Source organism: Periplaneta americana, chromosome 1 (assembly GCF_040183065.1).
Source record: "Periplaneta americana isolate PAMFEO1 chromosome 1, P.americana_PAMFEO1_priV1, whole genome shotgun sequence".
NCBI lineage: Eukaryota > Metazoa > Arthropoda > Insecta > Blattodea > Blattidae > Periplaneta > Periplaneta americana.
The window spans coordinates 209,319,029-209,460,721 of record NC_091117.1 but is presented as its reverse complement, the minus strand read 5'-3'; the positions used below and the strand labels follow the sequence as shown (position 1 = coordinate 209,460,721).

The 141,693-nt window shown below is 35.4% G+C and overlaps 2 protein-coding genes across 5 annotated transcripts; one reads left to right on the top strand and one right to left on the bottom strand.

Annotated features, from left to right (window-relative positions):
- Positions 1 to 46,355: 46,355 nt before the first annotated feature.
- babo (TGF-beta receptor type-1 babo) lies at positions 46,356 to 138,807 on the top strand. 4 transcript variants are annotated; one of them, XR_011334145.1, is made up of 10 exons: positions 46,356 to 46,761; positions 67,728 to 67,845; positions 81,677 to 81,879; positions 109,542 to 109,787; positions 110,210 to 110,440; positions 112,752 to 112,919; positions 114,902 to 115,074; positions 120,384 to 120,623; positions 127,157 to 127,368; positions 129,075 to 138,807. XR_011334145.1 is itself a non-coding variant. In XM_069836580.1 (9 exons), the coding sequence occupies exons 1-9, from the start codon at positions 46,683 to 46,685 to the stop codon at positions 127,280 to 127,282; spliced, it is 1,584 nt and encodes a 527-aa protein (XP_069692681.1). In that variant the 5' UTR covers positions 46,356 to 46,682; the 3' UTR covers positions 127,283 to 128,257. The 4 variants fall into 4 exon arrangements, 3 of the variants coding, with proteins under 3 accessions (XP_069692681.1, XP_069692682.1, XP_069692683.1); XM_069836580.1 differs by lacking the exon at positions 129,075 to 138,807 and having other exon boundaries at positions 127,157 to 128,257; XM_069836581.1 differs by lacking the exons at positions 81,677 to 81,879; positions 129,075 to 138,807 and adding an exon at positions 89,305 to 89,477 and having other exon boundaries at positions 46,357 to 46,761; positions 127,157 to 128,256.
- LOC138707111 (kinesin-like protein KIF23) lies at positions 93,695 to 95,192 on the bottom strand. The gene has a single exon (XM_069836583.1). It carries the CDS (start codon positions 94,883 to 94,885, stop codon positions 93,818 to 93,820), a length of 1,068 nt encoding a protein of 355 aa, XP_069692684.1. The 5' UTR covers positions 94,886 to 95,192; the 3' UTR covers positions 93,695 to 93,817.
- Positions 138,808 to 141,693: the final 2,886 nt, after the last annotated feature.

The following is a 141,693-nucleotide window of genomic DNA, read 5'->3' as shown; positions in this document are numbered from 1 at the left end:
TAATTATTATAGTAAAAGAACATAACCTTCTGCGACAGTATTGGATTTCCAGCCTCCTTGACGTTTCGTTAGTTGCCTTTCGATTACATATCCGAGAATAATCGATACTTGCGCTTTCATATTGCTACAATGGTGCTTTCTGATTGGTGGAAGACCTGAACTTTAATGAATAGGTGTACTTTAATGAGGTCCATTAAAGTGCTGCTATCAGGTGTATAATTACTACATTTCGGCATGGTCGAGCATAAAACATAATATTTGCAGGTACAATTAGTCTAAGGCGTGAAGAAAATTAATGCTAGCCCTTACATACTATATGATACACATTTTCGAAGTAATCCTTTGCACATCCTACTTGCGCATGTCAATGCCATGAACTGTTATAAAGCCAACAACTTGTCTAGACTTTCCAGAATGTTGCCGTTCAGTTTTGGACTTTGTATTAGACCAGTGGTACTCACTAGAAATTAGAGGGGAGCCGAAAGTGAGAAACAGTAATTTGCCGAGACCCTCAATGCATTTCTCAGTATTGAAGCTTAAAAAATGCGCGGATTTTTAATTAATAAATATTAAGTTGGTGCATAATTCTGTAGCGATTTTTCATAAGTTTATTAAACACATCAGATACACATTTAAGAGAGAAGTTAATCATCAAGAATATATTCTCCTTCACTGTTTACAACAGTCTGCCAATGCTGGAGAAGTTTTTCGATTCCATGCTTGTAAAAATCGCGTGGTTTTGAGTTAACGAAATCGTCAAGCCATGTTTGGAGCGCATTTTCATCCGTAAAGGAAGTTCCTTGAAGGTTGTTCAATAGAGAAAGGAAAGAATGAAAATCTGAGATCAGGTGAATAAGGTGGGTGCAAAATGACTTCCCAATCCAATTTCTGGATAGTGTTTTGTGTCAGGTTAGCAGATTGCGGGAAAGCGTTATTGTAGAGTAGCATCACTTCACGCATTCTTGTTGGTCGTTTTTCTTTGATTGCATGTGCAAGACATCTCAGTGGCAATAAATTTCGCACGATGGTGGAATGGTCACAGTTCATCACATTTGCCAGTTCTCAGGTACACTGACGTTGATCATTGTGGATTAATGTGTTTAAACAGTCTTCATCAAACCCCGAAGGTCTTCCTGAATGTGGAATGTCACTAATGTCAAAACAACTCTCCTTAAAACGAGAAAACCATTTTCTTGCCATGCTCTCTCCACATAGCATTGTCCCTATACACAGCGCAAATGTTTCTGGATACGTGTTTTGAGAAAGCCATTGAAATACACAGTCAATTTAAGAGATCAGTGTGTTATGATTAGAGTACGAATTTTTAGATCGTTAAAATAGACTTAAAAGTGTAGGAAATAGGCTCTAAGAAAAAGTAACGTTTTCTTTAAAAGCATGTTCCAAATCATCAGGAATTCACTTCTAGAATTTAATAATTTTAAATGTTTATATACCGTTATCACCACTACTACTAAAAGTACAAGAACAACATATATCTAACTAGTTATACATAAACTAAACAATTAAATGTGAAAAATAAGTTTTAGATATAAATTCAGTACACAAACAAGCCAAATATAATGAATTTTTACCGAGACTTGTCTGTTAATGTCCATAATTAGTTTCACAATAAATTACTAATATTTTTCTAAATTTTCAACTGAAAAGCAATGCCATCTGTCACTAAACACAATTTGTAAGCTGAAAATGAATGCTCCGCATCCACTGAAGTAACAGGAGCGTATTCAATTTTGACACTAGTTGGACAGGAATGTTACACTGTAAATCCATGTTCTTCTCATCTAGGATATCTGAAGCAGCACACAGGTCCTTCAGTCCTACATTTCTCTGCAGAACTTGCTCCAGATTATCCCGTTTTTCCAACAGAACCAGCAACATATTTGGAATTTAAAATACAAATTCTCGGAATAAGAATGGGTGTTTTGACCTATTAGAGATAAAACATACTTAATAGGTCAAAATAGGCTTTGTCGACAAAATAGGCATTTTTAGATGCTATTAAAATGCCAATTTTAGACACAGTTTTATATGACGCATGTACTTGCAAGTTTTTATGGACTTATCTTTTAAGGATTAAAATAGGTTTTTACCTAAAATCCGAAGTCTAATTATGATGATAAATGATCGAAAGAACTGTAGTTTTGTCCTTTAAATGTGTAGAAATTTGATCCGAACAAATACAACTTTTTGTTCTGAAAAGGAATTTTAAAATGTTACATACCGATAATAATGTTATTATTATTATTATTATTATTGTTATAATGTTTTTTATAAATTTGATAATTTTATTTAGCCTGACCAATTTTTATTATGGATGCAAGGCTTGGACCATAAAAAGACCTGACTCTTCAAGAATGCTGCCAAAACGAAATTCATGAGACGCACTGCATGAGTCACAAAATGGGACCACAAAAGAAATGATGTCCTGAAAGAACTCACAACCGGACCATTATTACAATAATATGTAAACAATCGAAGGAAAAACCGGGAAAATCATGTCAGAAAGATAGATAGAACACACATCCCAAAACAAACCCTGCAGTATGCTCTTCATGGAAGAAGATCTGTTGGTTGTCTGGCTAAGAGATGGACTGACGTGAGACCATAACAGACCACCTGGTCTAATACATGTTTTGGATGATGATTATTATTGTTATTATTATTTTTATCATTATTTATCAAATTAAATTAAATGAAAGAAGAATTGTCTTTTTGTTGCTTTTGGGCCCAATCTATGTTCATGAGGGATGAATGTATGATATGCAGATGTATTCGAAAGATACCAAATACAGAGGAAAGACTGAGTGATAAGCTCATTCTGTACCAGTAAAAAAAGAATTTCCTGCAAAATATCGAGATCAAGTGACAATGAAAACTTTCCTTCATATTTTCTCCACACTTAGGACTCTAAGCAACAATAAATGTATGCTGACGTAACACTCAGTTCGAGAGTTCATAGTAATAAAATAGAATAAATATTGAAAAATAACTAGGCCTATCATCTTGTCAGTGGTTCTATACCAGATAAATCACGGTCACTCCCATCTTTAGGACTTCATAAATAGGTAGACTAAATCAGAATTTAAATGTATGATACAACCCATCATCTATGTAAAAATTGTGCTTCTCTATGATAAATAATACGTATACATGATGGAATTCAGTTGCACTGATCAGAACTCATTCACTTCGATGGTCTCAAAATTTATCCTCTCGGAGATATTTAACATGCAAATCTGTTAATAGAGGATTCCACTGATTCCACTTGCTGCTGCTATTTTGTTTTAATTCCCTTTCACTGAGACTCAGATTTTTTGCTTTATATGCATTACAATAAGTAGGGTAACTTTCACCAATCAGAGTAATTTTGTACCATTAATAAGTTTTTCTTTCAGGTGCCTGGTATTCCATCTGTTTACAATATTTTTTGTAGCTCTCTACTTATTACCTTCGGGGAGGATAATATAAAAATGGATTTGTGAGAGGTGGGATATGATTATAGATACTGGATTAATCTTGCTCAGGATAGGGACCGATGGCAGGCTTATATGAGAGTGGCAATGAACCTCCAGGTTCCTCAAAAGCCATTTGTAAGTAAGTAAGCTAGCTCTCTACTTATTGCACAAAAATGCAGATGAAACATCAGTCACTTTGAGCGTAATTAGGCAGTGGCACAAACATTATCCCACTGAGTAAAACTTACGCACAATTTCATTTAATTTGTTCCTTATTAGTGTCATATCTAACAAGAGAAGAATCTTTATTTTTTTGCAAATAGTGATGTTCTTAAAAGTAACTTACAAGTAAACACCGCCCCATCAATAGGCAGACTGGAAACATCATTTGCTGATCCCATATTAACGATTCTGTCGAAGTAGGCTTTGTGTTCAAGTCTTAAATTTCGAATACATTAAAATACCGATACTATGCAAGAGTAATATTAATATCACTGAATTTTAAACATTCCAAATCAATTTATTTTATCAGAACCACAAAATTCGTTAACAAAATGTCCGTATTATTGCACAGTTTTACCCTTCACATTGCTCTTAGAAATATAGAATAACAGGGGAACACTCCAGAAATTAAAAATATCAGGAGAGATATTATATATTCACTTTATGAGCGCCTTTTTCGGCAAAGAAGCCACATGTTTGTTGTAGATAGCAGTGGGTGTCTGAGAAATAGGCTTACATATCCTTGACATTTTCGTAAAGCTTGTCATTGGATACTAGGTACTTCAGATACACAGTGATTCAAAAAGGATGGTGCAAAAAATAATACCGATTTATTCAAAAATAAACAAACTAAAAACAACTTTATTGGCTCGAAACAACACATTAACCATCCAAAATTTTTTACCTGCACTATAAGTGTTCATTGTGATTCAGTTGGCGACACAACAGACGTCAAGACTGTACTCTAGTTCTGTCCAGACTCGTGTAAACATGTCCTTGGTTAATGACGGTAATGCTGCTTCGTTTAATCTCAGGTCAGTTGGCAAGGGGGCAACATATGCAGAGTCTTTAATATACCCCCACAAAAAGAAGTCGCAGGGTGTTAGGTCCGGCGATCGCGGAGGCCATACCAACATTGGTGAATTGTTTGCTTCATGCACGATCCAACGTTGCAAAATGCAGTTCCTATGTGGGGCGCACTTACTGAATTTTCTCCTAAAGTTTAATTGAACAATCACAATGGCTTCTGTTTGTGCCAATTCAAACACACAATAAGCTTTTCCTACCTTTGTTGTTGCCATCGTATGTATCACTACACTACACCTCTACTAATGACAATATGAAGAGCAAAAGTAAACACACAAACTTGAGATACATCACTTCCATAATTAACAGCTGTTGACTGCGTCCCATTGTTGCAACTCTCGCAACAGCTTTTCAGTTTTGCATCATCCTTTTTTTAATCACCACTGTATATTTCATTTCATTTCCTACAATGTGTGGAAATTGTTTCCGTAAACCTTGTCTTTTAGATTTCTAAAAAATAATAATAATAAAATAATAAATAAGTATATTTCAAGGGATCAGAATGAGGAAGCGTGATTCCAAAACTAATGATTGTGTTTTAAAACATTGTTTTATTGCTGTAATATAGGGTTTACCATTTTAAGAAGGAAGTAGGTCTAAACACTTCAATCAAATTGACACATGCTTATTACACTATACTGGCCTCTAGAAATGGTTACAAACGCAGAATACAGACAGAACAGAAGTGCAGCTTAGCAACTTCTCAGCACATACAAAAAAACACATGTAAACAAAAGCTCATTTTTGTGACCTCTTAAGGGGAGAAGATGGTATTTTTTTTAACTTTTTTCCTATTTGGTGTAAAATATTAATTTTTTGTATGGAGAGAGCTCATACCTGTAGAAACTCAACAAAAAATAAATATTTTGAAAAAAAATTATTAGGGGGGGCCCAGATTTGAAAAAAAAAATATACCCAATGCAGGATTTTACTAAAATCGATATATCTAAACCATTTTTAAAGGTAGATTCATCCCATTTTTTGCAATGTACTTGCAAAAGCAAGCTGTACAAACTGTCTGTAACAGAATTTTGATATTAATCCCTACGTTTGTAAAATAAACAATTAAAATTTAATAACACTTTTCTGAATTCCTTTCTTGCAAACAAACGGACGTAGTTTTAAAATGAAATCAGTTAACAAAATTCTGTTACAGAGAAAAGTTTCCTAATAGTCTAAAGAATGTGTGTTCTAAATTTCATGCAGGTATCTTTAATAGTTCAGAAATTATATCCATTTTTGTCTGGCAATGTAGCAAAAAAATGAAGTTACCGTAAACCAATAAAAGGGGGCGAGTGATTTAAAAATCCATAGCGCAGGAAGCTTAAAAATGGCGTCTCAACATTCGATAAGGGCGCAAATACCCACGAAATGTTATGCAATGCATTTCACACATATATCAAAGAGTATTTTAAAGAAAAAAAATTTTGAAAATTCAATTTACCGGAAACAACAATAAAAGAGGTCGAGTGATTAATATTATGCTATGCATTTCACACATATCACAGAGCATTTTAAAGAATTTTTTTTTTTAATTTACTCATTTTTCACCAAAAAATACCATCCTCTCCCCTTAACTTGGGTTACAAACAACATTTGAATTCTCACCAGCCCTAAACATAAAACAGGAGTGTTGCCTAATGGTAGTTTTTGGCTGCAGCGTACCAGTATATATGGTATTATATGTAAGGACGATAATTCGCCGTCATTGTCAAGTTACATTTCATTATATCAGTGATTTACATTGATTGTAAGATAACATTGATTATTTTGGCTGGAAAAACTTTGGATGTTTCAGTAGATGTCTAGCCAATTGAGTGCCATGATGTATTAGACTGCTAAAATGAAAACTTGATGTACCAGTAATTAATTATAATTTCGAAAATTGTATATTAGTTCATTGTGTGTGTAATTGAAAACATTACGTCCGGGAAGGACCTGTCTCATAGACTGAAATAACAGAAGTAATTCTATTGTAATCATGCCAGAGTTCACAGTTTTTAAGTTCAGTTTTTATAAGAAACCGTTGATGAAGAAGTAGCACCACAGTCTAGTATATACAGTCGCGAAGCTCAATACTTATTAATTTTGCAAACATTAGATAGTTGCTCACCACTAGGATCGCTAATATCGCCTCATTACAGGCAATGCAAAATAGAACCGTCACAGTCTATTGTTTCTAGCACCTCGTGACTGTATATAGTACAGTAGACTGTGGTAGCACGTTATCATTGACACTAGCTTCTCTAGTAACGATTTATTAAATTTTGCTAATGTTGATCTAATTAATTATGGCACACACAGGGTTGTTTTTTTTTAAATATAATATTACTCATAGCCTATCATGAACACAAGAGTTGTACTCTTTCATCATAATTCTTACTTTAAATTTAGGTTTCATCTTTGTTTATAATGTGATGAATTATTGTTATTCTTAAATTTGTTAAATTAAAATGTAATATGAATAGAACTGTAATTAATTGCTAGTGAAACTAGAAGTATCTTTCTGTCAAAAATCAGTTCTACTGGGCTCAAATATTGCATTTATTATAGTGTCACAAATAATTTGTATGTACAACTCCCGACAATAATCTTAATTTGAAGTGAATGTTCGTTACTGGTATGTTTGTTGCAACATTTAAGGCGAAGATGGCTATTTTAGGATTACCAGTATAGTAAAGGAAATGAATGAGTTCGACAGTTTTCACTTCCTTTCCTTCTGTATAAATGAATGTAACTTGAATGCTAAGATAATTTTAAAAGGTTATAGCAGCTTAAAAAAATGAATTTGCAATACTTCTCACATACAGTTTTTAATTTGAATAAAAATGAAAGATTGTAACACTGAATGTGAAAATAAAACAAACTTTTCCTTTGAAATTAAATAAAAACTATTCCTTCTTCCCGAGAATACATAGTTGATTTGATGTGTACTGGTACCAAAAAAATAAGTAGGGCTGTGATTTTGTTACTGTATAGCGGTTTGCTCTTCGAAGTTTGAAAATATTCTTCCTCAATAAGTCTGACTATAATCTTGGTAAATGTGTGAAAAATAAAGCAATACCCTGTTACAAATTTAAAAGGCATGATGGGACCGATAAGCTAGTTTGTTATTAGTGACAATCAAAATTTATTTCATGTGCCGTCTGTGCTTTTCCTTATTTAACAACTATATTGGTTTTACAATATTTTGTTACATAATATATCAATTGCCTTCTGCCCTCAGTGACTACAAGAACACATCCGCTACACTCATCATATTGTCGCATCCAGCTACCACCAAATTATGGAAATCCACATAGACATCAAATTTGACAACTACTAACTCTGATTATAATAATTTTAAAGCATTTTATGTAATTTTAACATTAACAATTTTAACATTTGAATACGGCCTACATAACCGTTTTGTATTTATAATGTAATTATTGCCATATAATCATCGATTTTATACAGAAGCCTGTTATTTAATATTAATTGAGTTCACTTGTACTGCAATATATGTGTACTTATATCATAGATATGGGCTTACTTGTTTCTGATCATGGCTCTATAGAGCCGAAAACGTTCAATTGATATATTATGTCACAAAATATTGTAAAACCAATACTGGGTATTCATTTCAAAGTGTGTCATGACGTCACTGTTGTTGGGTCACCGATTTGAAGCGAGTTTCAGCTTATATGTCAGAGAAGTTGCCTATTATTTAAGGCGTTCTTCAATCTGAACTTGAGAAAGTGTACGGTATAACTTGAACATCGTAGCAACAGATGGCGGTCTATACGGTCTGCATGCTACCATAACCTCTTTCGAACTGTGTTTTGCGCCGGCAAGTCGTACGCAGGGTATTTGTTATCATCGGTTGCGTACGGTAACATTCCACAACACAAATCAAATGCTCCGTGTCCATGTTGACCGTCGAAGTTAATGTCAACAAATACGTAAGTAATCGTCTTAACCCTCTCCCCATATCCCGACAGTACGTATTTCCAAACAGTTCACATTCCTGCCACTTCCAGCGTTGCCGTACGTATTGGTACGTACTCTTCAGAATGAATGCCGTACTTGCTAGGCAACTTCTCTGCCTCACAGGTTATACACTTCTGCGGAAGTGTAGGAAGATTGAATTCTCTAGGCTCATCGGCTAGCCACATGACGGCATACAGCGAGCCATGACACATTTTGAACTGAACACCCAGTATAGTTGTTAAATAAGGAAAAGCACAGACGGCACATGAAATAAATTTTGATTGTCACTAATAATACCCTGTCATCTATTTTCCTCTTTATATTGTGGCGCCAAAAGTAATTTTTCATGCTATCCCCCCCCCCCCAACTCCACAGGTATGTCCACGTATTTTACAGTTGGCCCAAGTACCTCTCTTGTCTTCCAGCAGAGAGGAGTATCTTCTGCTATTTGTGCATTACCTATGAGAAAGATGGTTAGGCTGTTGCGGAGGATGGTTGATGAGTGTGATGATTAAGGGTTATGACATTGAGTAGGAGATGGGTTGTGGCCCATTATAAATTGGTACTATTTCAGTATTTGCCTAACCACGAAATACCCAAGTCAGAACAGCTGACCTTTGAGAATGAACCTGGAACTTCCCAAATTCAAGACAGGCATGCTAACTACCATGCTATCATGCTTGATATACAATGTCTATAGTATATCTTTATGTAAGAAGTTGGTAGATTCTACCACTTCTACTTGGACAGAATTAATATTATTGTTAGGAAAGTTCAGGATAACAGAGAGGATTTGCAATTGAACGGGTTACATCAGCTTCTTGTCTATGCGGATGACGTGAATATGTTAGGAGAAAATCCACAAACGATTAGGAAAAACACGGAAATTTTACTTGAAGCAAATAAAGCGATAGGTTTAGAAGTAAATCCTGAAAATACAAAGTATATTATTATGTCTCGTGACCAGAATATTGTATGAAATGGAAATATAATAATTGGAGGTTTATTCTTCTAAGAGGTGGAAAAATTCAAATATTTTGAAGCAAGAGTAACAAATGAGGACCGTTTTTGCAAAACTTGCTAACTGTGAATTTTGCAAAATTGAGATTTTGGTGGATTCGTTAACATAAAGCAGCCTCTACAGGATGTTAAAGTTATCTTAGTAAAGTTGGATTATTTCTCTTCATTATGGTGTGTCAAAGTTTGATGGTTGCACCTATGACATATGTGTCTTCACTCAGTTTTTTGTCTCTCCTGTAAAATTTAGTTTTTTCAGTTAGCAAGTTTTGCAAAAACGGTCCTCAAATATAAAAGGCACTCGGGAGGAAATAAATGCAGAATAAATATGGGAAATGCCTGTTATTATTCAGTTAAGAAGCTTTTGTTATCTAGTCTGCTGTCAAAAAATCTGAAAGTTAGAATTTATAAAACAGTTATATTACTGGTTGTTCTGTATGGATATGAAACTTAGACTCTTACTTTGAGAGAGGAACAGAGATTAAGGGTGTTTGAGAATAAGATTCTTAGGAAAATATTTGGGGCTAAGAGGGATGAAGTTACAGGAGAATGGAGAAAGTTACACAACGCAGAACTGCACGCATTGTATTCTTCACCTGACATAATTAGGAACATTAAATCCAGACGTTTGAGATGGGCAGGGCATGTAAGCACATATGGGCGAATCCAGAAATGCATGTAGAGTATTAGTTGGGAGACCGGAGGGAAAAAGACCTTTGGGGAGGCCGAAACATAGATGGGAGGATAATATTAAAGTGGATTTGAGGGAGGTGGGATATGATGATAGAGACTGGATTAATCTTGTGCAGAATAGAGACTGATGGCAGGCTTAAGTGAGGGCGGCAGTGAACCTGCAGGTTCCTTAAAAGGCATTTGTAAGTAAGTAAGTTATCCACATACGGTAGAGCATTCTTTAGAGCAGTGATCCCTAAACTTTTCGAAGCACAACCCACTGTGGGGTGAGACATTTGTTTGTGCCTTCCTGCTACTGTATCAAATACTTAACCCTATACGACAAATACAAATTCCTGTGAAATCAAAAACAACAATACCGAACACTACCCAACAAAATAATTTTTTTGTCATACCTCCGCGATAAAAAAAAAAGGTCATTCTTAACGAAAAAGTTGCTCTGATTTTGAAAATCGTCATAGAAATCTCTTATCACGTCATGTTAAAAAGATATAAACTAGAATCTCACATACGCAGTTTCAAATATAATTATTATAATATATTAATTCTTAAGGTATAATGACGTATTTATGCTAGGTTAAGATTAATTCACAAATGTACTTTTATATGCATGTAATAATATTTGGGGTCCACACCTGTGGAGTAACGGTCAGTGCGTCTGGCCGCGAAACCAGGTGGCCCGGGTTCGAATCCCGGTCAGGGCAAGTTACCTGGTTGAGGTTTTTTCCGGGGTTTTCCCTCAACCCAATACGAGCAAATGCTGGGTAACTTTCGGTGCTGGACTCCGGACTCATTTCACCGGCATTATCACCTTCATTTCATTCAGACGCTAAATAACCTAGATGATGATACAGCGTCATAAAATAACCCAATAAAAAAATAATATTTGGGCCATATTTTAAGGGAACATACCTGTAACTCTGCTTAAAAGTGTTTGGTAATATGTGATTTTCTCTTGTACTCCTGCCTGCTCTCCCTCACAAGAAACCAATAGTCATCTCCCATCATTACTGGGTCCTTACGACCTTGGTACCTTTCTCCATTATGAAAATGTCTTGATGAAACCGTTCCCCTTGTTCATCACTAACATCACCCAGATTTTCCGGAAAAAACTTTAGGTCTGAATGAAGCTTTCAACTCTGTAAATTTTGACATGCTCACCCATAAATTGAGAAATCTGCATTTGTCAGAGACTGCTGTGAGTTGGTTCGAATCCTACTTACGGGAAAGACAACAGTGTGTTGTATCCGGGAATCGAAGCTCTTCCTGGCTTAACATAACATCAGGTATACCACAGGGTTCGGTACTCGGACCATTGTTGTTCACAATATATGTCAATGATATTACATCTCATATAAGGCATTGTAACTATCACTTGTATGCTGACGACCTTCAATGCTACATCTCTTCCCGCTTAGATCGAATAAATGACGCTATAGATAAATTGAACGAAGACATTGACTCGATTGTGACATGGACAAAGAAATTCCATCTTAATATCAATCCTGGAAAGACACAAGCAATCATATTAGGACACAAACGGCAAACCGACGCTGTAAAGCACCTCGACATTTCCCCCGTTAAAGTAAGTACAGTGCATAACCCTTTCAGTTCTTCGGTAAAAAATCTCGGCATTCACATGGATAATAATCTCAAATGGGACATGCAAATCACAGAAACCTGCAGAAAAGTATATTCTATTATTCATGTGCTAAAAAGGATAAATGTTCATCTTCCCTCTTGCTTAAAAAAGTCCCTTGTGCAGACCCTTGTATTTCCCTATTTTGACTATGCTGACATTTTACTGACTGACCTTTCCAGCGACAACAAAATGAAACTTCATCGTGCTCATAATTTGTGTGTACGTTTTGTAAGCAATATTCGTAAATATGATCATATTACCCCATCCCTGGAAGCAATAGGTTGGCTTAAACTAGATAAGAAAAGAAATTTACATTCACTTCTCTTTCTCTTCGAAATCTTGAACTCTTCTATTCCTTCGTATCTGTCGTCTCGCTTCACTTACTTTTCTTCCCACCACAATCTGAACACACGCTCTCGCCATGAAACAATACTAACATTACCATCCCATCGCACCTCCTCATACTCATGCTCTTTCACAATAGCCCTGCCAAGACTCTGGAATTCGTTACCTGCTAGCATCAGGGACTGTCGAAATAAAATTCAATTCAAACGCAAACTTACTAGGCACTTGGTCAGTAATTGAGACTCGTTCAGACATGGTTTCTTGTAAATAGTTCTTTTAATCTACCACAAAATATCTCAATACCCGGTAATTTCATCACTATAGAATTTTGTTATTGTAGGTTTAATTTGTAATTTAGTAAATACAAAAATATTCTTTGTTCTTAACTTCTATGATAAAATGTCTAACTTTCATTAATCAGGTATTCTTGTCGTACTTTAATTTTTATTGTAATTGTAATTGTAAATTTAATATTAATTGTAATCTTATTGTTCATGTTATAGTTGTAATCCCCTGGTAGAGGGGCAGAGAAGGCCTGACGGCCTTATCTCTACCAGGTTAAATAAATAAATCTAAAAAAAAAAAAAAAGGAAATGGATTTTCAAGGACATTCGACAACTCATGTTTTTGTAGCATTTCAACAGATTTGACACCAAAGTTTTATAGTTTTCATCTTTTGTGTTTCTGAGAAAACCACGCACAACTCTTTAAATTATTGCCAAGCTGCTATTTCAACAGTTTGTAAATTTTTCTCAAACATTTCGTCCTCCATGAGTTTTCTGATTTGAGATCCAATAAAAATCCCTTCTTTCAATTTTGCGTATGTTAACTGTGAAACTTGCCTTGTAAATATGCAAATCCACTACCATCCTTGTTGAATGCCTTAACAAAATTCTTCATCAGACTAAGTTTTATGTGTAAGGGAGGAAGAAGAATCTTATCAGGCTGAACCAGTGGTGTTTCTTTTATATTATTTTTGCTCGGAACATATTTCTGCCACTTGTCCCACTGTTATGTCACATAATGTTTTTCTGTAGCACAGCTGTCCCAAAAACACAAAAAAACAACAATATTTTGAGAAGCCCCCTTGCAAACCAAGCAGCAAACGAATTACTTTAAGGTCACCACATATCTTTCAACAATGAGTATCATATTTTAGAACACGCACGATCTTAGCCATACCGGTACTTTCATAATTTTCTTTTAGACCAACAGAATGGAAAACCGGAACAGATGGAAATTCATTAAAATAATTATGAAGTAACACTGATTTTAAGCTAAACTTAGATGAATCTATAAATAATCGCCAGTCATCTGAATTATGGTCAACCCGCAGTTCACTCATTAAACCATTAACGTCTACACAGAAATATATATTCTCACATAAGTTACATCACGTTTTATGCAGGAAATATTACTTTACAACCCCATTATAAATGCCAGACCATTCTCTACCTGGGTTTATCTCTTTGCTTGTCTACTTCTAGAAGAAAAGACAGATTTATTACCGGTATCCTGATAACTGACAAAGGCTTAGTTAGATGTCATAATAAATAACACATTTTCATCTTTACATTTTGTAAGTATGTTGTTGTTTTCTAATGCCAGGCGTTTGACAATAAAGTCATTTGACCTCTTGCACTCCAATATTTTTCAAAGATATTATCATGACCAGCCACTGAAGCACAGATTCTGAGGTGTTCCGAATCCATTTCTTGGTTTGAGTTACACAATGGACAGTTAGGGGACTGATATATTCCAATTCTATGCAGGTGTTTGGCCAAACAATCATGGCCTGTTGCCAGTCTAAATGCAGCTACAGACGATTTTCGTGGTAAATCGGGAATTAACTGTGGATTTTGATGCAGAGAGTTCCATTTTTTCCCCATGGAATTGTGTTATCAAATTTTGTTTGTTGAAGTCTAAGTATGTAGATTTAATAAATCTTTTCACAGAGTAATACATAGATTTAGTAACAGGTCTGTAAGTAGCAGTGCTGCCCTTCTTTGCTAAAGCATCCACATTCTCGTTTCCCAGGATTCCACAGTGGGATGGTATCCATTGGAATACAATTCTTTTATTGAGTGATATTAATTGAGAGAGCATTTTAGTTATTTCTGCTGTTTGAGATGAAGGTGTGTGTTTAGAGACTATTGATAGAATAGCTGCTTTGGAGTCTGACAATATAACTGCATTCCTAAATTTACTGATGTGGCATAGAAGATTCCTGAGACTTTCTCTTATTGCAATGATTTCTCCATCAAAACTTGTTGTTCCATATCCAAGAGATCTATAAAGTGAGAAGAGACAGCATGTAACACCTGCACCGGCACCTTGTTCTCTGGAGATCAAGGATCCGTCAGTGTATAAATGAAGCCAGTTTTGTGGAGGGTATCTAATATGAATTGTCTCTAAAGACAATTGTTTTAGTATTTCAGTGTTTACTTCTGATTTCAGTATTTCTTCTGTTAAATTTAGATTATATTCTATATTTAATAGAGTTAAAGGGTTTGGTTTAATTTGTAGGTTTTCTTTTAAATTCGGGATACTGATTTTCTGTTTTAATTCTTGAACAATGGATATGAAACTTTTTTGAGTTTTCAATCTACAGAGAGGACTGTATGAATGCCAATTGTTTCCTGGTAATCTAATAAGTTTTTCATATTGAATCAGTGCATTTTCTTCTATTGTCATTTTGATGCTGTTAATATTAGTGAGGAATCTCATAGAATCTTTTTGTAAGTATGTAAGTAATCGTGTAGGACAGGGGTAGCCAACACCAGGTGGCACACGAATTCGTTTTCGATGTAGGATGTCTAAAATATCTAAAAAATTTTGATATGATGTGACATTTTAAACACTGTTTTCAGAATCTATGCATGAAAATGGATTAAAACATGTATTAACTTAATGAAGGTAATTTTCATGTTGGGTAGTGTAATTTTTGCTATATTACTATGATGTACCGAAGTACATATATTTCCGTGCAGGAATTCTGCATTACCATATGGTGAAGAATGGGAGTTAGAATCCGGTTTGGCTTAGTAGCTAAAGGGTCAGCACGTAGAGCTGAAAACCCGGGTTCGAATCCTGGTGCAGAGAGAATTTTCCTCCGTTCTACCCAATCTTCAACAATAATTTTACTCAAAGCGAGTAACGACATAAATACAAGTATATAGTGTAACAATGACACGAAATATTACATAAAAATCGTTTCTAATATTCAAACTATACTGCCATGATGCTGCAGTAATAGTTCAGTACAAATGGAAAATGGTGCTTGCGCTATGTTGCCCAACGGATTTATAAAAAAAAACTTGATTTATGATCGACATCACTTGACAAAAATAAATTTGGTTCGTTTGAGTGTATTAAAGAAGTGACGGAAAATTAGCTACGTACAAATACTGAGTTTGTTTTTGCGAACAAGCAATAAATTAAGTTAACACAATTTTAAACAGCATATGAGTGTTTCCGGAAGAAACTCAGAAAAAATATAATAGTCACAGATCTGTTCTTAGACAGTTGCGTTCAAATGACTAAAATAATATACACACACACACACACACACACACACACATATATATATATATATATATATATATATATATATATATATGAAGAAATTCATTGAAATATGTACCTACTAATGAAATGTTGAAACTAGATGTTTTCTTCGCAAAGTGTAGACCAGATTTCGATCAAAAGAATGCAAGAATATTTCGAGCTTGCAAAAGAAGCTCTTAAATTTTTTTATAATTTGTAACCTTGTATTTATACAAAATAAGTTTTTCGTCTATGATTGTCATATTTAAAACAAAAGCTAGTTTTTCTCTTGCCTTTAATGACACTATTAGCAGAAAAGTGTTACATACATTACAGTATATTATACTGTAAGGCATACATTTGAGAAATTCACGCTCATAATTATGTCAACTCTTTTAAAAATACCAACACACTTTTTCTTTTGGCTGATACTGTATCATTCGTATATATGTTAGTCAGAACGCGAAATCCGGCAAAACCCGACGTTTCTAGGAAATTCTAGTTCTGACAAAGCTCTTTAGGAAATTTTAGTTTTTACTGACGTAATTCAGTTACATCTAGAAATAACTATAGCTCTTCAGGAAATTCTATTTTTAACCAATATAATTAAGTTAGATCTAGAAATAACTAATTGTTATTAGTAAAATCCCGTTGTAACGATTTCAGAACGCAAAATCTGACAAAACCCGAAGAAATTCTAGTTTTCACTTGTGTAATTCAATTACATCTAGAAATAACGTATTACTAAAAAGACTTTACGAAATTGGTACTAGCACGTGAACATCATTATTATTGTTATTATTATTATTATTATTATTATTATTATTATTATTATTATTATTATTATTATTATTATTATTAGAGTCCGTATAGGTCAGTTTCTATCTGATCCTTTTCCAATTCACTGCGGGCTAAAGTAGGGAGATGCACTATCACCTTTACTTTTTAACTTCGCTCTAGAATATGCCATTAGGAAAGTTCAGGATAACAGGCAGGGTTTGGAATTGAACGGGTTATATCAGCTTCTTGTCTATGCAGATGACGTGAATATGTTAGGAGAAAATACACAAACGGTTAGGGAAAACACGGAAATTTTACTTGAAGCAAGTAAAGCGATCGGTTTGGAAGTAAATCCCGAAAAGACAAAGTATATGATTATGTCTCGTGACCAGAATATTGTACGAAATGGAAATATAAAAATTGGAGATTTATCCTTCGAAGAGGTGGAAAAATTCAAATATCTTGGAGCAACAGTAACAAATAAATGACACTCGGGAGGAAATTAAACGCAGAATAAATATGTGAAATGCATGTTATTATTCGGTTGAGAAGTTCTTATCATCCAGTCTGCTGTCTAAAAATCTGAAAGTTAGAATTATAAAACAGTTATATTACCGGTTCTTCTGTATGGTTGTGAAACTTGGACTCTCACTCTGAGAGAGGAACATAGGTTAAGGGTGTTTGAGAATAAGGTGCTTAGGAAAATATTTGGGGCTAAGCGGGATGAAGTTACAGGAGAATGGAGAAAGTTACACAATACATCAATACAGAACTGCACGCATCGTATCCTTCACCTGACATAATTAGGAACTTAAAATCCAGACGTTTGAGATGGGCAGGGCATGTAGCACATATGGACGAATCCAGAAATGCATATAGTGTGTTAGTTGGGAGACCGGAGGGAAAAAGACCTTTAGGGAGGCCGAGACGTAGATGGGAAGATAATATTAAAATGGATTTGAGGGAGGTGGGGTGTGATGATAGAGACTGGATTAATCTTGCACAGGATAGAGACCGATGGCGGGCTTATGTGAGGGCGGCAATGAACCTTCGGGTTCCTTAAAAGGCATTTGTAAGTAGTAAGTATTATTATTATTATTATTATTATTATTATTATTATTATTGCCGTTGTTATTGAAAGACAAAATAGTTGTATTACACAAATAATTACATTATGGGATACTTAAACATTACTATTTTTGTTGTTGAATTATGAATAATTATGTTACAAAACTTAATATTAATTTATTATTTTTTGTCTCACAAGTCACTTGTTGCGACAAGGTATGCTATTGTAACATTTAGAGATGCAGAGAATTTTTTCTTCACATACAAGCAGCACTTCAAACTTTTTTTTTTTTTTTTTTTTTTTTTTTTTTTTTTTTTTTTTTTTTTGCAAACACAACAACAAATCCTTGTCCGCTTCCGATTACTTCTTTCTTTGCTGCAGTCCTCAGCGACATTTCTGTAACTGGCACTTGTTCTCGTGTCAAGAAAATTTGAGAACATACATCAAATTCGGATCTGAAAGACAGTGTTACGTACCGGGTGTTGATTAAATTAACGACACTATCATTTCTTAAAATTCAGTGAACCTACCCACCTCCAATATAGTTTATTCAAATGTCCATCCTGTCCCAATTCTGTTCAAGTCGTCGTCATTTCTCTCAAGCACGACTCCTGTTAGGTTTCGGAAATGGGTCTTTACCCATTGATATTCAGAATCCGTATTGTGATGTTACCTCCTGTACCAACTACAGGATGCGTTGCATCTTACTTGAAATCATTACAACGTGTGTTTACTAATAACTATCAATTTATTTCTAGACCTAACTTAATTAGCCTATATTAGTCAAAACTAGAATTTCCTAAAGAGCCATGGTTATTTCTAGATGTAACTGAATTACGTAAGAGAAAACTAGAATTTCCTAAAGAGCCATAGTTATTTCTAGATGTAACTGAATTACGTAAGTGAAAACTAGAATTTCCTGAAGAGCTTTGTCAGAACTAGAATTTCCTAGGAACTTCGGGTTTTGACGGATTTCGCGTTCTGACTGTAACATATAAACGCATAAAAATATACAGGCAGCATTTTTCAAACAATGTTCCTTCAGGATAAGTTGAACACATCATCTTCAGAAGACTGAAAACTGTCATGGAAAGCTTCGGATGTGACTGTCAATTTGCTGTTTAATATTTTCAGGAATAGCGTTTGTCCTGTCATCAACCCACTAAGATAAGAATCTTGGCACTCTTGGGCTCGGTTGCAGAAACACCGATCAAAATATGATTGGCAATCAAGGAGGGTTTGATTCGCCATCAGTTCTATTTCTGTTGCAGAAAGAACAATCAGTGTTTGATCGGAAATCAGTCTTCCATCAGATTTGATCAACAGATTTTTGCTGGTTAAGTCACTGATCATCGATCAAGCAGGCAATTTATGTTGTTCTGTTTATAATGCAGTATTATACAGTAAATAGTTATAGCGTAACAATATTGTTTTCGACATAATGGATTCTTCTGATGAAGAAATTTTAGAATGAAAAAAATATTATTAAGAAGAAGGCGTTTCCGTGATAGACATTAATTGTTTTTATGTATAATGACAGAGAATTTGAGCAAAGATTTAGGTTAAGTAAGGATTCCTGTGTTTTGTTACTTTCAAAAATTGAAACAAATATATGCAGACAGATAAATCGAAACATTTCACTTTCTCGTATGAACCAAGTTCTAATAATGCTGAGATTTTATGCTGTTGGAATTTTTCAGGCGGTCTTGGGTTATCTTGTTAGGGTCCACAAATCAACTATTTGCCGAGTAGTTAGGAATGTTACGTATGAAATTGCTTTGTTATGGCAGGGTTTCATAAATCCCCAAACTTTAAACAGGGAACGATTTGAAATCCAGAGAGAATTTTCAGCCATGTCAGGATTTCCAAGAGTAGCCTAATATTGGTTGTATAGACTGCTCACATCCCCATCCAATCACCTGGTTGAAATGATGCCGATCTTTATCGAAATAGAAAAGGTTTCTTTCTGTGAATATACAGGCAATATGTAGTCTACACCATCATTGAAATTCTGGAATGTTGTAGCCCGTTGGAAGGGTTCTACACATGACAACACATTATTTTTAATGAGTAGGTTACGAGCTCCATTTGTAAACAGAGAGATGGGAATAGGCAATATGTAGTCTAAACCATCATTGAAATTCTGGAATGTTGTAGCCCGTTGGAAGGGTTCTACACACGACAACACATTATTTTTAATGAGTAGGTTACGAGCTCCATTTGTAAACAGAGAGATGGGAATAGGCAATATGTAGTCTACACCATCATTGAAATTCTGGAATGTTGTAGCCCGTTGGAAGGGTTCTACACATGACAACACATTATTTTTAATGAGTAGGTTACGAGCTCCATTTGTAAACAGAGAGATGGGAAATGGAATTATTTGGGGTTATGGAGGCTATGCATATTCCAATTTCTTGTCGATTCCCCTAGCAAATCCCACAACAGAAGCCCCCTCACGTTTTTTTTTTTTGTTTTCTTCATTTTCTTTCACTATATTGTAGTCTATATACAAATAGAAACCGCCTGTTTCCTTTCTACAAAAAGGAACAAAACAGCAAAACATTCACTTGTTTTCCTAGTCACCGCCCACCTGATATATTCGTTTCGCGACTTAAAGAGCATCAAATTGGCTGTGGTTGCTAAATAGCACTGTTGTCAAATGTATTTCTTTCTTAAATCAGCAATTAGTAAATTGAGACAAGTTGATTGGAGATTCACGTTTGTGCAACGCAATGAACAATCAAATAAATCAGACATCAACTGATTGGCGATCAGGGACTGATTTGATTTGCGTTTCTGCAACCGGGCCCTTGATCTAACAGTTTATTGAAAGATTTTAGAAATGAACTGTTCTTCTTACATACAGTTTCTAGCTGGTTTGCTTCCTAGCATTAAGGGAAAAGGATGGTATTTTTTTTAACTTTGTTCCTATTTGGTGTAAATATTAATTTTTTGTACGGAGAGAGATCATAGCTGTGGCAACTCAACCAAATAAAAATATTTTGAAAAAAAAAAATATTTGGGGGCCCAAATTTGAAAAAAATATACCCAATGCAGGATTGTACTAAAACCGATATATCTGAACCGTTTTTAAAGATAGATTCAAACAGTTTTTTGCAATGTATTTGCAAAAACATGTTCTACAAATTGTCTGTAACAGAATTTTGATATTAATCCCTACGTTTGTAAAATAAACAATTAAAATTTAATAACAATTTTCTGATTTCCTTTCTTGCAAACAAACGGACGTATTTTTAAAATGAAATCAATTAACAAAATTCTGTTACAGGGAAAAATTTCCTAATAGTCTAAAGAATGTGTGTGTTCTAAATTTCATGCATGTATCTTTAATAGTTCAGACATTATATCCATTTTTGTCTGGCAATGTAGCAAAAAAATGAAGTTACTGGAAACCGATAAAAGTGGGCGTGTGATTTAAAAATCCATAGTGCAGGACGTTTAAAAACGACGTCTCAACATCCGATAAGGGCACAAATACCCACAAAATGTTATGCAATGCATTCCACACATATCAAAGGGTATTTCAAAGAAATTTTTTTTTTTTTTGAAAATGTAATTTACCGGAAACAACATTAAAAGTGGGCGAGTGATTTAAAAATCCATAACGCAGGAAGTTTAAAAATGGCGACTCAACATACGATAAGGGCACAAATACCCACAAAATGTTATGCTATGCATTCCACACATATCACAGAGTATTTTAAAGATTTTTTTTTTTTTTTGAAAATTTACTTATTTTTCACCATAAAATACCATCCTCTCCCCTTAACTTTCCTTTGTATCCAGGGTGCAAATTAAGATTTCTGAAGAGGGGGGATAGAATCCTAGATAGAGAATACCTTACATATAATAATACTAATACTAATAATGATAATAACAATAATAATAATAATAATAATAATAATAATAATTATTATTATTATTATTATTATTATTATTATTATTATTATTATTATTATTATTATTATTATTGCTCAATGCTTGGTCGCACTGAGTTGTTTATCTTACGTCTTGATCACAGTGATAAGATGGGTAATTCCTAACTTAATGATTGTTGTTAGCTTTCCGGTGATGATAATACAGAAATATTATTTTCTTTGCTTACTTTATACATTATGAAGTATACTCGTTTTAAAACAATTATATTTTGTGAGGGAGATTATTCCGGAGATAGAAGTTATCCCTGACAGGAATGTTAATATGAATTTATGAGAGGGGATAACTTTCCAACAGGGGGGAATCCCCCCGTTAATCCGCACCCTGTTTGTATCCAATGTAGGCTTTACCACGTGCACGATTCAGTTTAGTAATTTTCTTTTCCTAGCATTTGGGTTTCTCTTCCTCTTCTAATCTTCCTCTTTCTCACCCTCTCCTGAATCATTATCCATTTCAGAACATACCGGTACATACCTACTTTCAGAAATCTCAAAGTCAGTAAATTCATTTGCGCCATCTTTCTATCAGCTGATTAAAAATGCGTTTTTTTTTTAGCTTGCATACTCCATCGGCAAGTCTATTGTGCTATCAAAAAGGATTGCATTATATGGCAGTAAAAATTTTTAATAGCCTCCCTATCGATATAAAGAATGAAACTCAAAACATAAGATTATTTAGGGCCAAATTAAAGAAGTAGGGCCTACCTAATTTCTCACGCCTTCTATTCTGTAAGTGAATTCATGACATTCAATAGACTAACGCTTCATGAAATTGATACTAAAACTTTGTGTTGTACTAGTAGACTATATTGTAAATCTCTTCTGTATATATTTCAACTAGACTGTGACTATAAATTAAGACTTTATAATAGTATTAAGTTTTTTAACTTGTTTCCATATTCTAGCTGTGAAGCAATGTATGAATACCATGGAATGTTAATAAATACAATACAATACAACCGCATGTGCGATGCCTTCTCGCGGAAGTGACTCAAACTATGTTCAATGTGAAATAGGGATATCTCTACTTATCCCTTGCTTCCACCCAACGATATATGGGATAAGATCCTAAAGCTTATAGGGGCTGGGAATAGAAGAGGAGAAATCTCTTCTACCAAAACATACGCAAAAATGTTTCCTATGTAAAGCATTAAATAAGTTTACGAAAAAAAATAATACTCTTTAGGAAGCTCTATCGATCTATTCTTGAAGACGACAAGATTCGAAATACTTTCACTGTAAACCTTATTTCTGACATAGGCCTAACCCAAAGTAAGAAGTCTAATGGGGTAAAATCAGGACTTCTTGCGGGCTACGGAATGGTAAAAGAAATTAGATGATAGACGACATTAAGATATATGGATCATATGAGGAGACAAGAGGAAGGCAGAAAACAGGAAAGATTGGAGAAAGCTGGGTTTGCAGTGAAAGACCTGCCCTTGGGCAGAACACTGGATGAATGAATCGAATTAATGATCAGATATCACACGTCATTGCTAGACTGCGAGTAGAATTTCATATTGTTTATATTGCGACCTCAGTAACCATTTCAAAGATTTTGCGAAATAATCACAATCACCATGGAAATCAACGATTCAACTCTTTTTGCACATGATTCGCAAAAAGGGACATTGCTCCAGCTTGTTGAAAGATGATCTAAAATCCAGTCTTTCTTTTGCTCGATTTCAGGAAACAGAAAGTTCATTTCCACATAACGCAGTTGGTTGATATTGGTTTCTGAAAATAAAAGGACACAAAATCTGGTTGTACATTAGGTCGCATTGACCTTAAGAGAATCTCATACATGTTCGCATGTGACGTGTGGATTTTCAGAGCCCCAAATGTGGTAATTGTGTCGTTTAACACAATCGCTGATATGGAATGTTGCCTCATCCTGAGAAGAGGGTCTTGAATAGAAATCCTGGCTCACCGTGATTCCTCGTATCATGTTAACAGCGAATTCAACTTTGTTTACCTTGTCGTTAGGCTTGATTGTATGCAACAGTTGAGTTTCACAGGCATGTACATAACTTCAATCTTTTCCGCACAACGTTTTACAGAGTCGATTAGGAAGACCTGATCGTTAATTAGGGCGTGTACTAGACTTTTGAGGACTCCGAATACAGGCAGGGCCGGATTTAGGTATAGTGCCACCCCTAGGCAGTGCTAAAATTTGCCGCCCACAACTCCTACAAGCAATTTATAAGCAGCTATTACACAGATCGTGTTTAGTTTATGAAATCTTACAGTTCAGAAAACAATAAATTACTAGAATCAAAATACATGCATCTTACTTGTGAATTATAAAGATTTCCTTCGCACTTTCTTCACAGAGAAAGCATTGATGATGTCATCAAAGTCGATCTGAAGAAACGCGTCAGATTCAATGAAAATAAACATATTCAGACTTACTTATTTGTTGAAACAAAATTGATTTGTGAAAGGCAGGCTGTGGTTTAGTTTTAAGCATTGGTTTTGTCGGTGGTATAATTATTACGAGTATTTTTTACTTCGATATGAGATATAAAGTAAATTGAAAAATAGATTCCAATTCTTTGCGAATTATATAGTGAACATGCTGGAAAGTGTTTAAATAGTACTGTTGCATATATTAGAATTGTGGTTACTATTCATAGCGATAACATAATAAACACACATCCAATTTCATTTTCAACGATGCATTCTTGTTATACAAGCAGTTAAATTTAAGCAGTTTCATAGTATAAGTAGCCTCGTTTAATTATTAGGCAGCGGCATTCCTTTTAAGATTTGTAGGTCTTTATTGCATGACGTTGTCACGTCTAGTTTGTTGCTGCTATATATTAATATAACATGGAACAAGACACACTGCTAAAATTTGCAACTCTGGTTTATATATACACTCCGCATGGAGTATTGAAGCGCCCTTCAAAAGACTTGACGACAATGGGTAGCGCGACATAATTAAAATTATTGAAACTACAAAGCTTCCGCCCATACACTCCGCGTGGAGTATTGGAGCGGCCTTCAAAAGACTTGACGACAATGGGCAGCGCGACATAATTAAAATTATTGAAACTACAAAGCTTCCGTCCATACACTCCGCGTGGAGTATTAGAGCGGTCTTCAAAAGACTTGACGACAATGGACAGCGCGACATAATTAAAATTATTGAAACTACAAAGCTTCCGTCCATACACTCCGCGTGGAGTATTAGAGCGGCCTTCAAAAGACTTGACGACAATGGGCAGCGCGACATAATTAAAATTATTGAAACTACAAAGCTTCCGTCCATACACTCCGCGTGGAGTATTAGAGCGGCCTTCAAAAGACTTGACGACAATGGGCAGCGCGACATAATTAAAATTATTGAAACTACAAAGCTTCCGTCCATACACTCCGCGTGAAGTATTAGAGCGGCCTTCAAAAGACTTGACGACAATGGACAGCGCGACATAATTAAAATTATTGAAACTACAAAGTTTCCGTCCATACACTCCGCGTGGAGTATTGGAGCGGCCTTCAAAAGACTTGACGACAATGGACAGCGCGACATAATTAAAATTATTGAAACTACAAAGCTTCCGTCCATACACTCCGCGTGGAGTATTGGAGCGGCCTTCAAAAGACTTGACGACAATGGACAGCGCGACATAATTAAAATTATTGAAACTACAAAGCTTCCGTCCATACACTCCGCGTGGAGTATTGGAGCGGCCTTCAAAAGACTTGACGACAATGGACAGCGCGACATAATTAAAATTATTGAAACTACAAAGCTTCCGTCCATACACTCCGCGTGGAGTATTGGAGCGGCCTTCAAAAGACTTGACGACAATGGACAGCGCGACATAATTAAAATTATTGAAACTACAAAGCTTCCGTCCATACACTCCGCGTGGAGTATTAGAGCGGCCTTCAAAAGACTTGACGACAATGGACAGCGCGACATAATTAAAATTATTGAAACTACAAAGCTTCCGTCCATACACTCCGCGTGGAGTATTAGAGCGGCCTTCAAAAGACTTGACGACAATGGGCAGCGCGACATAATTAAAATTATTGAAACTACAAAGCTTCCGTCCTCTTTAACACCGCTAGCCTACTAATTGAACGTGGCGACTTTATAATAACGTGATACAGGCTTTACAATATAACTATGCAGCTGCACACTTTCCTTTTACTCGCGCCGCGACCGGGACAATGCGATAACAAAACAATATCCCACTTCCAGAAGGTGTTCAAGAACAAACTTCAGAGAAGTTTCATGAACACGTCTTTTAAAAATAAATTTCACTGTAAAATGAAAATGAAAAAAACAGAGAAAAGGGTAGAAAATGTCACCATTCTCAACCTTGATTACGTTTACCCCTGCCTAATGTCCTTTCTTACATTATTTTATGCCCTTTTACAAATCTCTAATGTTTTTATTCTGTTTGTTTCTACCTCATTCAGTTTTTCCTTCAAATAATCTCTTTTTTATTCCTAAGTGTACAACTTGCTTCCCATCTTTCATTGAAATATTCGCCTCAACTGGAGTCTGTAAGAATTTTAATTTTGCCTGTTTCCTTCTTTCTACTACTGTGCAACGAACTTACTCAAATCACAATTTCTTTTTCTTAGTTTCATGATGTCCTATCTTCTGCTCAGCTGCAATTTTGATATAGCTCTGATATGATATTTTCTCACACGCTGTTAACATCTGACTCCTTCTCAGCTTCGTCGGAACTTCCCAAAGTGATAAACCTACTTGAAATTTCGACCTAATAATGTTGCTTAATTTCTAAGTATTTTAATTTCGGAATATGTATGTATGTATCCAATGCCTACTCACTTCACTTTACATGATTCGGTTTTCGCATATTGGGTATAGATGGCAGGACTGTGACCCAATTTCTAGTTGCACACCACTTCGGCGGGCCACGTTATGCATGATATGTATCTGTGGAGTGTTATGTCTTGTTCTAAGGTGAGTGTATGTGTAAGTGTTCGTATAAGTGTAGTGTATGGAGAGTAGTGATGAAGATGAGGAAGGGAGAAGGGGAAACCCGGTGCCGGCACGTAGCCCACTCCTGTCGAATAGCACCAAGGGGGCCGCCAAGCTTAACGTCCCCCTCCGACGGACGAATTACTATCACCAGTGACATATGCCTTCTCTTCATATACACTGCGGAGAGGTTTTGGATTTAACCCAGGCATATTGGTGCACAATCCAGTGATTAGAAGTTGTGCACCGCCATCTCTCCTAGTCTGGAGATAGTAATTTTACATGAAAATTTCTGACCCCGCCGGGGATCGAACCCGGGCTTGCAAGTCTGGAGGCAGACACGCTACCACAGAATTAACTCGGCATATTGAATCTCCTAATATTAACTTGTTGTTCTACTCGCTTGGCTACTGATAATCTTTCTCTTAATTTTCCAATTACCAAATAATGATCAGAATTACTGTCTGCCTTCTTGAAGATTCAAATATCTACTATACTAGTATGTCTTCGTTTATCTGTCAATATGTGATCTATATTTGGTTGTGTGTCAATCCATCTGGAGAAGTCCAAGTACGAGTGTGTTTAGTATATCCTATGTATATCCTTATGGGGGAAAGTTGTACTTTTGACAATTAATTTTTTTAATGTGGCAAAGTTGACTAACCTAATTCCTTATTATTATTATTATTATTATTATTATTATTATTATTATTATTATTATTATTATTATTATATTGATGGCGTGACTTCCTCGAACACAGTCTCGCAGAAAACTATCAAGATGTAATATATTTCTGGAGCTGTAGCTGTAGTAACAATGTCGTTACGAGAAGGTGAGAGGTTGCGATCGCAGATAAGAGAAGACGCTCTACTTGAAGATAACGGCCACGCGTTCATCCGGCGTTGATCCTTGTCAAGGTCAAGTTTTAATAATAGATAAATGTTTTGTGTCTCGTGCGATGCAGTGTATAATATTATCTTAACCCAATAAAACTATTAGCGTAAACAACCAAAACAAGCGAGTGATATGTCTTCGCTTGTCCAGCAATGAGAGTGATTGGGCTTGTGTTTTAGAACCACAGTACCTTAAGTATTGTTTGTCCCTGAATTCAGGATCCTATATAAATGAATGACACATGACAATCTCTTATTGAGAGTGATTGTGTTTGGTGCTTTAGAATTAAAGCTCATTCACAATGAAAATTAAACATAACGTAAGAGTTAACTTAAAAATGTAAACGTTACGGTAAAATCAAGAAAATTCACGATGGAAACATAAACATTAATCGCTAAGATACTTGGTAACCATGGAAACATAACAACGACGCCATTTCCTCATATTCTGTCGTATACTTCAGCGCTCCACAATTGTGTACTTTTGAAAATCACGTAAGCATAAGTGCTGTTCCATATGAAATCGATCAGTAAAAAACCTCGCATTTTTCAATACTCTAATTTTTTCCCTATTTGTACAAGATGCTGAGGAGAGTGCATTTGCAAAAATATACTATCGAAAGTCAAACGGTTTTCGTACTATTGAGCGACAAATTTAGCGTATTTTATAAAAACCAGCCTCTTTCAGCGCTCAGAACTCTGGAACCATTTACTGCAGAACATTGAGCGGGAGCTTATTTTGAAGCTGACATTTAGTAGGTTATGATAAGAAGTAATCCTTATTTTTATTGTATGCAGAGAGACAGATAATCTGATTTTACTTACTTTTAGGCTTTTTGCCCATTTGTAAAAATGTAAATAATATTGAGAAAAAACCTTGCATTATTAAGAGGGATTCGGCATTGTTTGCTTAGTGGCTCGGCAATAAGTTTCGAGGGTATTAAATAAATTATTTTCACACGCCTAGACTTGAACGGCGCAGTACCGCACACACTAGCCGAGCTGAAGATAAGCGAGCGTTGGGCGTCATTTTACTCCTGTGTTTATGAAAACTTGTGATAAAGCTAGCCCAGCCATGACTGCTAGACGACACATCACGTGTTTGTCTCCTGGCCTTGTTTGTCTCGACTACCTACAGTCAGCTGGTTAGTTCACGCGCGTACTATTTATTTTCTTTATTTGATATTTTCAATACTTTCTTATCAACGGTGCACCAGTAGAAAAAATGTGTTTATTTGTACTTTCAATGCGGAATCTAACCATATATTTTAAAAATATTTTTTCGTGGCCAAAGGCGTCTTAATGAAGAAAAATCTAAATTTCTCCATTTGCATAAAAAGTAAGAAAAACTGTTTACATGTCAATATAAACTATAATTTCTCAGCATCAAAATAAACCATGATTTTGATCATTGGGTGGAAGGGTTTAGGAGCCACAACAGTTTAAAGTTGCTAATTTTATGAAAATACGATAAATTTAAATATCTTTAATTTAAACACTATGAAGTTCTGATGCCTCAAACTTTGCACAAAGCATTGTATCACAGTTGTCAACGGACAGAAAAAGTTTCATTGTATTTAAAAATTGCAAGGTCAATTTTCTCTATATTTCGGTCGATTTGAGATGGAATAGCCCATAAGCATGAAAGTTTGGAGTTTGCAAACTTTCATTTAACGTCTAACGGGAATGTTTATGTCAATGTTTATGTGAATCATTGTGAATGATCCCATTTGGTAACCTGGCCGCAAACTTCTGTGTTTATGTTACGGTTATTTTTTATTTTCATTGTGAATGGGCCTTTACAGTACACACAGTACGAGAGTTTTTGAAAAGTTCATAGCCGGTCATAGAAATTAGGTATAAACCAGGATTATTCTGAAACAATATATTTTATTTCTCAACATATCTCCCCTGAAATTCACATACTTGGTCCATCGATGCTGTAATGCTGCTCTATCCTCCTTGTATACAGATTCCTCGAGCCTGCCAAAAAGTCTTCTGTTGCTGCGATAACCTTTTCATTTTCATAATAATAATAATATTAATAATAATAATAATAATAATAATAATAATAATAATAATAATAATAATAATAACAACAACAATATGGACACAAATACAAAGATGAACTTTTGTTTCCTGAATTACAGGAAACAAGCATCCCCTGGAGACCTGTATGTCTCCATTTATAAATCGCATCGCTTAAATATCCATATAATTAATTATATTTTAAACTAGCCGTACCCGTGCGCTCCGCTGCACCCGTTAGAAATAAATAGAAAGTAATTACTTACTTACAAATGGCTTTTAAGGAACCCGAAGGTTCATTGCCGCCCTCACATAAGCCCGTCTTCGGTCCCTATCCTGTGCAAGATTAATCCAGTCTCTATCATCATACCCCACCTCCCTCAAATCCATTTTAATATTATCCTCCCATCTACGTCTCTATTTAATTATATAATTAAAATAGGACATTTGATCCAGGGAACATTCGTGTTTGATAGAAGGATGAATCGTTTATTATGTTACTTAATTTAAATTGAATTAAAAAATTAAAATGCGATCATTTTGATCCAGAGACCACTCATTTGGTCATAAAAATTAGTTTAGGAAATACAGGAAACGAATATACAGAATAGCCTATAAAGTTTTCTGTGCATAAGAATCTATTTTAATCTTACCTGTCCTCGATTCACTCAGAAGTTACTGTGATAACATTATAGCATTATGTCCATCTAGAGAAACTACACTTTCCAATGGTGAATTAATAATTAATTATACAAATCGGTTAATTTAGCTTCCGATATTACTTCATAGAAACGCAGAAACATTATCTGTAGGCTATCTTTCATAGCTTTCGATTGTTGCTGTCCAAAGCCCCTTATAGACGAAGTCATTTGTTTTTTAATTCATTACACGGCCTTAAGATGGCAGTTATTTTAATCTTAAAACTCATTTACCTCATTAAATATCAGTCCTATCAAAAATTTTCAAGGAATAAACCTTATCGCAAATTATTTTTAAACAAACTTTTGTTATGTAACATTTTTCACAAAAATCAATAATAAGCGAGATATTTCGATTTATTTAACTCAGGCCCCCTTATAACCCCCCTTTTAAATAATTTATTTTGAATGCCATATAGCCTAAAATCTAAGTTACAACGAACTTAATTTATATTCCAATTTTCATCGAAATCCGTTCAGCCATTATCGCGTGAAAAGGTAACAAACATACAGACAGACAGACAGACATACAAACAAAAATTTCAAAAAAACGATTTTCGGTTTCAGGGTGGTTAATTAAATATGTTAGGACCAATTATTTTTGGAAAATCGAAAATTACCAGAAAAATTTCGGCTACAGATTTATTATTAGTATAGATAAGATAGACCTATATGACTTCATTTATAAATCACTTAAATTGTGTGTGTGTGTGTGTGTGTGTGTGTGTGTATATATATATATATATATATATATATATATATATATATATATATAATATTTTTAACTGTGAGCAAAGGCGTGCTCTTATAGGCTACCAACAATATACCCCGGCCAATAAGTGGATCCGGAATCACTAGGGTCTTTCCTGTAGTGAGTGGAGGGAGCAATCAAGATGAATGCGAACGTATCAGCTGTGCGTAGTGTACCTAGCAGGTCTTCGGACAGTTACCTCTGTCGACGTTGCGACAGGGAGGTTGAAACCCTTGCCCATGTCCTGGGGGCCTGTCCACACTGTGAACTTATACGAAATATGCGGCATCATACAGTAAAATCTATAATAGCAACTGCCTTAAGGAACAAAGGTTATTCAGTATATGAAGAAGTACACGGCATATCCAGTGAGGGCAGTAATCGAAGAATCGACATAATTGCATTTAAACCTTCCTCTCTTGAAGGTTACATCATAGACCCTACTATGAGATTCGAATCGCACGAACACCAGCCAGAAGAAGTACACGAGGAAAAAAGGAATATATATGAACCTTCCATCAGTTTTTATAAGGACAAATACAATCTGGAGTCCATCGTCATTACGGGACTAATGATAGGAGCCCGTGGGACCATACCCCGGTTCCTAGTCGACTTCTGTAAATCTTTTGGTCTGCATAAACAATTGCAGCACTCAAAGGATCAATAGCTATTTTCAGGCATCATACATATGGACCATGACTAATTCGCATCTCCTTGGCGTTATTTCGTTTAATATCATGTGTTTCAATATAATTCAGATTGTTATTTTTCACTCTAACAACAATGTATCACTAAGCCTCAAGGCATTTACTCTATTGTATCATGGTACTCTTTGTCGATGGCAACCTGTAGTGGTTACAGGAAGAAATTAAATTAAAAATTAATAATCCTTTCAATATCATTTTTCTGTTTACTAAAATCGGTGTATAAAAGTAAATGACTGTTTTAATAACATTAATCTTCATTTTTGTCCACTCAGGTGCAATAAATGTACTTAAAATAAGGTACCGTATTTTAATGCTTTAATAATGAGACGCTCTTCGCTCAGGGTAGTGACTGTACATGACATGGCGACTACTGGGGCGTAGAATATTAGCAACGAAATATACAAAGAATTAAATATGCCATAATTACTTTGTCCGGCACTTGGGGTCTGAGAACGTACTGGGCAGCTCATTTACTGAATTCATTTTATCTTATTAAAACTTAAATATAAACATAAATATGTAACTAAATAAATAGGTAGATAAGTAAATATATAAATAAATATATAAATACATAGATTAATTAATTCATTCATTCATAGATAAATACTAGATATAAAAAATATATATAGCCTACATTGAAAGCGTGGGAGGAAAAAATAAAAGAGGAATAGAAGAAGAAATAAATAGAAAGACAGACAAAGACAGAAATAAGGCAGAGATGAACAGTAAAGAAAGGTCAAAACCTGCGACAGCTGAGGATAACTTATAGTAGAGATATTTGATACGTTTAAAAAAAATGTGGATGTGATCAAAAAGTGCAAATAAAGTGAAACTGGAAAAGATCGAGAAGTATAGGGGAGAGAGAGAAAGTGTATAAGCAGATGTGTAGAATAAAATATAAGTAAGCTATTTATAGGAAGTGAGAATAGTGACAATGGATTAAGTGTAAGCAGAATAGTGAGAAAGTGAAAGTGAGCGCAAATAGGAATGAGAGAAAATAGTGAGAAAGGGTTAAGAGAAGTGAACAAGTGACAGCATAAAATTAGTACTAACATTTGAACGTTGAAACAGTAAATGAATATAAGAGAAAGATAGGAGAAAAGGTCAAAGAACAAATAGGACAAATAATTCAATATAATTTATAGAGATAAATTGAAATTGAGATTTTAGTGAATAGTAGTTAGAGGATAAAGGGGGTGTGAAAGTAGTATGGAATATTAGATATATTAGAATTAATGAACAAATAGAGAATAGCAAATGAAATGTAGGAGAAATACTGAAGAGGAGTTTGACAAAATAACAAAAAAGGTACATAGTGTAATTGGGAGTATTTGTGTAGACGTGTACTGCAAATAATGTGTTATTGTAATAATATGTTAATGGTGGCACCGGATACAGAAATGTGAGGTACACCATTACATGTAAAGAAGTGCTGTGACGAAATATATCATATCATATCATATGGCCTACATATACCGTATAAATATAAAAAACATACATATAAAGATATTAAATAAATAGATAAATAGCTGAATAAATAAATAGATAAGAAGATAAATAAACAACAAAAAAGTAGATACACAGATAAATAGATAAGTGCATAGATACATAAATAGATAGATACGTAAATACATAGATGGATGGATGGGTAGTAGTTGGGTGAATGGGTGGGTTGGTGGGTGAGTAGGTAGGTGGGTGAGTGGAAGGGGTGGATGGATGAATAAATAAAATAAGTGAATAAAATGAATAAATAAAATAATATCAATGAACAAAATAAAATAAATGAGTGTACAAACAAATAAATATATGAATAAACAAATAAATAAGTGAATAAGTCAGTAAACAAGGAAATAAATAAATGAGTAACTAAATAAGTAAATAAATAAGAATAAGATAAATAAATGAGTAAATAAGTCAGCAAATATGTTAGTAAATAAGTAAGCAACTAAGCAAATAATATAGAAATAGGTAGATAAATAGATGGCACAGTGATAGATAAATAAATAGATAAATAAATAAAAATAGTAAAATCTATAAACAAACGAACAAATAAATAAAAAAAATAAATAGATAAATTACTGAACGAATGAATAAATGAATGTAAATGAATAAATGAATCAATGAATAAATGAATCAATGAATAACTGAATCAATGAATAAATGAATCAATCAATAAATTAATCAATGAACAAATGAAGAAAGAAATGAATAAATAATGGAATGAATAAAAAGAATGAACAAATGAATAAATAATGGAATGAATAAAAAGAATGAATAAATGAATAAATAATGGAATGAATAAATAGAATGAACAAATGAATAAATAATGGAATGAATAAATAGAATGAACAAATGAATAAATAATGGAATGAATAAATAGAATGAACAAATGAATAAATAATGGAATGAATAAAAAGAATGAACAAATGAATAAATAATGGAATGAATAAAAAGAATGAACAAATGAATAAATAATGAAATGAATAAATAGAATGAACAAATGAATAAATAATGGAATGAATAAAAAGAATGAACAAATGAATAAATAATGGAATGAATAAAAAGAATGAACAAATGAATAAATAATGGAATGAATAAATAGAATGAACAAATGAATAAATAATGGAATGAATAAAAAGAATGAACAAATGAATAAATAATGGAATGAATAAAAAGAATGAACAAATTAATAAATAATGGAATGAATAAATAGAATGAACAAATGAATAAATAATGGAATGAATAAATAGAATGAAGAAATGAATAAATAATGGAATGAATAAATAGAATAAACAAATTAATAAATAATGGAATGAATAAATAGAATGAACAAATGAATAAATAATGGAATGAATAGAAAGAATGAATGAATGGATGAATGAATGAATGAATGAATGAATGAATGAATGAATGAATGAATGAATGAATGAATGAATGAATGAATGAATGAATGGATGAATGAATGAGCGAAGGAACGAACGGAATAACTAACGAACAAATAAACGAACAAATCTTATGAAGCAATCCTTCAAGTACGTGAAATGATAAACAAATGTTCTTGTCTATTTTTTGATCATGTACGTAGGTCTATATTTTTTTAATTGTACGAAAAAATTACGTCTAGAGAATGCGCTCAAGTACAGAATGGTTGCAATCGAACGACGGACGGCTTGCTTGGGAAACGCGCACGTTATTCACAGAGCCAATAGTAGCTATTAGGGGCTATTGCTTAACTTAATGTTTTTTTCTTTATACGACTATCCCACTCAGTATTTTGCGTAACCCAGATGAAGGCCACTTTCTAATCTGCACGTATAATATAGGCTAATATATAACTTGTATAGATACGGAATTAAAAAATGGGCCGAGTCTTGGCAGCAGTTCTCCTCTATGTAGGCAACAAGCTTCGCAACACTGTCCACAAGTAGCATACATTTAGGGACTCTTGTTTACTGGACATGCGCAACGCGTTGTATTTGGAACTAGTAAAATTAGCTGGCCCAAATTTTTTTTCGGAGTCTGTACTTACAATAATAAATTTATATACTTGATTAATTATTTGATATTATCATATGACTCTTTCATATGAATCGCATGACCAGCAAGAATGTCGTTGTGCAATAATACAACTTTCAGGCTAACTTTGGAGGGATATATCTTAAGTTACCACTCATTTCTCTAATGTGTTGAATTCCCAGGCATCTATAAGACCAGTGGCGGTGCTAGGATTTGCGAGGCCTTAGGCAAAACTATATTCAAGGTCCCATATCAATATACTTACTTATTTACTTACTTACTTACTTACTTAGTTACTTACTTACTTACTCACTTACTTACTGGCTTTTAAGGAACCCGGAGGTTCATTGCCGCTCTCACATAAGCCCGCCATTGGTCCCTATCCTGAGCAAGATTAATCCAGTCTCTACCATCATATCCCACCTCCCTCAAATCCATTTTAATATTATCTTCCCATCTACGTCTCGGCCTCCCAACTAACCCTCTGTATGCCCATATTAATATAATAATAATAATAATAATAATAATAATAATAATAATAATAATAATAATAATAATAATTATAACAGAAGTAGTAGTAGGCCTATATTAACACTAGGAGGACCGGACCCGTCATTCTGCCGGATACCATGGGTTTAAATAATTTTTAGACGGAAGCTTTTCACCGTATGACTCCCACGATTTATGACTTTTATCTTTGTGAGGTATGATTCCTGAAAATATTTGACTTTTATGATCTTTCTGAAGGACGTTATAAGTAATTACTACTAGAGACACTATCGCTCATCATTTTGACGGCTGCCAAGTTTCAGACTGGACGTGTCAAATTTCTATTGTTGCAGTAAAGTTTAGATTTCATTTCGACCTCTGCACTACAACAAAAATATAACACGGTGAACTTAAAAAAATGTAAACTCTCTTGGGAAGGTATAGCCTAACTGAATAAACAACATTGGAAGAGCCACCGGCGTGGCCCCGTCGGTTAAGGCGCTTGCCTGCCGGTCTGAAGTTACTCTCGGGCGCGGGTTCGATCCCCGCTTGGGCTGATTACTTGGTAGGGTTTTTTTCCGAGGTTTTCCCCAACAGTAAGGTAAATGCCAGGTAATCTATGGCGAATCCTCGGCCTCATCTCGCCAAATACCATCTCGTTATCACCAATCTCATCGACGCTAAATAACCTCGTAGATGATACAGCGTCGTTAAATAACAAAACAAAACACTGGAAGTAACAATATTTGTCGGTCAAATGTTAACTGTGATACTGCTTGTAACATAAATATGGCTCATTAGAATTTATCTATATTGAGTGACAATGTGAGGTAATTTTACATTCATTATTAGGTAGGTAGTGGAATATTTATAAACTTTATAATTCAAGAATATATATATATATATATATATATATATATATATATATATATATATATATATACTGGGTGTTCAGTTCAAAGTGTGGCATGGCTCGCTGTATGCTGTCATGTGGCTAGTCGATGAGCCTAGAGAATTCATCTTCCTACACTTCCGCAGAGGTGTATTACATATGTGCCAAAGAAGTTGCCTAGCAAGTACGGCGTTCATTCTGAAGATTACTTACCGATACGTACGGTAACGCCGGTAGTGGCAAGAATGTGAACTGTTTCGAAACATGTACCGAGGTGAGTTTTTTCTTACTGTCGGGATATGTGGAGAGGGTTAAGACGATTACTTACGTATTTCTTGACATTGATTTCGACGGTCAACATGGACACGGAGCATTTGATTTGTGTTATGGAATGTTGCCGTACGCAACCGATGATAACAAATACCCTGCGTACGACTTGGCCGCGCAAAACACAGTTCGAAAGAGGTTATGGTAGCACACAGACCGTACAGACCGCCATCTGTTGCTACGATGTTCAAGTTATACCGTACACGTTCTCAAGTTCAGATTGAACGCCTTGATTAATAGGCAACTTCTCTGACACAAAAGTTGAAACTCGCTTCAAATCGCTGACTCATCAACAGTGACGTCATGACACACTTTGAAATGAACACCCAATAGTTCCGGCTATAGACTGATTACTTGTACAGGATTCATATCATATTATCATATCGCTAACACTGGTTTATGAATACGAAAAACGTTAGTTCGCTGATCATCCACCGGAAGACAGCGCTAAGAATGTCTATGAATATGGCCCTTAGGCTTTGTATGATAATTTTATAGTGTATGGGACCGGTGCCCACCCAGCATCGTAATGCACTTGGGGAGCTACGATAAGTAGCAAAATCCGTTTGCGAATGCCAGCTATAACAGCTGGGGGGATCATCGTGCTAACCACACGATACTTCCATTCTGGTTGGATGATCGTCCACCTCTGCTTCGGCATGTGAGCGTGAGGCTAGCAGCCGGCTTGTCGGTCTAGGCCCCTCACGGGCTGTAGCGCCAAGGATTATTATTATAATTTTATGTTAAACGCGTGCTGTCAATCTGTTATGTTAATTATTTGCTTTCTTTCTCCTTTCCAACGTTTATTCCTGTCTTGGATAATGTTTTATTGAGTCATTTAAATTCTTTACGGTACTATAACACATGCTTTGCGATCGTAATTTGTTTCCCGCATAGATGGTCGACGGAAAATGGCGGCTCCGTTCAAACATTTTGGTGAAGGTAACATTAGTGAAATAGAATTTTAGTAAGTCAATTAATATCTATTTTATTTTATTAGAATAGGCTACTTTATTTCTTCTAATCTTTATATACGTTCTTCTGTTTTTATCACCACCCTTACTTACTTACACCCTACCATTTGTTTCTTTGTTTGCCAACATTTAAAACTGCAAACTCTTTACGGTACTACAAAACATGCTTTGCGATCGTCATTTGTTTACAGCATATAATTACAGTCAATTGAAAATGGCGGCTCCGTTCAAACATTTGTGAAGCTAACATTAGTGAAATAGAATTTCACTAAGTCAATTAATATTTTATTGTATTAGAGTGCTTTATTTCTTCTAATCCTTATATACTTTCTTCTAATCGTGTATTGTTTGGTCAACTGTCCGAAGACAGGTCTGAACCTCACAAGTGATACCAAGAAGGGACCACTTATGAGGCAACTAGCCCAGGAAATAATGGGGTAGGTTGGCCAGTTCCTTTCTTCCTCCATTGCATACATTGCCGACTAGCTACATGTTACACTAGTCAGACTTCAAATGCTTGTTCTTCGTCTGACACATATCAAGTGAGATGTACTGCCTGATAATAGACTAATTGTGTAATAGTCAATTAAATCCCACTCGAGTTTTGATTTTCTCTAGATAATAGTGAGATTACTGTTGAAAAATAATGTTATTCTCTATGTGATGTACGATAAATAATGTGCACCCAACATGTAGTGGCAACACTGATCGTGAAAGCAGAAAGATTGCAAGATAGAACGGAGCATGTGGTCACGTAGATATAATTGAATGATTACAGTAGTTCATTCACTGTAGACCTACAATATGTTGTAATGTAGCCTACATTTCATTAAGATCAAAGTTCCATGCGAATAGCTCGGTTGATTTAATGCAGTGATAATGGGTTTACGTAAGATTCAATTTCTAAAACCTGAGATTATTTAGACATAATTTTTCATGTCAACAAAGAGAGTATTCTAAACGAATATAAGGATTTTATTTTTACGTACGATTATGTGAATATCATTCAACCAATATGGGGTGACACATGTTCAGCGTATTGATTCTCCGACCGTTTTAGCCGGCATGTGAAACCGCTTACAAATACGAAATTGAAGTAAGTTCCGATATTCTCTAAGGTTAGGTCTATTGTAGTTGATAAAATACTTGTAAGATAAATCCCATGATTCTGGTTTGCAGAATTTTAAATCACTTCTAAATTTCTTGATGTTGGTACACAAGATCACATTCTTTGGAGAAAATTTAAAATTTTCTGACAAGCAAATATCTTTTACAAAGTTTAAGAACATTGTTAAGCTTTTGCTTTCGTCATTGACGTGATTACAATTTTATAGTTAGGTCTATATCAGAAAATTTATCTGCAAATTATGCCTAATCATGAAATTGATAAGTTGTGTCATTATCTTATCTTATACCTTCTAAAATCATACCGTATATTAATTTTTTATTCTATTTTTTATTTTATTGGGTTATTTTACGACGCTATATCAACATCTAGGTTATTTAGCGTCTTAATGATATGAAGGTAATAATGCCGGTGAAATGAGTCCGCGGTCCAGCACCGAAAGTTACCCAGCATTTGCTCGTATTGGGTTGAGGGAAAACCCCGAAAAAAAACTTCAACCAGGTAACTTGCCCCGACCGGGATTCGAATCCGGGCCACCTGGTTTCGCTGCCAGACGCGCTGACCGTTACTCCACAGGTGTGGACCCGTATATTAATTACTGATTTCTGGTAGTAGTCATGATAGTAATAGCATAGTCTACTATATACAGTCACGAAGCTTGAGTTTTGAGGTTGCTAGAAACAATAGACTGTGACGGTACTATTTTGCATTGCCTGTAATGAGGCGATATTAGCGATCCTAGTGGTGAGCAACTATCTAATGTTTGCATATTTACTACGTATTGAGCTTCGCGGCTGTATATACTAGACTGTGGTAATAGTAGTAGTGGTAGTGGTAGTAGTAATAACAGTAGTATTTCTCTGTAGGCCTTAATGACACTTCAATGACAGATGTTATTCAGCATCGAAATTCAACGTGGGCGAGAAATTAATGTCCAATGAAAGACCTGCCTTTGGGCAGAACATTGAATGAATGAATGAATGAATGAATGAATGAATGAATGAATGAATGAATGAATGAATGAATGAATGAATGAATGAATGAATACCACGGGATCCAAGTTCGGTGGCGCAGCAGCAAACACAAAATAAAGGAAGAAAGAAACGGAGATGATGATATTGATGACGATGATGATGATGATGATGATGATGATGATGATGATGATGATGATGAAAGAGGAGTATGGCATGGAATGGAATTTAAGTTAGGGGGGCACGGATGGCCCAGCACTGCGACCTGTTGAGATCTATTGCGCTAACCCTCGGTATGGAATGAGTTGCGTGCCATAGATCCCCTACGCGCACCAACCCAACCACATGACTCCCTGACGAACGGTCCCTACAGCCAACAGAAATCCATATACCAATTTTGCTTCGGCAACTTCCCCCAAGGCCCTCCTGTCGGTCCGAGGCGAAACTCCTCCCCCGAGTAGGTCCGCCTCGAGTGCAGAAGCCATCCAACGTCGGTTAGCTACATTCCACGGAGGCCGGTCGAGAGAACCAGCAGCTTCGCGAGGCCGCCTATAGAGTGATCTGAAAAACGAGAAACGGGATGATGGGGGAGGAAAGGAAGTGGTGAAGATGAGTGGGGTTCCAATTGCCTGATATTCACCCATAGGAGTGAGGGAAAAACCCCGAAAAAACCTCACCCAGGCAACTCGACCTGACCGGGAATCGAACCCGAGACCGCTGGGTTCGGAGTGAGACTCGCTAATCCCTCAGCCACAACGGTGGACATGAATGAGGGGAAGTATAATTCGCGGGTGCTCGTGTAAAGGGGGTTAAGTATGATTTCACTAAACTGGGATAAGTACAGATTTCAACTCTCCACAATTACTTTTTTCTTGTGTTAAAGGGGTTAAATCATGCTTCCATCCATGATGCAGTTACAGTGCTCCGTATTTTGCGCCAAAGGGGTTTTGTTCAGTACCAAAGGAGAGAAGTTTACAAACCTTACAATTTGACTTAACCCCCTTTACACGAGCACCCGCGAATTATGATGGCGAAATGAGTTCGAGGACCAACGCCGAAAGTTACCCAGCAATTCTGCTTCAATTGATTGAGATAAAACCACAGTCTAGTATATACAGTCGCGAAGCTCAATACGTAGTAAATATGCAAACATTAGATAGTTGCTCACCACTAGGATCGCTAATATCGCCTCATTACAGGCAATGCAAAATAGTACCGTCACAGTCTATTGTTTCTAGCACCCTCAAAACTCAAGCTTCGTGACTGTATATAGTAGGCTGTGGTAAAACCTTGGATAAAATCTCAACCTGGTAACTTGTCCTAACCAGGATTTGAACCTGGGCCGACTCGTTTCAATGTCAAGCATGCTAACCGTAACTCCACAGCAGTGGACTCACGTAGGCAGCACCGTAGACTCTCAACCCTGGTGCCACGAGCTACCATGAGACAGTGGCGTATACTGGTTTAAGGGTCTGGGCTACCACTGACCCTATTATTACACAAAATATATTTTAAAAACCCTATAATAAAATTCCTTACCTATTTATATGTGAATTCCAGACGTCTTGATTGGGACGAAAATACTTTGATGACTTCGTCATTGAAATTACAGTTGGGCCGCTTGCGAAGTTTCTGTAGAAATGACTTTTCAATTGACATCAGTGCCAAGCCGGATAAACGTTCTTGTGTATGAGTTGATCTACAGTAGGATTTTATTCTCTTCAACGCAGAAAATGTTCTTTCTACCGATGCTGACGTAGCTGGTATTGTCACAATTAATGTTGCCAATTTAAGGACTTCAGGAATAACTTGGTTCAGCTGGTTTTCATATATGGCAGGTAATATTTCATGGATAGGTTTGTTCGAAAAATCAAAGACTTCTGCTGAATATATTACACTTCATTCATTTTTCAAACGTACTTGATCAAAGTGACTGTTATAGGACTGAAATAATTTGTTTAGTGCCTCATTCGGGAAGTTTTCTCTATAAGCAGAAATTTTTTTAGAATCTAGAAGATGTGTGAACTGAAGCTTTCCATAATCAGAAAATCTGTCAGTAATTTCCATGTGCATACGATCTAGTATGCTGTAGTACAGCTGCCTGTATTTCAATTCATCATCTCCTTTTCTTCGCTTTAATGGTGGTTCCATCGTATTGGCTGAAGAATTTTCATTTTCCATATTACTCCATATGGACGGAAACCCACTACGTCTGAACTCGGATATAGTATTTTTTTTTTTTAACTTTGATACCTCTTGCAAGTAGTATGCTATGTCTAAACTTTTTGTCTGAAGAATATTGTAGAGCACATCTGTATGTGCGAACACTCTAGCATAGACTTCAAGAAGAAATATATTCTGAAACTGTGTGAAAAAATACAAATATCCTTGAGCCTGCACAATTACATCATCATCCCAGTTTTCTTCAGAGTCATTACAAATGATATTTTCAAAGAAAGCAGTCAGTTGTTCTCTGTATCACTTTACTGTATTTACAAGCCGAGATGTAAAATTCCATCTAGTTGGTGCTACTTTTGGGAGCTTCTTTTTCATAAATTCCTTGAGTTTTTCTGATCTTTTAGGAGATGATGAGAAAAATGCAGCTAAACCCGACAGTGTTTTGAAAAAAATGCGGCATTCTGGAATGGATAAAGTAGTTTGTTGCAAAACTAAATTGAGAACATGGCTGTAACAATGGACAAATAGTGCTTGAGGATACTTTTCTTGAACTTTTGTTTTTAAGCCATTAATATTTCCCGCCATAACTGAAGCACCATCGTATGTCTGTGCAATTAACTTATTGCCGACATTGTATTCTGCTATAACACCTTCCACATGCTGAAACAAAGCAGCAGCAGTTTTGCCCGAACTGACATTTGTGAATCCTATAAACCGTTCTTGAACATTGGCAGTACTGTCGACGTATCTTAAAACAGTGGACAATTGACTCTGATTAGAGCAGTCACTTGTTTCATCAACAACAATGGCCACAAAAGGTGCTTCTTCTATTTCAGATTTTATGTTCTTTATCATAACCCCACTTATAGCAAATATTAAGTCATTCTGAATTGCGGGAGAAGTACCACGGAATACTGTTGAACTCTCAAGATGATTGGCCAGTAAATGGTCAAATTCACTTAAGGAACTTAAATATTCAATATAATTTCCTCTATTGTCTGATTCCACACTCTCATTATGACTCCGAAAAGCCAATTCTTGTTTTCCTAGAAAGCAGACTGCGTTAATAAGACGCAGTAAAATCTCCCGATTTTTTTTTTTTTCACAAGAGCATTGTGTTGGTTGATGTGTAGAACTTTTTGCTTATCTAGCTGTAAATCAATTCTTGTCTTCCCAAAGTTTGCAAAGTTCATGCTACTATAAATATGAGCTTTTGATTTGTCGTGTTTTAGGACTGCCGTTCGAAGGGAGTTCATATTAGAAAACCCCTCTTTTGACCACACATTAGTTTCGCGGCTAAATAACAAACATGGCCAGCAAAATAGTTTAGACAGTTTAGAACTACCACACAACCAATTCCACTTACCATATGATGTTGAAGTGAAATGGCGTGTGTACTCACGCTGTTTTTCTTTTACGTCCATGGACAAATTTAACTCAGGAGTTGGTCTTTCCATTTTCACAATTTCAACTTTCTCGTTGTATGTACGACGGTTAAAAGGCACTTTTAATAAACCTTCTATTACACAGTCATTTTCAACACAAACCTCTCCAGAAACTTGTTCTGCCATATTTTTCACAATATCACTTAATTGGGAAATTAAAAACTTAATAATTCACAATTAATATAACTCTTAGACACTCGAACAAATCACAAATTTAAAATACTGCACTGCAAGAACACAATCACATTTAATTGCTAGCGTACTAAGCATATTGTTGCTTCGCGCCTTCCAAGAAACCGATCACGAGAGCGGCAACTCACCCACCTACAGTGCACGATGGAAACTTGAGGGAGCGGGGGGACGGGCAGTTGTGTGACATGAGCGGAACGGTCACAGGCTACCCTTCGCGGCAGCGGTTTCTCCAGTGATGCCACCTTGACAACTTGTTTCTTTTCGAGAGCAGAGAGTGCATATAAATCTAACAATTACTTTAATTTTAATTACTGTGGTAAAACTAATACGGTAATACAAAATTATTACATTATGTTATATTATAAACTTTTTCTTTTGTAATTTCCTTGGGCTACCACCGGTAGCCCCGGTAGTCCTCAAAATACGCCCCTTCCATGAGTCCAGGGGAGAGCCCACGGTACATACCACTTACCATAGGGTTCAAGTTCCATGGCGGCCCGCAGCCGTCTCTGCATCGGTCGCAACCCCGAAATGGAGGAAAGAAACGGAGATGATGAAATAGGGGATATATATATATATATGAAGTAGAGAGTGTTGATGAAAATATAGAGGGAAATGGGAGTACCCCAAGAAAAACACTCTGCAACGTCTGCTTTGTCCACCACAAATTACATCATGACTTGGCCGAGGATCGAATCCAGGTCGTCTGGATGGGAGACCAGCGCAAGCACTTGAGTCACAAAAGATCTGTCCATGATTCTAGGCAACAAACCCTACCCCAGTTTCCCTGGACCAGTCTCTTTCATACATCGGAGAAATGCTAATGTAACAACAATGGAATGGAGAAACGTTGAAGGAATGATGTCAATGTCTAAAGTGAGGCTCACGTAAGAACAGTTCCTAAACAGCAAATATTGCCGTCTTGTCAGTGTTGCCAACTGTTATCAGATATCACCATATTAAGTAAAATCACGATTGTACGTACTGAATGACTTATTTACTTTCCGTACTTTACCTTTATGTTGGAAGGTTATTCTAAATAATTCAATAATTTGCAACATATTTTCGTAGGTAAACTATACGAGAAAGGGACCAACATGTTAGATATTTTGTCTGGCAATATGAAATTCATTGGTTTGACTAAACAATTGATTCACGAGACCTAATTTAAAAATGTATTTTGTTTGACCACATGAAATTATTAGTCTACTAACTCTGAAAATCGAATATCATCATGAAATGTATGCTTAAGAATGCTTACTCCTAATAATTTAACTATTCTAATTATAATTGCTGTCTCCGGAGCATAATTCCTTCTTCATTATTTTCTTTCGGTTAAATATGAAAGAACAGAACGACAGTAGGGGAAGTTATCCGCACTCTCGCAGCACGCTTTACGCCTTCTTGGTGGAGTCGCTGCCATTTTTTTCTGTTTGACATTGTTGTAATAAAAATCTAGACACGAAAGAAATTCATTAAAATGTGAAATGGTATTTCTGTCGATTACCCACCTGTATTATGACACCCAAGTATGTTACTGTATATTTATTTACACTTACCTGACTATAGTCTTGAATTGTAACTACAACGCAACACATAAAACAACTATTATGTATTAATATTAATACAGCTATTAATTAATTATTAGTATGTTCAAATTTCACTAGCTTTCAGTAACCGGTTCAGAAATCTAGTACAATTTTAGTTCCAGGGAACTCCAGTAGCTACAACGTCTGTCTCAGCTGCCAACATAACAGTTACAAAATCACTACCATTTGTAGTATTTGTCAATATCGAAAGTCGAAACGAAGTTGGCAAAAGAAAATTCAACCTGCAAACTATAAAATCACTACAATTCACTAGCATAATATACTATTTATGTAGTAATGGGGGAAAAATGGTTAGGTTTCACCCTTAGGGTATGAAGTAAGCTGACCCGGACTATATGCTGAGGAAACGGGAGAACCCGAGAAAATTTACAACTGCGAACTGCGACCTTGTCCGTCACAAGTTCGTTATGAATTTTTCAATGAAAATTTCAGGCCTCACCAGCACTTTAATTCGAACCATCTGCGCCTGCGTGACTGGTTGATGGTGTTCATTAGAGATTAAACACAGAGGCCTACACCGTCTAGACCGTCCAGCCACTTCATGGATGTTAGAATAGGCCAATATTTTTGGTCTGAATAGTATCAGAATTCCAACCCTGTCGATCTCTGTTCGAAGATAACAAAAGCAATTTTCGCACCCACAAATTCCACTTCATCGTTGTGCCAAGTTAGAGATTATAAACGAAGTTAAAGCTGCATTCTTGCTCACATGATCGAACTCGGAGAAATTACGCTATATATCAGTCAGTTCTGTACAAAGGCGTTAACTGTATATGGAGTTATAGAAAATAGGTTGTGAAATGAAGCATCGTCTTTTTTTCTGAATACAATATGCCTGGGATTTTGGCCATATAATATGTTTTTCGCTGGAAAGAGAGCTACCAGCACTTGTCGACTTCTTTCATGCTTCATATTTCCCGCTGTGTTTTGTAGTCTTGAATCTTGAATCTATTTTGTGACATTGGCTTTAGCGGCTTTATGCGTTGCTTTGTTTATGATGTGATATATGACCATTGACGGTGTAATGATATGGGTGATTAAAACAACGTTGTAAAATGTGAGTTTACCTTATATAAAGACGAACGAACATATAAAATTTGTGCACATAATATACTGGGAGATGTTTCGAGCGGATGAATACAAGTCATTTCTCTTCGTGTTGTTGAATATCGAATTCATGATTGGTTGTGGCGAGGTCGTGTCAGTGCGACGAGTGTGAGGCGTAATGGCAGTGACTACAGTTGTTGTGAGCATAGGCGGAAAAAACATTTTTAAAGAATGTTTGATCATATTTACAATATAGTCATGATCGTCACGTAAAATCACAAGTGACATGAAAATGTCTTCCTACCGCGGTAGTGTGTTGTTATCGTTAACACTACTCATTTACCTGCACAGAGCAGCTGTACACGGTGAGTAAAATGCATTGGAAGCGAGTGATTGGGATTCTGTTTTAAGGTTGCAGAGCTTCTGGCCGAGAAAATTAATTATGACTTTCTTAGTGTAGCATTCATATACTGTCGATTTACAGTGACTTCAGTCACGTGGAGTTGAAGATTATGTAATGTATGTCAGTCGAGGTTGTATTGAAACATTTAATTTAAAACTATTAAAGTTTGTAATATCACAGATATTACAAAAATAAAAAATTTGAGATATTCGTTGAATTCTTATTTTCTTAATTTGGGTTAAGTACAGAAAATGACACATGTGTTTTTGTAGAATAAGTTTATAAATTTGAATGCTCTGTCGTATTCTTGTATCGTCACATTTTAATGACATTTGAACATGGTTTTGATCCTATTATTAATTTATATACACCTTGCACAAATGTGAATGTTATAAAATAGACACCTACGAAACGTACGTGCAAGTTGTCATAATGACTATCCAAAAGATTGACATTTTCTGACAGTTGCTACACTTTTTATTTTTGAGGTTATCTGGAACGAGTAATCAATCTTCCATAATATATGGTTAATAGTTTCCATATTAACCTTGTCCAGAAACTTACTACTGTACTCTAAGACGGCGTATAGTTGTATAGGATGTTTAATGAAATTATTTAAATCTAAAATAGATTTAGCCGTAGTGTGTGCATGCCTCAAAATCATGAAAGTGACCAGCCATATTAGAACAGGACTACTGTATTATTCTGTACTTGTGGGCTTTTAGGACTGTATGATTGTTCACTTGATCATTGTAACAATTTATTCTCTGTAACTTAGGCCTACAAATGTTCCATTTGATATTCCTCTTGCATGATAATTAGGTTGATTCTCAATCTTTTTAAACTACCGGTAAGCAAAATGTGGCTAACAAGACTGAGTAAGTTCCTGTAATTAGATGCTGTGGATCATTGAGCGAAGTTGGCATTCCCACAGAACTAGATACTGATACTGATTAATATCGGGCTTTTGATAGACTGTACAAAAAATATATATAAATTCATTAATAGATTAGGTCTTGTAAAGAATTGTGTGTTTATATGATAAATATTTGTTATTAGCAATGTCGTGTGGTGTACTGTGAGCCCTTTTGAGTAGACTAAGTTATATTACTTATTAGCTCAACAGTAACAGTAGATGGGGGGGGGGGGATAGCTGAGTGACAAGAAGCCGAGAAATGTGACAAGATTAGAGTGTGTTAAGCAGACTTGGACGAGTAAATTACCTGTACTGGTACGTATTTTATGTTACATTTAAGAAACCGTTTTATAGCCTACATCATCATGTAAGTTAATAGACTAACATTTACTTGATTTTGACGAATTAAACGCTAATTAGCTTAGGCCTACTTCATTATATTTATTTTAAATTATATACTTAATATTTTTACATACAGGCTACTGTAAAATATTTAATGCAATTTGAATTCACTCATGTTTTTCAAGTCTTCATTGATCATTACTATAGGCCTACCTAGACATACAGCTATCATCAGGCAGTAGACCTACTGTACATCTCACTTGATATGTGTCAGAGGAAGAACATTTGTTTGTATACTGTATACTTCTGAAGTTTCATTAGTGTAATATGCTGCTAGTCAGCGATGTAGGCAATGAAGGGGTAAAGGAACTGGCCACCCTACCCCATTATCTCCTGGCCTAGTTTCCTCATAAGTGATGCCTCATTGATGTCACTTATGAGGTTCAAACCTGTCTTCGGACAGTTGATTAAACAACACATAGATACAGTATAACATTTGGGAATATTATTAATTAGTTTTAATGTGTTCATTTATGTTGAACTGTTACCAATATAGCCTAGGCCTTATAGTTGGTATCCGATGTCGAATATTGTAAAATACACACGTCCTTTGTTCATTTCACTCTTTGTTGTACAAATAAGTTATTTTTTTAGTAGTTTTTAACGATAATCCAAAAATTGTGATTTGTAAACTTAACGGGCCGTATTCATAGACATTTTTAGCGCGGGCTTTCGGTGGATGATCAGCGTTTTTCGTATTCATAAACCAGTGTTAGCGATAGGATATGATTTGAATTCTGTACAAGTAACCAGTAGGTAGCCAGGGCTAGCTTAGTACGCTCGTAGCGCGTGCTGCGAAATATCTATGAATAGCACCCAACATAATTAAGACAGGGTGGTTCACTGCTGTGGAGTAACAGTCAGCGCATCTGGCAGTGAAACGAGCGGGCCCAGGTTCAAATCCTGGGACAAGTTACCTGGTTGGGGGTTTTTTTTCCAGGGTTTTCCCTCAACCATTAAAGCAGAATTGCTGGATAACTTTCGGCGTTGGACCTCGGACTCATTTCGCCATCATTAACATGCAACCATAACTGAGGATGACAGACCTTTCCCCCACTTCATTTCACATACATATCCCATGTAGACACAAACAATGCCTCTGTACTACGTGACTCAAATCAGGCTATTCTTTCTATACAACCCTGTATTATATAGTCTCTCCTGTAACATTCTTATGGTATATGTGTTTCCGGCATTCTTTTTAGATGTCCCAGCCATGTTTATTAAGTTACTGTCCTTGGTACTGTGGGTGAAGTACATAAGCTGACATGCTGTATATATTTGGAGATTTTCTCAACTAAAGAGGATGTAGCTTGTCATAATGACTATTGGGTAGCAGTAGGGTCATCCATAATTCTACTGCATCAGCAACACTGCTTTCTGAGTTTTGACAATTAGTATTGGTCAGCTGGCTCCGAGGATGTAAGAATGCAGTTATTTTATTTATTTGTGAAAGAAAATTTTCATCATATAAAAGACATTTGAGGCACTCAGAAGCAAAATGATACAAGTGATATTTTTTAAAAACGTGAGAGAAGTGTATATTCGTTTGCAGTGTGGTTGTTGTAATAAATGGTCAGTGACAACCTGGATAATCATTTTCGTAAAAAAAAGTGCACATAGCCACTTTTGCAGCCACTACGATGATATGGGCCTTCACTTGATACAAGCAGTAATGATTAACCATCCATTCTGCAGGCAATATTCGAACCTACGACAGAGACTTCTTAACCAGTGTGTACACAGCATTTGCAAATAACTAATAAAAATATGTCTAATATTTGATAAATAATTGTTATTTTGAGTACAGTGAAGTTTCAGTAAGTTTGTCCAGACTTAAGGTTTGTTAGTGCAGACTTAAAAACAGCATGTGTTAAACATTTTTCTTCTAAAATTTAAATGACTGTCAGCTAGGTTTGGCATGGATAAATGCAACTTGTTCTGTGTGTTAGGAAATAACATACATTAGATAACAGTATCTTCTGCTGTTAAGCTGCCATTTCTCTTTTCAAGGCTGATGCGTGTTTTTGTAAAATAGACTGAAGAATATAAATGCAGAGTTTTGTTGTAATGGCAAACAAGGTATGCTGATGATAGTAATAATAATAATAATAATAATAATAATAATAATAATTATTATTATTATTATTATTATTATTATTATTATTATTATTATTATTATTATTATTATTTTGGCATCCAAATGTTCAGAACAGACAAGGTTGAAGAAAAGCAACAGAATATTAACTGAGCTGAGGAAGATGTCATAGACATATAAACATTGTAAAACTGGTAATAAATAAATATAAATTATTAAAATAATTAAATAAATACATTTACAAATAAATGAATGAATGGAACATACATCATATTTTGTCAATTCATTTCACATACTCTATTCTTCATATCCACTTTTAAAATGCTTCTAGTCATTTCCCTTCATTTCGTCGTAATGTCCATGTTTCAGTCCCATAGTGTCACACTCCAGACAAAGCACTTCACTAGCCTCTTCCTTAGTTATTTTTCCACAGATCTGCTCAAGAGCCTTTTGACTTCCTGGCAGGAGCTCATGTTGTTGCATATAGTACACCAAGTGTTTGAAGTTATCCTCTTGTCAATCTAATTTTCTTTTGGTTGGATTGGATCTTAATGTGTCCTTCACAGTATTTGCTCCCAGATATCTCATTGATGGAATAGTTTACATCTGAAATCTTTTACCATGGAAAGACTCGTTATGGCATGTTTGCAGTTTTTCTTGGGAAGGATAAATGTGGTAGTGTTCCGTTCCTTTTTGCATACCACTCTCTCTTTCGCATCTTAAAAGATCCTTGGAGGCACCAGCATGGATGTGATAACTATAAAAATACTAAATTAAAAAAGAAATCTAGAAATGGGCATCAATTGATTTAAAGGTGAAACGAGCATTGAGCGACTTCCGCTGATTTTGGAATAGACACCGACGCACTTGAACTGCCAACATAGAAAACAAAAAATCACACTCAGTCGCTTTCACCTTCATCTTGACGGGATAATAAAAGCCTTAACTAACCTAACCTAAGTGCGTCGGTGTCTATTCCAAAATCGGCAGAAGTCGCTCAACGCTCGTTTAACTGATTTAAACATCAGTAAGTAGGTTAAACTTCTGCTTTGCAATGGTAATCATCATGCGAGTGGCTGTGATTGAAATTATATGATTTTATAATTAGATGTGTATTAGATTTTATAATTAGATATTTCTCAACATGATAATATTGTAATATACATTCAGTTTTCTTCATTGTACCTCTGTTCAATTGAATTTGACAGGAACAAACTGGAAGGCTATGCAAATCTTCAGGTAAAGCTCCCTATTGAATTTATTCAAACTGGAATGCTGTTCCTATTCACAAAAAAAAAAAAAAAAAAAAAAAATGAATAGGATCATTCCATTTTGTGGTAAGTGAAATTCATTTAAGTTATAATATTGTGCTGCAGGCTGTTTTATATAGTGAGGAAATAACTGTTCTGTTTCGTGAAACTGTACAATTTAACCACTGCTCTGGTGGCCAGGAGCAAGCAACATTAGAGCTACCAATGACCACTGTATTTGGATACTTTAAAGTAGAAGGGTGCAAAGTGCCAAAATGAAACATTGGAGATAAGATAAAAAAATGTAGCTATAAGAATAATTGTACATATATTTGTGTCATGTTTTTTTTACTGATAGAAAACAGCAATAGTGCAGTGTTTACTCATTAATAATAGTAGTATGTAAAGACATTATTTCTCCATATTTAGTTATATAACACAGACTGTGAAGAGGGTTAAGTAATGGGTACAGTTGCAGTAGAATGGTGCAAAGTCCAATACCTATTTTTTCCTATTCTGGAGCAATTTTTACTCACAGATCTGCCTGTAGAACTGCCTATGCTCCTCATTTGGAAGATAGGGTGTCATTGCTAGTAGATCCCCCTTCTTTTCTTCAGTAATTTCCCTATTTTATGCTTTAACTTGAAACAATGCTGACTGCACATCTTTCATACTTTTTTTCCCTTTTTAAGCACTTTAATGGTATGTACTGCATCATTATCACGGGACTATTTCACAGAAACACTACCAGCTTTACTAACATCATACTGAATGCAACATGCCTTAGAAATATTCAAGTTCTTGATGGAAATAAGTTAATCAGCAACATCTTGCATATTAAGGAAATATGACTCTAGCTTTGAAACGGTTTGAAATGGTTCTACAACTTTAGAGTCTTGTACGATTTTAAGCAGGTCACTAGGAATGAAGGCTTTTGTCACTTTTGTCAAATCAGAATCGCATTGCAAGAAATTGTGGCCATTGAGAAGGAAACATTGTTCTATGTGCTCAAATAAACCAATGGCAACTAAAAAGGGACACATGAAAACCATTACACGATTTTTGTTTTCAGCTGCACAGTTATCAGATTCTTCTTGTTTGTTATGTCCATATTCATTAGTTTTAATACACACGAGGCAATCTCATTGGCACCTCTACTCGCGATGCTTTCATCCCACATACACATATAAGACTGCATTGTATCACATACACAAACTCCAAAGTTATAACGTGAAAGCTGACATCTGTAAAACATTTCGCCGTGTGTAAGTTTGGGCACAAACATGAACTGTTGAAGATCCATTGCATTCTATGATGCAGCTCAATAGGGCGCTTACCTTCTGAAACTGAATGGTGCTGGCAAAGTAACATCTAAATATCTCGCTTAAGAAACACAAGTGGATGTAGCCTCTTTCATACATCATCCTCCTAGACACATTGCACTTTTCTGCATAATAATTTCGTTTTCTATGATTTTGGCACTTTGCACCTTTCTACTTTAAAGTATCCATTTAAAAATGCTCTTTTCTTACAGCATCCATTTGTCGAGGAACACTACCCTCAGTTGAAATGAAGTAGTGAACAGACGTTTCTCTAGTTTCAAATGTCTTTAGTGCTGCATTGCGTTCTAAAGAATTTAAAAGAAACATTTTATCTTGAGAGTCATCATGTCCTTTAGTTTCAGCAAACTGGTGTAGTTCTTGTTTGTCACATCCTCTGTTTTTTTAACTCCTCAGATGGAAAACAAGGGTTGCTTTTACAGCTTTGACCACTTTTTCAATCTTTACTTCACGTGGCATTAGGAAAACTTGCCATCTCACAGACAAGATATCAAGCGTTCTTTCCACCATTCTCCTTAGAAAACCTGCAATTGGAAATCTTTTTGTGTAGATCTTCCATTTGAGTTTTCGGGATGGTCTTGTTAGATTTTACATTATGGGAAAGACTTCGTCACCCACCATCACATGTGTATGTGTATGTATTTATTTACACTGCAAATGGGTATATATCCGGTGGCAGTGGTAACTAATTACACTCAATAATGACAATTAATAATAAACACAACTAATAAAAAAACAATAATTAATAATAATAATATAATAATAATAATAATAATAATAATAATAATAATAATAATAATAATAATAATAATAATAAGGAGCATCCTAAATTAAATGAAGCATGGTCACTTAAAATAACTAAAGTAAATCTAATTTGTATCTTAACCCTAAGTTCGAACTAAGACCCACGAGTGTGACAGGTTCATACCTGCACAAGTACTATTCGGCACTACACTTATTTCGCTGTCAACTCACTCACTGCACTGATTCTACCTGATTTCACTAACACTTCTAACCATTTCACTGTTCAAATACTTTGCACAGCCACTTCACTGACACCAACACACTTCACTTACACAATAGACTTCACTGACACTACACACTTCACTGACACAACACACTTCCTCACTGATAGAACACTTCAAATAACAAGATATCAATTACACACTTTAAGTAGTGTGTATAATATACTACCGTCTATTAGTAAAGTCCTTAAGCCTATTTTTAAATACATTTTTGGTTGTTGGTAAAGCCTTTAGTAAGTCTGCAGGTAAAGCATTCCAGTCCCTGATAGTACGATTGAGAAAAGAAAACTTTCCAGTGTCTGTCCTCTGTCTTCTTTCCCTCAATTTATATGAGTGGTCGTACCTTGAAGAGTAATTTGGCGGTTGCAACCTATTTTTTATTTCTCTCCAGACAGGCTCACCTCTGTATGTTTTGAACATTGCGCATAATCGAATTCGCGTTCTCCGGTCCGTGAGTGTGTCCCATTTTAATGGTGAATTATTATGACAACACTTGAGAGCCCGTTTTTTAATCTTTTCCAGTGTCTTAATATGTTCTAATCTGTAAGGCTCCCGACAGGTAGCAGGTGTTCAGTTTAAAGTATATTAGAGTCTTGAGGCAGGTCCAATTTGTGATGTTGGAGAACCTTTTCAGAACGAACTATTGCATAAAATATTACCATCACTGAATTTGTCATAAGATCTTACATTAACTGTTGTGAACTTGTAGTCACCATCTGCTATTGCAAGTAATACAATTGAAAAATTCTTCTTATAATTGAACAGCGAACCATTTTTAATTGATTTTTTTTATGGTTATATGCTTACAGTCAATTGCACCTACATAGTGAGGAAACTGCTACCAGTCTTGGAAATCATTTGCATTTTGCATCAAATTGGCTTTTGTAGGTTTTGGCAATGTGCTGCATCGCTGCTATACCCTCCTTGTACACAGATTCGTCGAGGTCTGCTACCGCGATAACCTCTTCATTTGATGAAAATTTCTCCCAGCCTACTGAGTTTCGAGTTTTGGGAAAAGAAAGAAGTCCGAGGGTGCGAGATCTGGTGAGTAGGGGAAGTGCAGCAACAATTCGAACTGTAGTTTGTGTAGTTTAGCAATCCCGATTGCAGACGTGTCATCTGATGCATTGTCATGATGAGACAACACTTTTTTCTTGGCCATACCCGGCCTCTTCTCCCTGTCAGTTGCTGCAGGAGATTTGAATAATATTCTCCAGTTATTGTTCTCTCCTTTGCTACATAGTCGATCATGATTATCCCCTTAGAATCACAGAACATGGAAGCCATAACTTTCCCAGTTGATTAAACAGCTTTTACTTTCTTTGGAAGCAGAGAATCATTGTGCTTCCATTGTTTCGACTGCTGTTTTGTCTCTGGTATGTAGTAGTGGTTCCAGGTTCCATTAGTGGTCACAAACTGCCTAAAAATATCAGCGTACTTTTTCTCGAATCGAGCCAGACAATTCGTTATGGAGACCCTGAACATGCCCAAGACATTGACTAAGATGTACAGTCTACCGTTGTGGAGTAATGGTTAGCCTTCCTGACCGTGAAACAAGCAGGTCCGGTTCATATTCTGGTCAGAGGAAGTTACCTGGTTGAGGTTTTTCCTCAACCACTTGAAGCTGAATTTCATGTGCAACAGTCTAAGTTTGACTCGTAAGTACTGAATACGACAAAAAAATCTGTCAAAGAGTTTAGGCATGTCAGTTACTTACTACTCAATATGGAAATGGATATTTATATGAAAATCTTGAAGTAGATTTTTGTGTCATCACAATACTTTATTTGGTTGAGTGGTAAAACACTGGACTTGTATTTAGGAGGTCCTAGATTCAAATCCTCCAGCCACTCTGATCAGAGTTTTTAGTTGTTTTCTCGGATCATAAAATTAAATTCAGCTATTGCAAAGGTAAATGCCGGATTGGTTCCAATTTATAGTACAAAAATACAAATAATGTTCCACAAAATCTCAATTTTTACGGTTTGTACATAGTGAACATGTCTGCTGATATGGCCATAAGATGGCTTGTTTTTGTTAGGTTATTTAAAGACTTTGCATCAACCACTGCATTAGGCTAGTTAGCATCAATGAAATTAGTCATAGCAAAATAGTATTTGGTGAGATGAGGCCGAGGATTCATTATGTGATTATCTGACATTTGCCTTACTTCGGAATATGTATGATAAGAACTTTCTTGTGTTAAATTTTAACGTACCTTGTTAACATGTTTCGACCTATTTTGGGTCATCTTCAGAACTAGTCGTTTTTGGTCTTGGTGCCTCTTGTTTCCTGTGAGGGTGCGTTCGTAGTGTAGAGTCAAAGAGTGTATGTGTTTTGAAATTGAGTTGTGTGTTGAGAATATCGTTGGGGTGTGTTTTCGTGTGTCTGTATATTTCATTTGTTCTAGTGTGTTGAGTTTCTGGCTTTTTGGTTGGATGTGCAGTATTTCCATGTCTGTGTTGATATCTCTGTAGGTGTGGTTGGCGTTTGTGTTGTATTCTGCATATGTGGAGGTGTTTTCTAATTTTTTTATGGCCAACCACACCTACAGAGACATCAACACAGACGTGAAAATACTGCACATCCAACCAAAAAGCCAGAAACTCAACACACTAGAACAATATGAAATATACAGACACACGAAAACACACCCCAACGATATTCTCAACACACAACTCAGTTTCAAAACACATACACTCTTTGACTCTACACTACGAACGCACCCTCACAGGAAACAAGAGGCACCAAGACCAACAACGACCAGTTCTGAAGATGACCCAAAATAGGTCGAAACATGTTAACAAGGTACATTAAAATTTAACACAAGAAAGTTCTTATCATACATATTCCGAAAATGAGAGAGCCGATGAATTGGCAAAGATGGCAGCCAACTCTGATGTGCCACTGTCGTACAATTTATGTCCACTATCCTATATCAAAAAAGTACCCAAAGAACATTATATGCAAGAATGGAACGAAAGATGGGTCAATAGTGATAAGGGAATTCTTACAAAAGAGCTATATTTTCCAACTGTTTATGATCGTAATAAATGTAAAGTAATAACGCCAAATTTCGTACTGACACAGTTTTTGACTGGGCATGGAAAATTCGGGGAATACTTAAATAGATTCCATATTAAAGACGATGCAACTTGCATTTGTGGGGAGGAATCTCAAGATGTCAAACATGTATTATATGATTGTCTAGTCTTTTGCCGTGAAAGATACGAGCTTGAGTTGTTACTGAACACTTTAAACTATACATTTACCAAACCGTTAACCAATATACTTACCAACTCTAAATCATATAAGTATTTCATGTCTTTCTTGAATAGAATTTTCGTGAAACTGTAAAATGTTAAATTATTCCGGGAAAAAAATCGTATTATTTCTAATCAACTATAATGAAATTGCAAGTCTTCAATTTCGCATACTATAATATTGTACTATTGGTTTTAATTTTTATTTTAATTATGTATTTGATTTCTAATTTTGAGCCATTTCTTGTAATACCTGATTATTGCCAATTGTTGTTACTAAATAATGTATTTAATTCGTAAATTTTAAGCCATCTCTTAGTATAGCTATTTATTGCTTCTAAAATAACGTGTTTAATAGCTATTTTATATATATATATATATATATATATATATATATATATATATATATATATATATATATTTCTTCCTATAACCATTATATATAAATATAGAGACATGCCTTGAGGCTTTATGAAACGATCCATTCTTTCATTAAGGTGCATTCTTGTACATAATTCATGTGAATTGCAACCTTGACCACAATTATGTATTATAATTTTATTATTGTTTATTGCTTATAAAATATATTTTGATGCCAACTATAACCCTAATATACCTCAGGGTGAAATAGGGTTTATTAAATTGGATAATAAAAAAAAAGTGATACAGTGTTAAAAGTTGTGTAATCAAGATGTATATTTGCCTTACATTTGGGGAAAACTTCGGATATAATCCACTTAGCTAGTCAATGCAAGTGGGAATCGAACCAACACTGAGCACAGCTCTGTACTGTAGGTACCTATTGCCTGAGCTACGCCAGTGGCTGACATGAGCGTGTGAGGAGTGAATGGTAGATAGCAGTAATCTAATGTATAAATAACAAAGTGCCATTACAGACCTTGGGGTTAAAGTGACTATAAATAAAACCTAAGATAAAAATAAAAAGAGAAGGCTGTTTCAGGGTATCCAGGAAACTACCTATAGGGTAATTATTCCTTACTAATTTTACGTTTTGCAAAATATAAAGTATACAGAATGAGCTGTGAGTAATGTCATTAATTTTAGGGGGATTATTTTTTTAGAAATTTCAAACAAAAAAGCTTAATACAATTTATATCATTTTTCTTTTCTTTCCGAGATAAAAATTGTTTTATGTGAAACATTTCATGGTATGTTTTGGGAAAGCCATTGATTTAATTTCCAGTTTTCTCAATCAGTTTAAGAGAGCAATGTATTGTGATAATAAATGATTGAACGAATTTTAGTTTTGTCCTTTAAATATGCAGAAATTCAATCCGAACAAATGTAACATTAAAATTTCTTCTCAGAACGAAAAGTTATATTTATTCAGATCAAATTTTTTGTACATTCGAAGGACAAAACTAAAATAATTTATTATCATAGTACTTTGCCCTCTTAAGGGGAGGCAGAGGTGAAATTTTCGAACAAAACTGAAGAAAAAATGAAAATTTGGTTTTTTCCATTTTTATTATCTTTATTTTGATATTCCGATGTTAGTTTTTGATTTTGTGCCCTTAAAAGTATAAAATTAAAACCAAGATAAATGTATTACTATATTATTCCCATAATAAACTAATACTTATCATTATTTATATACCTTCTCGTCCACACCTGTGGAGTAACAGCTAGCGCATCTGGCTGCAAAACCAGGTGGCCCGGGTTCGATTCCCGGTCGGGACAAGTTACCTGGTTGAGGTTTTTTTCGGGGTTTTCCCTCAACCCAATACGAGTAAATGCTGGGTAACTTTCGGTGTTGGACCCCGGACTCATTTCACCGGCATTATTACCTTCATCCCATTCAGATGCTAAATAACCAAAGATGTTGATAAAGCGTCGTAAAATAACCTACTTAAAAAAATATACCTTCTCTGAACATATAAATAAAAAGAAATATTGAAAATTTCTTACAATATAGTGCATGGAGCATTTTATATCAAATGATATAAAGTTTTATAAAATTATTAATATTTACAGAACTATTGTACTTAGAAAGTTGAAACTTGGTATGTCCATTACTAATAACATACTTAGTATCCATGATCAATTTCAAACAAATCGGATAAATTTTGTGGATTTTGAAATATTCACCTCTGCCTCCCCTTAAATTGTTGAGCATAGTGGGAATTAAGTCAATGGTTTTCCAAAAACATGCTGTGAAATGTTTGATATAAAACAATTTTTAACTCGAAAAGGAAGCAGAAACGAGCAAATTTGTATTAAACTTTTTTTTGAAATGTCTCAAAGAATAACCGCCTGAAATTAATGGCATTATTTATGGTTCCCTTTGTATATGTGTACCCCACTCAGTGGTTCTTTGATCTTAGGGAAAGGTAGAAGCAGGAACTCATATCCGGAGAATACAGAGGATGCTATAGAATTTCCTATTTTCCTCTGAGCAATTCTGAAAATATCCGCAGAAAAAAATCCTTGTTTGCTCCCAAAACAGCAGAAATCATATTCTTCTAGCCTAGTTCGATCCACTCATCCAACTATGGTTTAGAAATCATGTAAGAAACTTCGATTGACCACGTAACTTTGGAACAGTTCTCTCTGTGTATGTATCTCCTATCAATTGACTTCCATCACTGCTTCATTACTGCTGAATAGTTGTAATTATATGAACCATTTAATGATTTCTTTCATTTGTGTGGTACTAAAGATTTCCTGTCCATATTTGGGAAGTATGAAGATCTATTCGAGGGACTGGCTATCCTGATGGGTTTTTATCACTACCTTTCTCAGTTTTGACATCATACCACGACTCTTGTATCAGAAGTAATTTCTTGTTCATACTGACATTTCTTATTATACCATGAACGTTAAGTAATATATTTGGTTTAAAGCTTGATTAAATAACGTGGCAGAAGTACAAAATCAAATGTCTCAACTCATTTCAAAGAACATATAATACAAGACTCTCTCTTCTTCCATCGAAGTCCAAGTCAAAAGAATGTCGAAGACTTGGGAGATAGCTAAAATGTCTTTGAGACTGGGTCGAAACAGATTTATTTAGGCACATTAAAAGACCTCCAAACCTTTTAAATTAGAGCCTTTGAACTGAATTTCTCCTTCCTTACGTCCTAGTAATACCTTAGTTGCATACTATAGTCCCGTTGCTCTAATTTCCAGCAGCCAATCGCATTGCACGTCGGCTACATTTAAACGTGTGCGTCTTGTGATTCGCTGAGGAAGACGTTATTCATTTCTTAAGGCTCGATAAATACTTAATATAATCGCCCGCCATTTTGGCTCTTTCGTTGGCGTTCGCAGAAAGCACACGAAGACGTTATTTGCCGCTCAATTATTTGCTGAATTACAGTGCGTTTGATTTATTATCATAGGAGCTACGACATGATAATGTTTAACCGTGTGGCAAATAGATTCCTCGTATGGTAGCTCGGCAACGAAAGAACAAAAATGGCGAACGATACTACCTACCTAGACTTTATAGAGCCTTCACTTCCTAAGACGTAAGCAAAGAGGAGGAGTCATGCCGGGAATAACAGCATCGCGACTATAGGTGACCTTTGAGATTTTTTTATACAAATTAGTGTAACTAAAATTGCTAGTAGGTTTTGAAGCCTCTGCTAGGGGGTGCCTATGTTCTGACTCCGGAACTATGGGTTCAATGATGAATTCATGATGACTGAAGAAGACACTTACATACATGCTGTCTGTTTTAAACCATGAAGTGTTGGAAACTAAAATGAAAATCCTGTAACTGAAGAAGTTTATATCTTGTAATGTATGTACTTTCTGAAATCTGTGGAGATGTAGAAATAATGTGGTGTGACTTTTTTGTTGTAAGTGGTTAGACAAACATAACAAAGATTTTTATACTTCATATCAGTTGTTTACTGCAGTGTTGCTTTGCCTTTATCTGTGGGTCATATCTGTCTGTCACAGAATGAAGTGAGGGTCACATAACCTTCTCAAATAATACTTGTATCATTTTAAATGTTAGCAATGATTTATTTTTTCCTTGCAATTTAAAAAAACATATATTTGTTTTAGGTTATGCAATTAAAGACATCTATCCGTAAAATATTCTATTTAATTTGCAACTTAAAATGAGCGAATTACATTGTACAAATACTTGTTTCAAAGACATGTATTGGCTCCATACGTAGAACAAATAAGAGACCTACCAAGAGTTTGATCAAAGAAGAGCTTTTGGTAAGGCATCCAATAAATAAACTCTCTTTAACTCCCTCCCTTCTCTGTTTTGTGTCACTTCTAATAATGCAGTTGATATGTAGCTCCGAAATGTTGGATGTTTTTGTATCTGATGCCAAAAGAGAGAAACATATGAACTGAAAAAGAAATAAGTAGGCTATGTGAAGGATATTTAAGTGCAGCAATCTACTACAAAAAATTGTTTCGTGACATTGTTAACTGCAGAAACATAGCAGCTCGCAACATCTGTGTGGTTGCACCTTGTGATGGAAAAATCGGAAGTAAATCACAGCACATTGTATTTCAGAGTGGGTCTTGACTGCTTCATTCAGTATGTTCGGCTTTTTCATGTCCATCTCGCCAAGTTCATATTTTCCATGTACTGTATTCAATTTGTTTCCAACTATACATGCCTACAGGAAAAAAAAACTCTTTCCTTACCCTAAGGAGGCATATTAATTTTGTTGTGATTGCCAACTTTGAGATGTGATCATAATTATTTATTACATCCACTGATCATATACATGATATGGGACATGTCATATTTACAAACTAATAATTAATTACATAATATACATAAAAGTAATAACTATAATTAAACGCAACACAAATACAAATATAAAAAACTTGGAACTTGATTGAAGAAAACTACAGGTCGGTCGATTTCGGCTATAAGTAACCATTTGCAGTATGTCTTGAAGTCAGGAGTCAATTTCAACCATCGCGTCTTTCATGAGAAGACATCCTTCTCGAAGTCAGGATCTGGAAAAGAGGAAGTAAAGTTTTTTTGAAGTAAGGCGTTCTTTTTCTATTCAGTTATGACAATTTTCAATAAATTCATTCATACTGTAAAAGCATTTTTTGATTAAAATTTTATAAAGAGCTTTCTTAAATTTCTGATGTGCAGATATTTAAGATAATTTGGTAGGCTATTGTACATAAGAAGACCAGCATGAATGAAACTGTTTTTATATAGAGTTGTGTTAAAACTTTCAATAAAAATATTATCTTTATTTCTTGTATTGTACTGGTGTGTGTCTGTATTTGTAGGAAAGCTATGCAAATTATATTTGATAAAATTTAAGGTTTCATAAATATAAATACAGGGTAATGGCAAGATATGTAATTTTTTTGAAGAATGGTCTACAGCTGGTAGTTTGAGACACTTGAACTATGGCTCTAATAGCTCTCTTTTGTAGTTTAAATATGAGAAGAATAGTGATCCAAATACAGAGCCCCAAGGCACTCCCGCCTTTGTGCATCACCATGAGGAAAACTGATTGTTAAATGAAACACACTGTTGGCGGTCACATAGATGGAAGTCCATCCAGCTCAAGATGATGTCTGACAGGTGCAAAGTCTTCATCTTTGCAAGAAAGAATGGAAATAGAAGTACTCTGAGAAAGTGCTGACACAGCCTTGGACCTCACAAATTCTATTGAGACACATTGGGATTTGAACCCTGGTCTGTGGGGCGAAAAGTGACTCTCTAGCTATTTGGCTAATAGTGTATTTTATCTCAATTCTGCATTGATATGTTTCTGAAATAAAGAAAAGTGAAAACAATTGACAAAATGAGACTATTCAGTCACGTGTAGCAATTACTTTCATTGTTTGTAACTATCACATTTGATATAATGGCTTTCAAGGAATCTTCTGTGCTGTTGCAAGGCAAACCCAACATATATAAAACTCAAAAAAGTTTCATATCCATTGTTCAAGAATTAAAACAGAAAATCAATGTCCCGAATTTAAAAGAAAACTTACAAATTAAACCAAACCCTTTAACTCTATTAAATATACAATATAATCTAAATTTAACAGAAGAAATACTGAAATCAGAAGTAAACACTGAAATACTGAAACAATTGTCTTTAGAGACAATTAATATTACATACCCTCCACAAAACTGGCTTCATTTATACACCGACAGATCCTTGATCTCCAGAGAACAAGGTGCTGGTGCAGGTGTTACGTGCTGTCTCTTCTCACTTTATAGATCTCTTGGGTATGGAACAACAAGTTTTGATGGAGAAATCATTGCAATAAGTGAATGTCTCAGGAATCTTCTATGCCACATCAATAAATTTAGGAATGCAGTTATATTGTCAGACTCCAAAGCAGCTATTCTATCAATCGTCTCTAAACACACACCTTCATCTCAAACAGCAGAAATAACTAAAATGCTCTCTCAATTAATATCACTCAATAAAAAATTATATTCCAATGGATACCATCCCATTGTGGAATCCTAGGAAACAAGAATGCGGATGCTTTAGCAAAGAAGGGCAGCACCGCTACTTACAGACCTGTTACTAAATCTATGTATTACTCTGTGAAAAGATTTATTAAATCTACATACTTAGACTTCAACAAACAAAATTTGATAACACAATCCCAAGGGAAAAAATGGAACTCTCTGCATCAAAATCCACGAAAATCGTCTGTAGCTGCATTTAGATTGGCAACAGGCCATGATTGTTTGGCTAAACATCTGCATAGAATTGGAATATATCAGTCCCCTAACTGCCCATTGTGCAACTCAAACCAAGAAATGGATTCGGAACACTTCAAAATCTGTGCTTCATTGGCTGGTCATGATAATATCTTTGAAAAATGGAGTGCAAGAGGTCAAATGACTTTATTGTCAAACGCCTGGCATTAGAAAACAACATTTGTATCTGGCACAATTGCTATTTCCTGTTCACTAATGTTAAAACATGTGATTGAGTTTTCTTCAGTGGTTGATCACTATGTTTACCATTATACCTGAGGTTTGCCAGTTCAGATCCAGCTGAAAGCTGTAGATTTGAAAGAAAATCCTTAACTTGACTTCCTCTAAAGGGAACTTAAGTCGAAGGTCATGTGCTGTAGATTTACACAGTTTGAAAGAAAACTATAATCATAATGAGAAGTTTCCATGCAAAAATACCAGTACTTTCTAACCCATGCAAAAATCCAACTGTGCCAGTTTTCATCCCCTGTTATCAGTGGCGGCTGGTGGTTTGAAAATATGGTGGTGCACAATAGATATCGAAGAGGAGTTAAACATACTTTACTTTAAAGTTTAAAACCGTGTATACCTGAGTGGGTATACATATAAGGCTTATTTATATGCAATTAATAAATGAAATGACTAAATACAAGCATACCTATTTATACAGAAAGTCCAAAAGTGGAAGGGGTCGTGGGCGGAGCTCTCTATATTGCGATTTACCCTCATGAAAAACATTTGAGCACAGAATCATCATCAGAATGCTACCAAGTACCAAGTGCAACGTTTTCGTTCATAAAATTCAAATGCAGCTTTCGTAGGCTGTCGGGAGATAGCAGCACTTATTGTCAGAACGACAACTCTTACAACTTTAAAAGCAAAATGCAAGCTCCTTTATGTATTGTGCCGTTTGTGTGCATGTAGATTGAGAAAGTAATATGCGAAATATGCGACTGTTCGTTGCACAAGCCGAATGAATACATTTTTCATGCTTATTACTTCGGACAAATGTCTAATTGGAACAGATACTTTCCCAGTGAATTTAGTTTCTTCTGCACTGACGTTGGTGTCCATGTCAGGGAGTGCGACAAACCATTCTCAATGAGGAAAGAAGTAGACCACGCCTCTAACCCCCTGTCCCCACATTAGCCGAACATCTCTATAAACTACCTTTCATAGGTTTTCAACATCTTTGCAAACCAAGAGGCTCGAAGGCTCCTGCAGATGTACAAAACAAGACGCCAGCTGCAGATAGTCATGAATAAAAAAAAATTTTTTTTTTAAATAGTAACAAAGCCGGGAGATTAGGAACATTACTGGGGGGTGTACAAACCTGCAACCCCCTTGAGAGGCAGCCACTGCCTGTTATCATCCTATCAACGGAATAATGAATCCGTCTTTCAGATGTTCACACACCAAAAATGGAATTCGGTCCTGTTAGCAAGACTTGGAAGTTGTATTTGGCGAAATTTGTAGGCATTGAAAGCCAGCTGACCACTATCGGGTCATATTTGGAGTTGTTTGTCACAAGTTTCCTTCAAACTGTTAATAGCTTTTGAGATAATATGTTTTTGTCATTATGATAAATAACTTCCTGAGTACAACTGTCGCTTTTAAGAACACTGTCCCAAACTGTCTATTGAAAAAAATAATTGTACTTCATGATATTTAATGAACATACAATGAAACTTGAATTATTTCTCCACACAGTATCCAACCAGATTTAAGGTCATTAGTGGAGTGTAGTGATTGGAAATTATGCTTGGGTGTGGCTGGGCAGATTACCTAGTTTGAGCTTTTCTCCAACTGTAAGGTGAATGATAGGTAATGTCATGGTGAATCCTCGATCTCTTCTTGCTATCACAATTTGCAGTTGATACAAGGTTGTTAAATAAATGATGAAAAAATTAAGCATTTGTCCCATCATGAAACAATTTCGAAGTCCAAATTAACATCCAAATTAGTAAGCTAAATTTTACATCTTTTCCCATACTTTCATCAGAGACTAAACTGGTTTTCTGACCAATGATCTTTCAGCTTTTAAAATGATTGAAAGTCCGAGGGAATGAGATTAGATTAGAGCTCGAGAGGAAATGAGTTGACTTTCGAAAATTCCCCCCTGTCCCTGTGCAATGGTTTCGCGTTCCCCCCCCCCCCCCGATCAGAATTAGAGTTGCGTTTTTTAAGTTTGACACTGGTTACCAGAATATTGTGACTTACTTTAAGCAGAGTTAAATTTCTTCATACATATCTACTACTGTAACTTTTATGAACATTTGTTGATTTGCTTTATATAGTGAATAATATAGGCCTAAGGTGTCATCTGGCTGAAGAGCTTGCATTAGCTGAACTTTGTAGGCAAACAGTCTCAGATTCTTGTGAAGGACTTTGTGGACAGTCAAATACTGCAAGTTCAGTTCCCTGGCGGCACTCCAAATGGACTTAAAAATTGTTTCAAGGCCGGGTATCGATCCTGCGACCCTTCGCTTAGTGGACAAATGCTCTACCGACTGAGCTACCCCAGGAACTATAAAAGACACCGTCACAATTCTTCCCTTTATATCCACACAACTCAAATGGGCTGACAAGATGCCAGAACCCAACTTTGAGTGCACACAATTCTGTGTGACTTAAATTGTGGCTTTCTCATTCATTCATTCATTTATTTTATTCCATAGATCTTACATGAGCAATGAAGCTTTAAGATGTGGAACAAGTGAAAATTTTACAATATTACAATTACAATTTTTACAAATTTTTAGTTTTACAATTTAGTAATTTTCTATAATTTTTACAATTTTGTGCAATTTTTTACAATATTTTGGCGAGATGTAGTGAGATGAGGTGAGGTCCGAGGATTCGCCAAAATATTACTCAGCATTTGCCTTTTGGTTGGGGAAAACCTCGGAAAAACCCAACCATGTAATCAAATCAAAGGGGGTTGATGCCGAGGACTCGCCATAGACCATCCGGCTTCAGTCCCACAGCTGTGGAAAACCTCGGAAGAAACCAAAGACCAAAGGGGGATCCAATCCATGCCCGAACGCAGCTCCGGATCAGCAGCCCAGCGAGTCTGCCGACTGAGCTACATCGATGGCTCTACTAAAAGTATACAATACATAGCCAATCAGTCTGTTAACGTACCTACAGTAATGAATATATTATGCAAATCTGGCTTTCAGATAGAAGCTCCCTGTGAAGCAGGCTTGAATAATTTCAAGGGAAAAATTGTTCGGGGGCCGGGTATCGATCCCGGGACCCTTCGCTTAGTGCACAAATGCTCTACCGACTGAGCTACCCCAGGACTTACACAGGGCTTCGGACAAATGCACTTTGCACACGTTCATTGTCCTATACACTTGTGTTTTGCTGTTTACTGCCCTTTTGCCACAGCACACTCCCAGTCTCCATAAATTTTCTGTGCCATTCCTGAATTGTTGGTCGTGATGATGGTTCTCTTTCATATTGGGTCCGGACGTGATGTTGCACCGGTGTATCTGACTGTATCTCGATAAATCAGGATACCCATCTCCTTCACTGTCAGATTTCATCAAAATTCACATCTGCAATAAAAAAATGCATTTCAATAATCCAACAAAATTCCCATAAAAACTTTGATGGTTTCTGATTAATATGCTTGAAAACCGCATCCCGATATCATGTCTCAATTATTTGTTATTTACATCTGAAGTTGGAAAGGTTTTATGTGGACACCCTGTAGATTACTTCCAATTTGTTAAACGTACTCTGTTCTACACAAGTTATAATGTTATAGAAGTGGTAACATTAATGAATGCAAAAGTGTATAGAGAATGACAGCTTCACTCTCTTCAGTTGATGCTGTGCTGGAGAGAAAAGAGGTAGACACTGTATGAACATTTACGAATCTTGTTTCATATCACTCATTTCTTACAGAATAATAATTCTGTATTTTTTGTTGCAGGATTATTATGCCACTGCGATATTTGTGCGGACTCAAATGACACATGTGTCACGGACGGGTATTGCTTCACATCTACCTCTTTACATAGAGACACCGGAGTTGTCGTTCACGCATACAGGTTTGTACTTCTACTTTATCTACCTCGTAACAATTTTATGTCATAGAATAATTTATTTATGTTGTATTATATTTACATTTCCTTTTATTTACAAATGAATGTTAAATATGAAAGCGCTATGACTATAAAATATTAATTTAAAATGATACTTTCGCGTTTATTTGTAAGGAGAAAAGACAAATAACCTGTGATGTTGATCCCTTACCGTGTGCTAAAATAGTAGGATTTGTTTGACCCTTTGAGAGTTACGGTTCATTGTATTATTTTTTATGTACTAGGATTTAAATTATATTTAAATCTGCATTGATGACAGAATGGTTTCAAAAGATATCACAATAAAAACACTGTGTATGAAAGGATTGAAAGTGTGCTTACCATAATATAAGTACACAGAACAGAAGAAAATATGAAGACACCATTTTATTTAGAAGTAGATGTTTCAGTATGTATACTTAATGTATGTTCTTAAATACTTGATTATATTTCTTAACGTTATTTCATACATTCCGTCTTACATAAGGTTATCTGTTTTTAAGTATCTAATTTACTTTTTTATGGTTGTTTTGAAATTTTTTGTATTAGCCTCAGATTAACTGTAATATAATCCGTTGTAAGCTTATTGTCTGAAGATAGAGTAATTGTTTATCCAGTCATTTGCTAGATTAATAAAGTATATATGCAGAGCAGGTTATATGACGGTGTCTACTTTCTTTCAGGGTCATTTCTGTACTTGTGTTGATGTCCAGTTGCCAGGTTCTTGGGTTTAGCCAGTCTTAGAAAGGTTTGCCATACACATTGGTTCCTTGGAGTCCAGACATAACCAATCCATCACTTTTCCTATCACTCGCATTCTTAGTGCCATTTCTCTCTTTCATGTTTTCCTTACTTTGAACTGCGCTATTTCTAACTCATTCCTTGTTACGTATATTCTATATTTTGTGGTGCTTTCCTCACCCATCTGTTACTCCTTTTCCTTGTACATTTCAAGATTACATCCATGCTTTCTGTCATTAGCAACTGGAGGTGGTACAAATTATTATATTGATTTATATTTTTCCTGTATCTTAATAAGTTGAATAGAATTGATCTGATTAAATTTTTTATAAAATAACAGTTACATATATTTTATACATGAAACCATGAATAAAAGTTAGTGTGTACTTATTAACTTTTAAACAATTGTAGTTTCTTTGATATATTTTTTTTTGCAAAGCATTATTATAAAAAATGTCTCTCTCTCACGTGCGCACGAACACACACATGCACACTCACGTGCGTGCACATACACACACACTCACTCACTCTCACACACTCACACTCAGATATATATTCATTTTGGCAGCTGATAGAACAGATAGTTTCAAATTTCAGTACCTAAAACAGAAATTAAAGATCTTAAATCCTGTAAATGAAATAAGTCAAAAACAAAATTAAGGAATATATAATGTTATTTATATTAGGAGATTTTAGGCTTTTATGGTGATTTATAAGTGAAGACTAAGTGGAAAGAATGCTTCATGTCCACTTTCAGCACTTAAGGAGCTGATGCTGCCATCTAGTGGCTTAACGTGAACACTATCACGTGTGGGAAAATGCACGAAGTGGGAAAATGATCCGAGTTGTACGAAAAGCCGCTTTGAAAGTTGGCTGCCAGAGAGAAGAATGCTTCATGTCCACATAATATCAGGAATTATCTCAACATCTCAGACATGTGACATGAAGCATTCTACCTGCTTTGTCAAGTGTATTAGGGCATGCAGCTTGTATATAAAATAAATACTGGCATTAATATTATACTAATTAATTTGTGATTAGTTGCTACAAAGTGAGATATTTATGAGTATGTTGAACTTGAAACAGTAAAACCATAACAATCAGATTGATTTAAACCATACAATGGATGATGATGATGATGATGATGATGATGATGATGATGATGATGATGATGATGATGATGATGATGATGATGATGATAATAATAATAGAAGTATAAGATAACATTATTATTATTATTATTATTATTATTATTATTATTATTATATTCATATATGCCTTAATTCCCGCAGGTATAATTAAAATTATGTGGAACTTAAGTTTACATTGCGCTTGTTTTGATCATTTTTGAAACTAAGATGAGTTTAAAAAATATTTTAAACGTTGCTTCATTCTAACATTGGAAATTATGGTTGTCTTTGTTTCTTTATTTGTGCATTTAACTATACGTATGTAAATAATTCTGTAGATTTGTATAAATGATTGTTTTGGTTTTTTTCATTGGCCAAGGTTATTGAGTTCTAGCATTGATACTTTGAGAAAAGGAAAATAAAATTGATAATACCTATTTTGAAAAATTGGCTCTAGAAGGACTTCTTACATGAATAATCTGTAGATGACAGTAAGTCATATCCCTTCGTGTCTAAAACTGAACATTCTTAGTTTTCTTTCAATAGGAATGTTTTACTTCATCTGAGTAACTGTTATAATAGTGTTTAGAATTATTAACTTAATTTATATTAAATGCTCTAGGAATAATTACTAACATTAAGTTGCTCACTTAAAGTATACGCTTCATATATTCTATTATAAAGATAAGATCTTCATGCTACATGCAATAAAGTTGCAGTTATATTAGCACACCATTACATATATCGTTATTGGTCTTGCAATGTAGATGCTTTTGGAAGGATTGGAGTTTAACCCCAAACAATTTTCTCTGAGTGATTGGTGAATCTCCACACGATGCAACAGCAATGCCATTTTTTTGTGTATGTTCTACACTTTTTAAGTTCAGTTCAAATTTGGCAACTATTACTATCGAACAGTAATGGAATTAACCGTTCAGTTAACAGTGTTTTCAACTGTATTTTTGCCTGTTATTGGTTAACAAATTATTATTAATGTTCAATATTTTTCATAAACAGTCAAATTTTTACGAAATTTAGAAGTAACTGTTATCAACATGCAGTTTCAGTGATTGTTTTTTTGTGAAGATCGTTATTGATAAAGAAAACTGTCCAAAGAAAACTGCAATGAACAGGAATAAAATTATAAATGGAGTTGTAGTAGCGGCAGTGAAACTAATATCTCATGTTCATCATCACTGCAAGAATCAATTGCCAGACAGTGTTTCATGTACTAATAGAATATAGGCCTATGAACCTTTAGGGAAAAATTACTTCTCCATATTTGTCCTGGTGGTCTACGGATATGAGGAGGACTGTGTATTTTTTCGAAGTGGTGCTAATGTGTAATATAGGCAGCCATGTTTAATTTTAATAATATTTTATTTGTGGTTTATACAGTGAAACCTGTTCAAATCGGAACCTGAATAATCCGGAATCCTGTCTATTTCGGAAGAATTTATTGGTCCCGGCGAAATTCGTATGTATTTTGTGTAATTTTTCCTGAATAAAACGGAAACTGTCCAACGCGGAAATGGAAACTGCCTACTACTGTTCAAAACGGAAATAATATTTTGGACACATTATATTTTGTAACTATATTTTGAAATAGCGTGTAATTTCAAGGAATATACAAAACATGTTGGCCACTAAGATAAAAACAAGTTTTCTTTGCAAAATTTTAGAGGGTACGAGGGTGTGTCGGTCATAAATTTTATTACCCTGTTGACTAGGCAGACGAGTCCCTTCAAGATTTTCAATGCTTCAACTGTCGTACCTAGACAGAGTGCAAGTGTAGTGATTTCCCAGTAAAAAAAGTTGCGTAAAATGTGGCATTAACATTAAGTGATGAAGTAAAAGTTATCGAGTTAAAGGAAAATTAGAAACGAAGTGTATGTGAAATTATGTTGAAGTTCAGTTGTGGAAAACTCAGGTGTGACACTTTAAAAAATAAAGATCATAACGAGTGAGTGGCTTGGGGCCAATATTGGTGACACAAAAGGAACCAGAAAGCAACTGTTTATGTGGAAATAAATGAAATGTTGTGGGAGTGGGTTCTTCATGACCTTTCAAAGAACATGTCAATTTCTGGATCTATTCTGCAAAGCAAGCCATTGAACTGGCAAAGAAATTAGATAAACCAGAATTCAAGGCTTCTAATGGATGGCTCCTAGTCCAATTACGGTAATTAATAATGTGCAGTGATATACAGTACAGTATTATAGTATAGTGTTAGATATTAAATTGAATGAGATTAGTAAAGTTTAGCAGTGTTTAATGACTGATGAATGAGTTACGATAACATTTATACAGAAAATGAGATTTTAATGAAGATGATTCACCAACGGAATAAGCGACAGAAAGCTGATTTAACGTGATTAGTATTAAACGGAATATTTTGTACTTCTTGCAGTTTGCAGCATGTCATTTGGTTTTTCATGTATACGAATGATAAAATATTCCATTTTAATGTAACACCTGAATAATACGGAAACCTGTCCACAACGGAAAAAAAATTAGGACCATGTCACTTCCGTCTTGAACAGGTTTCACTGTACATATAAAGTTTTTTCTATTATGTCTGTCATTTTTGGGGATGTTATGCAATAATGTATTAGTAAAATAATCTTCATGTTTGTTTAAATTATAAAAACTTAAGTAAATTACATTATGGAAAAGATTCTGTACAACGTTGTCATGACTGATCTTTATTTTAGTTATTGCAGTATTCGTAGTTATAAGTTGTACTCTTACTATTTCTGTGTTACAGATACTGATTTACTGATTTTAAGAAATAAAATTAGTATTCAATGGATATATACCATTAAGTACGAGAAAAATCCGTACCGGCACTGGGAATCGTACTTAATGGTATAAAAACAAACTGACTAGTCATACTAGTCGAGCAAAATATAATGAGGTGGGCGAGACCTCATTCATATTTGATACATATTCAATGGATTATTCTGAATCAGGAAGGAAGGAAGGAAGAAAGAAATAAGGAAAACAATTTACATAAATTCAAGTCGGAATTAGTTGTGTTAAGATTATGAAATAAAATGGAAGTTAACATTAATTGCAGCATGATAGGCAATAGATCTGTCGTTTTAGTAGTACCCCAATTCGTCAGAAAAGTTGATTAATTAATATTTTATGTACGAGGCTATACTTGTGATGGGCTGAAATAAAACCAGGCGTTCCTGTTTTCTTCCATCAGGTGTGTTTGTGTCTTGCCAAAGATTTTGCTTTGACAAAGATGCTGGTTTTTGCAGAGAACAGTTTGTACGAAAAGGGAACTTTTTTAAGTTCTACTGATAAATATATTTAATTATAGAATACTCTTCATTTCTTTCCAGTTTTTATTTATTCGTGTGTAAATTAAATTTAAGTTTGGTATATTTACTAAACTGAGAAATTTTACCAACTCAAAATAACTTAATTTATCAATATAGTAGAAAGAAAATTCGTTCCTGTAGTTGATAATTGTTAGTTGTTCACTGTTATACCAGTAACAGGAAAATTACTTCTGATTGTTGTGTATTAACACTGAAATAAATATTAAAAAGTGAGATGCCTTTACCTCGACAGTTTGTACGACAGTTTGGGAGTTATTCGCTTATCAATGAACAGAAGAGAGTTGTGTGCTGCATTTATTCCCAAACTTAATCGTTTTAGACTGATAGACAGTTTATTTTGTATTTCATTATCCATTACATTGCATTACCCTTGCACATCATTGAGTTATGTGTTTTATATATACAGCTAGGATTTGAACGACTTATAATTTACATTAAAATGTTCTAAAAGTATGACTTTTATGACCTAAAACATGTAAAGAAAATTCACTAAAACTAAAACAAATTAGGCCTACTAAACATAATGCTCTGTACTAAGTTTGGCCTGTGAGGTAAAGAAAACATTAGCATGCATAAACCACAACAATTAAATTTGAACTTAAATTAATCTCTTATTGTCACTTCAGACACAATCAATGAGCAAATGTACTCAGAATTCATTGTGTAACTTTGAATTGCATTTTGTAGCAAAGATTTTCTGTTCTCAAACAAAAATGACTAACACACGTTAACAGAAAGCCACAAATTAAGTCACACAGTATTTGTGTGCACTCATAGTTGAGTTCTGGCGTCTTGTCAGCTCATTTGAGTTGTGTGGATACAAAGGAAAAATTGTGACGGTGTCGTGTATAGTTCCTGGGGTAGCTCAGTCGGTAGAGCGTTCGCGCGCTAAGCGAAGGATCCCGGGATCGATACCCGGCTCCAGAACAATTTTTCCTTGAAATTATTAAAAAAATGACTAACATTTGTCAGCTAGCACACTTCCATACATCGAGAAGTTGCATTCAACTTCAAGTGTTACAATAAAAGCATGTTTAAAACACATAACGTACTCTCCGAACTATACTGTCGTAACTCCCAAAAATTGAATTTTGAGATAAGTGCATATTAAAAACTACCATTTCGTCTTCTGTTGAACAGATAAAGTGTCATAACTCTAATCCATGCTATGTCATTCTTATGACACAAACAACAGTTTTTAGTTTTTGTGAATTTCTAAGGTACATACTGATAAACTGTCGTAACTCCATTAAGACAATTTTCCTGTTGAACATTTATAATGTTGACTGTAGTAACTTGAGTTACGACAGTTTTTCTGTAGGTATGGTTGACTTACAGCTGTTCTATTTCGCTGTTGTATTTATTTGCCCACCATAAAGTTGTATGTGGTTGTTTACGATTGTGAATTTAGTGACATAGATACAGCAGTGTCCTGTCGAGACTGTAAACATGTATTTCCAAGCAGGGGATCGTTTATATGTCACATTTCCAATCAGTGTTGCATTAGTATAACAGAAAAGGTGGAAGAATTGAATGTTTCAAATTTTAACTCAAACCAGCATCTGATGAATACCATAAAGGAAATTGAACCAATTCACAGACGTTCCCACAAACGTGCCAACAAATGTTGGATATTTTTTGGCATCTCAGGAGACTCCAATCGGAGTCTGTAGACATTTTTATTGAATACTTTCTTTATCGCATGGAAAAAGAAAGAGAATTGAGGTAAGCATACTAATAACAAGAATAGTAATATGCGTTACAAGAGCGGTATGTTGAAGTTTTCATGTTCGAGGAAAAATTTGAAAAAGCAAAATGTAGTTGAGCTTTTTTAATTTCTGAGAATTGAAAGAAAATATACCGCTCGTGTATTGTACATTATTTTGTGCGAAGATCGTTTATTACATACCTGAAAGAGGAATTTCTAATTAGTTGCAATGAAATCTCCATCTTGGTTTCTGTTCAATGACGGCAAATTTGCAAAACAAAAATATCTATCTTCAACATTGTTGCTTTAAAATGTTTTCTGTGTTTACTGTACTCCAGCAGACCGTGATATACGTCTGTCTTTTTTTTCCCCCAGTCTATGATGAGTATGGAATCTTGTTGATTTTTTCACGGCTTCCTTAATGTTACTTGCATCACGAATGCAGTAACTTTAGTGGAGTTGTAGAGTTTCCAATTTATAATTATTATTATATTGAACGTCTCTAAAAATAAAATATGTTAAAAGCCTAAAGCAGTAAAATCAATATGTCACTTATGCGGTAAGAAGAGGGAAATTGTTATGTGTTAGGCTGGGAATACTGAATGTGGAATTTTAGATTTTCCGCGAATTGGTTTTGTGCGGAAACCAAGCAAATGCGCACGATCTCGCACAAAACAATATAAGCTATTTGCCATCACATAGTCTTTTCCAACAATGCAAAGCCACTATTTGCATGTTAGAACTCATAGGCACTATCTACATGGTAGCCTTTCAATTTCTGAAATTTACAGACTGTGCAAATAAAAATACACTGAAGAAAATAATAAACCTTTTGTGAAGGAACATGTTTACTTACATGTGTTCAAGAACGAATTTCACTTGAGCTTTTTCACACCTAAAAAGTTATGAAGCGTATAACAATGCTGTCAGTGCATCAGAGAAGGAATTAGGGAAAATTGTAGAACGAAATAAAACATAAAGAATTAGTGTGGTACCACATTACTTTCGCTTCAGTGCAGCCTTGTTTGGCAAAAGCTTTCAAATTAGTTTTGTGCCTCAGTGAACTCCCATTAGGCAAAACGTCCACAAATTAGTTTTTGCTTCATCGCACCACTGTTAGGCGGTAGAAATTTGAGCTTGCTCCTTCATTGGCGAAAGATTAATTCTTTTCCTCTCCTTGTCAATACCTTCTACTATACAGGGTGATTCAGACCACCCGTAACAGTCATTTATTTCGGAAACTAGTGCATTAAAATTTTCGACACAAAAATATTTATTACTAAAGTACATGTGAACTTTCACTTGAGCTTGATTTCATCAATCAATCTTAAGTAGTAGGGTCAGTGGCGTATCACTTTAAAATTTCAAATGGGAGTAGTGGTCAAATATGGTACCGTTTGATAGAGCTCTTCAAAACAAACAACTTTCAGAGGAAACGTTTTTATTAATTCCTACTCTTTCAATGAGAAAACATACAAAAAACAGTGGGTGATTCGGACCAACGTTAAGTCATTTATTTCGGAAACTAGTGCATTAAAACTTTCGAGACAAAAATATTTGTAACTAAAGCACGTGGTCTTTCACTTGAGCTTGATTTCATCAATCAGCCTTAAAAGGAAGTAGGGTCAGTGGCGTATCACTTTAAAATTTCAAATGGGAGTCGGGTCAAATAGGTACCATTTGATAGAGCTCTTCAAAACAAACAACTTTCATAGGAAACGTTTTTAACAATTCCTACTCTTTCAATGAGAAAACGTACGAAAAGATAATGTCATTAATACTGAATAATGTGACGAAAAGAAAATGTAAACTAGACAAGTACATTTAATATTAACATAGTACACATGCACAATTACCTGGCTGAGTGTAGACCTGATGGCCGGCAGGGGTGAATACAAGTAAATTACCCCTTCCCCTTTTCGTACGTTTTCTCATTGAAAGAGTAGGAATTATTAAAAACGTTTACTATGAAGGTTGGTTGTTTTGAAGAGCTCTATCAAATGGTACCCTATTTGACCTGACTCCTATTTGAAATTTTAAAGTGATACGCCACTGACCATACTTCCTTTTAAGGCTGATTGATGAAATCAAGCTCAAGTGAAAGACCATGTGCTTTAGTTACAAATATTTTTGTCTCGAAAGTTTTAATGCACTAGTTTCCGAAATAAATGACTTAACGTAGGTCCGAATCACCCATTGTTTTTTGTACGTTTTCTCGTTGAAACAGCAGGAATTAATAAAAACGTTTCCTCTGAAAGTCGTTTGTTTTGAAGAGCGCTATCAAACGGCATCATATTTGACCACTACCCCCATTTGTTAAGATTGATTGATGAAATCAAGCTCAAGTGAAAGTTCACATGTGCTTTAGTAATAAATATTTTTGTCTCGAAAATTTTAATGCACTAGTTTCCGAAATAAATGACTGTTACAGGTGGTCTGAATCATCCTGTATTTGCTGAACCCGAACCACAGGTTAGTCAGTTGACATTTTCACCAAAGAGGATGAAACTTAGGCTTATTCAAGGAATTTTGTGTTCTTCTACGTAATGGTTTTGATACTGTTTGTAATGAATATTTGCTTTTGAAATATGCACCTTTTTACATCTTTTTGACCAAAATTTTGCACCTAAAATTTCTAACTCATTAATGATATAATTCACCCTTATAGTAGAAGAATTGGGTATCGACTTCACTGTAATTTTCTCTAAATTGCTCGAAATTTTTCGTTGTTGCGATTATTTAGTGACTTTATTTAATTATTCTGGTAGAGTTAAGGCCATGAAGCCTTCTCTTCCACATTACCATAAGTGAAATGTACATCAATACAATAACAATATGCAATATCAACAGAAAAAGTGTTGGATAATTCTTCAGAAAACTGGGAGTGTTCACTTATTAACAGCTGGAACAACTTCTGATCTTGAAGTAATTATTTGAACACTCTTGTGTTTTTCACAGTTAACATGCCGCGGAAACTTTCATAATGTTAACTGAAATTACTGAATGAAAGTTACAACTTTCCAGCAGGTCAAAAACTGCACTTCTGAGTAAAGTGAGTGTTCTGTAACCTTCTTTAACACATTAGATGTATTCGGGAAAGTGTTGTAAGTCTGGTTTATTGCTGTAAAGAATAGAGATCATCACCTCCTTATGGTCAGTAGTCAGTAGTGGTTAAATTTTAATAAGTCGATCAAATATCTATTCTTCACAATGATCTTGCAGTTAGAGGCGTTGGCCAAATGAGCACAGGAATAACAGCATTCCAATGAAAATAAAAATGATCAGTAAGAAGAATGGATTTGAAGTGTGGATAAAACTATCTTTTAAAAGACAGACAGTCGTGTTCTAGAGAATTAAAGAAGTGAATAAAAGAAAATTTGACTTAACCCTCTCCACTCAAATAAGTCCATTAGAAATCACTAACATTTCTGTAATCTCTGACTCATATGATTTGCCTGATGATTCCATTTGGTATCCTCAGAAGTAGTTTCGTTCTTTACCGATAAGAGTGCAGTACCCACCAGTTCCTTGGCCAGCTGTTATTAGGAAGAGGATTGCTTTGTTTTTCTTTCTTTCTTCATGGTGTCTCTGTGACCTTGTGCACCCATAATTGTAAAAAATCTGAAACAAATTCAAGTCTGAAAAGATGAAGAATTATTGGATATAAAAAATATTTAGGCTTCAAATGACCAAAAAATAACTTAAAATTGTAGAAGAAAAAGAACTCATAAACGAAAATAGGGATTATGTAACAAAATAATGCCTTTACAGATACAGCTTACAAGCAGCTTAATTTGTTACAAAACATGTCAGTATTGAAATAACTGTGTTTCTGTCTTAAAAAAATAAATACAATTTCGTCAGAATCCTAGTTGTAATCATTTCCATTTTATCATGGAAGGGTTCACATACAATGTAGAATAGCAGAATAGCATGGGGAGGGAGGGGGTGTGTGTGTGTGTGTGTGTGTGTGTGTGCGTGCGTGCGTGCGTGCGTGCGCGCGCTGAAAATGATGGCTCTGTTCAAACGTTTTGGTGAAGCTAACATTAGTGAAATAGAACTTCAGTAAGTCAATTAATATTTCATTGTATTAGAGTACTTTATTTCTTCTAATCTTTATATACTTTCTTCTAATCGTGTAATAGTCAATTAAATCTCACTCGAGTTTTGATTTTCTCTAGATGAATCAAAACCTCTAGTGAGTTTACTGTTCATAAATTCACATGTTAATTACCTATTGGTAGGAATAACTCGTTTTTCACTTTTCTTGAACCCTGATAATATTTTCCTGTACAATTTATATATGACTATGTGCAGGGGCGAATGCTAGTCACAAAAGTTAGGCTTGCTCTTTTATTCATAGGGGAAGATGGGAGGATATAATAATTCATAATTAATAAAAATAATCAGACTCACATAAATAATTTATTTTATAATTATGAAATCATTGTGAGTCATGGGTCATATTCGCTTATCAGATGTAGAAGTTCGATATAACAAACATGGCCAACAAAACAGTTTATTTAGTTTTTTCGACCCTGCCAACCAATGCACATTGTTGTATTGAGCTGCACTGAACGAGCGCACATATTCTCTATAATGTCTGTCTTCTCTTGAATAGTCCTTTGGGAAAATGGATTTAATAATGAGGTTTCAATAAACACAATTCCGAACTCATTGCAATACTTCAAATTAATGTTTAAGAATTAATAATACATGCAGCAGCTAACACATGCATTCCGCTCGTACAATTAGATTGCACTCGCAAATCACAGCACATTCCCGCTGTCAATACTGCTCTGTGTAACGTTAAAAGTCGTTGGTGTAGCTCTCAGACCAGAGCTTCAAACAACACGTAACAGAAGCATGTGCGCCTAGGACGGACTAAGGAGGAAGGCACTTGCGCGCGCATCATATTCTCGCTATTTCTACGTCTTTCCTGTAGCTCTGAGAAACGAGCAATCATTGCGATATTTGCGGTATGCAACCTGCGGATGGTATTACGCCTATACAGTATTCCAAAAATCAAAATATATTTTAATGTATGTAACGCCATTTTGAGAAATACACATTCTACGAAAATATTGGGCTTGCGCAGCAAGCAGAGCATGCCCTGAGAAATCACCCCTGACTATGTGTTATATATTATTAGTAATGCGTTTTGCAGCATATGACTCGGTTAAGAGGGAAGTATTATATGATATTCTTATTGAATTTGGTATTCCCAAGAAACTAGTTCGGTTAATTAAAATGTGTCTCAGTGAAACATACAGCAGAGTCCGTATAGGTCAGTTTCTATCTGATCCTTTTCCAATTCACTGCGGGCTAAAGCAGGGAGATGCACTATCACCTTTACTTTTTAACTTCGCTTTAGAATATGCCATTAGGAAAGTTCAGGATAACAGGCAGGGTTTGGAATTGAACGGGCTACATCAGCTTCTTGTCTATGCAGATGACGTGAATATGTTAGGAGAAAATACACAAACGGTTAGGGAAAACACGGAAATTTTACTTGAAGCAAGTAAAGCGATCGGTTTGGAAGTAAATCCCGAAAAGACAAAGTATATGATTATGTCTCGTGACGGGAATATTGTACGAAATGGAAATATAAATATTGGAGATTTATCCTTCGAAGAGGTGGAAAAATTCAAATATCTTGGAGCAACAGTAACAAATATAAATGACACTCGGGAGGAAATTAAACGCAGAATAAATATGGGAAATGCGTGTTATTATTCGGTTGAGAAGCTCTTATCATCCAGTCTGCTCTCCAAAAATCTGAAAGTTAGAATTTGTAAAACAGTTATATTACCGGTTCTTCTATATGGCTGTGAAACTTGGACTCTCACTCTGAGAGAGGAACATAGGTTAAGGATGTTTGAGAATAAGGTGCTTAGGAAAATATTTGGGGCTAAGCAGGATGAAGTTACAGGAGAATGGAGAAAGTTACACAACACAGAACTGCACGCATTGTATTCTTCACCTGACATAATTAGGAACTTAAAATCCAGACGTTTGAGATGGGCAGGGCATGTAGCACGTATGGGCGAATCCAGAAATGCATATAGAGTGTTAGTTGGGAGACCGGAGGGAAAAAGACCTTTAGGGAGGCCGAGACGTAGATGGGAGGATAATATTAAAATGGATTTGTGGGAGGTGGGGTATGATGATAGAGACTGGCTTAATCTTGCACAGGATAGGGACTGATGGCGGGCTTATGTGAGGGCGGCAATGAATCTTCTGGTTCCTTAAAAGCCATTTGTAAGTAAGTAAGTAAGTAATGCGTTTTGTAGATACGTAAAATGTATTATAATAGAAAAAAAAAACATTGTCTAAATCACATTGAAGACCAATTCGATATCAATACTGTTTGGTACCATCAAGCACGACTTGCTTATTAATTACTAACCTGACCTGTTTCTTGTTAAGTAACCCCTTATTAATTGTTCCTTTGCATATACGCACACAATTATATTTTAAATTATGATACAACTTGAAGTAAAAAAAAAACTGAATTAAAAAGAAAATGCTCTGAATTTTTCCAGTCTCAATTTACTGGTGTTATATTTATTAAGTATATGAGAAGAAGTTACCATGTAAATAGCCTCTTTTAAGTTATACATCATCATCATCCTAACATGTTATAGGCCTGTAAGAACTGTTACATCTGCAAAAAATTCTCCATCCATTTTTAAGTTATATATTTCACTTTATATAAAGCTTTGTGATTTGTTTGCATAACCACCAGATATAATTAGGGTTTCAGTTTGAAAAACTGGTCAATGCATACAAAATTAATATATATTTTTTCTTAGGTCAATGAAAGCAGTGAATGTGTTCTTTCTTATATGTTGGATTTTGTGAAGGTGTCTAGACAGGAAGAGCTTTTTCCCGATGGAGTTCCCTATTGTGTGCTCAGTGTACACTCATCACACAGAAGAAATGAAGGTTGAATGCTGCAACGATTCACATCTGTGCAACTTGCACCTCGTCCCATCTCTGGCCACCCCCATTACAACCACCACTACCACCACAACCACTACCACAATTCACACATCCCTGATGCCAGGTAAGGTGGGCTCCACCTCCTTTTGCAATGCCCGCCCGTCAAATTCCCTCATCTTATGATGATAGTTCGCTTGCTGCAACATTAACTCAACCAATTAATTTATTAATCTTGTGCTCTCTTACAGTATGTCTTATGGCTAGGTGTGATAAGTTTCGTGTGGACATGATGCTGTGGAAGTACGACTTACTCTTTACTAACCGAGTGCTGTTTTTCTCTGTGATTCTGTGTGAATTTCTATCCTTAACATGTAGATTTAATAAAGTTCTCCAGAGCAGACGTTGTTTTTCTCTCTCATTGCTATTTAGAATGGAGAAGTGATGACCAGAGGTAAGGAGTTCGTACCGAAACTGTAAAGTTGTGTGAGCTGGGTCTATACATCTACCGAATGAACAGTAGTGATGCAGCAACAAACCAATATGTACAGTCAGTGGTAACAAAACTTATCTTTGTTCCAATGATTCATGGCCTTAGAATCAGAAACAAAACGAACAATTAACTTTGTGTAAAAAAAAAATCAATAATATTGGCAATTACTTTCTTCGTAATTTTCAGTATAAAATAATTTACCCATACATATAAGAATAACAAATAACATACTTAATAATATGTGTCTACCCTCGTTACAGTTAATAATAATTGACATTGTCAGTTTATCAAAAATATATTTTTCAGGAAAATAGTACACTGGCGGACAAAAAATTTGGGATACTTGAATTTTACTTTGTATTTAATGTTACCAATATGTTTTAAATGGTGATTAATTTGATTTTACGATTATAAATGTAATGTAGACTGAAAACGAAAATGATTATACCACCAACAATTACCAATAATAACATCACAATCTAGATTTGAAGTCGACCTGGTTGGCAAGTTGGTATAGCACTGGCCTTCTATGCCCAAGGTTGCGGGTTCGATCCCGGGCCAGGTCGATGGCATTTAAGTGTGCGTAAATGCGACAGGCTGATGTCAGTAGATTTACTGGCATGTAAAAGAACTCCTGCGGGACAAAATTCCGGCACATCCGGCGACGCTGATATAACCTCTGCAGTTGCGAGCGTCGTTAAATAAAACATAACATCTAGATTTGAACAAAATTTTGCTTGTGCAGTGTGTGACAACAATGGGCATTATTGTTGGTAATTGTTGGTGTTATGAAGTCATGTTCATTTTCTTTTTTTGTGTAGGAAGATTGTAACTTTATTAATCACTATTTAAAACATATTGGTGACCTGTTAAATACATTTACTAAGTAAAATTCAAGTGTCCCAAATTTTTTGTCCACCAATGTATTTGTACCTTGAAAATGTTCGTTCTACATCACAACTGGAGCAAATCTAAAATATGATACAGTATTCATTACTGTATACCTGCTGCAGGCAGTTTTTTGAAGGGATATTGAAACATACGTACCAACATCATACATAAGGTCGAGAAAGCAAAAAATTACGTCTATTTTGAATCAGATTTTGAAGTAGAATGTTTCTCTTAATTGTTGTATCCCCCGTGCAAAGAGAAGTATTCCATATAAATATGTCATAGCACAGCATCTCTGAAATAATATTCCTTCTTTACATTATGTATACACATTACATAATTTCTACGTGATATGTATCTCCATTTGCTGATAGACTTGTATGATTACTAGTAAATCTTGAAGTTTTGCATTCAACTTCGTGTGATTGGAAGATTTAAATTCTGCCATATTAAAAACCGCTCACTAAACTGCACAACTCCGCTGCAAACATTAGCACATAATGAAACTGCTTCTCTACTGTGCATATTGCTGTAATGTAGTTATGAAAATCCACGGATATACTGTGAACAAAGTATAGTATACATAGCAGACAACTAGTGAGATGATCTATATGCGTGGCCGCACTTAACCTGAAATCTAAGTTTTGGTACGAACTTCCTACCTCTAGTGATGACATTAGTTTCTTGAAAATATCACCAACTGTGTATGTAGAGACAGCAGTTGCACTTGTTCATGTCTGTTGTAGAGCGTTGTTGGGTGGTACTTTTATAATACGCAACACAACAGCCATGATAAAAAGTAGGTGGCTTTTCTAGAGCTGTAGATTAACCAGAACCGTATTACTCCTTGTACAGCATTATTCCTGCCCGTTGATATGAGACCAGAGCAATTGAGACTCATTTTATCCAGAGAAGTGTGTTTTGTCCAGATTTGAAACTAAATAAAAACGAATGGCTGGACTGGCTACTTCCCTAAGACCCTGGCTGGCTGATGTAATTTTGTTCATCGCATGTTATTTTTTTACATTTTTTGAACTCACGCTTTTTTTTTTCTCCTAATCCATGTTTGTGTCTTCTGTGTGTTGTATTGACAAACAGGTGCCTGGAGAAAGCGTTAGTCTATCCACCTGAGAACCCCATCTTGTGTCATTACGCCAATACTCTTAACGAAACTTTTGTAATAGGATGTTGCAAGGATCGCGACATGTGTAATAAAGATTTGAAACCAACTCTCCATGTTAAGAATAAAACAGGTAGGTTTTAGGCCTTGCCAAGAGCTGCACTGTCCACAGCACTCACGCTACTTGGTGGAAGTGCATGAGCCTTGCAGCAACTCGTCACTCCTTGTTGCTTAAGGTAGAATCTCCTTCTATCCTCCACTGCATCTGTACATAATAGTGATATTTTTCCTTGCTATCACTTTTAACTATATTTCTGCTCTTTATTTTCCAGGCACATTGAAGCATGCACAAATCTGCTATATTTCACAAACGCTACTCCTTTCATTCAGTTGCCTTTTGTGATGATTTTTCTTTTTATTTATTTCCAGGTTATGGAGCATGTAGTGATACACATTTAACTCAATACTTTCCTTCTTTTTTCAGCCTTATTTCTTTCACCTTGAGTTCTGTTTGATAAGAAATTGCTTTAAGTTCTTATTTTATTTTCTAGCAAATATAACTTTCGTAGATATGCATGTTACTTTCTTTTTATTTACATAATTTTCTCTGATCATGATTATATTTCTGATGCCTTAACCTTAAGTTCTCCTAATGTATGCTAATCTATTTTAACATTAAATATGCAATTATATACCTACCATTTTAAATTAGAGGCTATTTTCTGTTCCATACGTTTTCTTTTAAATATGCAAAGTGACATAAGATTTGGACAAAGATTCATAAGAAATAAAGATTTCTGAAACATATGCAATATATGAAGTATAAAGAGAAGTTATTGTGATACAGAAAAAAAAAATAGATTTCGAGATTTTCATGGAAACCTTGTTTCGATCATTCTTTACACTAAAAAAAAAGCGTTTTTGTTTTCTTGCATACGGTCTGTCTGTCTGCCTATCCATGTACAGTATTAAAGAAAAGTTTTGTCACACAGGTACTTTATAAGTCTCAGAAAGGAGGCAGTGCGCATGATCAGACATACAATGAAACAAAATTAATTTTATATATTATTGTCATGTACCGAAGTACATATGATATTTCCATGCAGATATTCTGCGTCATCATACGATGAAAGAGTAATGGAACGGAGAAAAATTCTCTCCGGCACCGGGATTTGAACCCGGGTTTTCAGCTCTACGTGCTGATGCTTTATCCACTAAGCCACACCGGATACCCATCCCGGTGTCGGACAGAACTGTCTCAGTTTAAGTTCCAACTCTTGGGTTCCCTCTAGTGGCCGCCCTCTGCACTACGTCATAGATGTCTATGAACGTAGGACTGAAGTCCACATATGTGCTGAGGTGCACTCGTTATGAGTGACTAGTTGGCCGGGATCCGACGGAATAAGTGCCGTCTTAAATCACGAAGTGATTTACGCATATATATATATATATATATATATATATATATATATATATATATATATATGTATATATATATTATTTTCATGTCCCGAAGTACATATGATATTTCCATGCAGATATTCAGTGTGGCTTAATGGATAAAGCATCAGCACATAGAGCTGAAAACCCGGGTTCAAATCCCGGTGCCGGAGAGAATTTTTCTCTGTTCCATTACTCTTTCATCGTATGATGACGCAGAATATCTGCATGGAAATATCATATGTACTTCGGAACACGAAAGTAATATATATGATATGCGTAAATCACTTCGTGATTTGAGACGGCGCTTATTCTGTCGGATCCTGGCCAACTAGTCACTCATAATGAGTGCACCTCAGCACATATGTGGACTTCAGTCCTATGTTCATAGACATCTATGACGGTAGTGCAGAGGGTGGCCACTAGAGGGAACCCAAGAGTTGGAACTCAAACTAAGACGATTCTGTCCGACACCGGGATGGGTATCCAGTGTGGCTTAGTGGATAAAGCATCAGCACTTAGAGCTGAAAACCCGGGTTCAAATCCCGGTGCTGGAGAGAATTTTTCTCTGTTCCATTACTCTTTCATTGTAAAATTAATTTTATTACCTCAACTAACCCTTCTGTTGTGACCTAGGTCACACATCTTCTGATGATGCACACTGCGTCCTTTCTGGGCTTATAAAGTGTCTGTGCGACAAAACGTTTTTCTAAGACTCTTCAGTGATTTCTCCATAACTATTGAACAGTCATGTTCATATTTCTGTTCATTCAGAAATGAAATGTAATTACTTTTAATAAAATATTAATACATCTTTATTTGAAAGAAAATAACATACATTGGTAATTTTCAGAACTAGCTCAAAACGATTTCTTTTCTTGATTGATAAATGTTACGAATGAGGCAGGGAGACACTCTCCAAAACTGTTTTTGTCAGTAATAACAAAGACGTAGCAGCATTAGAATATGAAAATACTTATAATTCCCGAAGTACCAATTTTGTAGTAAAATTGTCTATTCAAAGTCTGTCCAGGCTACAGTGGTTACAGTTTATATAAAAGTAGTTTTATTTGTGGTCAGTGATTACTATGAAAAAGGTACAGTCTTCTTTATTGTGAGGATTGAGACCCACCTGAATGGAATAAAAGAAAATCATGTGACTTGGTGAAAAGAGGATTTAGAGATGACATTGATGACTTAAAACATTTTTAATTATTGTACTTAAAAGTTGAATGTTCATAACTACTGACGGTATTCAGTTGAAGTAACTTTTATTATTTTAGAGGAAACTAATTATTGTCTGTTAGTCATATCGTCTAACAAAGACATTTAGATGGACAAAGTAATTTTCTCACAGTTATGTCACGTGTGTATAATAAAATACATATTTGTGTGATCTGTTGTTAAAACATGCATCATAAAATCTTGTAAATAGGGAGTGCTTTCCTGGGCAGATAATTTTTCTGTAAAACAATAATCAACTATAAGCAAATTCAAAATTACATATAAGTGGGACTAAAGTTGTGCAACCTTGTTGTAAGGAATCAGTAAATGGTAATCACCTATGAGCAGATGCTATAGTGGCAAGAGTGGACTGAAGAAAAGGTGGTAGGAACAAATGTGCCATATGCTACACAATGCAGAAATGTTGTGATGGAGTGGAATCTGCGATTATGAGTACCTCAGATTTATTTGCAAGTCTATCATTTCATCAGTTCATCGTATCTGAATAATGACTTCAGTATATGTTGCATTATATAAACAGGTCTTAACTTCAAAAGTCTTGGTTCGATCCCGATGCATTTGTATTGACTGAATATCTATTTGTTCTTACTTTCTTCCAAAAAATGCCGAAATAATATAGTACATTAGAGTGTAACAAAAATGTCTTTCAAACCGCTTTCCATTTCCTTATTCGTCATATTTATGAATAGAACCATCATCACTATAAGTCTTTTATTTCAGTGATACTAAAGAAGTCGCATTTTAACATATAAACTAAAAAATTTCAAATTTAACAATTTTATGTAGCCCGTTTTGAGCTTCCCAGTCATCAAAGTTATTACGAATTTGAGTGGTAAGTTCAATTATGGTGCAACTACAAGGTGTAGCAAAGGAGTTTGACGGTTTTAGAAGGCTGTTTACTGAGCAACATGGGGCGTTATGGATATCGTTCGAGTGTCATGTTAGCATTTTTGATGCCATTTTGTGTAATCATGGAGGCGTGGAGTGCAGATTATCGTACTTTTATCGTCGAAACATTTTCCAAGAATGGTGATTCAGTTGTGAAAACACAGCATGTCTTTCGTCTCCATTTTAATTTTGGTCTCCATGGAACCATTCCTAGTTGCATACCATATTGAGATGGGTAAAAACATTCGATTAACATCATCAGCTCCCAATAAGAAACCACCAAGCCATGTTCGAAGTGTACGGACGCCAGAAAACATTGAAAAAGTAAGAGAGGCATTTATGAAGAGTCCACATCGACCAGCTAGATGACATTCTACAGTGCTGTGACTTTCAAATCATTCTGTGCAGCGAATCTTACATTTAGATGTCAGGTTTCATCTTTTAAACTCATGATTGTTCAGCAATTAAATGAGAGAGACTATGCCCAACAATACATTTGCCAAACTAATGCTTAACATTTTAATAGATGAAATGTTTGTTTTCATGAGTGAAGAGACGTATTTCCATTTGAATGGTTATGTAAATAAGCAAAACTTTAGATACTGGGCGCCCGAAAATCCTAAAGAACTACACTAGCAGCCACTTCACAGTGCAAAGGTTACGTTTGGTGTTCCAAGTCTAGTTCTGTATCATAAGCCCTTATTTTTTTGAGATGTACGGGAAAACACTGACAGTGGATAGTGAATGCTACATCGAAATTCTGACGAGATTTCTTCAACCACAATTGCATAGGCCTTTTCATGGGATTAATAGGCAGATGGTATGCTGCCACGGTTTATACGGCAGAAAATTCCATGATAGTTCTGCACCACATGTTCCCAAGGCACATAATTTCTCGGCACAGCAACATTTCCTGGCCTCCCTGTTTGCCTGACCTTACCATCAGTGACTATTTTCTGTGGGGTTTCCTGAAGTCAAAAGTGTACGTCAACAGGCCCCGAACAGTCAATGACCTGAAGATCTCCATTGCCCAGGAAATTGCCAACATTGGTGGTGAAATGTTGGAAAGAATAACACGTAGCTTCAGGGACTTGAAGAGTGCATGGAGAGTGACGTACAACATTTGAGGGACGTAATTTTCAAGACACCCTAAATGTATGTACAGATATTCAAATGGCCCAAATAGCCAGATTTTTCGGTGTTAATAAATTTGTTCATAACCACTGTGTTATTTCCATTTGAAAACTGTCCAACTCCTTTTCCGCTCCTTGTATTAACATTTCTTACGAAGCTGTATTAGTCTAATTTTCCATGATCAATAGACACTTAACACTAATGTCCAAAACTATTTTTTTTATTCTTCTACAGTTTATATGCCTTCAGGTTCATCCAGATATTTCCAAAGGAGTTTAGACTTGGAGCTATAGATGATAGAGGAATAAAGATCCTACTCACATGACACTGTTTTTGTTTAGGTGTTTTCATAAGAGTGTTCTCTTTCCACCTGGATTCCCCTTATGGTGTGTGAACACCAACGACATAGGTGTAGAGACAGGGTATGTGGTCGGGTGCTGTAATGATCGTGACTTTTGTAACAGAGACTTGCACCCAACATTTGCACCACCTACGCAACCACCACTGTCTTCAGGTGAGATGGAAGGGGCTGGTTGCAGGCTGGGGCTTGTGTGACTCGTCCTTGCAGCTTGTGAATCATGTGTATGATGGTGGAGCAACTAGAATGGAGCATTCATTGTATTACGTTGCTTGACAAGTAGTGCTTAACTTGGTTGAATGGACTGTCGGAGGTGGAAATGGAGGCTGTAGTTTTTATTTGGAATTGATGAGACAGTATTGGAATTTCTTGATGCTTGACTGATATTAAAAATTATGGTCCTCCACACGGTATTAAATATTGCTCATCGTATTATTACTGAAGTGTAAGAAAAGTCAAGTTTCAACAAGAGAGTAAACAACTCCAATAACCCTTTTTCGAGTCCTATGATATTAAAATAATTTTTAGTCCACACCTGTGGAGTAACAGCTAGCGTGTCTGGTCGCGAAACCAGGTGGCCCGGGTTCGATTCCCGGTTGGGGCTAGTTACCTGGTTGAGGTTTTTTCCGCGGTTTTCCCTTAACCCAATATGAGCAAATGCTGGGTAACTTTCGGTGCTGGACCCCGGACTCATTTCACCGGCATTATTATCTTCATCTCATTCAAACGCTAAATAACCTAAGCTGTTGGTAAAGCGTCGTAAAATAACCTACTAAAAAAAATAAATAAATAATTTTTATGTTTCTTTTTTTCAGATGAAATGTTTATTTCAGTTGTTAGTACACTCACTGAATGAACTGGTCAATAATTGTTGGAATAAACAGATTTTTTTATAGTTTATTATTAGGGGAGATTGTTGTACCTTGAATCACTTTTCACATTTTATTTTATCTTTTTTTAATTTTGGGAAATTAAATTTTTTTTTAATGTAAAAATGCTTAAAATAATTATATTTAAGATTCCTTAACAATTTTCTACAGGTATTTTCCTGTTTCACAGATCTATTAAGGATGTAAAAAAATGAAGGAATAGATAAAGTGTTCCATGGTACAACAGGTTTGTGTACTTTGGACCATACCCCCTTGTATCTTGGAACATTGGAACACACAGGTGAAAATATAGCTGTAAAAACTCAAAATAATTTTAAAAATATATTTGCCATCATTTGCAGACTTCGCTGATTGAGATTTTAATTCTATTCTTGGAGGAGCCATAACTGCTTTAACAACTTTATTCAAGGCATCCGGATCAATTGGAATCATCTTAACTCCAGACTTACTTCGTGGCATGATCTTAAAATAAAACAAAAACCATGTACCTTGGAACATGTTCCTTGGTGCAAGATGTTTTGTAATCCAAGGTACAAGAGGGTGCACGTTTAATCAAATATGGCTGCCTAAACTAGAGGTGAGAATAAATCATGAAATTAACATATGTATTCACTTATCGGAAGATAAAGAACACACTGTACTTGATTGATAGTTACAAATACAATTTGGTTTCATGTTAGAAAACATATAACAATGAATGAAATATTTACTTTTGGTACTAAAAAAATTGTTTCGTCCACAGAACTCACACTTTGTAATAATCTACATCAGTTTGAGTCAGCTAGGTAGCAGTAAAATTCAGAAACAAAAATATGATTCAAGGAAGGATTCTGGAAGGAAGGCACATAGATCATTTTGTCATTCATGCATGTATGCCCTTCTTCCAGCAAATCCCTCAATTGAGACTATCATTTGGAAATGTGTGCATTTTATATTAATCACTTGGAATAACTAAAATCATTTTGATAAAAAAAAAAACTTATGCTATTACAACAGAAAAGGTTTTATTGTCAAAACGTGTGGCACTTGACACTCCAAAAAATCTAGTCTTATGCTTTAATTTTTTTACTTCCTCTGAAGCTTTTGATATGAATACATTTAAATAGAAAGTATCATAAATCATATTCGTTTGAATTATTGGAAATAACATAGATTTTTAAAACTGCAAAATAGTATATTGTGAAACAATTTTATGATGTTATATTAGGTGGCATGAATCAATGTTTAGGGAACAAGCAAAGCAAGTGTCTTAATTTTGACTATTGCAATAACTACAGTATAACATTATGAACGTGTTTCATATGTTATTTTTTTGTATGACAGCATTATAAACAAATTAATAAAGAAATAACATCAAATTTTTAATGATGAGTAGTTTGATATCATGGTCTATGAAAAAAAAGAGGTTGCTATGACAACAATGATGTATTAAATATTACAGCACAGCAAGTCGTTTCCTAATATTAACTTTATGCTACAAGTTATGCTGTCATAATAGAAGTCATGACGTTTTAGTTGCTATGGTGATATTTTATGGCATTAGTACAATAATAATAATAATAATAATAATAATAATAATAATAATCTATACTAATAATAAATCTGTAGCCCAAATTTTTCTGGTAATTTTCGATTTTCCAAAAATAATTGGTCCTAACATATTTAATTAACCACCCTGAAACCGAAAATCGCTTTTTTGAAATTTTTGTTTGTATGTATGTATGTATGTCTGTCTGTCTGTCTGTCTGTATGTTTGTTATCTTTTCACGCGATAATGGCTGAACGGATTTCGATAAAAATTGGAATATAAATTCAGTTCATTGTAACTTAGATTTTAGGCTTTTTGGCATTCAAAATACATTATTTAAAAGGGAGGTTATAAGGGGGCCTGAATTAAATAAATCGAAATATCTCGCTTATTATTGATTTTTGTGAAAAATGTTACATAACAAACGTTTCTTTAAAAATAATTTGCGATAAGTTTTATTCCTTGAAAAAATTTTGATAGGACTGATATTTAATGAGATAAATGAGTTTTAAAATTAAAATAACTGCCATCTAAGGCCGTGTAATGAATTAAAAAACAAATGACTTCGTCTATAAGGGGCCTTGGACAGCAACAATCGAAAGCTATGAAAGATAGCCTACAGAGAATGTTTCTGTGTTTGTATGGAGTAATATCGGAAGCTAAATTACCCGATTTGTATAATTAATTATTATTTCACCATTGGAAAGTGTAGTTTCTCTAGATGGACATAATGCTATAATGTTATTACAGTAACTTCTGATATGATATAATATAATATAATATAATATAATATATGTAATGTAATATAATATAATTTAAGTTATTTGAAGGGTTCACAACTATAGTGGGCCAAGCGCCATTTACTGAATGCGTAGAAAACAAGGGTTAAAATTAAGTTATTACCATAATTCAATGGAAACCTAGAACAAGTAAAATAAAATATACACATTAATTCTAAATGATGTCAATCTTCATTAAACTATGGTTGCATGTAATAAAAATTAAGAAACATGTTAAAGGAATTGTCATTGCACCAAATGAGTGTCTCTGGACCAAAATGATCGCATTTTAATTATTTGGATGCAATTTAAATTAAGTAACATATTAAACGATTTATCCTTCTATCAAACACGAATGTTCCCTGGATCAGATGTCCTATTTTAATTATGTAATTACTTTATATTTATTTCTAACGGGTGCAGCGGAGCGCACGGGTACGGCTAGTAATAATAATAATAATAATCTTTATTGTCACTGAATGAAAAACTTCACTATAGACATTGTCAAATGTTACAATCTTACTGCAATACATTTCATAGATATACAAAATAAAATTTAATTATTAAAACAATGTAGATATTTATCAAATTACATAATATAAAGTTAAAAGTACTATACTTACTAGATAAAAGACAGTATCAAGTACTAATTGTCATATGTTTAATAACTAGTTAAGAATACTACAACAGAGGTTAATAATGCACTTTAAAAATGCAACATAAGGTAGTGCAATTTGCTCTGTTCATTAATACATTGAAATTTAAATGTAAATTGATTTAACACTAGGTTTCATTTAAAATCTCATTATTAAAAAAAAATTAAGAAACAACAACCATAACATTTAAAAACTGCATTGTTTAAAAATGTATGCCAATTTCAAAAAACTCATTTATTGAGTAAAGTGGGTTTTTAATTAACCAACTGTACGATTTTGTTTTATAACTTTCAACAGGAAGAAGTTGAATGTTTTTTTTTTATCTATACAAAAATTATTTAATTGAAACCTTCTTTTTTTTCTAAGATAATTTACACTTCAAAGATACTGTTGTTAATAATACAAATTTATAAAAGCTTATACAAAAATTTAAAAAACTGTCCCTGGGTACAACAGCTTCTCCTTCTATAGTAACTAGATCATCATCAACTTCTACGAAGTCACTGAAGTCGATGCTGACACTTTCCTGCAACATTCTCTCCTTCTGATACTGAAGTGAAGTCACTACTCTTGATGCTACGTATTTAAATCTCATTGGTGAAGGCTATAAACAACAGCAAGTTTCGTTGGCAAAGAGCGCTACCTACATACAACAAAAATCTTTGCCCAGGACCGGAGAAATAGAATGTTGATTATATTTCCTTCTGCCCACTGGCAAATTCAGGTTATGCTTTGCAGAATCCATCTGCTGTGTAACTTGCACTTCTTTGGTCACGTCTGCTAACTTCATGACATGTATTGTCTCATCAAAATCATCAGCAGTTGGATTCACACAAATAAGAGCATGAATTTGACTCTTTCCTTCGAAGTAGTTTTTGGGAAGATAAGTAAGTTTTGAGTCACGGTAAGGTACTAATTTCTTTGTTCCTTGTAACTGGTTTTCCCGTAGTATTTCTAGACAGGATTTCAGTGTCATTAGAGAGTTGTTGATATTTCCTGACTCCATTAGTCTCTGCCCACAGTTCTTAGTGCGGTTAGATCTCTCACTGCCTGCCAAGTCCACCAAGCAAAGCTGACTTACGTGAATAATTTGTTTATCTTGAATCGGAAACTCTCCATATCGATCCAATGGGGGGGCCTGAACGAGATGAATGGTAAAGACTGCATGTCCGCGACTAGAGCCAGAATTGAGTAAGGTAACTGCAACGCGCTTCCTGCGCATGCCACTGTATAACACCTCACATGCTTCCTTACTAGACTTCACTTCAACCTCCACCACTCCGTGGACGTACATGTTGTGAGCACTATCCTCCCGAACTATTTTTGCCTTTAGGTTTCTAGATCTGCCTGCATCATCTATGTTACTATCCAACAAGTCATAGACGGTATTCTTGTAAATTTCTATGTAACTGACAAAAACTGCGTAACTGTTGTCTTCATCCACATCTTCGAGTTGTATGTATTCTGGAATATTCTTGAATTCATCTATATCATCCTTCTTCTTCGGAGTTTTTTGTGATCTGGCAGATTTCAAATATGTTTGTAACTCACGGTGACGGTCCTTCGAGGCGTCTCTATCACTCTGTATCTCAAATCCATTCATTTTGTCAGGCTTGAAAATATATTTATCTGCCTGGAGATGAGTGATATTATTGAATATAACATCAAGTGAACGGGGGATTATACCACTATCCTGAGAATCCCCTGTCATCGTGTAGGTCTTCCCACTTCCAGTAATTCCGTATGCAAACAGAAGACCATTCCTACCGCTGAAGAGATTCTTGATGAGAGGTAGAGCCACTTGTTTGAAAACAGTCTGCTGGCTGTCATCTCCTTTGAACACTTGGCAAAAAGTACAGTGTAATTCCTTGGGTCCTGCTCAGGAACTAGCAGCATTGTGTGATATAAGAGAAACTTCTTTGTCAGATAAAATTCTTAGACAAGAAGTGTAATTTTCATCTTGTGGTGATCTAATTCGACAAAATACTTTCACCACATCTTTCTCTTCTGCTTGTCGGAGATGTTCAACATTTTTCATGTCAGGAGTCTTCCTAATCATTGCTGTCATTACTGGCTTATTACCTGAAGTATTCCACACAACGATTTATTACAGACTCAATGTTTGTAGGGAGCTTATTAAATAATTTGATTCCAATCAACTTATAGTATTTTTTTTTTGTCACACTAAGTCTACAAAGTGGATAATCTAATAATTGCCTATTTCTCGTTGTATGATTGTGTATCTCACTTCTCATATTAAAATCCTGCAAATGTTCTTTCATAAACACTAAAACATCATATGTGTACAGATTCATGACGGTCTGAATACCTGTCTGTAAGAACAGAGGTCTACAGTGTGTTCTCCTAGTTGAAGCTGTCAGTATTCTAATAACTTTCTTTTGAATTAATAAAATGTCTGTAATATCACTAGAATTTCCCCACAAAATAAGTCCATATCTGAATACACTTTGAAAAAAGGCAAAGTATGCATTTCGAACATATTCAAAACTAACAATGTTCATCAATTTTTTTAATAAATAGGTTACAGAAGATAACTTAATGCATACATACCTAATATGTGATTTCCAAGATAGTTGTCTATCTATGAGGAAACCTAACAGTTCAATAATGTGACATATTACACATGATTTTCACTAACGTTAAAGATTGTATAATACTGGAGTATAAAAAAAGTGTTTAAGGAACTGTATTAAATCTTAGCTTTCTTCTTTTTCATCAATATCATGTTTCACCTGCTTGTGTTTCTCTTTTCTCATTTTCTTTGTTATCACACCTTCGAGTAAATGTCTGCCTGTTTCGTGTAGGTCTAGAAAAACTATATTATCATTTCATAAATTGAAGCTGTCGTGTTCTGACAGTGACTGTAAATTGCAGTAGGGGTAAGGAAGAATGATTGATACAGCAGATAGGAATGATTCATTGTGAGCAGATTGGTGTTGCTTTTCTCAGAGCTGTACAAGGAATGGTCATACATCATACACTTTTTCTAAGACTACTTATAAAAATTGCAACAAAAAGTGGTCCCTGACGTGAAAACAGCAGTCCTGTTGTGCACACTCAATACTAGTAATAGTTACTGTAAAATAAAATGAAGAGTGTGTTAACAGAATATTTCTGTCTTATGCGAAATACTGTACGTGGCTGTTCAAACAATATATAATACAACTTAGTGATGATAATTGTATAATGTTCTATGCCCATAATTCATTGTTACAATACTGTACTTACTCACTTACAAATGGCTTTTAAGGAACCCGGAGGTTCTTTGCCGCCCTCACATAAGCCGCCATCGGTCCCTATCCTGTAAGGTAATCCAGTCTCTATCATCATATCCCACCTCTCTCAAATCCATTTTAAACACTACTGTACTATCTTCAGAAATTATATTAAGTCAGCACTCTTAATATGACAGCATAATTTGGCAATAAAATACTTGATACAAATATTGAAATGTGACAGTAAAGTTTACAGGTAAATAGATGGTACTGTTCACTGTTATTATTATTATTATTATTATTATTATTATTATTATTATTATTATTATTATTTCATAAGCCATGTAGGCTCTTCGGTGTTGAACAAACTATGTTGTGCCATTGGATTCTTGTTTTTACAGATGGTTTGGAAAGTGTCATGTCCCAGTCTATGTTGTCCATTCAAAATAGCATTGTTCATGGTAATTTATTTTCAATTTTTAGAGAGAAAATATGTGGTGTTACAAAATGCGTCTTGTAATAATTACATGTTCTACGAAAAACAATATTATTACGTTATTCTTAAATAAATATGACTTGGTTTGTCTATGACACTGTCAAGGGTTTACCTTGAAATTTATCTGCAAGTTCATAATGTCAAGATTATTTCCCTTGTATTGGAATGCGAGAGGTTAGTGAGTGTGAACTGCTATGAATAGCAACAAATTCCTAAAGGAAGTAACAAATATAAATGATACTCGGGAGGAAATTAAACACAGAATAAATATGGGAAATGCCTGTTATTATTCGGTTGAGAAGCTTTTATCATCCAGTCTGCTGTCAAAAAATCTGAAAGTTAGAATTTATAAAACAGTTATATTACCGGTTGTTCTTTATGGTTGTGAAACTTGGACTCTCACTTTGAGAGAGGAACACAGGTTAAGGGTGTTTGAGAATAAGGTGCTTAGGAAAATATTTGGGGCTAAGAGGGATGAAGTTACAGGAGAATGGAGAAAGTTACACAACACAGAACTGCACGCATTGTATTCTTCACCTGACATAATTAGGAACATTAAATCCAGACGTTTGAGATGGACAGGGCATGTAGCACGTATGGGCGAATCCAGAAATGCATATAGAGTGTTAGTTGGGAGGCCGGGGGGAAAAAGACCTTTAGGGAGGCCGAGACGTAGATGGAAAGATAATATTAAAATGGATTTGAGGGAGGTGGGATATGATGATAGAGAATGGATTAATATTGCTCAGGATATGAACCAATGGCGGGCTTATGTGAGGACGGCAATTAACCTACGGGTTCCTTAAAAGCCAGTAAGTAAGTAAGGGGTAGTTCATGTAGTTGTATACATTTCGATTTTGAAGTCCCATGCACAGCTATCCCATGTTTACCGTTATGTAGTAGCCTTGTACAAGGTCTCTTGTTAGACTTTACATCCAAAAGTGCATATCGAATTTTAGCAGAGTTTTCGTGATTAATTAGAGGCGGAATGTGGGAAGACAATAAGATAATCTGATGATCAGTTAATCAGGAGATGGATAATCGAGGTTCTACTGTATTTATACCTTACTGTTTTGCTACACCCTTCAGGTCTTGTTCAATTATTTATAATTAATTTGTTACAGTATTAATAGCATAAGCTGTAAATCTTCGAATTTGAAGAAAATATTTTTATTTTTCATTTTTAAAAATATGATAGAGGATGGTAGGTCTTGTTTGGCAGAAGTGGCAAAGATACAAAGCTGGCCTAGTTGAACGAGAAAGATTTAGACAAACCAAGTTATGTTTATTTCAGAATAATGTAATAATGTTGTTTTTCGTAGAACATGTGTTATTATGAGTTTAGTTCTGTAGAAAATAATTTCTTATGACTGTCATTGTTATTTCAAAACAGATCTACTTTTTTTCACTTGGTAGGGTCTTTCATGTCACACTACGTCAATGATGGCATATGTTTTCAAGTTCATAATTAGTATCTATATGTTTGTATGTCATGATATTTTATATCAATAAGACATATAGTTATATTTGATAACTTCGAGCAGTTTTCTTCTGAATATTGTATTTAAATCACATATCTCATACTTATAAACGCACGAAAGTGATTACTAATTATTCCATTCTCCATTTTAAGCACTGCTGTCAATGATAGTATGAGGATGGGAAAGTTGCGTGTACCAGTTGTTGGCATGGGAGGAATTAATTGTCTCATTGGGAGGAGATGTATCAACTGTGTAATGTTGTAATACATATTCAACTATTGACAACATAATCTTGGTATTCATAGTGTAACCTTGTATTGAAATTCCTGGATCGTAAGTATTGTATAATGTAGTTTCAGGAAAATAGTGGTGAACATTTTAAGAGAGAGCTTGCTATTTTATTGTTTATGTATGCAAACATATGGGATCAAAACTTCATTATTTGGAAATATTCAGTGATTGTTCTGATTATGAGAGCTGTTGTTGCAAGTGACTATCCGTGATAACATTTTTTTGTATTTTATTTCAAAGCAAGGTAAACCGGTCACTACTGTCATCAGTCAGAGTTCGTAAGCTATGTAATATGTATTAATTTGGTTTCGTCTTGTTTGTTATGGGTATAAGTACCATGTTCTGCCTTTTATAACCGTATAACCTTCCCTTTTGATGTATGTTTATAATGTTATTCTAGTGGGTTCTAGCTTCTTGGTATTCATGACTTGTATATGTGTATCATTTTCTACTTTCTCATTATACAAAAGTATTCTGATGCAAAAACTAAATTGATATGTCTTAAAGAATAATAATAATTTATAGCATTGCTGATGTGGTGAAATGGATTTCCGTAATGTGGATGTATAATAATAATAATAATAATAATAATAATACGTTACTGCTTAACCGCAATATGCAGAAAATATAACATAAATTAAACTAATTTTGTTCTCAACAGTGGATGTAATACAGGGTGGTGCAGATAAAAGTAGCCTATGTAAGTATAGAATAAATACAAGAGCAAAGTGCTGAAAAGGACTTACCTTTTAAAAAAGATGCTGAAAGTGGCTCTTTGAACTTTGACAGATGTCCTCAATAACTTCTGGTGTGCAAACTGAAGGAACTCTTTCTCTTTTCACATTTTGCACAGATCCCGTAGCACACACTTTTTAACCAAACCCTGTATTGCTCTCATTTCTTGTTGTCCTCTGTCCGGAAACTTGCCCCTGAAAATTTCGCGAGCTTCCTTAATCGAACCTGTTCTCACATACGCTTCCACAATTTCCACTCGTTCTTGTATCGAGAAAGTCATTTTGCATGACTGATGAAATACTGACAGGAAAAATACCAACAATCGATTATTGCATAAAATTGTCCATTGTAGCTGCTTACTCGTTTCGTTATGATATGATACGATAGAATGGAATTTCAAGCAGTCAAAATATCACATTCACATTCAAACTGGAGGTGAGCTACTTTTATCTGCACCGACCAGTATCAAGAAGTCCACACCTGTGGAGTAACGGTCAGCGTGTCTGGCCGCGAAACCAGGTGGCCCGGGTTCGAATCCCGGTCGGGGCAAGTTATCTGGTTGAGGTTTTTTCCGGGGTTTTCCCTCAGCCCAATACGAGCAAATGCTGGGTAACTTTCGGTGTTGGACCCCGGACTCATTTCACCAGCATTATCACCTTCATATCATTCAGACGCTAAATAACCTAGATGTTGATACAGCATCGTAAAATAACCCAATAAAAGAAAGTATCAAGAATACAGCGTAAATATTATTTTCATAGTGTCGGTATGATGCAAAATATTAGAATTTTGTGTCATGTCATAGATGTAAAAAAAAAAATCAACACTTCAGAGCTACTGTATCTCTTTCAACAGGGAAGCAAGGCAAGGAGAATTATTTATGTTGAATCCATTAGTGAGAGAGATATTCCGCTTTTCTTAGTTTCCCTTATGATAAAACATTAATTGTTTCTATACCTGTGACATGATATAAAAAAACACACACATTCACACATTGGGAGGAGCTTGACATCTTACCAGCATTAAAATAATCTGTTATAATGGACACTTGCCACATTATAAAAAAAATTAATGTAATTTAATAAAAATATGTATTTGTATGAGAGCTGTTCAATAATAATTATGAATAATTTCAAGGGAAAAATTGTTCCAGGGCCGGGTATCGAACCCGGGACCTTTGGTTAAATGCGCCAAGGCTCTACCAACTGAACTACCCAGGAACTCTACCAACACCGACTCAATTTCTCCCTTTATATCCACATACCCCAAAGTGGGCTGACAACCATCAAGTAACCAACATTGAGTGCACACAAGCTCTGTGTGACTTGAATTGTGGTTTTCTGTTAACGAACATTAACGTGTATTATGCAAATCTAGCTTTCAGGTATAGCTAGCTCCCTGTGAATAATTTCAAGGAGAAAATTGTTCCAGAGCCGGGTATTGAAACCCGAGACCTTTGGCTAAACACACCAAGGCTCTACCAACTGAGCTACCCAGGAACTCTACCAGACCCTGACTGAATAAATAATTTTTTTTTGTGAATTACACCTTTATTTATTCTCAAAATGTTATGATTTTCTTAAAATAGTCTACACTGTTGACAATATGGTTGTCCCAGCATTTGTACCATTCTTCAAAGACATGCTGAAATCCATTTTTTAATTGGTTTTCAAAATCGTCTCCACAGCCGTCATCTCACAAAGGTTTTCTTCAACTTTGGAAACAGTTAAAAGTCACATGATTCCAAGTCCAGAGAGGATGAGGTACACATTATAAGTTTGTTCTGGTGCAATACTGCATGACTGCATTTGCATTTTGAGCTACATTATTGTGGTGCAGCATCCAACCTCTTGCATATAGATGCTGCCATTTTTACCAGACATGATCGTTCAAGGTCTTCAGTTACACTTTTGTGGTATTGTCCTGTCACAGTTGCGTGTGCTCGTATAAAATGCTGATAAAGTGATAAACCATTCCTTGGATATAAAAAAAAATGAGATGGTTTTTTTGTAATGATGGGGATTTGCACACAGATATTTGTTGCTTGCTCTCAGGGTCAAAATAATGCAGCCAAGTTTTATTTCCAGTTATGATCATCTTCTTTCTCTAATGTCCTTTTCTTTGAGCTCCACACGAGCTTGTACATAAACCTCTAGTTGTTCAGGGGAAAGCATTCTTGGAACCCACTATGCACTAAAATGAGCCACATGCAGTTTTTATGTTACATGTACCCAGCACTTTTTTTCAGCCGGAACGCGTTCTGGTAAACTTTTTGCCATTACAAATTCCAACGAGATATATTTTATAAGCGAAATTGAAAATTAAAATTACCGCCACTGCCGTTATTGATCCTGAAACTATAGCTCGAAATCGCAAAATTTCTGTTATGCTTAAAATCGATGAGCTCTGTTTGGAACTTATTGTAATATAAGGTATGTAGGCCTAATATTTTTAAACCTACGATTTTGTTGTAAAATGTGATCGAATGATAGAGTTCCGGTAAACTTTTTTCCAGAAAAAAAGCACTGCATGTACCAATATGTGGACTGCACCTATTGAAGTGTTATGGAATCTCTTATCGGCTTTCTTAATGTTATTCATCTTCCCTCAATTTCAGCAGAGCATTAATGTTCATATCCGTAAGAGCTGTGGTTGAAGCCCCAATCTTTTGATGAATATTGATTTTTACCTTTGAACATTTTGTACCATCTGCAAGCAATACTATAGGATAGAACAGATTCGCCACAAGCCTGCTATAACATTTTATACTTCTTAGCAAAAAATTTTTTGAGACACGAGCATATTGTTCTTCACATATCAACTCCATTGTGCTTTAGGCAAAATTAAACATATCTGAACTTCACATCTGTCACAGGTTAAAACCAGAAATAAACTGAGCGATATCATTATTATGTAGTAGTCGAGGTGTTACATTAATAGTTTAACACAACATTTACATTTTAAATTTAAAACTATAAAAAACTATGTATTGTGGGTCCCTATCACCACGGCATGGCGCGTCCTCAGGTTGCGGATAGAGGAGACGGCCTCCAGATAAGGAGGGTAGCTGCGAATATATTGAATAAGCAGTCGTGGACAGCCGATAAGGGGTGGCCCTCCAGCTTGGGGGTTGGGCGAAGGGCTAACAACCCATCACCGTAAAAAAACAGCTTGTTACGAATCCTTCAAATAAGCCTCGGAATGGGACTGATTCTCTGGCACGACCACAGCAAAGGAATAAGGTTTTGAGATTTGGTACATGGAATGTAACTAGTCTTTATAGAACAGGAGGGGTAACATTAATAGCAAAAGAACTAGCTAGATATAGAAAGTTCAGGATAACATAGAGGGTTTGGAGTTGAATGGGTTACATCAGCTTCTTGTCTATGCGGATGACGTGAATATGTTAGGAGAAAATCCACAAACGATTAGGGAAAACACGGAAATTCTACTTGAAGCAAGTAAAGCGATAGGGTTGGAAGTAAATCCCGAAAAGACTAAGTATATGATTATGTCTCGTGACCAGAATATTGTACGAAATGGAAATATAAAAATTGGAGATTTATCCTTCGAAGAGGTGGAAAAATTCAAATATCTTGGAGGAACAGTAACAAATATAAATGACACTCAGGAGGAAATTAAACGCAGAATAAATATGGGAAATGCCTGTTATTATTCGGTTGAAAAGCTTTTGTCATCTAGTCTGCTGTCAAAAAATCTGAAAGTTACAATTTATAAAACAGTTATATTACCAGTTGTTCTATATGATTGTAAAGCTTGGACTCTCACTTTGAGAGAGGAACAGAGATTAAGGGTGTTTGAGAATAAGGTTCTTAGGAAAATATTTGGGGCTAAGAGGGATGAAGTTACAGGAGAATGGAGAAAGTTACACAATGCAGAGCTGCACGCATTGTATTCTTCACCTGACATAATTAGGAACATTAAATCCAGACAGGGCAGGGCATGTAGCACGTATGGGCGAATCCAGAAATGCATATAGAGTGTTGGTTGGGAGGCCGACGGGAAAAAGACCTTTGGGGAGGCCGAGACGTAGATGGGAAGATAATATTAAAATGGATTTGAGGGAGGTGGGATATGATGGTAGAGACTGGATTAATCTTGCTCAGGATAGGGATCAATGGCGGGCTTATGTGAGGGCAGCAATGAACCTCTGGGTTCCTTAAATGCCAATAAGTAAGTAAGTAAGAGTAAAAAAATCATGAACATTCAGCCTGAACAGCCTATGTTCTACATAGTAAAGAACATGTAATTCAGAATGTGTATTGTACATATTTTGAGTAGGGAATGAAAATGAAAAGGTACAAGCAATAATAATAATAATAATAATAATAATAATAATACTGATACTGATACTTTCCAGCCTTAAGTCGGCTAGAAAATAGTTTAAATATTTTGTAATTTTTTATATATATAGGCAGTTCATGCCAGAGAAATGCCCCTAATAATTTCTTGTAAATATTACATGATATAGAAAACTTCTTGATACAAAATCAATGTAAAACTATTAGGCCTATGTAATAAAATGCTACTTTTTAATATTGGGAAACAAGAAAGAGAATGACTTCACTGTTAACTCTTCAGCATTAGATACATACTTTTTAAATAAAGTACCTTAATTTAAAAATATTTTGAACAAAATTCATAGTAAATAGCAAGTTCATTAATGTTTTAGTATAAACTTTTCATTGTGATGACACTTCTGTAGAAACTGGACAACTGAAGTGGACATAAAACATACATTGCTGGGATGGGCAATTTTCAGTTACAATTGCAGAAATTTTAACCTATTCAGTAAATAATTTATCTTTCATTTTAAGCTAAGTACGTTATCTGAAATATACATATATATATATATATATATATATATATATATATATATAAACGGAAATGCGCACAATTTGTGCATATGACTATCAAGAGTTAATATTTCACTACTCAGTTACAATTTCACTTCACAGGTCATGATCCTGTGCAGGTCTCAATTAATGATTGGATAATTTTTTGCATGATATGACGTGGTAGCGGTCACAGGCGAGTTCGCAAAGATAACACACGCATGTCTCGTTCGGATCATGATAAGTTTTCACTTTACACACTTTGTGGTGGTAGCCATGTGTTGCCATAGTGTTCACGAAGTGGCGTAGGTCTTGATTAGTTTCCATCCATGTTCTATTTACCATGGCCTCGGTTGTATAAATTTCGGGCCAAATCTCTGCTTTCTGTCTTCTTATTTTCATTTGCTTTTTCCAGTTCTCTGTAGATGGCAGGCTATACTTGATCCTGAGGTCTTCCATTAGAAAAGTTTCCCTGGCAAGAACATAGACGAGTCGTGAGCAGGTGTATTTTGATACCCCAAGGGCGGTCTTCAGGAATCATGCCTTCACGGCCTCCATGGTTGATAGATCTTTTATTCCTAACTTTTCCCAGATTATTTCTATTCCGTACGTTAGGATGGGTATGATCTTTTATCTGAAATATACAGACACACTAAAACACCCCCTGATCAAATTCTCAACACACAGATCAATTTCAGAACACACACACTATTTGACACCACATTTCAACACTTTTCAACAATCAAACGCACCCACACAACAGGCAGCGAAGTTCGAGGTGATGCCGAGATCTAGTAGGCTCTGAGGATGGTGTGAAGATGCACCGAAACAGCTGTAAGCCACACATGCTTACACAATTAACACGAGTAAGATCGCCATTTAATCAATTATTTATCTATGTCATTTGTTGAAACATTGTTAAATAAATACCGTATATTATATTGTAGATTTATCACTTAATCTTGCTGTCATGATTAAAACTTATAATTTAAAAATAATTGTATGGCATATATGGAATATGCACAGCTGCACAACTCCATGGTTAAATTCCCAGGAGATCCAAAAAGATGAAGCAGTTATGGAAAGGTTTATTTTTAGAGCACTAACATTTTTCTTACATAATTCTATTTGTTACTCTATTATAGACATGTTATTATCGTTTCGGGTTGATTCTAAAAATAATTTTAGATTTGTGGAGCAAGTGAAATATTCTGCATATTAGAGTATGAGTTAAAAATAGCCTAAATATGTTATATTCTTTTATTAAGTGAAATGTTACATTAATGCTTGAATCCTGTTGTATAATGAGAAAGTATATGTAATCACTATTGCACAATTCTTATGCATCTTGTTGGTTTGGTAAATACTGCTTACATCCAGTTCCTGTATGCTTGCATGATTGAATGTTTGCTTATTACATAATATGGCAAAACCTTCTATTCTTCACTAATACTAATATTTACAAAAAAGTATTCAGCACATCTTCATGTTTACTCAACAACTCCTGTTTTAGTTGCTTAAATTATTGTTCTCCGTATTGTTACAAGGAAATCATTCATTGATTGCTTATTTGTCATTATTTATTTAGTACGATAGACATAATGCTACATTACAACTTTCAGAAAATGATAACCATACGTGGCACTTGAAAACATTTGTAACTACTTCCGTAATATGATTTGACGTCAAATAATATGCAGTTCTATCACATTTATATTGAGTAGTGGCATATTATTAATATTAAGATTTTGCGTTTTTTCTGTTGCTTAATTTTTTTGTTATTTCATAACTCGAGTTGAATTGAGAAGATGAAGTTGTGTTACACTTGTATTTATTTACAAATTGTCCAATTAAATTGTTTTAATGTAGAAATATTAAAATAAACAGTAAGTAAAGTTGATGATGATCAGTATCAATTATTAGTCATCATCATGCTTATGGTACGACTTATTCTATATACGAGGCCTGTCTAAAAAGTATCCGACCTTAATTTTTCCCGCGTAAAGTTGTGATTCTAAGGCGGCGCCACTGTGCATGGTGGAAGGAGGAACTGTAATGCGCATGCTTGAATTTTTTCACCGCATTCGCTTGTGCCAGTCACTGGCTGGTGGTCGCCAAGTAAGGTGCTGTTCTAGGTGTTTGTCGGATTTAGTTTTCTCGCAAGATGACTGAACGAATTGAGCAAAGATACTGCATCAAATTTTGTCAAAAGCTTGGTGATTCTCAAAGTCAAACAATTCGTAAGATTCAGCAGGTGTTTGGGGAAGATGCGATGGGTGTAACACAAATTAAGGAGTGGTTCAACCGATTCAAAGATGGCCGCACATCAGCGGAGAGTGAGCAGCGTTGTGGCAGGCCCCAAACTGCTCGGAGTGCAGCTGTTGTTGAGAGGGTGCGAAATTTGGTGATGGCAGATCGTCGTTTGACCGTGCGGGAGATTGCCGAAGAGGTTGGAGTGAGTAAAGATTCTGCACATGCAATTTTGTGTGATGATTTGAACATGAACCGAGTGGCTGCGAAATTCGTGCCCAAGTTGTCCCCGGAACAAAAAGACCTCCGTCGTGACATTGCACAGGACCTTCTGGACACCGCCAACACTGATCCTGGGTTTCTGAACACCGTGATAACTGGAGATGAGTCATGGGTGTACGGGTACGACCCAGGAACAAAAAGACAGTCGTCGCAATGGAAGCATCCCGAGTCTCCAAGGCCGAAGAAAGCGCGGCAGGTGCGAAGCAAAATCAAGGTGATGCTGACTGTTTTCTTTGATGTCCGTGGAATTGTGCATCACGAATACGCACCGGAAGGACAAATGGTGACAAAGGAGTACTATCACGATGTTCTCTGGCGACTCCGTGATGCAGTTCGGCGCAAAAGACCAGACATGTGGACGGCGAACAACTGGCACTTGCATCACGACAACGCCCCCGCACATTCATCCCAATTGATACACACTTTCTTGGCCAAACATGGAATTACAACCATTCACCAACCTCCCTACTCTCCAGACCTGGCTCCTTGCGACTTCTGGTTGTTTCCAAAATTGAAGACACCACTGAAAGGATCCCATTTTGAGAGTAGAGAAGAGATAATGCGGAATGCGACGACGGAGCTGAACACCATTCCAAAAGAAGACTTCCAGAGGTGTTTCCGGCAGTGGAAGGATCGGTGGGCTAAGTGTGTGCAAGCACAAGGGGCCTACTTTGAAGGGGATTAGGGTCCCAACCCCGTCAGGTATTTGAAATATTTTTTCTGGCTAAAGGTCGGATACTTTTTAGACAGACCTCGTACTATATTTATCAATTAAAATTTGACATCAGCGAATTTTACATTGATGACCTCAGGGGGTCCTGAAATATAATAAAATGTTAAACAAACGTGGCAGATAATATAATTAAATAATGGATTTTATATTAATCTTGAATTTATCTTTATCATTTTTAAACTTTATTTGTTATAATTATATTATTTAGTGTTTTAACTGAGAAAAATATAGGTAATAATGTAGAATCTTTAATGAATCCTGATTATGCCTAATATAATATCACATAACTAATTGAGAGGAACCTGCAAATCTTTTAAATATGACCATGTTAATTTTGAGACTCCAGAAATTTAAGAAATTGTTATGACTGAAATAATTATAAACTGAAATGTTTACATTGAATTATAAACAGATTGTACATGAAGGCCCTAAAGTTTTTAAATCCAGAAAAATAGAACATCAGAGTTTATTACCTCTCTCTTAATTTCATATCTTATATCTATCACATTCATATTTATATACAGTCTTTGTAAACTAATATTAGTTTGTAATATTACTTTGTTTTCTGTGTTTCTTGCAGAGAATCCATTTTTTTTTATCTATAAGCAATCCAAGTCTGAGCTGTTGATTGGCTTCTGTCCTTTAATGAACTGACACAATTATATTCTTATGTACTGTATGTTCAGCTCAAATAGATGGTCACAAGTAAAGTATAGACATAGATTGTTAGCAGAAGAAATACTGTATGGAAAACATTAATAATTTGCTATTTAACATTGCTTAATAGGTATTTTTTTTTTATACAGTTCAGGGGTATATAATAATAATAGTTTTATTTTCCCTGGCAGAGTTAAGGCCATCAGGCCTTCTCTTCCACTCAACCAGGATCAAATCACATACAGAAAAATACATACCGGTATACAAATATGAACTTAAAAATAATAATAAACATAATTAAGTAAAAGAGAGAGATTGAATACATATACACAATCAGTATTAACTTTAAAATAACAATAATAAAAATATATATACTAAAAAGAGACTGAATACATAATCACAAACAGGAAAATACATTCTAGTACACAGTATTAACTTAAAAAAAAATAATTAATACATATGAATATAATCTCACAACTAAAGGAATAGTACAATTAGTATGATCAGCACAGCACGTGTTACATTGACACAATGACAATTACCTAGATATAAGTGTTAATGGAAAAATAAAGTAATGACTGTGTAAAATAATAATAATAATAATAATAATAATAATAATAATAATAATAGTAATAAAAAATTATACCTAAAAAACCAATTCTTTGCATTTAAAATATTTCTAAACAACCTAATTTTAAACAACTGAGGACTAAGACTACCCCTGATTTCCAGCGGCAGCGAATTCCATGAGCGGGCCATGGCTATTGAGAAAGAACTTGAGTACAGAGATGTCTGATGACGTGGTATTGATAGCAACAGATTGTGCAGTGAACGTGTATTTCGATTATGATGTGAAGCTAGGAGAGTAAACCGAGAGGCAAGGTAGTTGGGTGTGGAATCATGTATAATCATATATACAGATTCTATAAAAAATTTGTGGATAAGGATCAATAAATCTAAATCAAGTATTAAAACATACTTACGTTTTTATTGTATAGGGAAAGAGTAACACGTTGTTAAACAGTTTCATTAACTGTTTATCTTCAGGGTTTTTGCTTAAAATTTATCCTCGTAATTTTCTGACAAGTAGTTGATCTGATGATTCTCATCTGGTTCCAATTTTCCGATGTAAGGAACTGTACTATTGATGTTGAAGGATAATCTGTTACGCACTTCATATGATGTGCTCTTTGATTTTTGTGGCTGAAATGATTTTTTAAAAATAATTATTTTACTCTTATGTTAAATATACATGATCTTAAATTATACATTTACTTGTATTATAAGAATTAAGTAGGTGTTACATAAATGCATGATATTTTTTACTAATTGAGAATTGACTTTTTGAAGAGAATCCACAGGGCAAAGGAACGGTGTCACTGGGCACATGGGAGCTAGCCGTGGTGATTGCTCTGCCCATTGTCATACTATCCGTCATTGTGACCATCGCGTACAACATCTGGCAGAAGCGTCGGAGGAGCAGACATCAGCTACCTTATCGTTCTGAAGACTCAATTGAAGCACCAGATCATCCTATTCTCGGTGGTGTGTCTTTAAGGGACATGATTGAAATGACCACGAGTGGTTCAGGCTCAGGTAATAAATTATATTGGAGTTCTAACTCCTTAAAGGAAGGTTTCTTCAGACTACTTCCACTATTATTGGAAAAACCTGGTTCACTTTCATGACACTGGTCTGCATTTTGAATCTTTTTTCTGTTGTTTTGCATCTGATATGCGATTCTTGAGGGATTTTTTGTGCTGAATTCGAAAATTATTCCCAATTTCTTCCAACACGTCAGGTTTTCATATAAATAATAAAATTGTGAATAAATGCTAATAAATTAATTACTACCTAGAAATGAAGTTGTAGCTTTGTGAAACGTCAAGAAAATTATTTTCAACAAACATTTTGTGAGAAAAAATTGGTCTACAATTTGCTATTAACCATTAACAATCACATTTATAACCCAGTTGATTGAACAACAAAGTGAAATTCCTAATTTTACATCTTTGTAGGCTTGCCTCTTTTGGTTCAGCGAAGTATCGCAAGACAAATTCAGCTTGTAGAGATTATTGGCAAAGGAAGGTTTGGAGAAGTATGGAGAGGACGGTGGCGTGGAGAAAATGTGGCAGTGAAGATATTCTCATCTAGAGAAGAACGGTCCTGGTTTAGAGAGGCAGAAATATATCAGACTGTGATGCTGCGGCATGATAACATTCTTGGATTTATTGCAGCTGATAACAAAGGTGAGTCAATCTTCAGAATTTGGAGACTCTGATTACATATATTGCACTTTTTCTTCATCATCCCAGGCAGATAACTGAGAGTTCGCTTTTAGCCAGAATGAATGACTTATCTAACTTCTGTTCATAAAGTGCAGAGCTAGTTCAACTATAAAGTGAACAAAGCAACTGCATAAAGCTCCTTGCCAACAGTTTTGTGCAAATTATATGACAGTTTCCTGTGTATACAAGCTATATTTTTGTATTGAGTATATAGCTATGTAAAAGTGTCAGCTTTGGAAACGCTCTAGACAGAAAAATTTATAAACATCCCTATTTCATGCCAGACAGATGTATTATAAGCAGGGTTGCCAGACATCCTGGATTTCCCAGGATTGTTCTGGATTTTAATGGTATGTCCTGTGTCTTAGATTGATTTATATTTGTCTTGGAATGTCGAAGAAATCGGAAAAATACAGTGCTCATTTCTATAAACTTATTTTTAAAATTTGGTATTCATTTTTTCAAGACCCTGTTCAGTGTTGTAATCTATGCCACCTGGCACCTCCTATCAGGTTATATTGAAATAAAAAATGATAATATTATAATATGTACGGTATTACGTATTAGCACAGTCTATTATATACAGTCGCGAAGCTTGGTGATTTTTTGCAAATCTCGTGATAAAGCGCTCCAAGCGGTTAGCAACTAGAAACAATAGACTGTCCACGGTCGACTTTGGACTGTGTCGTATTTCCATCGAGTGCTAGCTCATTGCGTATTTCACATTGATGCTTGTGAAATGTTCGTTATTGGTTGTAATGAAAATGTCAGTGGCTAAAATACAATAATTGGAATAATAATATTTTACTAGAGACGTAGAAAAATTAAGTTTGTTTTAATGAAATTTATTGATCACGTTTTATTTTCAATTCTGGTGGAATTATTATTGCTTAGGCCTACTTTTTTTTTTCAAAGGATATGTTTTTAATTAGAGCTGTTAATTTTGTTGTTATTTTTATTTGTTACTTTACTAGAGATGTAGAAAAAGTCTGTTACAATAAAATTTATTGATCACGTTTTATTTCCAATTCTGGTGTGATTATTATTGCTTAACCTCATCCCACTTTGTTAACTACGTAAGCCTACACTACAAGTACCGGTACACGTAAGTTACTCCATTAATTCATATTTCCATTATTATTATTGTAAAGGGAAATGCAAATTAATATTTATTGGTTTCATAGTTAATTATCGCTATAATCTTGAATGAGTGAAGCGATTATAGTAAATTTCAGTTCGTTTTGCACAAACCAAAATAATATTAACCTATTTCTTGTAGGTATCTTTGAGTTTATGGTGGAATTTAATATACTTCATTAAAATAATAAATTAACTTTATGCATTTAATATTTCAAGGTGTTAATATTTCTAAAAGAACACAACGAAAGTGTAACATATTTTGTCATCTACTAGGAGAGAGATGTGCGATGATGAGGCGATAGTAGCGATCCTAGTGGTGGGCAACTACCCATGTTTGCATTTTTACTACATATTGAGCTTCGTGACTGTATATAGTAGACTGTGGTATTATACAGTACCTTTTATTCTTTATTCTCTTTGGAAATTGATTTATTATTGATAGGGTTTAAACACTGTATCATTCATTTTTTGTGTATAGATCAGCCCGTAACTTAATATAACATTATTTTTCCAAACTTTTATCAATAATTGAAAGGAAATTTCGTAATCTAGCAAAAACGTAGCAAAATTAAAAGTTTAAGCCTTATATAACTACCTGAAATAGATTAAAACTAATCAGATCAGTTGAATCGATATTGCATCGAAGAAATGTGAAAAAAAAATTAGGTCTAATAAAAATTTTACTTTAGGTAGGCCTATACAATAATCTTTAGGTCTCCTGCGGCTCGGTGAAAAATGTAATCAGTGACCTAGTTTTTTTACTGGTTATAGTAGAGACTACAAGAAAACTTTTTTACACCCTTACGTTTAGAATTTCGGATTTTTTTTTATACACCCTAATGTAGAGGCCAACTGAGAAGGAACACGAATGTACTCACAACTACAGCAGACAAACAGTTTAGTTCACAGAACCACCGGGTCCTCACTCGCCTTGGATGGTAATAAGTGGTAGGAAAGGGATCTAAACACTTCTCTAAACACACATATGTTGCATAAAATATATAGCGAGGCTGTGAATGTAATTTTATGTTACTCTCTTGATTTATATTTTAGAAACGATTATTTCAGTTTGGACAGAGTGGAAGTTTTATTGGCAAATGTATATTTATTAGTTGCATCTCTCTGTTTACAGATAATGGTACATGGACGCAGCTCTGGTTAATTACAGACTATCATGAAAATGGCTCTCTGTTTGATTATCTAAATAGAAGTACCGTTGACACTGCCGGCATGATTCGGATGACACTGTCCATTGCAACAGGTCTAGCACATCTTCACATGGAGATTGTAGGCACTCAAGGTGAGGCAAAATACGCACAGCAGACTTCATTATGTTGCTCCACTAAGCCACATCTGATTGAAGTTCCAATACCGGATTGAATCCCATTTTAAGTTCTACCTACTGTGTTCCCTTTTGTTGGCCTACCCTCGTGTACTGTGTCACAGCATGTGAGACAGTAGACACAATGTCCAACCACAAGTACAGAGGTGCACTCATTATGAGTAAGGACCGGATTTTTATGTAATATCAAGATGTGAAATATGTACATATTTATATAAGAAAAATAAGCTGAATATGTACCAAAATATGTAAAATCATGAAAATATTTAATATCAATATCTGGTAGGTATAGGATAGGTAAGACTCTCCAGTTGTGATTTCATAGAGCACCCGACTTTTTTACCGCACACTTGACACATTACTATTTTTCCATCTGTAGTGAAAGCTTCGTCCATTGCAATCCATGATTTTATTTTTATCATTAGGGTTGAAGATACAGGGGCCATTTTAGTTAGTTAAAAGCAGTAGATAAGCTCACTTGCACTTTATACCGTAAGTACTAAAACTAGAGAACTGAGCGAAATGAATGACAACAGTACTGCAAGCACTGTTTCGCTTTACTGGATTAGGAGAAAATAAGAGGAGATGTGGGACACATGCATTTTAGCTGCTCCCTGTAAGAAACAAGTACCTACTAAAACCTCAAACTATAGGCATTTACAAACTGTTGTTTGAAAAGTGACATTTCTGTCTCATTCAGCAGGGTAGGATTATTCCAGCCGAGAACCATACTTTCTAATTGCTCGCAAAATCCCATTTCCGTATAGGTCTACTAAATTTAAAATAAAGAGGTCGAGCAATAGTGGTACCTGTCACACCTGAAAAGGCTTTTATTCATTTTTAGTTCTCTGAAAGGAAAAAAAAAACTTCTGCTGGGGAAGTTTACAATTTGAAATACATAGATTTAAAAAGCCTTTTGTAATCTGTGTATTTCAAATTGTGAACTTGGCCAGCAGAAGTTTTTTTTCCTTTCAGAGAAGTAAAAATGAATAAAACTCCTAAATATGTAGATTTATGTAATACCAAGCCAGAATATATAATGTGGGGTAAATATGTAAAAATATGTAATATCAATTTTTAATATATTAATGGTAATTACAAGATCCGCGAAGATTAGTTATTTATATATGGTTAGGTTGAAAGGAATATGATATGTAATTACATAAAAATCCAGTCCCTAATTATGAGTGACTAAGTGGCCGTGGTCTGATAGAACATGGTGCCATCTGGAGAAAAGTGCCAGCACATAAAGCTGGAAATCCGGGTTTGAGTCCCGGTGCTGGAGAGAATTTTTCTTTGTTCTACCGGTTCTTCATCATATGGAAATGCAGAATTACTACACTGAAACTTCATATGTACTTCGATACATCATAGTAATATGATAAAACCAGGGGCGTATTTTGCGGGCTACCGGGGCTACCAGTGGTAGCCCAAGGAAATTACAAAAGAAAAAGTGTATAATATAACATAATGTAATAATTTTGTATTATTAGTTTTACCATAGTAATTTAAATTAAAGTAATTGTTAGATATATTTTGTATAATAATAGGGTCAGCGGTAGCCCAAACCCTTTAACCAGTATACGCCACTGGATAAAACTTAAGTAATAATTTCGTGATTCAAAATGGCCACAAAATTCAGACTCATACTAAAAATATCACATCTGTAAACTTTTCAGTTCTCCTGTAAAGTTTACAACCCTTAAAATAGACATTGGTTTATTGAATTCTAAATTTAATTTATAATTTTAGTTTAATCAGAGGTTTTTTTTTTCTTTTCATTTATTAGGCTGAACAGCCTCTGAACTGTAGTCTGTTTTGCACCATTTGATGCAGCCATTTGACAAGATTAACTTAATTTTAAATTAAAACGCATTTCAAAATATATGTAAAATTATATGAAAATGTGTATTACAAAATATTACATTGTATTATTACAGGAAAACCTGCCATAGCTCACAGAGACCTAAAGTCAAAAAATATTCTGGTGAAATCAAATACTACATGTGCCATTGGAGACCTAGGTCTAGCTGTGAGACATGATGTTGCGACAGACACAGTAGACATTCCTCTTAATAACCGAGTGGGCACCAAACGATACATGGCTCCAGAGGTAAGATCTTGTAAACTACATATTAACATTTCCATTTTTTCCTCACTTCTGCTTCTTTGAATAAAATGTGGGAAGACAGACAGTTGTCAGTTTTATTAGATTTAATGCCTTTACCTTGTAATAAAATAAAAATAAAACACAGACAAATTTTTCTGCTCCCTGAAACATACTTGTTTGTTATAAATCATTAGTTTCCAAAGTAAGGACATTTAATTACAGTGAAAACTATTTACAATGAAACCTGAATTAAACAGAGCGTCTAAATATTTGTTGCATTTATTGTGGTTTCGTAAGCTCAGTACTTTCTCATACAGTAACAGGGCCTGTGTTTGTAATTCTAGAATTAGTTGTTTGTTGGACGTAACAATTCTTAAGGCATCTATCGGAATACTTTTAGCTGCACCAGTTATTAGTCGTAGATCTTGGTTTTGTGTACATTCGAGTAGGTTTTGAGTTGGATGCTGCTGTTTGTATTTCTCCACAATATTTCAGAACATATTGTATGTTGTTTTTAATGTTTTTATGAAGCTGTCTCACTTTGTTCCTGCTAGTCTTTTTAATAATTTGAATCTTTTTGTTGCTTTCTCAGTTATATGTGTTATTTGATTCTTCCGTGTGAGTGTCTTATAAAAAATTATTGAATTTAAATACTATTATAGTCACAATCATGCCATGGTATGAAAGAAAAATTTCACAACCTCGAGCGGGAATCGAACCTGCGACTTCCTGTTCTCCGGTCAGGCGCTCTACCACTGAGCTATCGAGTTCGTCTCACGCCAAAGGTTTGGAATTATCCTTTCATACTGGCGACTCTGTTATAGAGTACTGTCCATAGCGTCTGATCTAGTCAGCACTGCTTATGGGTTGAAAGAAACTTTACAAATGTAATCTTCATCTTACGATGTTTGGTGACGTATACACGTCCATTGATGTGACATATTAATGAGTGCTGACTAGATCAGACGCTATGGACAGTACTCTATAACAGAGTCGCCAGTATGAAAGGATAATTCCTTTGGCGTGAGACGAACTCGATAGCTCAGTGGTAGAGCGCTTGACCGGAGAACAGGAAGTCGCAGGTTCGATTCCCGCTCGAGGTTGTGAAATTTTTCTTTCATACCATGGCATGATTGTGACTATAATAGTATTTAAATTCATTAATATGTCACATCAACAGACGTGTATACGTCACCAAACATCGTAAGATGAAGATTACAAAAATTATTCTTGAGTATTTTGCATTATCTATACTTCTTGACTTACTATCTTGACCTTTCTTGTAATAGAGTTTTACTTCTGTTGGTTTTTTTTTTTTTTTTTTTTTTTTTTTTTTTGTAGGGAAAAGAGTTGGTATTTAGTTTTTTCCTTATTTACTTCCATTAGGTTTTCTGTACACCATTTTTGTAACTCTGTAAGTGATGTTTGTATATTTTCTTGTAGGTGATCCAATCTTTAACTGGATAAACAAATGCAATAATTTTGTAATATTATCAGACTCCGGTTTTAAGAAATGAAGCTGTGTTGGAAAGAGTGGGTGAAGAAAGAATGATGCTGAAACTGATCAGGAAGAGGAAAAGGAATTGATTGGGTCACTGGCTGAGAAGAAACTGCCTACTGAAGGATGCACTAGAAGGAATGGTAAACGAGAGAAGAGTTCAGGGCAGAAGAAGATATCAGATGATAGACAACATCAATTATATATGGATCATACGAGGAGACAAAGAGGACGGCAGAAAATAGGAAAGATTGGAGAAAGCTGGATTTGCAGTGAAAGACCTACTCTTTGGCAGAACACTGAATGAAATGAATCAGACTCAAAGCTGCTATTCAAGCTGTAACATGCACCAGCTACCCTAAAATGCAAAAAGTCAAAGAAACGCATGCCATGATTTGACAAATTCAAAATCTAAAGAAAAATCATATTACAATGGATCCTGGCTCATTGAGGAGTGATTGGCAATGAGACAACAGACACGTTGACGAAAAAATAAGCAAAAATCAAACAAAGAACCCAACAAAATGTTGTGTATGAATCAATAAAACTGATTATCAAAAGAAAGAGCAATCAAACCTGTCCATCCCAAATTAAAAGCAATAATGAAAATGCTCAGTGGGAGAAACTGATAATTGAACGTAAAATGATTGCAGACTTTCCCAGCAATGTTCAGACTTGTTACTGGTCACGATTTCCTAGGCAAACATCTGCATAAAATCGGAGTATTTGCATTGCTAAATTTCCTTTTGTGTTCAAAGGAAGACGAAATGGATGAGAGATATTTATTAATATGTGATGCACTTTCAACATTTAAGCACCCCATCTCTAAATATTGGGAGGCGAGAAGAAGAATGACTATTGTCAAATTCAGAGCATTAGATACATTAAACAGAGTGTTGTTCATTATGGAGTTCTCTACTGTACATCAGTTGCACTATGTGGAAACCGTTTATTGTAAAAATGAAAAATTTAAGATTTTAATGGAAAACATTTTGTACATTTCCCTTAATTTTAGTGTTTGCTGTTCTCTTCTTTCGATAGTCTCATCCAAAGTACGCTCATTCCTTGGATGCAAGTAATTAATGGACAATAAAAGTTATGTTCGCTTTTTCTCTCAAAGCATCTGCATTTCAGGGATTACCCACTTTACTGAAAACATCCGGTTGAGTGACGAGTATTATTTTCCTTATGTTAGCAACGTTTGTTACAGCAATTATCTAAAAAAAAGGAAAAAAAAAACACTGTGTACTTCATCTTCACAGAGTAATGAAAATAAAAATTAAGCAAGTAAACAAAATAAGTTTGTAAGCAGTTCCTACTGTGAAGAAGTTTGAGATGGTAAAACACAGAAAGTAAATTAGAAAGCAATGGTTGAATAATAAAATTGTTGCAGCCTTTTGAAAAAATCGAAAAGTCTGGAAATTAAAACATAAACGAAATTGTTCATGAATAGTTTTTCAGTGCTAGTGCCGGAAATTGTAAAATACCATGTCCATTACAGACAAAAAAGAAAGTGCCATTAAATTAGAAAAGAGCTATTTCAGGGCATCTGATAAATGGTTGGTGAGTTTCAGAAAAATACATCAAATTGTGTTCAGTGAAGTTTTTTTGTGAATCATGTGACAAGAGTATGGGAACCACTGCTGAATGAAAAGAAGAATTGCCATCTATTACTGAGAAGTGTAAATGTAAGAATATTGTAAATGCTGATGAAAACAGATTTTTTTCCTGGCACTACAGAACAAATTTCTCTGCTTAAAATGAGAAAAATGTTCAGGGAGAAATTTTTGAAAAACAAAGTGATAGTAACTTTGTGATTTTACTAAATGATAGAGAATACACTAAACTTCAAAATTGCTGATGATGTGTTTTAAGAACATTAATTGGAAGAAGTTTCATGTTTGTTCAGTGAAGGACAAATAAAGTGGCCTGGATGATTGCTTAGACTATGAAGGCATTTAATGCGAGCATGAAAGAGCAAAGTCACCAGATACTTCTGTTCTTGGTCAATGCAACCTGTCATCCATACATTGAACTGTCAAATATAAGACTAGTATAGTGTTAATAATGTCTCCAAGCCCATAGACCAAGGGATAAAGTCACTAAATTTATTTCACTGTTTGACTTAAGCATCTGAATATTGAAGCAAGTGCCTCCACAAATCATGCCAAGTTGTTTTCATAAAGAAAAAATTTCTTGTGATGAAGAAGCCCAATATAGTGAGCCATCAGTGAGGAAAAAACTTCTTATGTCACTCAATCAGACAACATACCAACGCACCACCGCAGCGGAAATTTATGTTAACATTGATGAGACTTGAGACAGGAGCTAATTTGAAAGAAACTGACATTTTTGGTCACTCGCCAAAAAAGTAAGAACAAAGAAAAAAATGGTGATGCTGATGACACGCAAGAAGACGAGGAGGGAAATGGTTTCCTAACAACAGCTAAGTGTAAACTCATATCCTGCTTTGTCGCTTTAGCAATGTCAAAGAACTTTGTGACAACTCCTAGACTACTAGCCTAAAGGGAAGAGAAGTTTAGATGACAAAATAAACGTAAAACAGGAAATGATGATGATGACGACAATGACGAAAGAAATTCGGAATTTTGATCTGCAGCAAGGCTCTACTTTTGAACTTTTCAATGCGCCCTGTAAGGTTAGAATTTGACTTAACTCTTAGAAGCCGTGCGTCCATTATAGTGACCAGCTAGTATTATGGTCATGACGTGATATAATATGTTATATATAAAATATGTTCATATTCTTTAATTTTATATCTGTGGCTTGGTTCTAAAAGGGCCAATGTCAAAAATGTTAGTTTTGAGATAAATGGGTTTGAAGTTTGCTTATTTTGTACAGTGAACCTATGACATTGGCTTGTGAATGCTCTGTACCTTCCAGATTAACTGCAGCAGACACTGGCCCTTTTAGTATATGGAAGAACAGACCGAGATGAGCTCGAAATTGTATATAACTCAAATGTGCAAAAAATTCACATTGGCCCTTTTAGAACCAAGCCACAGATGTAACATTAAGGACATCACACTTGATTAAAACAATAAAAAATATTTTTTGTAATGTATTTTTTTTTCTTCTTAAAAAAGTAGCAAAATCATTTCAACTGCAGTCAACTGAAACTCCGTCAGTTTCCATGCGTACCATCACATCAATTGTTTTACATGGGCCCTCCCCATTCTTTACCACAGACTCAATTGACTGCAGTGGCCAGGACGCGAACTGCGATCTTAAGCATGATATGCTGGTCGGACATATCTTGTCCACCTTAAACCGCTCGGCTAACGAACCCAATATGAATTTACCTGATTATGCAGGTATACAAACCCCTGGTTAAGGGTTAGACATTTGCGTGCAATAGTGGTATAAGTCTTCCAGCTTCTAAGTGTTAAAGTGAGATTTTTGTTCTTGGTTTGGCATTTTCGAGGGCTTTCGTGTTTTTTCGCGATTTAAAATCCACTGTTTTTGACATCTCTTACTCAAAAAATTAAACATAATTATTGGGCAATTTGCTTTATCTCGATATATAAAATAATCATGCTCCTATAAAAAAATTATTTCATCATCAATATTATTTTCTTACACTGACATTTTTCTCTAATGGTTTTTGTCTACTACAGGAAATCAGGAGTATTACTTGATGAGGACTTCAGACTGTTGGATTGATTTTATTACATGTCCAGAATAATACATGTTAGTAATGAAGCTTTTAGTTCCAAAAACAAGTTCAATACTTTGTTGATACATTCTTCTTTGTCTTGGACTTTAATTATGTTTGATGGTAATTTCTTTTTAGGTACTAGAGGAGCTTATTAACATCAACCACTTCGATTCCTTTAAACGAGCAGATGTATATGCTCTTGGCCTCATATTTTGGGAAATTGCGAGAAGATGTAATGTAGGAGGGATTTATGATGACTACCAGTTGCCATTCTATGATATGGTGCAGTCAGATCCAACCATTGAAGAAATGAGGAAAGTTGTATGTCTGGATCGACAGAGGCCATCTATCCCTAATCGATGGCAGTCAAATGTGGTATGTTATTTTTGTCTTTATGTAAGACCAGGAAATTATGTACATTCATATTGTAAAGCTACTTTGAAATAAGGAGTAAGGTAGGAGAAAGGAGAAAGACATACAAAAAAATTTTACATTGTTTATTTTAGTGATGTCAAACTCAATGCCACCATAAACCTACACAGAGCCAGTGGCGGCTCGTGGCTGAAAATGAGAGTGTGCTGAATATGGGAAATTTACTTTAAAAAATCTTTAAAATTTGGTTGATCTACTCACTAGTGGAGCAGTATGAAGTTCATGCTGCAGAATCTGTCAATCAGTGTTCCCAACACTTAAAGTATCCCTGTCAGTCTAACACCTGGAATTCCGTCAGAATCCGTTAAAATTTAAAAGAAATAAGACCCACTTAATATATCTATATAAAAATGAACACAAATATTAACGCAACTTTCTTACCAATCTTGATTAAAATAATAATTCATCCACATCATCTGCCTCTAGTTCTGCAGCTGATGTGCTGAGTTGGTCTACGTTCCCTAAAAAATTAAGCAATTAAAAATGACAACAGTTAAAAAAGTGAAAAGATGATGTAAATCGTAATTCCGCCAGAAAATCCATCACCCGTCAAAGCCATTCTTTTCCCGTTCACTACATTGAAATTCCATCAGTTTTGACGGAACTGACGGAATTTCCGTTCAGTTGGAAACACTGCTGCCAGTTACTTTGGAGTTCAACTCCTCCATGTCAGCAACCAGCAATCAAAATTTTAAATTCTAATAGCATTCCAGTGCATTCAAGCCATCTTTCGGAAGATTGAAGGAGTAGAATAGGAGTACAGCATCTTTTAATTAAATTGTAATAAATATAGTACATATAAATAAGCTAATAATAAATGTTACAAATAATACATTTCAGTTTTACAGGAAAGTTTAATAATTAGCATAAGAATAAGATAGTCGTCCTTACATTCTGTGATCAGGACTTGTAAAATAGATACTAACTCACAAATAGTACATGACTGCTTCTCAGAGATGTCGTGATGTCCGCATTGTTTGCAGACTGCAAACCATCTATACAAACAGTCACTCACTCCTGATTGGTTGTAGATTTTATAAAACGCCAATGCGAACGAGTCATTTCAATTCACTGCGTTTCCTTGTAGCACACACTGTTTACGCTTGTATGATGGGAAACCATAGATTATGTCATACAACAAGCGAATGTAAGCTCTCTGCGCATGTGCAAGGTTCGCTGCATTTCACTGCAGTTCACTGCAATAAAGAAGTCAGCACACATTACCGACTGGGACTTGCAGACAACGCACAAGCTGTAGACAATAGCAGTTCCCGATTCTGCGTGCATTGGAATGCATAACACGAATGGAAGAAAGAAAATATAAATAAGATTATGCTAGTTACAGAAAATTAACTGTGTGCTGCAGCATTGCAGCACATAAAGAGCAGCCGCCACTGCACAGCATGGTACCAGACTTGGGAGCAGATGACGTAAAGCAGACAACAATTCAATTGTACCTGCGTTCAGTGTTCTGTGACCGATCACATTGCAGCATGCGAATGTAAGACCAGGGAAATTTCTTGTGCTGGATTAGCTACAGTATTTAGCTTATGGTCTCGAACTTCGAAGATTCATTGCGACATAAATTCTTTTCTGTTGTTAAAATGCAGTCCTTAATAAATTGTCCATGTGAATATGTTCCCATGTCTTGCAACAACCATGCGCGTTAGTTCATAACTTGCTCTCACAGCATCAACACTATACACCTCCATGTATATATAAAAACACACTTTAAGAACAGTGTGCTAACCGACAGGTTATTATCTCAGTTTACACTGAATCTCATAAAGCTTTCACCCATTCACAAAGTTAGTATTGACACATAAGATGCACCATGCTTTTCAGACCTATTTTCAAAGAAGAAAGTGAGTCTTATGCCCCGGAAAATATGGTACATAGCAGGGAATGTATAATAAACATTGAGAGAATACATAAGTAATTATAATAAAAAATGTGTATGTTACATAATACAAGGGTTGGATAAAAAGTAATGGCAACAGTTCGATATTTCTGACATGGCTTTATTCACAGGGGTACAACATTTACATACCTTCTATATAGTCGCCCCCCCTTATTTATTACCTTTTGCCAAATGTTTGGAAGGTGTCGTACACCATCAGTGCGTCCATCTTTGTTGATGTTCCGTATTGACCGCCCTAAAGCACAGATAAGTTCATCTCTGGTATTGTACCGGGTCCCTCGCAGTGGTTCTTTCACTTTGGTGAAAAGATCGTAATCGCATGGATCATATCGGGTGAGTACGGTGGATGTTCCAGTAGTCCGCGTTTTCCGTCTGCCTTGGAGGTACAGCGTGGTGCAGTATTACCCCATCAATGTCATACGCCACAATGAACATCTTCACAGCACTTTGTGTAGGGCGCACTTTCTTTGGACGAGGAGAACCGGGATGCTTCCATTCATTTGATTGGCGTTTCAAGTTTGGTTCATACGAGCGAGTCCAGGTTTCGTCCATAGCGACGATTCGTCCAAGAAAGTCGTCACCTTCCCTTTGGTACCCATGCAACAAGGCCTTCCCGGAATGCTTTAACCCATTGTGCAACTGTGCGATATGGCAACGCTGCATCGCCACATGCTTCACCAGTCCCTGAAAACATTCTTGTGCACTATGACCTCGTGCCATTTCAATTTTGATCCAGGAACATTGCTCTAGTTTTGTAAGGATGGTCTTAGGGCGCTCGCACTATCCCTATGAAAGTGAACGTTCTACACACTGCAGTAGATTGATGGAGTACTGTCGCCGCTGGCTGCACTAACTCATCTAACAGTCCTTGTTCATGTCCACACAGCTGGTAGCTCTCGAACGCACCATCGTCACGTGACACCAGTGTTGCCATTACTTTTTATCCAACCTATGTAATTAATGTTTATTTATATCACTCTCCTTAAATTTGTGGCCATTTCCTTCAAACTCTAGTGTAAATGTATTTCCTTGGGTCATTGAAATGCAGGTCCCAGTCATTAATATTATCTATTACTGGTACGACTTTTTTTTTTACTATGATTCTATGGAATAGATTTTTAGTTTCCTCTTAGATTGTTTATGGTCCAACAGGGGACATCGACAATTTCAAGAAAAACCACAAATGCTTATCTAGTCACTCTCCATTGATATGTTAAAGAGAATACATGTAGGAGTAGATACAACGATAGAACTTTGCACATTAAATTTACAGAGTATCTTAAAGGTTTGAATTAAATGCATAAACACACGTAACTCCTGTATATAGATAATTATAGCTACTAAGAATTCAATTTCCCACACTTTCTGAAGTTGAAATTGCGATAGAAAACCTGAAAAAGTACAAGTCTCCAGGTATTGATCAAATTCCAGCAGAATTAATACAAGAGGGTGGAAGGGCATTATCTAGCGAAATTTATAAACTTGTACTTACACTTTGGGAAAAGGAAATTGTACCAGAACAATGGAAGGAGTCCATAATCGTACCTATTTTTAAGAAGGGGGACAAGACTAACTGTAGTAACTTTCGAGGAATATCACTTTTGTTGACGTACAAAATTTTGTCGAATACCCTTTTGAGAAGATTAACTGCATATGTAGATGAAATTATTGGGGATCATCAGTGTGGTTTTAGGCGTAATAGATCTACTATTGTTCAGATTTTTTGTATTCAACAGATATTGGAGAAAAAATGGGAGTATAAGGGTACAGTACATCAGTTATTCATAGATTTCAAAAAGGCGTATGACTCGGTTAAGAGAGAAGTTTTATTTAATATTCTTATTGAATTTGGTATTCCCAAGAAACTAGTTCGATTAATTAATAGGTCCATATGTACTATTAGCAAATTCCATGAGCTTTAAAACTGTGCAACTACAGTAAATAGAATGTAACTTGGTAGACAACTAATTGTAGTCTTTCACAGTGACAGCATACTACTTACATTACATTTATCCACTTTTAGACATTTTACTAGAACTCATTCTTCTTCTCACATCCTTCATAGTCCACTTGGTGTTTCAACTCATAATGTCGTTTTATATTGTACTTTCTTATAAAGAAGTACTGTTTGCATACTATGCATTCTGTATGATTTGCTACAACCCTATATAAAAACACATTCTCCCATTCTATGTACGAGGCGTGTTCTTAAAGTAAGTTCCGTTTTCAATTATAGCCATCACATCGCTGCAATCGTTATTTTGCACATGCGTGTTTTCTTCTTGAGTCCTCAGGCAAGCTGTGCATGCAGTTTCAGAGCTTCAGTCTGTGTGTGTGGTTAGTTGTGATCAGTTGAAATGTTTAAAATGATCGAGCACCCCGCCGACTATGAGATGCGGTCTGTTATTCATTTCTTGAATGCGAGAAACATCAAACCAGCTGACATTCATCGTCAACTTTGTGAGGTGTATGGTGACGATGCCATTAGTGATGGAATGGTCAGGAGATGGCCACACACGGCTCGTGACACCCAAAATCTCATCTCGAAATTTGGCTGGGAACAAATTGACTATCCCCCCTACAGCTCGAATTTGGCTCCGAGTGAGTTTCATCTCTTCCTGCACCTCAAGAAGTTCCTCGGTGGTCAACGGTTTGATGGCGATGAAGTGAAAACAGCAATGCGGGAGTGGTTCGCATCGCAGGCGGGCGAATTCTACAATGAGGGGATAGAAAGACTTGTGCCACGACTCGATAAATGCCTCAATAATGGTGGAGATTACGTTGAGAAGTAATTGAAGTGTGGGGAATACAATGTAACAAAAATGGTTTGTAAATATCTTCCCATTTACTTACTACACCCTTTTAGAACTTACTTTAAGAACACGCCTCGTATATTAAAAAATCTGCGCAAAGTAGAGGATTCTGTGCAGATCATATCTATGGGTTTAGACACAGCCTTTTCTTGGACTTCAAGTTCTTATGTCTTGCCTGCCAAAGCATTGTGCTAGCAGCTTGAGTCACGAGATGCCCTGGACCCAAACTCATGGCAAACCTGTGACAACTGCCACCAGTGGCCGAGCTTGACATCACGGTTTAATTTTATGAGATTGGAATGAAAAGTTGGAATGAAGTTACTTACTTGCTTACAAATGGCTTTTAAGGAACCCGAAGGTTCATTGCCGCCCTCACATAAGCCCGCCATCGGTCCCTATCCTGTGCAAGATTAATCCAGTCTCTATCATCATACCCCACCTCCCTCAAATCCATTTTAATATTATCCTCCCATCTACGTCTCGGCCTCCCTAAAGGTCTTTTTCCCTCTGGTCTCCCAACTAACGCTCTATATGCATTTCTGGATTCGCCCATACGTGCTACATGCCCTGCCCATCTGAAACGTCTGGATTTAATGTTCCTAATTATGTCAGGTGAAGAATACAATGCGTGCAGTTCTGCATTGTGTAACTTTCTCCATTCTCCTGTAACTTCATCCCGCTTAGCCCCAAATATTTTCCTAAGCATCTTATTCTCAAACACCCTTAACCTATGTTCCTCTCTCAGAGTGAGAGTCCAAGTTTCACAACCATACAGAACAACTGGTAATATAACTGTTTTATAAATTCTAACTTTCAGATTTTTGGACAACAGACTGGATGATAAGAGCTTCTCAACCGAATAATAACACGCATTTCCCATATTTATTCTGCGTTTAATGTCCTCCCGAGTGTCATTTATATTTGTTACTGTTGCTCCAAGATATTTGAATTTTTCCACCTCTTCGAAGGATAAATCTCCAATTTTTATATTTCCATTTCGTACAATATTCTGGTCACGAGACATAATCATATACTTTGTCTTTTCGGGATTTACTTCCAAACCGATCGCTTTACTTGCTTCAACTAAAATTTCCGTGTTTTCCCTAATCGTTTGTGGATTTTCTCCTAACATATTCACGTCATCCGCATAGACAAGAAGCTGATGTAACCCGTTCAATTCCAAACCCTGCCTGTTATCCTGAACTTTCCTAATGGCATATTCTAAAGCGAAGTTAAAAAGTAAAGGTGATAGTGCATCTCCCTGCTTTAGCCCGCAGTAAATTGGAAAAACATCAGATAGAAACTGACCTATATGGACTCTGCTGTAAGTTTCACTCAGACACATTTTAATTAATCGAACTAGTTTCTTGGGAATACCAAATTCAATAAGAATATCATATAATATTTCCCTCTTAACCGAGTCACATGCCTTTTTTTTTAAATCTATGAATAACTGATGCACTGTACCCTTATACTCCCATTTTTTCTCCATTATCTGTCGAATACAAAAAATCTGATCAATAGTCGATATATTACGCCGAAAACCGCACTGATGATCCCCAATAATTTCATCTACGTACGGAGTTAATCTTCTCAAAAGAATATTGGACAAAATTTTGTACGACGTCAACAAAAGTGATATTCCTCGAAAGTTACCACAGCTGGTTTTGTCCCCCTTTTTAAAAATGTTAGGAAAGGAAAAGGTAAGTATGTGAAATAAATTGTTTGTATATTTTGTCCAGGCACTCCACGTGATGTCGAAGGTGATGAAGGAGTGTTGGTACCAGAACGCTGCAGCTCGTCTCACTGCACTGCGCATAAAGAAGACCCTTGCAAACCTCGGCGCAGCAGAAGACCTGAAGATATGAGCCAGAGCATGGCAAGCTACATCCATAAGGCAGGGATGTTACTTGTATACTTCCACGTCTGCGGAGCTGTGTTGCTGTTTGGTTTGGTAGGGACAAAATGTGAATTGATTTTAAGGAACTTCTTTCACTAGTCATGCCTTTTCATTTGAAATAATTATTGCAAATTTTTTACTTTTCTTAAAAATGGACATAAAAGAGACTATGATGCTCCAATGTAAGCATCAGGACAATACTAAATCGAGTGAAGAGAAGTATTAATGGTGACAAGCAACTTACATTGTGGCTAAACGATACGCGAATTTATTTCTCACTTGAGAGACATGGGGTCACAATGCGGTTGATCACCTAAATATAATGAGTCCTAATTAAAAGTGCTGCTTGCCACCATTTTATTGTCATTTGACATTCTCGCGTTGCAAACCTGACCTGCAATGAATAGGAGTCGACATAAAAGTGAGGTGTACAGACAGCTGAATAGAATGCAATGAATAGAGGTTATAAGTGAGTGAGTGAACGAGTGAGAGCGTGAGGAGTAAATGTTGAATAAATTGAGAGTAAATGATTGACTCGAATAGATCAGTTGATTGAAAAAAAATCACTGCCCAATTATATTCCCTACGTCTAAGCACAGGTCCTACATATATTTGTAACTCTAAAGCAACTTCGTCTAGTCATGCATGTTCATTGTGATGTTTCAGCAGTGACACACATTTATTTAGGTATGCAAGTGTTATTTGTTGAGATGGTTCTAAGGCCTAATGCACGTTTAGATAATTATGAATCTTAACATTATCACATTTCACTGTTCGATCTCTAGCAGATGGGTAGCAGTCATGTATGATAATGTAAGTTTGCAAATCTAGTCTTTCAGGTGAAGCTCCCTGTAAAGCAGATTTGAATAATTTCAAGGGAAAAATTGTTCCGGGGCCGGGTATCGATCCCGGGACCTCTGGTTGAACGTACCAGCGCTCTACCACTGAGCTACCCGGGAACTCCACCCGACACCGTCTCAACTTTTCCCTTTATATCCACACAACTCGCGTGGGCTGACGAAACGCCAGAGACCCACAATGAGTGCACACAATCTCTGTGTGACTTTGAGAGAGATTGTGTGCACTCGTTGTGGGTCTCTGGCGTTTCATCAGCCCACGCGAGTTGTGTGGATATAAAAGGAAAAGTTGAGACGGTGTCGGGTGGAGTTCCCGGGTAGCTCAGTGGTAGAGCGCTAGTACGTTCAACCAGAGGTCCCGGGATCGATACCCGGCCCCGGAACAATTTTTCCCTTGAAATTATTCATAATGTAAGTTTGTTATTTTTTTTTATTAATAGTTGCATATCAAGTACAACTACAGCGATTTCTGATGAAATTTTTTAAAATAATGAGTTTAAAAGATAACTTTTAGATACGAATTGTAATTTGTATATATTATACTTTGTATTTTTATGATGACTCCGGAGCAAAAGAAAATATGCATTAATCCTTCTGCCTGGTGTACCAGACTGAAAAGTTATTTTAAAGACTGCCTTCTGCAGATATACTCGGAATGTTTCTTTTTTTATAAGTTATAAAGATTTATAAAGGCATCCATTTTTGTGATGATATCTTGAAGCAAATGTGTTATAATGTTTCGTTTCTGTGAAAAGAAATTTTTTTCTTATAATTCTTTTCTAGAAAAATTCTTTGATGCTCTGTGAAATAATGTGACGTCGTTTCTGCCTTTGAAATATTAATTTTGAAGTTTATCTTCAGTTCTTCAGAAACATTGTATTAAAGTAAAATGTCTGTGTACAGGTTGTTGACACATGCCAGAGCTTCCATACTTTCTGGACCTTGGTACTAGAGGAAGGTACCCTCGTCATATGGTCATCTTTTACCCCAGGAAGACTCATTATTATAAGTGTATGTGGTGTCATTCACTTGAGCTTCAATCCAAAGTCTGTCACTTTATTGACAGCAATTTGATTCCTTCGCAATCAATATACCTAAATTCAAATTTTTCATCATCTCATAGATTCGTAAATGATAACAGTTCTATAAACCTTGTTTATATCATATAACCTTTTTATCAATTAAAATAATACTATTTCTGTAAAAATCCGTTCCTTTTACTCTCTTGTTAGTTGTAGATGCAAAAGGTAAATTCAGTGCACAGAAGTGTTATATCAGGATCAGCGAAATCTTTAAAATATATTTGTTAAATATTACGCAGTTTGTAGAATTGTTAAGGGTGAAGTTTGTCTTTCCCATCTTCGGTATCACATATGTTCTTCATTTTAGTGGCAGAGAAACTATGAAGAAACATACAGAATAATAAGATATCCTATTTTGCATATTTGCAAAGAAAGAAATGATGGAGTGAGACCATAACAGGCCACCAGGCTTAATACGGAAGAAGAAGAAGAAGAAGAAGAAGAAGAAGAAGAAGAAGAAGAAGAAGAAGAAAAGGGAAGAAAGAAAAAGTTAGTGGACTGAAATTTTGGTCAAGTAATGGAAAATAAAGCTGTAGACAGTTTCAGTTCAAGAATTTTTTTTTTTCCTCTGTCTGAAACGTAATACTTTTCTATATCAAATTAATTCATTTGAAATGTGATTTACTTTTCGTTTATATACAATAGAATCCTTACATGCCAAAAATGTTCTTTGGTGTGTATTTTATTTTGCTCTCATTTCATCTTTCATTACCTGAGAATAATTTTCTGAAAACTCTCTTTCTCTTTTTTTCTTTGTTCTTTCGTCTTCGAATTTTAGCAACACACAAATGCACGAAAAATTCTGATTGCACTCACATTTGAGTCCGTGTCTTAAGAATTTGCTATCCTATAAGAGTACACACATCAGTTTTTAATTTGACTGCACCAGAATATACCAATTGTGTGGTAGGAAGGTGGGTATTTTGTTCCATTATTAATATATTGTTTGTTATTTATTGTGATTCCTCTTACCTTAGGTGCTGGCAGTCAACTGTTTGACCATTTTTCTTTGTAACATAGATACTCTTCGAGATCAGTTATGTTATATATAACAATCTGTTAAGATGCATTTATTTTTGTTGTTATATTAAAGGACAGTAAGATTAATAACGTCTAAATGCACTTCATCTAAAACTTAGTTGTGTATGACCTTGATTACACAGCTGTCATATTGAATATATGATGGCCTGAAACATTACACAATAGTGTTCCTTGAAGAGTGTATCATAGGCCATTCATTATCTCGTGAAACTAACCTGTGCATCAGGGGAAGAAAAAAGTGGACTGAGAAGCTTACCTTTCTTGCTGCACTCCTGCTTGTAGCCTGCAAGCTTGCTTCCCTCACCGTAAGGTTCTTAATATATGCTGCTGCACACAAGCACGTGAATGACCTATAGTAGAACTCTTTGAAGTAAATTCCTGAAAGCTTATCTACTTAAGTTCTTCTGGGAAAGCATTGTAAGAGATTGGAAATATGGGGAAGGAAAGTAAAAGAAAAAGATCTGTCTACTGGTGTGAATAAATCAACATTATGAAAACAAATCAATGTTTAAATTAAAAGTTTAGTTGAGAAGTCCTCTTCCTAAGTCGCTCTTGTTTCCTCCTACCTTCTGGGTGTTGATCAAGGGTTTTCTTGGGAACTCTCTCCTCTTTATTCTCACAACATGACCCAAGTAGTACAATCGTCTCTTCTTTGCTTCTGCTACCAGGTCCATTTCCTCATAGTCTTGATACAGTCCTGATTATATCTGATATGTCACTCCCCCCTTTTGCAGACTACCCCAAAGATCCTCCATAACACCATTCTATCCACACCTGTGGGGTAACGGTTAGCACATCTATCTGCAAAACCAGGTGGCCCGAGTTCGATTCTCGGTTGGGGCAAGTTACCTGATTGAGGTTTTTTCCGGGGTATTCCCTCAACCCAATAAGAGCAAATGCTGGGTAACTTTCGGTGTTGGACCCCGGACTCATTTCACCGGCATTATCACCTTCATCTCATTCATAATAATAATAATAATAATAATAATAATAATAATCCGTGGCGCTACAGTCCGTGAAGGGCCTAGACCGACCAGCTGGCTGCTGGCTGCTGGCCTCACGCCCATATGCTGAAGCAGAGGTGAACGATCATCCAACCAGAATGGAGGTATCGTGTGGTTAGCACGATGATCCCTCCAGCCGTTATAGCTGGTATTCGCAACCGGATTTCGCTACCTATCGTAGCTCCCCAAGTGCATCACGACGCTGGGTGGGCACCAGTCCCATACACTGGTCGAAATTTCATGAGAAAATTTCTTCCCCCATGAGGACTCGAACCAGCGCACATTCCAGTCCCAGGCAAGATGCCTTAGACCGCGATGCCACGGCGCCGGACCTTCATCTCATTCAGACGCTAAATAACCTGAGATGTTGATAAAGCATCGTCAAATAACCTACTAAAATAAAAAAATAAACACCATTCTCTCCCACACTCGAAGCCTATTTTTATCTCGTTCAGTAAGTGTTTACATCTCACACCTGTAGAGCACCACTGGTCAAATTATGACGCAGTACATAGTTAAAGTTCTTGAGAGCCTGGAGGATTTAAATAACTTGTTAAAGACATAATAACATCTATTACCTGCTGCTATTCGTGCTTTAATCTCAGTACTAACCTCGTCCATTTACTTGACATAGTGTGCATTCCCTGCTTCATAGAAGAGTCGATATAATTGCCATCAATAGAAGAATCCAGAAAGCGATGGTCTTAGACCCTACGATTTGCTTTGAACGAGACACAAATCAAGTACTGCAGATAAATGATGACAAGTGAGCTAAATATGTACCTTGTCTTCCATACCTCAGTGAAAAATATGGCATTTCGCTTTACAACTGGGATGTTACAGGCTTACTATTTGGAGCGAGGGGTTGTTTACCAAAATGTACATCTAATATTCTTAAATCCTTTCGAATTCCCTTTTATGAGGTTCAGAAGATTGTAATGGAAATTCTTAAGGCCTCTCTTCAAATTCTACACTATCATGTATATGTTAACACGTAAATTTTTGTTTTAATGTAAAAATCAAATCATTATTTTGCTCGTTTCATTTCCCTTTATCTTTTATGTTTGTTAATTCCGGATTCCAATGGTCAACCTCACTTGAGGACGGATTTGTAATAAATCTTAGTAGTATTAAGTTTTGTATTTTATATAATATATTAGTTATTTGAATGAAGCATATAGCATTGTAGAAGTATTAGAAAACTTTGTGTGATGTATATAGACCTATCTTGCAGTAAAATTTGTTACTAAGGCCTGAAATACTTGTGTCTGGTATAGCTTCTGTAGTTCGTATGTTTTTGTGGGTTTTGAGGTTGCACAATTTTATTCTTCTGGTCTCGTCAGCTTGGGATGAGAATACCAGTGGTGACTCGTCTTCCTAAGTAAGCCATAAATAACATAAAAATTCTCGCAATGTAGCAGACACGAGCTCACACTGTTCTCTCTCCTTATGTCTCAGTTTATGACATATACGAGGGTGTTGTGCTATCGTACTTCGTAGTACAGTAGTGAGAGTGGTCCAGTGTTGTGTGTTTCGGGAAAATGGAAACTGAAACAGATGCGAGAAATAATGATGATATAATTACTTGTTTGTTAGAATACCCTTTTTCGAGAAGAAATAATATTGAAATAATTAAAGAGATACCTACATCATCACTGATAACTATTCAGAAAGGTAATCTTAAAACGCGAGCTTCCAATGCATCCCGGTATGGACAACATAAATGGTTATGTGGTATAAAATAAACTTTTCCATTCGTTGTGCTTGTTACTGTCAGAAAAAAAATAATAACAGTGTGTCTATTGAGGGCTTCAGCGACCTGAAAAAATATTTTCAGAGGAATTTCAACACATACTTCTCCAGCCGAGCATAATATGTATTGATTCATCACGTTCAGTCACTGAAACAAACTTACAGCATAACAACTTGTTTAATGAGTGATATTATTATTTCCTGGTCTCTAATTGGGTCAAAAACTCTGATAGAACTGATGTTTAATCCTTGCTGTGAATTTCGGTGAAGTCCAGAGGACCCAATTACTAAAATCCACTCTCCTCACCTCCACGCTGGGACCCCCTGGAATATGCAAAAGAGAGAATAGTGTGCGGAAGGCAACAAGAAGCTACCACATTTATCCTTCCAAAGAAAAACTGCAAAGGATCATATGCGGATACTAAGAGGAAAGCAGAAAATAGGAAAGATTGGAGAATGCTTGGTTTGCAGTGAAAGGACCTGCCCATGGGCAGAACGTGTGTGCGTGCGTGCCAATAATAGGCCTGATAATAATATTAATATAATAACAATAATTATTATCATGAATAATAAACATTCTGTATGGGAGGTACTTACACTAATTACATCATGCCTCACGGATTTCGATAACCAGCTACTAGTGTGCTCATTGCATTATATAGGAGATAAATACTAGCTACAATTCTGAAGTAAAATAGAAACAGCACAGACAAACACACCAAGATAGTAATAGGAGCAGTCAAAACAACTCCAATAGTTGCAATGCAATCTGTAACAAATATATCCATTGCCATAGAATAAATATAAAAGCCAAAATCTTTACAGAAAAAAAAAATTACAACAAAACAAACCTATTTGGGTATACATAATTAAAAACGCAGGGGATTAAAACAATATATAGACAAAAATCTACATTACCACCCACTATAAAAAAATCCTCTACATTACATAGAAAAAGAAACAAACTCGATATATGAAAATCAATAATGAAATATGGAGAACATCCAGAAGAACTAAAAAGTTTAACATTAGAAATGTTATAAGGTAAGTGGGCAAGAATGTACATGATGGCTCATATCTTAACAAAAATGGTGAAGTTGGATCAGAGATATTTCACGAACACTTTCCTCATACACTGGGGTCCCAGTACCAACAATTTTGATGCCGAAATTACAGCAGTGGCACTAACACTGAAAAACATATTATATCAACCATCATACTAAGAGTAAGTAATACTAAGTGACTCAAGTGTAGCTATAAAAGCAATAACCAATTATAATACTATTCCTTTCTTAGACAGTTTTAGCTCCCCTTGTATTACTGACTGCTATACAATGCGATATAGGGGAGGATATTATCTTTTGACCAATTTCACAGGAACATATTGTGGACCTACTTGGTAATGTGGTCAGCATGACACCAATGAGACAACACAGGAGAGCACATGGTAAAGATACATACACCCAATCCTGTGAACAGAAGATAAATCTCTTCCATTGCCCACATTGGGTATTGAACCAGGACTACTTGGTTTGGAAGTGCATATGCTATGCACATAGCCAAGGTGTTAGACTATAATAATTCTAATATAAGTCGCAAGGTTAATTAAATAAGAATAGTAGTTGAAATCTTGAGATCTACATTAAAATGCGTAATGTTACAATGTACCGGTGATTGAGGTCTTGGCTGATATGTACATCTATTATCAGACAGTACATCTCACTGCCGAGTTAGCTCTATGGTAGCACATCTGCCTCCAGACTAGCCGACACGGGTTTGATTCCTGGCGGGGTCAGAAATTTTCATGTAAAATTTCTACTTTGGGACTAGGAGAGATGGCGGTGCACAACTTCTAATCACTAAATTGTGCACCGATATGCCTGCGTTAAATTCCAAATCTCTCCATAGTGCATATGAAGAGAAGGCATATGTCACTGTTGATAGTGGTTCGACCATCAGACAGGGATGTTAAGTCTGGTGTGCTATTCGACAGGAGTAGGCTATGTGTCGGCACTGGGTTTCCCCTTCTCCCTTTCTCACCATCATCATCCTCCTCACTCATTCCCTACACTATACTTACACATACACTCACCCTAGTACACGACATAACTCCTCACAGATGCTCATCATGTATAATGTGGCCCCTCTAAAGTGGTGTATAACTTAAAAATGGGTCACAGTCCTGCCATCTATTCGCAGTACGCGGAACCCGAATCATGCAAGTGAAGTGGATAGGCATTAGACACATCTCACTTTGTTTGTACGCATCTGAAGTCTGATTAGTGTAATATGTAGCTAGTCAGTGATGTATGCAATGGAGGTGGAAAGAAACTGGCCTTGCCCCTTACCCCATTATCTCCTAGCTTAGTTGCCTCGTGAGTGGTCTTGTTGGTATCACTTGTGGGGTCCAGACCTGTCTTCAGACAGTTGACTAAACAGCATATTACAATGAATTCTGGGAGATTACTAGGAAACGAAGTTGCAGACACCCTAGCCAAAAAGAGAGCACAAGGAATAATTGCTAATCAGTAAAAAACAAACATAGAAATCTAATCAAAACAATGCGACAAGTTTATGCAAATAAAGGAATAGAGCAAAAATTAAAGGGAAAAATAGTATGAATATGTAGCATGTTAAAGACACTTATTGAAGCTTCCATAAAAAACTGCAAGAGTACCTTTCTGAGTAATGATGGACCATGTTTGCTCAGCAGAATATCTGCTCAGATTCAACATATCAAGTATAACGCAATGCAAGATTTGCAGTGTAGAAGATAAAATCTTGAATGAAGAGCATCTGTTGACTTGTAAAGGATTAGAGAGACACGCTGAAGAATGAATAAATTGTTGGACTGTACTAGGAAGCTAGAAAGAGGAAAGTTAAAACCAGTACTCATGCCATTAGAGATTAACCAACTACTGTATCATAATCATGATCATAGAACAAAATATTGGGTTTTCAGTAGTCACAATCTCACTTCATCTTTTCATTGGTCTTTCTAGATTTCCTTTGCAAGACTTCTGTGTAGGTAAAGGTCTGCGCACACCAACGCGGGACACGGGAGCAACAGCGAAACTTGTAATCCCGCGATCGCTGCGAAATTCGCCGTTGTCTTCACACCAAAGCGGGATGGAGTCGCGAATAGGATGCTGCTTGAAGTTGCCAAAGATGATCATAGGTTCGTTCATATAGTACTACACCCTTGCTGTCACAGCAGAACCATTGTTAACCGAAACTCCGGTTAAGAGAACAGACATTCTTTTTGTAATACAATAATATATGTTCTCATTCATTACTGCGCCCTCTGTGGCCTTCACAAAGATTGATCGTGAAAAATTTGTAAAGTTTTCTTTAACACGCATCCTCTAATACAGTGGTATTCAATCCATGATTGTCTTGATTACGTATGTTAAAATGGTAACATATTTATTTTATTATACTTGTTGATAATTATTGCATTATATAATAGTTTTTTTTTGCAATATCAATTTTTGTTTTTCCTTGCTTGAATAACATTTTACGTAAATCATTAGTATTATTATTGCATCAATAACTACTGTATAATAATTATAATAATGTCTGAAAGTAGAAGACACCGGTAGTTCACTTTCACAATTAAAACGAATTAGAGAGAACGAAATCTGAAGGAAAAACACGTAATTGAAAACAATCAATTTTCCAACGTAAATGTAGTTTGAAAGCAACATTTTTAATTTAACAAATCCAGACTTACGAGAAAGAAAATTGTGAATTTAATTAAATCAGACTGAAAATCTGTATATTATTATTTAACAAGTCATCAGTAAATCTCAAATAAAACTGAAATATGCTTGGCATGTTTACAATCTTCGTACTCGATGAGTAATGCAGAATTAATTGAAGAATTTTCATGATACACAGTGTTTAGTAATGGAACTATTTCATCATTGCGAGGCAAACCTAGCAGCAGAAATTGTAATAACACTCCGAGACGCACATCTCGTAAGCACAGAGCCCGTGGATATGGATTCTGGTAAGCAATGCTCCTAACTCACTCTATTAACTGTTCAGTCGCCATTGCCAAAATGAATGCGGGATGCGGGAAAACGCTGCTTGCAGTGAACTGCAAGTAGAACGCTGCAGTCCCGCCACCTAGGCAGGATTGTGCCGCTGCGGTGTGAATGGATTCATATCCCGCTGTACTCCCAATAATTCGCGTCGGTTTCGCATTCGCTCCAGCGTCCTGCGTCGGTGTGCGCAGACCTTAAATCTTCCAGGAAAGCTTACATGGCTCTCACTAGTAAGTTCAGATTGTGGACTGTCACATAAATCTCTCTGACAGACATACGGTAGCATTTCCTGGAACTATTATACCGCTATGGATTTGCCTCATTTGTAAAAGTAGATTGTGCCCCAAGCAGGTGAGGGTGGGATTTGGACAGGAGAGACATTTTACTGCACATCACTGTCCCTTATGACCTGTATTTTAGCGTGATGCTTGTTAATGTGTACTCTTACAAGATATGCAATAGTGTGTAGACCTGAAGATTATACCTCTAAAAATACATATTTAATTTTTTTTCAGAAAAATTAAAAATCTCACTTTCTGTATAATGTGTGAAAAGTTTAAATTGTATCAGTTGACAACTGTTCCTTTAGTTTATCCCTGCAATTATGTTGAGTTTCGAGCTGTTTTCTTGAAGTAAATTGAAGTCTACTCACAGTCTAGTATATACAGTCGCGAAGCTCAATACGTAGTAAATATGCAAACATTAGATAGTTGCTCACCACTAGGATCGCTAATATCGCCTCATTACAGGCAATGCAAAACAGTACCGTCACAGTCTATTGTTTCTAGCACCCTCAAAACTCAAGCTTCGTGACTGTATATAGTAGACTGTGGTCTACTGTTAAGTGAACGTACCTTTTCTATTGTACATACAGTCGATTTGTTATTGGAGTATCAATAGAAATGGTGATGCATTTTGTTTTCATTAGTATGGAAATATGCAAATGGGTAAAAGAGCAAGTAAGAATAAATCCTTCCTCCTAGCGGAATTAGTTTCGAATTCCATCATCGACAATAAATTCCACAGTAAGACAGTTCTAGTCGACCTGGTTGGCGAGTTGGTATAGTGCTGGCCTTCTATGCCCAAGGTTGCGGGTTCGATCCCGGGCCAGGTCGATGGCATTTAAATGTGCTTAAATGTGACAGGCTCATGTCAATAGATTTACTGGCATGTAAAAGAACTCCTGCGGGACAAAATTCCGGCACATCCGGCGACGCTGATATAACCTCTGCAGTTGCGAGCGTCGTTAAATAAAACATAACATTTTTAAGACAGTTCTATGTGTGTGTATGTGTTTGGGGAAAGGGGTGAATGCACATGCCACATAGCATTGTCATGAACATAATAGAGTTTTCGTTTTCCACTTTCACTTCAGCAAAAAAGTGCAATTGTTTTTATAAAGTTTTCATTATGGTAATCTTACTAGCAGTATTCAGAGCACTCCATAATGCAGTATTCCGAAAGAGTATAGCAGTTCTATCTTCAGTGGAAAAGTTTTAAATTTTAAATTATATTTGTATGTATTTATATACTCAAGCAGAAAATAATAATAATAACACTAAATTGTATCATTAGAGTTTCTATTTACAATCCAGTTTTATTGATATACCTTGTGATCATAATTTGCACAGAATATTAAATTTATAGAATCTTTTTAAGATCGCACTTTCCTTCTATGGTATGTTGAGTGAATATCATGATATCAGCGTCCTTTATATATATATATATATATATATATATATATATATATATATATATATATATATATATATATATATATATATATATAAAAAACAAGGGACAAATATCTTTGCCAGTGTCGAGTTACGAACTATTAACCTCCACAGTGACGTCATCAGCATACTCTGCAGGAAATATCAGTTGCCTTTGAACCTGATCAGTTGTCATTGTTTTATGGTGTGGACCAGTAGCGGCCCGCGGTTACAATGGTTGGCAGTTCTGCATGAAAAATAGTGTATTTAGCAAACGCATGCTGTTTATTGCATCTAAATCGGATAACGTGTGTAATTACAGCCCCTTCTCGAAGTTGACTGTGCACCCAAAATTGTACTCCAGCCATCCGTGCGCTACACCTCTCCCACCTGGTACAACTAGTCACGTAGTGGAGATGTGCCCCACATGCTTTTCTAGTTTTTTAAGTCAAATTAACTAAATCCTTCACTCCGGTGTTTGTCCATGTATTTTCTCCTCTAAACAGAATACACGGGTGGGGAAGAAAGTGTTTTCATGAGCGCAGCAAAAAACCAATCATTTCCATTACACATTTCGGTATTAAAATGACTAGTAGGCTACATGATTTCCTCGACTTTTTCCAGAACTTTCAATATTTAAATTTTGTGTAGGACGTCCTAATTTCTTAAGTTAATATGCAATTTCTCTTTTAATTTCGGAAAAGGTTGGTCGATTAGGCTTTCATTTCATTCATTTTTAATATAAAATATTTCCTTAGACACACTGACTAATCACATCACACCACCCACAGTACTATAACACACTGGAACTGTAATGATATACAGTAGTCTAGAAGCCTATGTGTTCTAACGCAGGTCATAAAGAGATGAGGATGTTGATGGTTCTTTTGTATTTTTGGAGAGAGCTGCTTCGGTTGCAGCTCTAATGCAGTCTTATGGAACGGTGGAGAAAACCAGTTTTCTGCTGCCTTCTACCCTACATTGAGTTTCAGGAACTGCCGATCACAGATCCGAAAAGTACACTACAGCTAAAATTCTCGAGCAGTTCAAGGCTCCTAGAGACAGTAAAATCTCGAATCGAAGGAGAATGAATTGGAAAAATAAATGAAACAGTGAACTAGATTACATAAAAGCACATTTTACATTTTTAATTTTTTCACGTCCATTTAAATGGCAGTTCTGCAGCTCTGCAGTTCTTATTGTAGAGCCGCCCCTGGTGTGGACAGTAATGGATGTCAAATGTTGTGTGTATGTTCAAATCATGGAAACTCCGCCTAAAAAGTCACTGTGAAAAGTTACAAATTCACAAAGCAGAAATATAGTGTACAAGTATTAAATTTCAGCAGAGAAAGGAAAAAAGAACAGCCTGATTTTTCCTTCGAAAAGAGCGGTGGCAAGAACAGCAAATGCAGTGTGAAAAAGTGAAAGCCCAGTCAGGTACTCAAATTTCAGCTCCAAGTAAAATCTGAAAATGGAAAAATAAATTTGAACTTGATTTTGATAAGTGTGTCATTCATAGAACATTTCTAGAATGTTATAAGGTGTGCAAAGATTTGCAACAGTAAAAAAAACTATGGAGTGCTTTAAAGGGAAAAATTAAATTCTGAAGTGAAAAGAAAATATTTTGACTGCTAATAAAAGAAATGGGCTTTACTTTCAAGAAGTATAAACATTTTCAGAAGATTTTAATGTTGGTTGCAGAGCAGCCTGTTTTTGTTTGCAGTGATAAAACTTGTGTGCATCCTCATTACACAGTTATTAAGCATTGGCAGCATGATGACATTCTCAGTAAATTAACTGTGGTACGTGCTGGTGGGAAGATGGACTTTATCAATGGGAGCAGAACTCATTTATGATTCTAAATCTGTAACAGAAGATTACCGTAATGAGATAAACCGCACTAGTCATTATAATTATAACAAATGGCTTCACAACAAGCTTATGCCAAATCTTCCACCTGGAAGGATCTATCCAAAAAAATAAAGCTCCCACGATAGCATTTTGAAGAGATCAGATTGCAACATGGCTTAAGGGGACTGGGTAGTGATGCCTGTGTGATTAAAGAATTTCAGTACAAAAGTTTAGTTCACTATTTCTAGGCTTTTAGTGTTCAGAGTGGAATAAAAATGTCCACGGTTATACAATCAATCATTCTGAATTCAGTGGTATAAAAGACATCTAATTAGTTTTGTATCCAAGTGCAAAAGAAAGGCCCTAACTGAAGACCTGTTTTCCCACATTGAATCTCTGTAAGGTGTAAACAGAACTTTGAGAGTTTGACTTTAAACTGACATGTGTTTGAAAGTGCTATCATCTGTAGTTTTTGTGTAATAAAATATTGAAAGTGTTACCGGACTTATGATATATATCTCTGTTTGAGAGAGCAAGAAAATCTTTCCACTGCTAAGAATAGAACCGTTACTCTTTTACTGTAACATCTGGTGTAAACATTACCTGTTTTTACGTACTTTTGTAGAGTCTAAATGATGGAGGAAAAGACTGTGACGTATTTATTTTTGAGCTATAGGATATTGTAGTTTTCTTCCATGTTTGAATTTGTTAGGTGTTATTACATGAACAACATAGATTAGCTTTTTATAGTTATCAGAAATTCTGTTAAATGTGACAGTCTCTAGGCAGAAAGAATGCTTTATGTTTAAAGATATGATGTGAGTTTTGTAATAAATAATAATTTTAGATACATTTAATTTTCTAACAGGCAGTTACGGTATGGTTCATAACGATATGTGATACATTCCAAAACATGCAGTGTTAAAAAAAAATAATAATAAAATTTGTATACATGTTATCTTTCTACCATTATTGATGTGTGTGCAGCCTTGAAAGTATATTAGTATCCATCTCTCTCTTTTCCGTATTTA

What these genes read in the sequence shown, in the direction of transcription:
- babo (XM_069836580.1), top strand. Translation starts at nt 46,683, where the DNA reads ATGAAAATGTCTTCCTACCGCGGTAGTGTGTTGTTATCGTTAACACTA. An exon ending in GTTGTCGTTCACGCATACAG is followed by an intron (nt 67,846 to 81,676) that starts GTTTGTACTTCT and finishes GATTTTGTGAAG; the next exon opens with GTGTCTAGACAGGAAGAGCT. An exon ending in AACGATACATGGCTCCAGAG is followed by an intron (nt 115,075 to 120,383) that starts GTAAGATCTTGT and finishes ATTTCTTTTTAG; the next exon opens with GTACTAGAGGAGCTTATTAA.
- LOC138707111 (XM_069836583.1), bottom strand. Translation starts at nt 94,885, where the DNA reads ATGACAGGGGATTCTCAGGATAGTGGTATAATCCCCCGTTCACTTGAT.